At 36.4% G+C, this 121,896-nt stretch overlaps 4 protein-coding genes and 1 long non-coding RNA gene across 6 annotated transcripts; 1 reads left to right on the forward strand and 4 right to left on the reverse strand.

Moving 5' to 3' along the window:
- Positions 1 to 4,662: 4,662 nt before the first annotated feature.
- Positions 4,663 to 7,500, reverse strand: LOC136032417 (dnaJ homolog subfamily C member 7-like). Its single transcript, XM_065712727.1, has 2 exons — positions 7,275 to 7,500; positions 4,663 to 5,249 (listed from the first exon to the last, which is right to left on the reverse strand). The coding sequence occupies exons 1-2, from the start codon at positions 7,498 to 7,500 to the stop codon at positions 4,663 to 4,665; spliced, it is 813 nt and encodes a 270-aa protein (XP_065568799.1).
- Positions 7,501 to 12,870: 5,370 nt separating this feature from the next.
- On the reverse strand, positions 12,871 to 21,882 carry LOC136032418 (uncharacterized). Its single transcript, XM_065712728.1, has 2 exons — positions 21,409 to 21,882; positions 12,871 to 14,214 (listed from the first exon to the last, which is right to left on the reverse strand). The coding sequence occupies exons 1-2, from the start codon at positions 21,868 to 21,870 to the stop codon at positions 12,871 to 12,873; spliced, it is 1,806 nt and encodes a 601-aa protein (XP_065568800.1). The 5' UTR covers positions 21,871 to 21,882.
- A 30,655-nt stretch (positions 21,883 to 52,537) lies between these two features.
- LOC136031922 (uncharacterized) lies at positions 52,538 to 82,112 on the forward strand. The gene is made up of 3 exons (XR_010618615.1): positions 52,538 to 52,631; positions 75,645 to 75,817; positions 79,980 to 82,112. It is a non-coding gene; the product is annotated as an uncharacterized LOC136031922 (long non-coding RNA).
- On the reverse strand, positions 56,111 to 68,426 carry LOC136031920 (uncharacterized). Its single transcript, XM_065711910.1, has 2 exons — positions 67,950 to 68,426; positions 56,111 to 61,523 (listed from the first exon to the last, which is right to left on the reverse strand). Exons 1-2 carry the CDS (start codon positions 68,409 to 68,411, stop codon positions 58,113 to 58,115), a joined length of 3,873 nt encoding a protein of 1,290 aa, XP_065567982.1. The 5' UTR covers positions 68,412 to 68,426; the 3' UTR covers positions 56,111 to 58,112.
- LOC136031921 (uncharacterized) lies at positions 68,427 to 118,214 on the reverse strand. 2 transcript variants are annotated; one of them, XM_065711912.1, is made up of 3 exons: positions 118,072 to 118,214; positions 95,562 to 95,762; positions 68,427 to 70,127 (listed from the first exon to the last, which is right to left on the reverse strand). In XM_065711912.1, exons 2-3 carry the CDS (start codon positions 95,682 to 95,684, stop codon positions 68,442 to 68,444), a joined length of 1,809 nt encoding a protein of 602 aa, XP_065567984.1. In that variant the 5' UTR covers positions 95,685 to 95,762; positions 118,072 to 118,214; the 3' UTR covers positions 68,427 to 68,441. The 2 variants fall into 2 exon arrangements, with proteins under 2 accessions (XP_065567984.1, XP_065567983.1); XM_065711911.1 differs by lacking the exon at positions 118,072 to 118,214 and adding an exon at positions 104,186 to 104,290.
- Between the last annotated feature and the right edge of the window lie 3,682 nt (positions 118,215 to 121,896).

Genomic DNA, 121,896 nt, shown 5'->3' on the forward strand with positions numbered 1-121,896 from the left:
ACAAATCACGACCGAGACACAGGGAATACAAATGACGACCGGGACACAGGGACACAACTACAATGGCGCGTAACTAGTATGGCGCATAATAACTTACGACACCGGGACACAGGGAATATAAATGACGACCGGGACACTCAAAGAGAAATTACAGACTGGGACACCGGGACATAAATCAAGTAATCACGTAATGTAGAAATTACAGACTGTTGGGGTGGCGCGAAGCGCCACCCCAACAGCTAGTATATATATATATATATATATATATATATATATATATATATATATATATATATATATATATATATATATATATATATATATATATATATATATATATATATATATATATATATATATATATATATATATATATATATATATATATATATATATATATATATATATATCTATATATATAAAAATAAGTTGTCTGTCTGTCTGTGGATGGATGGATCAGGTGACATCACCTGAAAAAACTGGATCAGGTGACGTCAAAACTGAAAAAACTAAAAAAAGGCAAAAACTACAAAAAAAACTAAAAACTAATAAAAAAAATAAAAAAGCTAAAAAACTAAAAAAACTAAAAAAAGGTAAAAACTACAAAAAAAACTAAAAACTAATAAAAAAGCTAAGAAACTAAAAAAACTAAAAAAAGGCAAAAACTACAAAAAAAACTAAAAACTAATAAAAAAGCTAAGAAACTAAAAAAACTAAAAAAACTAAAAAAACTAAAAAAAGGTAAAAACCTAAAAAAACTAAAAAAAAAAGGAAAAAACTGAAAAATAGGAAAAAAATAAAGGAGAAAAACAAAACTAAAAAACGAATGTATATACAGACCGGTACACCGGGATACAAATGACGACCGGGACACAGGGAATATAAATGACGACCGGGACACAGGGACACAACTACAACGGGGACACCGGGGGAAACAGGGGGATATAAATGACGACCGGGACAAAAAAACTAAAAAGAAAAAAAAACTAAAAACTAATAAAAAAACTAAAAAATCTAAAAATCTAAATAAGCTAAAAAAGAAAAAAAAAGGAAAAAAATAAAGGAGAAAAACAAAACTAAAAAACGAATGTATATACAGACCGGGACACCGGGATACAAATGACGACCGGGACACAGGGAATATAAATGACGACCGGGACACAGGGACACAACTACAACGGGGACACCGGGGGAAACAGGGGGATGTAAATGACGACCGGGACACCGGGACAGGGAATGGTCGATTAGCAATCACCATCAACAAAGCTCAAGGGCAATCATTAGAATCATGAGGTATAGATCTGAATACAGATTGTTTTCCCATGGACCATTATATGTTGCATGTTCAAGAGTCGGTAAACCTGACAATCTATTTATATGCAAAGACAATGGGACAGCAAAGAATGTTGTATATTCGCAAGTTTTACGTAGTTAAAACCATATATATATATATATATATATATATATATATATATATATATATATATATATATATATATATATATATATATATATATATATATATATATATATATATATATATATATATATATATATATATATATATATATATATATATATATATCTATATTCACAGGTGGGACATAGGGACACAACTACAATGGCGCGTAACTATTATGGCGCGTAACGACTTACGCGCGCGGGGGGGCTTGGGGGGGGGGCGCGAAGCGCCCCCACCAACTAGGTGTTGGGGTGGCGCGAAGCGCCACCCCAACAGCTAGTATATATATATATATATATATATATATATATATATATATATGTTTATAAAACTTGCGAATATACAACATTCTCCGCTGTCCCATTGTCTGTGCATATAAATAGATTATCAGGTTTACCGACTCTTGAACATGCAACAAATAATTGTCCATGGGAAAAACAATCAGTATTCAGATCTATACTCATTATCATAATGATTGTCCTTGAGCTTTGTTGATGATGATTGCAAATCGAATATTCCCTGTGTCCCGGTCGTCATTTATATATCCCCCCTGTGCCCCCCAGCGTCCCCGTTGTAGTTGTGTCCCTGTGTCCCGGTCATCATTTATATTCCCTGTGTCCCGGTGTCCCACTCTGTAATTTTTCTTTGAGTATCCCGGTTATCATTTGTGTCCCGGTGTCCTGGTCTGTAATTTCGTCAGTCGACAAACATGACGTCAGTCGACAAACAACTTCATGACGACATACAGCTCAATCCTCATAATGACGTCAGTCGACAGACATGACGTCAGTCGACACAAAAACATGACGTCAGTCAACAGACAAACATCTTATTTTTATATATATAGATTATAAATGGGGGACAATGTAAGTTTCATAGGATATAATAGAAACCTAGTACAACCATCCATAGCACATAGTTACCAAAAAATTAAGATAATACAAGCATCTTTTGAAAAGTTATTTGTCTGGGCTATAGTTCCATACAGATGATCGTCTCTTGCTATTTCAAATAAGTAATTTCCTGTAATTTCACAGCATCTGGGTTGCAATATAAAGGATTGAATTCAGGTTGTAATACAAGGATTACACAGGTATTTTCTAATTCTAAATCGGGATTATGTCAGTTTCATTGGTATAAGGGCTGCAGCGACAGCTAGCAGCCTAGTTAGAGATGATCATGCCCCATTCTAAGAAATACAATAGCCCATAACTTCTAAAAATAGTGTCGGATCAAAATAGGAAGTATATTATTTGAACTTCCTAGTCTGAAAACCGAACATAGAAGAAATAAAGTGCCTTTGCTTGAACAATAACGACGATCCATTGACTCGAAAAAATAAAAGTCCTTGAAGCATGATATTCTGCATCGACGGCATCTTTTTTTCTCCTCAGCTAGTCTGGGTTGCAACGGAACCCAGCAACCTAGTAAGAGACGATCATGTCTCATACGAAGGAATAAAATATCCCATAGCTCCAACTAATAGAATCGGATCAAAACACAAAGTAAACTATTAGAGTTATCTTTCCTAGTAAAGAACGATCGAGGCTGTCATTACTTTTAGCCATGCTCCTCTTTAAAGCAACTGACATGTTAATTGTTTGATACGTCAACTGTTTTGATGATAATACATTATTAACAAACCATTGCTGCAAAAAAGCGGCTAAGGGCTCTCCTCCTGTGAGGGAGGATTGAACTTCAAGTCACAAAGTAGTAACCATAACACTTCAACTTCCTATTTCACTTTCAAAAGTTTTTTGATGGAACATCAGACATGCCTCTTTATTGAAATATTTTATGCTTTCCATGTTGAACAAGCAGCCCACTGAACGCATCAAATGTCTAATGATGCTTCAGACCGATGTTTGACTTCTATCAGCATACACTCCAGACCTAATAAGAGTCTTTCATGTTTTGCTAGAGAACTATTTTTGTTCTCGGCTCGGTAGCACGTAACCATCAAACAATGAGGGCCTACTACCGCACATCCACTACCAGTTTTGGAGTAGAAGAAACCATTGGTGAGTAATTCATCCAAATTCTTGTAAGAACTATCAATTAATCTATTAAATGTATAACAGCGTTCAAACTAATTTTAGAATAGTCTTTTGTAATTAGTCAATATACACTAAATACAAAGAATAACCTTTGCGTGCATAGGCATGATAATTTTATTTGCTTTTTACTTAAATGCACTACCTTTTAAAATTATACTAAGTTTCTGTTTAAACAGCATTTATTAAAAATAGAATAAGGCTATTCAGAATTTGTTTTTTTTTAACTGGAAGGTGAATCCACCACCTCAGCCAAAGTGAAATCTATAAAACAGACTTGGGCCACTTTCAAAGAAAGCCCTGAAAATTTGTGGATTGAATTCAGCTTCTTCATCAATTAGATTGAAATGAGCTTCTTTATCTTCATAAACTTTGTCATACCGGGATTTATTCATAGGGTTAGAGAGAACCTTGTAAGCTTCTCCAAGTTCCTTGAAATTATTTTCATGCTTCTTTCGCATCCTCTTCTGTCGCAGAAGAATATCGGTCAGGATGATGAAGAAGTGCTTGTTTCTTGTAAGCCTTCTTAATTTCATCGTTGTTGGCATTCTTTTCGACTCCAAGAATCTTATAGTAATCTTTTTTGCTTGGACTTTTTCAATTCTATTTTTGCCTCGTGCAATAGTCTTTGGGTTTCTCTATTTGCATTTTTTTTTCTAGTTTCCTACATGCTTCATAGTCTCTGAGACATTCTTCATGTTTTTCAAGACTTCTGTAGGATTTTGCTCTCAAAAGTAATGATTTGATGTAACCATCATTCAAGTTCAGAGCCGTGGAACATTCGTCAACTGTTCGAGAGTGATTTCCGAGCTTAGAATAAACAAGAGCTCTATTATAATATACTTTAGAGTTGACCAGCTTATTAATGGGATCGATGGCGAGTGTTTCTGAATAGATAGTAAGAGCTTCTTTTAATTTGCTTTGTTTAAATGCTATATTTCCTTCCTTTTTCTTCGTCATCAGCCGCTTTGCTTTCTTATAAGTTTCTCTGGCGTTATCATAATCAGGTGCTAATCGAAGTGCTTGTTGGAAATAAGGAAGAGCCAAATCAATATTATCTTGATAATATAAACACATTCCACAGACCAGCAATGAGTCAACATCTGCGCTATCTGACCGTAGTATGTCATTAGCGATTTTTGCAGCTTACCGATGTCGTCCAAGGTGCATCAAGGATTCGGCTTTCTTCACTTTGTATTTTCGGCAATACATAGCAATGTCCAAGGCTCTCTCAGAACAATATAAAGCCTTTCTATAGTCTTGAATTACAACAGCTCTATTTAGATCTTTATCTATTTTATAAAGAGTATTTATGGTTCTAAGCTCAGTGTCAATAATACTATTTGTAGGTTCTAGTTCTTTTGCTTTGACAAAACTTCTTTCTGCAGTGACTACATCACCCATCACCAAAGAAAATTTTCCCATTCTTAAATAACCCTTGGTATAAGAAGGCTCACATTTGACACTTTCTCTGGCATCTTGCAGTGCCTGGGGATACATTTCCAGCATGACATAACAAGCAGCACAATTGTTATAATAAGGAGCACGCGGATACAACTCAATGGCTTTGGCATAACAGCCAAGAGCCCTTCTATAATCCTTCTGGTTGTAGTATATATTTCCTTCATCCTTTATATCTTCTGCAAGCTCCTCTGAACTTGGACTGACTTCAACTATATCATCTGAATTATAAGCGTCATTGTTTTTCAAATCTGGACAGTCTTTCTCTTGTCCTAGATCAACGTTAACTTAATGACATCTTTTTATAATAAGTGTTATAATTCAGGTTATCATTTTACATTGAGAATGTGACATCATGATCCCTGCTACTATGATATGCGCAATTGAATTTGACGTCATGATTTTTCTCAATTTTATCGCATTATTGAAGCTTTTATACGCCTAATGACCACGTGTTGGGCCTGCAACTTTTGCCAATGTCCCATTTTTGTCATCATTTCAACTGATAACGTCACTTGACTTTCACTGCTGCGCTGTGTTTACAATCTTGAATAGCCGTAACTTAAATATTATATATTCCAATTTGGTATGGTATGAGATAATTTCCAATGATTTTTCAGATGAAGTCACATGATTTTCTCTCAAGTCCATCCCAGCAATGTGTGTTTTCTATTTTCTTTTGCATATTTTTATTCTTTAAATTTATATATTTTATATATTTATATTTTTTCGCGCAAAGCGGAATCGTTTATGTTTAAAATTGTGCTTAATATTATGCAGTTGTTTTACCAGTAATGTAATCGCACCGGCTCACCCTGGCTCGTAGTGGTCACCGCACCTTCCGCCCTCTCCGTCCGTCCCACCCAGCTTGATGTCCAAGTGATTTTTAATACTTGGACTATTATAGATGCCATTATGCTAGTGAAACCCTCTTTCTATACCCTCCCTTTGCAATATTTGAGCTATTATAACTCTGTATATTTGACAAACATCTAAAAACCTATCCTCTCACCCCATGAAAAGTATTATTACTTATAGAATAATCTTATTTTCACACAAAATATACACTTTTCTCGTCTGTAGTTTCGAAGCACTTTTCCGCTAATCGAAGCAGCCAGCTACAGAAAAGGTCTAACCAGATACGCCAGGTTGAATCCTTAACGCTCGAAATTGCCTATTTTCTATCGGACCGCTGCTCTTCTGATAATTATGTGAAAGGGTTCTTACCAACCGGTAATTTTTTTTATCTGATATTACATCTGAATCACAAATTGGTGAGTTATAGTTAAACATGAGCCGGAGGAGGGACAAGTTCAAGTTTATTACGGGGATACCGATTCATTATTGTTAAAAGTTGAAACTAAGAATTTATTAGACGATTTCGAAAATAGTGAACATGATAGGCTCTCGAATAATCTACACCAATTAAGACGAGTCCCTTTACCCAGAGCTAGTGAAGCGCCAGGCCCAAAGTAAGTTGTTATTTTTTAAATCTGGGACGCAGAGAGACTTGATATACCACAGTGTGCTTGCAGGTCTGAAGGTGTACTGTGTGCAAACACATAATGAAAATATCAAAAAGGTCTACAAGGGGGTTCCATCACATTATGTAAAGGAAAAATTTCGATATTAGTCTTTATAGAAACTGTGTAGAGAATAACTAATTCCAAGAGCCAAGGTCACAGCCATTCGCTCTTTAAGTGTTAAAAACCTAGGTGCTGCCAAACGATCACTATCTTACTTCAGATCGAGACTTATGTCTATTGCAGATGGTGTCTCGGTCTGGAGATAGTTCAATAGTTGGTGGAAAAGGGGCAGAATTATTTGTCAACTTTTTTGCTGTTGGCATGCTAAATGGCCGTCTTAAACTAAAATCTAGGTAGTGCTCAAAAGCAAATCCATTTAGGGCTCAAAAGTAAATGCACAATATCCTTTTATTTTATTTCAAATAATATGTCAATAAATTGAGTAAGTAAATCTGGACCATGACGTAGAAGTTTCATGCAACAGTCCAAAGACGGGGAATCATTTTTCATTATATTGTTAAGCGTTATTTGAGAAAATATTCCTTTGAAGAGCTAAATCTTGAAAAAGCATTATTTAGAATCAAACATTATTCCAAAGTCACATGATTCCATATGATTTTTGTTCCTCAAATCCAAACACTTCTCACTACCGATTATAGACTAACAATGAAGGAAGATTCTTTCTCGCTAGCAAAATATCCAACGAAAAATGTAACAAACTCACTCCTTTCTTATAGATTGATTCAGATCGTTGTTTTCAATATATTTCACTTGTAGATATAATACGTCTTGTCAGCTTTGCATATGTATTATATTCACATCTGCTGCAAAGCACAAATGTTCTTCCGACTTGATTTTGTTCAATGATATTACGTGCAAACATTTCGTCCCAATTTAGCCGACAACCCCTTGTAATTTCTACTGCTAGGTTGGGCATTTTAGGTTTCATTTTGCCATTGATAGCGCCTTCAATAACCAATAGAGTAAAAGTATCCATTACTAAAGAATATGCCAAGACTGAAACACTGAGCTCTTTTTCTATACTGAGGTGAGTGAACCATAAGTTCTAACATGTTAAGTGTCCTTGATCTTTGAAACCAGTTTTTGACTGGATTACAAAAATCCATCGGAACCAAAACAAATTACGCAAGAATAGGTTATATTTACGAGTAATATTGGACCACAATCAACTTTTTTTTTTTACAGCCGGGACTTCCCCCTTGACTAGCGGACTCTAGCAAGTCCTTTTACGTAGCATCCAAAGAAATCATTGGCTGAATTAATCAAACCCAATTACGTTACATACAGGTGTACTATACCATTACACTATAGTACTATAGTATTGCACTATAGTACTGCCCAGAAACCAGATAGCTGCCTTTAAAACCAGAGGCATCACTACTAAAATTTTGTGGTTAAATATGAAATTTTGTCTAATTTTCTCCTCTCCCGGAAAACCCTTTGATATCCTGTAACCTAGATTCCAATAGGATTAAGTAATCATATCTAGTTTCCAATCAAGCATTTTTTTTTTAGCTTTTGAGTGTACAGGAATTCATAAATGAATGCTATGTTTTGGTAAAAGTTTTGAGAGCAGACTGTGAAGAATGCATCTAGATGAAGACAAAATAGACAAGATTAAGAATAATTAAATTCTTATTTAATCTTAATCAGATTATTACAATGAAATCAGATATATATATATATATATATATATATATATATATATATATATATATATATATATATATAAGAATATAAAACAACACTAGATACAATACAAATTAAAGAAAACAGTAAGTAACATATACATTAAAATTAGTTTTAGTCATGTAGAATGCAATAAATGAAGTAAGTCTTGGGAAGATTATTAGGGTTTCAACTATTTTCACTCTGAGCATTGAAGTAAACGTTGCTCAACGATAAAGAAAAAAACACGTGCTCCGTACTATGTTAATGTACCTTAGATGCTGGTTAGCCACCTAGTTTAAATATTGTCAGAGCTGCTCCAAAATCTAAGACATCCGAAGCATTTAAATTCAGAATCCAATATCAAGTTTAAATAATAGTGAAAAATAGAAAAGGCCATTTGGTACCATAAACATACTATTTAATAATATAAAAGTATTATGATGGTACCTAATAGTACTATAGAGGTAAATATGTACCTAAAAATCTGTTTCTGTTGAATTATTTAGGTCTATTTTAGTTTTCACAAGATGTTGGACGAAAATAAATTTCAGCTGGTGGGGGGATAAGGTCTGGAGATCAAACTGAGGTCTGGGAGGTGCAGTTACCTCTGCCTCATAGCAAATAACACCCCTGCCTTATATGAGAATTACCACATAAACGATAATTTGCTCTAGGTAAGTAGTGATCTGAGCAGTACTTATGTCTTCTTACAACGGGACTAACTCAATTGGCATATGAAATTCAGATGTCATTGGGAAATTTGTTTAAACGTAAGCTCCCCAAGTTACTTACATGAGCAGCACTAACATAAATCGTAGTAATAATTTCATTTTTAAGAAAAAATCTTGCTACATACGAGTCCACATATTAATCAGTGCAACAAGCCAGGCATAGCAGACAAACCGATTCACCACGGTTAAGATCACGACTAAATCGAAGTGTTGATGTCCGAAAAATGCAAAAAGGGGGCAAATAAATAGTGCGCTCGTTCACAATCAATGCTAATTATGTTATTTATATACGGTTTGAAATGGTTATTATGTCAAACGCGTCATTTTCAAGCTTTCTGTTTGAAATTAGAACATTTGAAAAAAAAACTATCTAAATGTCTTCTTTTTGATTTAATACAATTGAAACGTCGTTTTAATTGTAACACATAAGTTTGCGGCTAAAAAGTCATTAAAATACGATTTTTTATCACTATGTTTTTTTTAGGTGTCCCGAGCCCAGCAAACATTACGGATATTCGGACAAAGGAATGTCTAATATAGTTGAAAAACACACAGCCTGAGTAAGAAACATTAAGTTAACTACTAAATTAAGCGGCACACATCTCACTTCCATAAAATAGTTCGTAAATGATAGCTTTTGGTATTAGATGATAAGGATACGTCTTGAAGGTCGATAGAAACTACTTGAGCAAAATAAATTATGTGATGATTACATTAGCAAAAACGCAAATAATTTTCCCTTTCCTAGATTTCTAAAAATATATACGGCGTAGCTTAACTTTGTCGGAATTTCCAGCACTGCTTATGCATAGGCTAACAACTGGCATCGACTCTCGGTTTACATCTCTCTTTTGACGTATTTGACATCTTTGACTTCTCCCTCAAAAATCCTAAGACGCTTATATAAATAGAAAAAAACTAGGATCATGGCTAGAAATATTCAGTATAAAAGAGAATAACCGAATAATGTGAAGACAAATGCTTTTACAGCCAGGTTCTGTAAACACAACTTCGAATACTAAACGCGAATTTAAAGGAAGAAACCTATTTCTGTCATTTTTTTTACCATATGTTGCTTCTTTGTCATGAAACATAGAGAAGTCTTGGACCATGTTGTAAACATCTTGAGCAAATTAGTACAATCTCAAAGTTAAATATATTAAACTTGTGATTATAATAATAATAAAATTAAAAAGGGAATAATTCTTTGTCTTCTTAGTCAGTTTACCTCAATAGATTTCAACTTCTAAGAGCATCGAGGTTTTTATTTTCTATACTAAGGTTTGCTTTTGCTTATTTGACTCTTAAGAATGAATGCATTGAAAACAGGGTCTATAGGAGCAATTAGTATAATAGATACCATGAGCTAGCACCTTCTTCCACATTTCACTTTAAGAATTCTAAAGAAATTTATTCGTTTGATATGTTAGAACAGTCAACTACAACACACATACAGAAACACATTAAGTTGCCTGAGGGCATCACGAGAATTAATTTCAGAAGTGAAAAGAATGTCAAATCACTTTATGGATTTGTAGGGTCTTACTCTACATTGAGTTATTCAGTAAAAATATAACAAGAGACTTGTTAATACTTTTTCACATGATTCGTCGCATCTCTGAGGGACTTTAGAGCGCTTAAAACTATGCTCTTGTGGTTTACGAAGTTCTTTTTAGAGGCTCATGTTGAATACTAGTGCAAAAGAACCCTCTTTCATTCTTTCATTTCTGTCATCTCATTTTTATTTCTTTTGATACGAATCAAAGAATGAAATAAATACACTGCTAATTGGGTTTTCTGCTATTACAATTGCAAAAAAAAAATATATATAGTCATAAGTATCATATACCACAGAAGTATCGTATTGAGTGACAAATGGGTAAAGTATTAGCAAGCTACACTTTTAGAAACATCTGATATACAGGTAGCAATACTGTCGGCCATTATGAATATTTGGGCGGCAGTATCTCGGACTCCAGGAAGACTATTTTGTTCTAGAGCCCTTTTGAAGGCCTCATTATCAAAGTGCAGAGTCATTTCAGAGAAAGGTACTATGTGGGATAGCTCTTCTCTTTTATAAGATATTCCACTTGAAATTGTAGCACCAATTTTGTCACATACAAAACGAATAATTCGCTGCTTATGCAAAACAAAATGGATCCTATTTCTTGCACTGGGATCCACATCATCACTCACCATTACTCTGTTGTTTTCCAATTTGATTGGGGATCTCACTTTATCATCAGCAAAAAGGACCTTGAAACACGGATTCTCCTTCTCAGTCTTATCTGTGCTAGAGACAGTGATGCGACAGTCTACCTCACTCATAGTGGCAGATTTATTGCTCAACTCTTTACCATGGAGGATATAGCCACTAGCCCAATGAAGGTCTTTTTCTGAAACTGACATAACATTCATCTCATTATCCAATAGAATTTTCTCGTCGAAAGTGTTTGCTAAGCTTGCAGCAACTAAAAAGGCAAATGAGTCCGGGTGAATTCCTCCCTCTGCAAAATTAGACTTTTTCAGCGCTTTAACATAAATATCCTCAACCATTTTGGTAATATTTGGGTCCGGATTATTTTCCATAGTCAGCCCAACACAAAAATTACGAATCGGTCGTTTAACCGCTGGTTTTGAAAATTTTGGGGGCTTTCTACTCTGCGAAAGAGGGTGCTGGTCTTTTGGCCGTAGTTTTACTACTTTTAAATCACTGCTATCATTCTCAAACAGTTTGTGATTTCTATGGCGAACATACTGCTGTCGACTCACTTCTTTAGAAAACATGGTGAGAAATCTTTGGAAAGATATTTGTTGATCTTTTTGCGAGGATATATTGAAAACGTAGAAATTTCCAAAGCGAGCCGTTATTTTTAGACTGTCAAGCAATGTCTTATCGTTGATAGGGAATTTTGCAAACTGGCGGCAAATATGAGCAGTGAATCTTTCAATTGCTTCCAGCTTCCAGTCCTTAATAAACTGAGTTGAACAAAGCTTTACAGAATACCGTTCATAGAGGCTATGACGATACTGAAACGGACCCTTCGAGCGCACAAATGTAATCTCCGAACTGAGAATATCAGCATTCTTTAGAAAATATAAATCACAATTATCCATAAAGTAGTGACCCAACTGACACTTGGGTACCACTTTTTGCATTCTTATAACATGACTCAGAATTTGGATCTCTTCATAAACTCGAAAGATCTCTGCACGCGAGCCCACAGCATTCAATGTAACTCTTGAATCTCCTTTGGCAGTTTTTAGGTCAACTTTTGCTTTTGTCACTTCTGTTAAACGAGATGAATGAAATTCCTGACGGCCAATTATTGCACCACTCAGAATTGGTGGCAGTTTAATGCTGCATGACAAAGACTTTTGTGAGTCTGATTTAACTGAGTTTACGACCAAAGAACAACTTTTGGATATAAGTAGAGTATTTTCAGCAATCCGACTGAACTTCAGAATTCTTGATTTTATTATAGAGTTTAACTGAACCTCTCCAATCTTTGAGTTGTTCCACTTAATGCCTGTAAGTTCATATAAGTTTAAAGCTTCTTGAAAAAAAGATATGATATGTCTCCCAATAGCTTCGTCGAACGACTCGTTTATTTTTTCAATGCTGAAACTGGCAAAATTCTCTTGGACTTGCGTTGTTAAGGTTAGCGGTTTTAAGGATGTGAGAAAATTCATGATAAGACCACAAAAATCGGTAGCTGACAAAACACAATCTTCTGAAGGAATACGGTTATCTCTAACAATACCCGTTATCTTTGCCCAGCGTACCAAGAACCAAAATACTGGAAGAAATTCTAGTTTGGAGCTTATTAAAGACTGAATTATTTCTGTCTTATGTAAACCCATGCTGTTAACAGATATGTCTATGTTATTAAGCATACCATTATAACTGATATGGCATTTGATATGTTCCCCACTAGAGCTTCTCACAATTGAACATCTCTCACTTTCACCAATAAGAATAGGTTTAATATAAGTCTCCAATCAGATGCTTCCTGTCGAGAAAGTAGTAATGAGATATTAATGTCAGACTCGGAATCACAGGTATAAGTTGCTATCGAGCCGTGAATTTTAGCATCGGAAAGGAAAACCAATGACTTGTCTTTAGTCAATTGAACAATCATCTCCCCTGTGTTAGTTTTCTGAGCGGTCACTTGTTTTAACACACTAAAGTTTTCAAAGAAATAAGACCGAGCACTAGCCCCTATTTCCTTAAAAAGTAACTTCTCATAATTAAAACCGTTTTCAGGCAGCATTTTCGATTTTTTAATCTCGCAAAGTACATCAGGTACAAGCCAAGCAAAGCTAAGAAACGTTTCTGAGCCACATTTTGCTCGAGTGTATGATACTTTATACCAAGCAGAGGCTTTTGCCTTTATGTCGCTGTCTGTACTAATCCCATCATAGAATTTCGCTTTAAATGTGCCTTTTAAATCGTCCATTGCTTTTTGAGCCAGGGATGATTTTTGGCGTGGAAAAGATTGCGCAGCTACTGCAAATGGATCATGTCCAATAATGAGGTTATATTCATCTTGAAACCCGCATTGGTACATTATATTTTTTAATGACAAAGAATAAAGTTCATAGTCCTTCTTCGCAGACATTAGGAAATCTTCATGCCCTGGAATAATTAAATCAAGATCAAGATCACATCTACTACCAGTACTAGCTTCAAGATCAAAAGCCAAGGTGCTATGATACAGTTGACCAATTATTTTTTTTGATATGTATGAAATTTTTTCGCTTTTTTCCATAAAGTCAGGGTAACCATTTGTGCTAGTAATATACCAAGCATCAGTGGGGACTTCCGGCAGTATTCCTGTTTTGGGAAAGTCCACAGCATAAGCTTGTGCTTCAGCTAATTTCATCGCAATGGGATCACAAGCCCCTTTGTCTAGTTGATCACAAAGAGCAAGATGGAGATTTGCAATTTGACCTAGCATATCACTAGATAGGCACTTAATAAAAAAATGGCAAAGGTTGTCCAGACTCCAAGGCATTGTGCAAGAAGGCATCTTGCTCTTCAATTTAGCATAATTGAAGGGAGGTACAAGCGAGGATTTCGGCGGCACAAGTCTTGAGTCCCAGATCACAGAAAATCGATCCCCGTCCAAATCACCTCCACTACAGGCTGCGGAGAGAGAGTACTTGCAAGTTGGTTTTGCTGGAAGAATTAGTACATTTTTGTACATTTGAAATTCCGACTTGTTTACGGCTTGTACAACACGGATGTCACCAGGGTGTAGACAAGGATTGCGATAAATCAAGACCTGAAAAAGGGAATGTTAAACTAGTGAAACAGTCATGTCTTTTACTGCTAGCCTTGTTAAATAGCATATCAATTAAAGAAAGAAAATATACTGAAAATTCAAACAAATTAGACACATTGAGGAATAAATGTGATCCACTATTAACAGGGAAAATGTAAAAAATTTGACGAAGGTAAAAACAATTAATTTGTTTGCCAATTCTGTTAACAGGAAAGAACGGTGAGGACTGTCACTGAAAGTTGTAATATACAATATTTTTGGAGAAAGCTAAAAAAAATCATTGCAAATTTAAAAATCTTATTTTTCTATTTACAAGTTCAGTTGCTACAGTAATGAAAACAATAGTATTCTAAAAAAAATATCATTATCGTTGGTTGAAGTGAAAAAACGCAGGCATTCAATGCTATTGATAAAAGTCATCAAATTTGTTATTTGGATTACTCATGGAAAATAGTTTTTGGTCTTCCAGTAAAATTTATTCCTGAGCATGGAAAAAATCCAAACATAGTTGGAAACACTGAAGGAATTTTATTTATTCGTTTCCAAAAAACAAATTATGTCTGTGACAACCAAAGCCAATAGTCAAAATAATGTGGGGAAAAAAGGAACAAATAGTTGGAAATGAAGGGTCTAATGCTTTGTAAATAAAACAAAACGATCAGGCTAGTGATTCAGAAGCCCCGCTACTGTCCTGAAGAAGCTTAGCCTAAAAGCTGTATCGAGCTGAGTCCAAGTTGTGTTTAGTCATTTCCAATTGCAAATTCCTTAGCTGGAAGGAAGCGCCTCCTTTGGAACAGAATCACATCGAGATTTTGATCACACCAAGGGGCAGAATCAAAATCAAGGGTTTAATACTGTCTAAAATGGGGTTGATTCATATGCAAAGAAAAATCAAAAGAAATGTATGCAAGAAAACAATTGAAAACCAATAGATTGCTCAACTGTATTTAACAAATATGAAAATGCATGTTTGCCATTACCTTAGCTAAGCTTGGTCGTATTCTAATTTAAAGCAGCAATTAAACCATGCCCGTAACACCAAAAATTCAACATGCAATACTCGGTAAAGTCACTTCAAAGACGAAGCGAACTTCTTTGCCCGAAACTTTACTAGGAATGTTTTCCTCACCCTTAGGCAGGGTGTTCCAAACAAGAGAATAACAAGTGTGAATAACAAAAGATGCTCAAATGGTGCTCCTAAACCCATGAATTACATTATACGCTATTCTGTCATTGTGATTACAATAATCTTTATATATGTAAAACGATTTTAAACAAGAGCTAAGAGCTCATATGGCACAGGTGACGAGGTCGGAAGCGTCAAGAGCTCATAAGGTATGAGCTCTATCAAAATTCTAAGAATCAATAGATTGCTTTAAAACGAAAATCAGAGGCTTAATACCGGGTCGGGATTTAAAATAAGAGCTCTGGGTTACAAGGTTCGTCTAAATATCAAAATTCATTAAGATCCGATCGCCAACTCGTAAGTTAAAAATACCTAAATTTTTCTGATGTTTCCTCTCCCTTCAGCCCGCCAGATGGTCGAATCGGGGAAAACAACTTTATCAAGTCAATTTGTGCCTAACAATTTTCATCGTCCTAGCAAGTCCAGAAGCACCAAACTCGCTAAAGCGCTGAACGCCCTCCTAACTCCCCCAAAGAGAGCGTATCCCGGTTACGTCAATCACGTAACTACGACATTTATAAGCGTTTTCCAAGATTTCCGGTTCCCCCCTCAAACCGGTTCCCCCCAATGTCAACATATCTGTTCGTGATTTGAAATAAGAGCTCTGTGACATCTGTTCCTTCTAAATATCAAATTTCATTAAGATCTGGTCACCCGTTCTATGTTAAAAATACCTCAATTTTTCTAATTTTTCCAAATTACAACCCCCAGCTTCTCCAAAGAGAACAGATCCATACCAATTATGTTAATCTCGTATCTATAACTTGTGCTTATTCTTCCCATTAAGTTTCATCCCGATCTCTCCACTCTAAGCGCTTTTCAACATTTCCGGTTTCCAATATTTTTATTTTCCCCCTCCAACCCTCTATGTCCACGGATCTGATTTGAATTACAAATGGAGCATGTGAGACATAAAATTCTTCTATATATCAAGTTTCATTAAGACCCGATCACCCATTCGTAAGATACCTCGATTTTCACGTTTTCTAAGAATTCCGATTTCCACCTTCAACTCCCCCCAATGTCACCTGATCTGGTTGGGATTTAAAATAAGAGTTTAAAGCACAAGATCCTTCTAGATATCAAATTTCATTACGATCTGATCACCTGTTCGTGAGTTACGAATACCTCTTTTTCTAATTTTTCCGAATTATCCCCCCCCCAACTCCGAAAAAAAGAGTGGATCCGGTCCGGTTATGTCAGTCACCTATTTTGGACTTGTGCTTATTCTTTCGACCAAGTTTTATCATGATGTCTCCGCTTTAAGCGTTTTCCAAGATTTCTGGCCCCCTCCCCCTTAATCACTTTGAATCCAGTCGGGATTCAAAAAAAGAGATCTGAGTTTCGAGGTCCTTCTAAATATGAAATTTCATAAAGATACGATCACTCTTTTGTAAGTTAAAAATACCTGATTCTTTCTAATTTTTTAGAATTAACCCTCTCCCCCAAACTTCCCCAAAGAGATCAGATCCGTTCCGGTAATGTCATACCGTATCTAGGACTTGTACTTATTTTCTCTCCAAGTTTCAACCCAATCCTTCCACTCTAAGCGTTTTCCAAGATTTTAGCTTCTCCCCCCTGAATTCCCCCCAATGTCACTGGAACCAGTCACGATTTAAAATAAGAGCTCTAAGACATGATATTCTTCCAAACATCAAATTTCATTAAGATCCAATCACTCCTTCGTAAGTTAAAAATACCTCATTTTTCTAATTCTTCAGAATTAAACCTACCCCCCCCCCCCACCCCAACTCCCCCAAAGAGCGCGGATCCGTTCCGGTTATGTCAATCACGTAGCTAGGACTCATGATTATATATCCCATCAAGTTTCATCCTGATACCTCCACTCTAAGCGTTTTCCAAAATTTTAGCCCCCCCCCCCAATGTCATCCGATCCGGTCGGGATTTAAAATAAGAGCTCTGAGACCCGATATCCTTCAAACATGAAATTTCATTAAGATTCGATCACTCCTTCGTAAGTTAAAAATACCTCACTTTTCAGAATTAACCCTCCTCCCCCCAACTCCCCGGAAAAGAGCGGATCCGTTCCGGTTATGTCAATCACGTATCTAGGAGTTACGCTTATTTTTACCACCAAGTTTCATCCCAATCCCTCCACTCTAAGCGTTTTTCAAGAATTTAGGTTCCTCTCCCCCCTCCAACTCCACCCAATATCACCTGATCCGGTCAGAATTTAAAATAAGAGCTCTGAGACACGATATCCTTCCAAACATCAAATTTCATTAAGATCCGTTCACTAATTCGTAAGTTCAAATACCTCATTTTTTCTGATTTTTCAGAATTAATCCCCCCCCTACCCCCAAAAAGAGAGCGAATCCGTTCCGATTATGCCAATCACATATCTAAAACTTGTGCTTATTTCCCCCACCAAGTTTCATCCCGAGCCTCCACTCTAAGCGTTCTCCAAGATTTTAGGTCCCCCCTCAATTCTCCCCAATGTCACCAGATCAAGTCGGGATTTAGAATAAGAGGTCTGAGACACGATATCCATCCAAACTTTAAATTTCATTAACATCTGATCACTCCTTCGTAAGTTAAAAATACCTCATTTTTTCGAATTTTTTGGAATTAACTCTCTCCCCTCTCCATCTCCCCAAAACAGAGCAGATCCGTTCCGGTTACGTCAATCACGTATCTAGGACTTCTGCTTATTTTTCCTACCAAGTTTCATCCCGGTCCCTCCACTCTAAGCGTTTTCCAAGGTTTAACAATTAACTACACTGTCGTGTATGTTGTAAAACGATGCAGAAAAGCACAGCTACAAACAGCAATGAGATAACAGCGAAATTATAGCTTCTGGAAGCTTTATGAGCTTTATAAATATTTTCAGAAGTTTACCAACTGCTCAAAAATGCTTTGGTACACAGAAATACAAGAGAGTTATCAAAAGTGCGGGACTTTTTACTTCACTTACACTTCTCTAAAAGTTGGCAAAAAGATAAACTGGCAGGACTGGACTGGCTTCTTGCACGTTTCAAGAAGGTCCATCGGGTTTGCTAGTATGCTACACCAAAGAGGTTCTAACTTTGTGTCTTCCACCCAATGCTCCATGAAACAGGTGAAACCTTTTTACGAAGATAAAGTATTACAATGCTTTGACAGAGAGCGAATCCGTTCCGATTATGTCAATCACATATCTAGGACTTGTGTTTATTTCCCCCACCAAGTTTTATCCCGATCCCTCCACACTAAGCGTTCTCCAAGATTTTAGGTCCCCCCTTAATTCTCCCCAATGTCACCAGATCCAGTCGGGATTTAGAATAAGAGGTCTGAGACACGATATCCATCCAAACTTTAAACCTCATTAAGATCTGATCACTCCTTCATAAGTCAAAAATACCTCATTTTTTCGAATTTTTCGGAATTAACCCTCTCCCCCTCCATCTCCCCAAAACAGAGCAGATCTGTTCCGGTTACGTCAATCACGTATCTAGGACTTCTGCTTATTTTTCCTACCAAGTTTCATCCCAGTCCCTCCACTCTAAGCGTTTTCCAAGGTTTAACAATTAACTACACTGACGTGTATGTTGTAAAACGATGTAGAAAAGCACAGCTACAAACAGCAATGAGATAACAGCGAAATTAGAGCTTCTGGAAGCTTTGTGAGCTTTATAAATATTTTCAGAAGTTTACCAACTGCTCAAAAATGCTTTGGTACACAGAAATACAAGAGAGTTATCAAAAGTGCGGGACTTTTTCCTTCACTTACACTTCTCAAAAAGTTGGCAAAAAGATAGACTGGCAGGACTGGACTGGCTTCTTGCACGTTTCAAGAAGGTCCATCGGGTTTGCTAGTATGCTGCACTAAAGGGGTTCTAACTTTGTGTCTTCCATCCAATGCTCAATGAAACAGGTGAAACCTTCGTACGAAGATCAAGTATTACAATGCTTTGATAGTCACGAGATCCACATCTCAGTGCAGCTTGTGAAACTACAAAAGCAAAGATGTCGACATTCAGGACTTCTTTTAACACTGTTCACATTGCTTTAAGCCAATCAATGTCTTAGTGTAGGTCTTTCGATAGTTTCCAACTGGTACCCGTAAAAACCTGGTAGGAAAACACAGGAAGCGTCAGATGATTTCTACCCAACAACCTATAGCATTCCTGGCCGAAGGCTGAGAATCAGGAGATTAGTACCTGTGCTACATACGAACAATTGGTCTACATACGAAAAAGAATTCTTTATAACTGTATACATTGAAAATCGACCATTTTGATATACATGTTTTTGGGTCTGAAAATACAGCTATAAGAATTTCATCCATATCTTAGAAGCTTATTTCCTGTGTGATTCTTGAAAAATTGGAACATCAAATTCAGTGCCCAAGGCCATCCCATTCCAGTCCATTTTCACCTCACATGTGGGGCACAAATAGACGGTGTACCAGAGAATAAAGACGAAGGTAAAATTCTCCGTGACTTAGCTTAAACAGATGATATGATCAGCATAAGCAAAATGTTGGCGAAATGAATGAGTATTCTTGTTATTCTCATCATAATTACCATAGCTCAGGCTTCAAAGGACTATTGCCAGGACTATAACAACGGTTGTCAACTACCGACGTCTAAATGGAGTGCAAAGCAAGGCCGAAAAAGAGGACTTTTTGCTTAAAAGAGTTTGCTTAAGAGAATAGCAACTTAGCCAAGCATTTTAATGATCCTAATTTTGGTATTTCACTGACATGGGGTGTGGTCTTCTGCTAAAACAAAACACGAAAAAGAGCAAAACCATAATTGCGATCCGAGAAGACTTTTCTTATTAGTACTTTTTCTTTGGAAACGAAACTTAAAATTACAAGAAAAACTTTTGAAGGTTAATTTTTTTTATTGTAGCCCTGCTATTGTGATTATCACTAGAAAATGAGAGAAATAAATGAGATGAAGATGTTCCCATTGGACGGAAGCTTCAATACGTTCAACCAAATTTGGGAGCACACTGTTATCTGGATTCATTGACTAATTTATCGACATGGTGTCGGACAAAGTTCACCTCGTTCAGCCATAGAGACAACATGTTTCCATCTCTTTTACAATTGGTCAAAAATATACAACAAATAAAATATTTAAATATGAGATATATACAGACTAGATAAACTACATTTAATTCAGCTATAATATAAAAGTTTCCACCCCTTTCATAAATAATGTACTGACTAAAACGGTAGATAGAAGTTCGAATAGGAATAAACCCTTTTATTAGACAGTGATAATAACATTCACCAAATACACCGGATACTTCGATCACATTTTACAGTGACCCATCATCAGCTGGGATTAAGCAGTATTTCTGCTGAGGACAGTCACTGTACATGTGATAGGTATATCCAGTATATTTTGTGAATACTATTATCACGCCTAATAAAAGAATTTATCCCTATTCGAAATTTTTAATCGTCAAAGAAGGCGGTGTGTTTTTCGAAATTAGTTATTTCCTAAGGCGTATATAGAAATACTACAAAATCGAGGATTTGGATAATATGGAAAATTTACCCTTTTTGTTTTGCTCCACAAATAAAATATACAACCCAAATAGAAGTTTTGAAGCTGAATTCAACACTGCAATTAGAAATATTCCGCTGCCTAGAATTATTTTAGCCATATTTCCTACCTCTTTCTTCATTTTGTTGTTTTTTTTTCTTAAATTGGATGCTTTGGGCCTTTGAAAAATTATGAACATAAATTTAAGCTGAAAAGTTTTATTGCTGCAACATTTTTTTTTAGAAATTTCGATACCGTTATAAAAGAAAATTGAAGACCAAATATCCTACAAAGACTCTAAGCACTGGGAAAAATTCCAAAATGTCCTTTCTAACATAAACACGACCAATAAGGAAAGAGAAATTTCAGAAAACTATGGCACAAGAACTTTGTACAACGATTGTATTCTTACTTGAGTATTTGAATTCAACATAAAGTGAACCCCATCCCATTTCCCTCTCACTATTATTTCTCTTTATGGTCCTTCTAAGTGTCTGACTGACTTACCTCTCCAAAAATGATAATCGGCTCTGAGCAATCATCTTTTTCAATCTGGAGGAACACCTCGTTATCATCAAGGATTTGAAATGGGTCTGCAACGCCAAACAGAAAGGCAGCATTTTCCACCGGAATTTTCGTTTTATTTCTGATATTTTTTAAGCCAAAAACAAAGAGTCTTCTAACGATTTCAGACCAAAAATCTTCCCCAATGATGTTGAATGTCTTGGAAATTTCATCTATGTTCCAGTCATTTGGCAAGCTTTTTAGTTTCTTAACGAACATATCAAGCTGAACAAGAGATTTTGCTTCTTTTGAGAGTGCCTCTTCAAGCATTTCATGAAGAGAATGGCAAACACTAGGATTTATTGATTCAAGGAGTGTTATTACTTCTCTGTTAAGATGAACTGGAAGGAATCGTGAGTAGTCAACAACACCAAGGGTAAAGTCATTATTCTTAAATTTGACCATTGAAGGCCTTATCAAAATCTTTGTTCCTTCTTAAGTCAGTTCATTGATATATTTATCTTCTATTGCTAATAAAACACCTTTAACGCCAGCAAGCCGGATTTGAAATGCAGAAGGTACAGAATTTAAATGCAATTGATGTGACATTTTCATAGCAAAGGACAATCGGAGAAAGCCGGCACCGTCAGTGAGCAGATCTCCTGAAACAGATTTGATGTCAGGAACCGTTTCTATATTTTCAGGAAGTACTTGAACAGTAGGCTGGTCGCTAGAGCAGAATAAACACAGGCTTGATAGGTATAGAGAAACAGAATGAAATTCTTTCTGGTTCAATACAATTTCTGCTCTTATTTGAGCAGCCACATTGACGTTGTCACAAGCAACAAATATTGCATTGTGATTTCTTAGCCCACTATTGCTTGTAATCAAGAAATGGTATTTTTCACCGTTTAGAAGAAGTCCTTTTTGGAGTATGCTGTGAACAAATTTGAAAGAATTGACACCCTTCAAGTTCTGCAAGTTTTCATCACGAAACTTGACTACGGTAAACTTAAATTTCCTGTAATTCCTAAATAGCCGTGATTTATGATCGTTCACAACAGGATCATATATGTTTGTAGTTGGCGTAATAGTAACTTGACGAACCTTTGTCACTAAGGAAAAGGATTTGTCTTCAATAAAAGTATCCGTGATTTCCTCTTTTATAGAAGAAATCAAAGAAGCAAAATCAATCCAATAGGACGAAAGTGGCTTCCGAAAAAAGTGACTTCTCAGTTTATTCATCAAGACAGTTGTATCACGTAGGTGTAGAGACATTTCCAAAAATTGTTTTATATAAGTATTAGGCGCATTGCAGTTTTTTTGTGTCCGAATAACAGACAGTTCCCATAAAAGTAGCTGGAGATCGGGATTTTTTACTACCTTTGACCAAAGGTCTTTTAGTGACTGTGATGACACAGGTTCAATGTAAACCGATGTGTCAAAAACTGAACGAGGAAACAGCCCGCTATAATGGAACAAGTTTCGGAGCATTATTGGCAAAGATTTACCAGCATATGGTTTTTTATTCATATCCAAATTAATGTGAAAAATTATCACCGAGTTTTCCGAGAAGTATTGAAGCAATTTCGCGTCAAGCCCATTTAATCCGGCTCTGTAAGAAAGGTTCAAATATTCTCTTTGGTCGTCCTTTACCACGAGCGACGGTACACTGCTGTAAGGCAAAAATAGTTTTGCTACATTTTCCTCTTTCCAATCAATTAATGCGAAATCGAGGAGGAATGAATAATCGAATAAGACTGTCCTAGAATAGTTTCTTTCATGTACCTCAAGTTCCAGGGACTTTTTGTTGACAAACCGCAACAGGAATCGCATGGGTGGAGATTTCAAAATGGCAACCTCCTCACAAGTTTGCTTGTCAATAAAATTTCCAAATGACAGGGACGTCAGCTGCCATTCTACTTGGCATCGCTTGCACTCACTGAATTCACTTGGTTGAAGAGCGGACCAAATTTTTACTCCCGGATCATTATCGATCTTGAAATTCCAAGATTTGCAAAGTTGATCATAACAATAATTTGCTGGAAGTCCATTGCAAGGCCAGAAGCGGATAAGCGCAGATTTTTCATCTGTAGATGAGCCGTTATTGACAGTGTCATCCAAACAAGCTTTCTCGATTCTAAGAGCTCTGCAATTGTTTAATGCAGCTTCAATTTTACTCTGAAAAAGAAAGAAAATGTGAAAAGAAAACCTAGAATCTAAGTAGTTGCAAGGCAATTCTGAAATTTATTAAGATTCAGATTCAAAATGTCCCTATGAAAGACGATTCAACCATGAAGGTCCAACTCAGGATTTTACTGTTTGCTCAAGAATGAGAACTTTAAAACAAAATGTATGAATTATTTTTTTTCTAAGCGTCATATATTGGGATAATTGTAGCAAAGATGTTACTTGCTTCGCAACTGGAGTTAGATATGATTTCAGCTTTTACTTAAAAGACCAAGCTTGGTGGAGTTATGTGTTGAAGCCAGAGCCAAAAGAGAAGATTCGGAGGGAAGGGAAGGGTTTTAACTCGAATTATTTTAGATAGAAGCTGAAGAACTTAGGGTAAAATTAGAAACAAGACCTAAGAGCTCATATGGCACTTGTGACGAGGCGAGAAGAGCTAAGAGCCAAGAGATCATATGGCATGAACTCTAACAAAATTCTATTAATCAACAGATTGATTTAAAAAGGAAAATAAGAGGCTTAATGCCGGTCACGATTTAAAATAAGAGCTCTGAGTAACGATGTCCTTCTAAATATCAAAATTTATTAAGATTCGATCACCCACTCGCAAGTTCTAAATACCTAATTTTTTCTAATTTTTCCTCTCCCTTTAGCCCCCCAGATGGTCGAATCTGGGAAAACGATTTTATCAAGTCAAATTGTGCAGCTCCCTGACACGCCTACCAATTTTGATCGTCTAGCACGTCCAGAAGCACCAAACTCGCCAAATCACTGAACCCCTCCCCCCAACTCCCCAAAAGAGAGCGAATCCAGTACGATTCTGCCAATTACGTATCAAGGACATTTGTTTATTCTATCCACCAAGCTTCATCCCGATTCCTCCACTCCAAGTGTTTTTTCAAGATTTCCCCCTCCAACTCCCCCCCCAATGTTAAAATATCTGGTCGGGATTTGAAATAAGAGCTCTGGGACATGAATTCCTTCTAAAAGCCAAATTTTATTAAGATCCGATCTTCTATTCTTAAGATAAAAATACCCCACTTTTCACGTTTTCCAAGAATTCCGGTTTCCCCCTCCAACTCCCCCCAATGTCGCAGAATCCGGTCAGAATTTAAAATTAGAACTTTAAAGTACAAGATCCTTCTAAATATCAAATTTCATTAAGATCTGGTCACCCTTTCGTAAGTTACAAATACCTCAATTTTCAAAATTATCTCCTCCCCCCCAATTCCACCAAAGAGAGCAGATCCGTTCCGGTTATGTTAGTCACGTATCTAGGACAGATTTCTATTCTTCTTATCCAGTTTCATCCTGATCTCACCGCTTTAAGTATTTTCTAAGATTTCCAGTTCCCCCAACTGCTCCCCCCCCCAATTACGCTTGACCCGGTTGAGATTTAAAACAGGAGATCTGAGTTACGAGGTCCTTCTAAATATGAAGTTTCATGAAGATCCGATCACTCCTTCGTAAGTTAAAAAAAATGTCATTTTTTCTTTTTTTCAGAATTAACTCCCCCCCCCCAATAGAGCGGATCCGTTTCAATTATGTAAATCACGTATGTAAGACTTCTGTTTATTTTTCCCACCAAGTTTCATCCCGATCCCTCCAATCTAAGCGTTTTTCATGATTTTAGGTTCCCCCACCCCCAACTTCCCCCAATGTCACCAGATCCGGTCAGAATTTAAAATTAGAGCTTTGAGAAACGATATCCTTCTAAATATCAAATTTCATTGAGATCCGATCACCCGTTCGTAAGTTAAAAATACTTCATTTTTTCTAATTTTTCAGAACTAACCCCTCCCCCAACTACCCCAAAGAGAGTGGATCCGTTCCGGTTATGTCAATCATGTATCTAGGACTTTTGCTTATTTTTTCCACCAAGTTTCATCCCGATCCCTCCACTCTAAGTGTTTTCCAAGTTTTAGGTTTCCCCCTCCCAACTCCCCCAATGTCACCAGATCCGGTCAGGTTTAAAATAAGAGCTCTGAGACACGATATCCTTCTAAATATCAAATTTCATTGAGATCCGATCACCCGTTCGTAAGTTAAAAATACCTCATTTTTCAGAAATACCCCCCCAACTACCCCAAAGAGAGCGGATCCGTTCCTTTTATGTCAATCATGTATCTAGGACTTGTTTTTATTCTTCCCACCAAGTTGCATCTCGATCCCTCCACTCTAAGTGTTTTCCAAGTTTTAGGTTTCCCCCTCCGAACTCCCCCCCCCCCCAATGTCACCAGATCCGGTCGAGATTTAAAATAAGAGCTCTAAGACACGATATCCTTCTAAATATCAAATTTCATTGAGATCCGATTACCCGTTCGTAAGTTAAAAATACCTCATTTTTTCTAATTTTTCGGAATTACCCCCCCCCCCCCCCCAAACTACCCCAAGGAGAGCGCATCCGTTCCGATTATATCAATCATGTATCTGGGAATTGTGCTTATTTTTCCCATCAAGTTTCATCCCGAACCCTCCACTCTAAGTGTTTTCCAAGATTTTAGGTTCCCCCTCCATCTCCCCCCACTGTCATCAGATCCGGTCAGGATTTAAAATAAGAGCTCTAAGACACAATATCATTCCAAATTCATCAAATTTCATTAAGATCCCATCACCCGCTCATAAGTTAAAAATACTTCATTTTTTCTATTTTTCCGAATTAACCGGCCCCCCACTCCCCCCCCCAGATGGTCAAGTCGGGAAAACGACTATTTCTAATTTAATCTGGTCCGGTCCCTGATACGCTTGCCAAATTTTATCGCCCTAGCTTACCTGGAAGTTCCTAAAATAGCAAAACCGGGACCGACAGACAGACCGACAGAATTTGCGATTGCTATATGTCACTTGGTTAATACCAAGTGCCATAAAAAAGAAAACATAGAGCCAACAACATTTCAATTTTATAACGAGAAAATCGAAACGCCGAATTACTTCAGAAAAAATCGTTCAAAAAACAATTACTTACTTTTTTTTGTCTAATTGATGGAACATCTTTGAATTAATTCCTAACATATTTTTTTTCACATTAAAAGTAAAATTTTCCCCTTACAAGTGACTGTTTATTGAACTATCCTAACAATAAAATCTTACTTCCGTGTCTCGCATAGTGGTATCTGTTTGACCTTTGTGTCAAAAAACGAAAGAATGTGTTTTTCGATCATCACTATAATTTTTTTTTCTCTAGAGGTCTTCTCGAGCGATCTCGAAACGAAAACGAGGTGGCTTAACTCTTTTTGCTCCTATATTAATAAAAAAGAGAAGATCTGCAGCCCTTCAGCCAAAAGCTAGTGGATTACAAAGGTTCATGAATATAAAGCTATTTGATTTTAGATAGTTGCTAGATGTTACTTCAGCTTGAAAAAAACTTAAGAAACTGATGAAATCTCAAAACTGAGTTTCCAACCCACATTCACAGTAAGGGCTACATAACTAATATAATACCATACCTGCAAACAGGAAAGGTGGGGGCGTCACCATCCCAAACCATTAATGTGAATAACTGAAATATACTGCTGAAAAATCTTAATTTCTTTGCAGTTGCCCCCCCCCCCTGTCCTTAAGGTAAGACCTGTGAAGACATAAAATAAAATGCTACTCAGTACTCTGAAATAATAACAATAAATATTTGGTATTCTAAAATAAATGCAACAGATATTAAGAGTAGTAAAGAGAAATAAAAACATGAAAAAAAAACAAGAAGCAAAAACAGAAGCCTGCAGACAAGTAAGACTTAAAACGAAGTCCCGCTTTCACCTCTAAGAAATGAATTATTTGTCTGTACACCATTTAATGTGGATTATGATGTCAAGAACTTATACCTGATTTTCAGCATATTTAAGGTTGTGCTATTCAAAACAAATTTTGCCCATGAGAATAATTCGATAAGATATTCGACATTCGACAAAATTCTCACAGAATTTCTAAAGAGATAAACATAAAGAAAATATAATATTTAGTGACAATTTAAAAAAAATTATCACTTATTAGGGCAGTAGGGCATGGAGAAGTGGCTTTATTTGTATATGGCTATAGGTTTCAAAAGGGTATGGAGAGGCCGCAACTCTGTTGAAAATTGTAAATTCAGAGGGAAAACTAAAACTCTAAGGAACAATAATATATTAGGATCTGCCTCAAGGGGCTGGTCTTTTGTCTTTTTTATTTAGCTTTCATCTAAAATAGTAGCAGTCACAATTAAATCATCCACCTTTGATCCTAAGTCTGAACAAATGTTCTTTGATTTCAAAAGTCTCGAGTTTGAGAATTCCATGGACGAATTCGTTTCCAAGTAAATAGTTTTACTTTCGCTCCATAAGTTTTTCAATGCAAAGGATTAGCGTCAGAAAAAAAAATGAGTTCAAAATATTAAGCTGCATACAGCTTAAGGTAATTCTTTTATATTTCAAACTCAAAAGCAGCAAAAATGTCAAGTATTCCCGTTTGCCGGGTCGGTTTATCCTTCTTCCCTGCGAATGTTGAGGGGAGATCAACAAAATTACGACTCTTCCTGAAGTTTAAAGAAAAAACGACGAGAATAGCTTTCGGACTGAAAATTCAGCATTAATGTTGCATCTTGATGTAGCATTCTCCGTGAAACAAGCTTTTGGACACACTCACTATAAAGTGAAATCTCAAAATATATTATTTCGGTAAAAAATTTTTGGGGCTTGTTCTGGCTTGTTTTGAAAACCCCAGGGCGTTTTTCAGTTCGCTGACAATCTGGCAACACTGTCTAGCGGAGCCAATAGTCCCCAGTCTGCATGGATGCTTACACATGTGCCATGGTAGCAGGATAAATCAAGGTACGATGAGATTTTTTGTTAAGTCAAGCATAATTTTGCGTATTGGCAACTCTTCTTTCAGTACTAAGCCAAGCTTAACTCATTATTTTCCCTGGGTGCCCGAATTCCTGGTTATTAGTTGCGTTTTGTCAATATTAAGCAAGAGCGACATCTAGTTTTTCAGCTTGTTTTCAGAGACGGTCTTTCGAGATGGCACGCCATTTCAAAGGTTCAGAATTCATTTAGAGAGTTATCATTTAAAGGTATCTGTCCTATTTTTACCGAAACTAAGCTCCAACAGACTCTACATTCTTTGTCAGCAGGACATATCAAGCGATGATGACACATCCGCTGTTCTGCCACCAAAAGGAGCACCATCGGTGAGCACAGCAAGCAAAGACGGAGGCGACCAGATTGCTGCAGAACCAGATCAGATTGTTCATAAAGCATGCCGAAAATATTATTACCGCCAAAGTAACATTTATACCTTGAAACAGACAAGTGAAGAACCTATCCCTAACGAGACTCCGAGAAAACTGAGATCTCAAGATTTCTTTAATGCCCAGGTCTGTTGCATTTTTTGCAATTCTGAAGTGGGGTCTGAGAAGTCAATAAGAAAGGGGACCTATGACGAGAGCGTGAAAGCAGCCACGACAAGAACTTAGACACTCAGTGTGGCGGGCATGCGAAAGTAGAGGCAGAGACAATTGGGCGACGACTGTTCTCAGAAAGATGAATTGGATTCCTTCTGACCTCCATGCTGCAGATGCAGTTTACCATTAATCATGCTATGTGAGCTTTAAGACAAACAAAAGTATGCCAAAACTTTAAGAAGAGGAGAAAGAGAACGATTCTGCCAAGGCAGGAAGACCAGCCGAAACAAAGAAGCGAGAAGCTTTTGAAAAGTATCAAAAGCACTTTAAAAATATAGAAGACCAACACTTTACTCTTTGTGATGTCGCAGAAAAGATGAATTTTTTCCTTGGAGTCGGTGAAGCTTACATCCAACGTCTTTTGCTTGAAAGCTATGGGGATCGTGTGCTTATCATGTATTTGCCTGGGAAAGCTAGCATTGTGACATTCAGAGAGACAGGCTGCGAGAGCCCACGATGCAGCTACAAGAAAAATGGATTAGCGTGTACGTTCGGGTGCGGAGAATGTCAGGGTATCAACTGTTTGAACAGGGACAACGAGATTGTCGAAGATGAGGAGCTCGACTAGTGATATCGATGCTGTGTTTTTTAAGTCAACTATACTGCCTTAAAAAGTGCATAGTTTACCTATAGTTTCTGAAATTCTTTTTTTTTTGTTTTTTATTCAACGATTGCCTTCGAAAGTGCAACTTTTACGTATCATAGCTGAAGTTTTATACTGTGATCACTACCAAGCGGTTGTTTTATTTATGTTTAGTAATTCAAATGGTTGTAAGAAATGTCTGTGATTCAAGAAAGTAGAAGTTTGATACTTATGCGAGTTATTTTGTCCGTAGGCCTACTTATTAGTCATTAGCAGGTGGCTCAGGTGTCAGGCCTCCCTTCCTCTTTTCCATTATTTCCTCCAGTTTTGTTCAGTTTTCGTGGTTCTCGTTTTCTTTCCTTCATTTTAGGTGTCAGTTTTGTGATCAGCAGATAAGAAAATCCCAGAAAATACACTTCAAACTGATTTCTACCCCTGACTTCAACTGTCCCTTTTCTTCCCCTCTTTCCCCCTTTTCCCGTGTTATGGTGGGGCCCATGTTCTTTATTTCATTTTAGATGTCAGTTTCGGGATCAGCAGATAGAAAGACCCCAGAAAACATATTTCAAAGTGCTTTCTACCCCTACCCTCTGTTCTTAAATTTTTTCGCCTCTTCCCCCTGTTCCCCCCATTTTCCGTTGTACTTTTATTCTATACTGAATTTTAGATGTCAGTTTCGTGATGAGCGTATGGGAAAACCCCAGAAAACTCACTTTGAACTATTTTCTGGGTATGTTCGGGAGTTTTCCCAATTTCCCCGCATTTCCCCCTTTTCCTGTTTTTCGGGTACTCGCCCCAATTGGATTTATGGGGACTTTTAGTATGTTGTATATAATTTTTTTCTGATCATTTTGGTACCATTTTCGTTTATATTGCAATTTAGTCGGAGTCAAACCCTAAAAGTCCTGGACAATTTAGGTTATATCATGTGATCTAATGTCTTCAAGACTAAGTTGTCGATTTTCTTAACCAACAAAATTAGCAATCCGCATTCCCAATTTTAGAAACTTGTCAATTTCATTGGTACGAAACAGGAGCGGCTCTTGGGGTAAGCGAAGTCAGCGGTCGCATATGGCACCGAGTGAAAGGAGAAGTCTTGAGCAAAGGGCGCCCTCTATGGCAAAGCGTGTCAGAGACGCACTCTATGTCGGAGGAAGAGACCACCGCCGGGCGCCATGTGACTTAATCAAGACAAAAATTATAAGATAATTGCATAGCCTCCCAAACCGATTTATATCACCCAAAGAATGGTAGAATTTTTTAGCAATGAAATTGCCTCAATATGAACAATCCGTCTTGGCGCAACGCACGTCAGTTGCTAGTTATTTTATGGCACTAATTTCAAATTCTTCAAGGAGAGTCGTGTTTGCGTGGGGCAAGTGTACTGAAAAATCGAATGAAGCACTTCGATAATGCCGATGACTGTCATGGTTCTGGTCTGAACGCCGTTCCGATTCGCACCAGCTCACACAAAATTAACAGATATTATATCCCAGACACATCATTGATCGGTAACCACATTGAACTCAAGCGGACGGAGGGGGGGGGACTAGTGTAGAAACGTTTTCTTGTAAAGCAGGTTTTTATTGTAATTAAACTGAAAAAATTGTTTAATCACACAAGAATAGGCATGTAACTATCAGTAATTTTATTTTGTAGTGTAAATCTAAAAAAAAACTAGACCTTGACTCATGACCTTCGGCTTAATGATTTTAACGATTTATGCCGTATAGTTTTTATTTACTTCTGCCTTGTATGTTTTAATGCATTGTTTCCCATAATATTTTATCAGAATATACACAGCTCCACATAATCATTGGACGGGGAAGCAAAATTAAGGTGTGTGGGTTTGTGGGGGGGGGGTGTTTGAAACTTCAAAACGAAGATTTTAGCCCCTGTTTTTCTAAAAAAAGGGAAAAATTATGAGACGCAATTCAGGTCGTCGGTTACAATAGATAGTTCTAAAATGAGAACCGCGAATTTTTCAATCCTGAAGACTTAAAAAAAAAAGTTCTCAATTACAAAAAAAAATGAAACAAACCAATTTTAAAAGGGGTCTTATTTCTATTTTATTTAATTGTAAATGGAAATGTACAGGGATCAAAGAATTTGTTTATGTGTACGCATATTTAATCTGGTAAATAAAAGTCAATGTTGTCACAAGAAATGAACAAGAGCTAAAAGCTCATATGGCACTTGTGACGAGGCGAGAAGAGCTAAGAGCCAAGAGATCATATGGTATGAGCTCTAACAAAATTCTATGAATCAATAGATTGATTTAAAAAGGAAAATAAGAGGCTTAATACCGGTCAGGATTTAAAATAAGAGCTCTGAGTCACGATGTCCTTCTAAATATCAAAATTCATTAAGATCCGATCACCCAGTCGTAAGTTATAAATACCTATTTTTTTTTAATTTTTCCTCTCCCTTTAGCCCCCCAGATGGTCGAATCTGGGAAAACGACTTTATCAAGTCAAATTGTGCAGCTCCCTGACACGCCTACCAATTTTCATCGTCCTAGCATGTCCAGAAGCACCAAACTCGCCAAATCACTGAACCCCTCCCCCCAACTCCCTCAAAGAGAACGAATCCAGTACAATTCTGTCAATCACGTATCAAGGACATTTGTTTATTCTATCCACCAGGCCTCATCCCGATTCCTCCACTCTAAGTGTTTTTCCAAGATTTCCCCCTCCAACTCCCCCCAATGTCAAAAGATCTGGTCGGGATTTGAAATAAGAGCTCTGAGACATGGATTTCTTCGAAAAATCAAATTTCATTAAGATCCAATCATCTATTCGTAAGATAAAAATACCCCAGTTTTCACGTTTTCCAAGAATTCTGGTTTCCCCCTCTAACTCCCCCCAATGTCACAGGATCTGGTCGGAATTTAAAATTAGAACTTTAAAGCACAAGATCCTTTAAATATCAAATTTCATTAAGATCTGGTGACCCTTTCGTAAGTTACAAATACCTCAATTTTCAAAATTACTCCCCCCGATTCCACCAAAGAGAGCAGACCCGGTCCGGTTATGTCAGCCACGTATCTTAGACTGGTTTCTATTCTTCCCATCCAGTTTCATCCTGATCTCACCGCTTTAAGTATTTTCTAAGATTTCCGGTCCCCCCAACTGCCCCCCCCTTTATTACGCTTGATCCGGTTGAGATTTAAAATAAGAGGTCTGCGTTACGAGGTCCTTCTAAATATGAAGTTTCATGAAGATCCGATCACTCCTTCGTAAGTTATAAATACCTCATTTTTTCTAATTTTTCAGAATTAACCCCTCTCCCAACTACCCCAAAGAGAGCGGATCCGTTCCGTTTATGTCAATCATGTATCTAGGACTTGTGCTTATTTTTCCACCAAGTTTCATCCCGATCCCTCCACTCTAAGTGTTTTTCAAGCTTTAGGTTTCCCCCTCCCAACTCCCCCCAATGTCACCAGCTACGGTCGGGTTTAAAATAAGAGTTCTGAGCCACGATATCCTTCTAAATATCAAATTTCATTGAGATCCGATCACCCGTTCGTAAGTTAAAAATACCCCATTTTTTCTAATTTTTCAGAAATAACCCCCCCCCCCCCCAACTACTTCAAAGAGAGCGGATCCGTTCCGTTTATGTCAATCATGTATCTAGGATTTGTGTTTATTTTTCCCACCAAGTTTCATCCCGATCCCTCCACTCCAAGTATTTTCCAAGTTTTAGGTTTCCCCCTCCCAACTCCCCCCCCCAATGTCACCATATCCGGTCGAGATTTAAAATAAGAGCTCTAAGACTCGATATCCTTCTAAACATCAAATTTCATTGAGATCCGATCACCCGTCCGTAAGTTAAAAATACCTCATTTTTCCTAATTTTTTCAGAATTACCCCCCCCCCAACTACACCAAAGAGAGAGGATTTGTTCTGATTATGTCAATCATGTATCTGGGACTTGTGCTTATTTTTCCCATCAAGTTTCATCCCGATCCATCCACTCTAAGTGTTTTCCAAGATTTTAGGTTTCCCCCTCCAACTCCCCCCAATGTCATCAGATCCGGTCGGGATTTAAAATAAGAGCTCTACGACGCAATATCATTCCAAACATCAAATTTCATTAAGATCCCATCACCCGCTCATAAGTTAAAAATACTTCATTTTTTCTATTTTTTCCGAATTATCCGGCCCCCACTCCCCCCCCCCCAGATGGTCAAATCGGGAAAACGAATATTTCTAATTTAATCTGGTCCGGTCCCTGATACGCTTGCCAAATTTCATCGTCCTAGCTTACCTGGAAGTGCCAAAAGTAGCAAAACCGGGACCGACAGACCAACAGACAGACCGACAGAATTTGCGATTGCTATATGTCCCTTGGTTAATACCAAGTGCCATAAAAAAGCGATGCTAATATTTCGTTGTGTTGTTTAAGGCCGGACTGTATGTTTATGGAAAATTAGCTATACAGAAGAGATCTTACGGTACAAAAAAGGGGTGGCTATCTTTTAATGAATACAAATGGCTTTAGAAAGCGATCCTTACTTGACTCAGCAAAATTTGATTAGCAGGGTTTCAAGCTGACACGTGATTTCAAAAGACAAAATCGCAAAAAAAAAGTAAAAAGCGGACAGATAAGAAGAATTTTGTTTCACTCTCAGCATTAGCCTTTAGTTAAGTTGAGGAAGGAGTAAAGTAAAAAAAATGGAATCAATTACAGAAAAAAACGTGAGGATAACTGATAAAACATTGAAACGAAAGAATACGCTTATTTAGTGTAAATTATTTGATAATTTATAGATTATACAATTTTTTGATTGTTTATATAGAATATACCATTAGTAAAGGGGAAAATGTTCTACCCCGGTTGTGTCCCAAAAGAGTAAGGGTCTAAATGTTAAATTTCTGTTGATGGCGAGGGGTATTTCGAACTAAATAGAAAACCATTTTGTGGATCCTAGTTATATGGAATGAAGAGTAAAATTTGAAAAACAATTATTTGGTGGAAAACGTAAGGATAAATTATAAATTATTGACGATAAAGAATACGCTTATTTTGAGACAAATTATTTGGTAATTTAAAAATTAGACTAATTTTCGATTGTTTACACGCTGGATTTATCATTGACAAAGGGGGGAATGTTTCAACTCAATTGTGTTCCAAAAGAGTAAGAGTGTCAAAGTGAAACTTTTGCTAAGAGATATTGGTACTTGTCTATTATATAAAACACACTCGAGAAGTGAAATTTTGTCAATGCTGGTGAAAAAAAAATACGATGAAAACAGAATACTTTATTAGCAAAATTGTTAAAACTACAACTTGAAAATATGCTCCCCGAACGCAGGAATATCCTCAAGAATCACGTTAAAATGAACTCGGTCTTCTGCTTTTACTGCCTCCCGCCATATGCACTCTACTAAGTAAGAATGTAAAAGATGGCGGATGTACCTCGATGCTGTTTGTTCCTCCACCTTGCGGAACCCCACATTCTCTATACTTTTTGGGTAGAGGCACCGGTTTCTGGGTCGACAAAATTTATTTTTGTAGTTCATTTTCAAATGAGTGACACCTTCTTATTCCAGCTCAGTTGTGTTGTAGTCCTTCCAGCAGTCTGGAATCATTCTTGATCCTGGCTCTATTTCAAGCTTAATTTGTTGGGTATTTGTGTATAAATTAGAACACACTCAATAAGTGAAGTTAGGTTCTTTCGTGGAAGAAACTACGATGCAGGTACATTTTAATGAAATATTTTATATATGGAGGTGGTTAGGTTAAGTTAAATTAGATATTTCATATAATGCAGCCCCCCCCCTAAGCTGCAAATATATAGCCTAAACTTTTGATAAAGCTAATGCAATAAAACAAAATATGATGAAATATAATGCTTTATTAGAAAAATTGTAAAATTACCACTTAGAATTGACGCCAACAACCCCTTATCCTGGAAATATATAATATGCCTCTTTTTCAGTCTTTGGCAAATCCCAAATATTCATTTCAAAATCCATGTTCAGACACTATCTTCTATCACTATGCGTAGCAAACTAATTTGAGTTTTGTCTTTGTATTTATTAAACCGGATTTTCTCAGCAAAATTCTCAAGTGTGTTCTGAATTGAATTGAATCAATTCAATAATGAACAACATAGTTTGTTTCACGAATCAATCAATCAATCAATCAATTTATTAATACTAAAGAAAACTATTACAAAAGTAAATCGATTAATAGGCCCAAGAAGCTATGCTTGTAATGGGCCACAGAGAACAAAAAAAAAAAAAAAACACTTATAAAATATATGCAAAAAAAAACAAAAAAAAAAAAAAAAAAAAAAAAAAAAACACTAGAACAAGACAAGATTTTAAAAGAAGAGAAGTGACATACAAATTGGGATAGAATTAAAAGAGAGACAAAAATTATTTAACTGGAAAGACCCGACGAAATAATGCATTTGCAGAAAGAAAAAGAGGGACATCCAAAGGGATGGAGTTCCATAATAGAATTGACTGATATACAGGAGACCTCTGAGCTGCTGTAGAGGATCGTTTTGGTAAAATAAATCGTCGAGAAGAATTACGCAAAGAAGAAAAGTACCTACCTGAGCCTGTCCTTGAGAAAAACTGCTGCAGGGTCGGTGGAAGAGTACCTAGAAAAGCAGAATGCGCTAAATAAAGAATATTTTTACCTATAATATGATCCAGCGGAGCTATTCCAGTATCATTATAAAGATCAGAGGAAGGGTAAAGCCGAGGGAGAAGAAAAGTAGCCTTCACTGCCCTATTTTGGGCTCTTTGAAGTGAGCAGAGAAGAGATTTATTAGTATTGCCCCAGACAGAGCAGCAATAAGAAAGGTAAGGATGAATAAAAGCATGATAAAGAGAAACCATAATATCAGGAGGAAGAAATGAATTAATCCGGTGCAACAATGAAGACTGGCGGAGTATTAAGGAACGGGTGTGAGTTATATGCGGTTTAAAAGAAAGAAAACAGTCAAGATACACACCAAGAAGTTTCACCATAGTAGCTTGTGGTATAATATCATTCCCAAAAGTCAGGGTGATTGGCTCCCGTACGTCTCTCATGCGGTAAGGGGTCCTAAAGTTGACAATGGCACTCTTTCGGCTGTTAAGAGCCATACCATTTGACCAGCACCAATCCTTTACTTTATCAAGAAGACCTTGAGCTATAGAAGTGGCAGATGGCAGGTCCACCGCAGCAATGAAAAAATTACTGTCATCAGCAAAAAGAACAGGGTGAATATGGGGATGAATACCATCAACAAGATCATTAATGTAGATTAGAAACAAAAGTGGTCCAAGCACAGAGCCTTGTGGGACACCTTTCAATACAGGCAAAGTAGTGGAAGAAGTACGGTTAACCAAAACATACTGAGATCTATCTGAGAGGTAGGACCTAAACCAATCTAGTGGGACTCCATGCACACCAAATAAGGATAGTTTAGACAGAAGAACATTGTGGTCAACCATATCAAAGGCCTTTGAAAAGTCAAGAAATAGACCCAAAACACACAAGCCCTTGTCCAGATTAACACGCACAAACTCTGTAGCATCAGTAAGTGCATGTAAGGTAGAGAATGAGGGACGAAAACCATACTGATGGTTAGTGATGAGAGAATTTCCATCAGTCGAATTAGTACTAAATACAAATGAAGAGAGTCGACGATACACTACTTTTTCAACAACCTTTGAGATGACGGGAAGAAGAGAAATGGGTCTGTAGTTTGAAATTAGAGACGAATCACCTTTTTTATGCAAAGGTAGAACAGTAGCAACTTTAAATGAATGAGGGAAAATACCAGAAGAAAGAGAGAGGTTAGTTATGTGTGAAATCGGATGAGAAACAAACTGACTAATTTTTTTAAGGACCTTATTACTCAAATCAAAACTATCAACTGAACGACTGCTAGGAAGCTGGGAAATAATACTAGAAATCTCAGTAGTACTACATGGGGAAAGGAAAAAAGACTTCTCTGCCAAGGGAAAACAACTTACTCTACTTGGGGGGTGGAATTAGAACTGAAGGAAGAGTGGTGAAATACGAATTGAAGGCACTCGCTGAGGATTTTTTGTCTACAACAGAACCATCAGCATTTCTATAAAAACATGGAGAGGAATGTTTGTGTTTCTTGCGAGAAAGAGCTTCATTAATTACAGTCCAAACCTTGCGCAAATTCCCCTTGCATTCATTAATTCGACGCGAAAAATACAGCTTTTTTGCGACACGAACTGAAGAAGTGAGCACATTTTTGTAATGTTTATACTTCAAAAGATCATCCTGTGTCTTACTTTTACATGCAGCCTTGAACAAAGACGCTTTCATATGGGTTGCATTGATCAGACCTCTAGACATCCATGGGCATTTGGGTGTAAAATTCCTTGGCTTATTTCTAAGAGGAAAATGCTTATCCAACAGAGTCCCCATACGACACAAAAATAATCTAGTTGCACAATCAGCATCATTAGCTTCAAGAACACTAGACCAATCATTACTCTGAAGACCATATATTAAATTAGAAATTTCCTTATCTGTAAAAGTTCTGAAAGAAGATTTACCTTTCTCATCCATAGTAATCTCAGTTTTAGGCACAGATAGTGATAGATAAATAGGAAAGTGATCAGAAAGATCAGTGAAAACAAGAGCAGAAGAGAACTTCAAATTAGGAGAATGAGAAGTGAAAATATTATCTATTAAAGTGGCAGAATTTCTTGAAGGGTCAACACGAGAAGGAAAAAAAATTGAAAGAAGTAGCCTTGAAGAAGAAAATACATCAAAAAGATGGTCACATTCATCATTTGATCCAACATTTAACATATTGCAATTAAAGTCTCCCAAAACACAAATTCGTTTTTTAGAGAAAGTCCCCACACCAGAAAGCTGATCAAGCAAATCACAGAACAGATGTGTTGGAAAAGGAGGGGGCTTATAAAACAAACAAACAGTATCACATGCAAACTGGCTTTTCAGATCAATGACAAGAGAATAAACTGTCCTACTATTAGACACAACTGATGTAAACAAGAATTCAAGGTCAAATCTTCTACAAAATTCAATATTGAATTTTGACACTTTGTTACCATTCTAGGGACATGAATAGCCATATAACCATCCATATCATAAGCTATAAAATTATCACTATCAGATAACCATGTTTCTGTCAAGCCTATGACATCAAAAGGGCAAGAATTATTAGACCACAAATACGATTTAAGACTGTCCCACTTATCTCTTATTCCACGCACATTCAAACAAAATACATTAAAGCAACTATTTGAAGAGAGTGAGGGCAAAATGTTATCACAATAATCAATGGTGGTGTGATAATTGCAGCTAGAACTAACCATAGATTCAAGGAGAGGGTCAAAAGTGTGTGCCTCTTGTCTACCAGCACTACTTGGTTGATCAAATATAACTGAATTAAGAATAGATGAATTCAAAAGAAAGGAGAAATCACCCATATATACTACACATGACAAATGTATACAACAACTTTACAAATGAACACAATATCCATACAAGCAGGCTGAAGTAAGAGAGGGTGGATTGAAAGGTAAGACATATAGGCAACAATAGAGAAAACAACTGCAAGAACAAAGACAATAATAAACTACTAGGTTCAAAGGGAATAAAAATAATAAACAACATTATGCAAACATAAGAAAAACTATTAAATCATAAATAAATTTACAAAACAGAGCTGAAAAAAGAGAAATGATTTATTTCAGTCCTGGGAGGGGCTTGGATGGACTTGGATGAGCTGTAATTAACTGATAGAGAGTATCAACTTGAGATGCCTCTTTGACAGTATTCACTTTACCATCAGAAAGCTTTGTGAGTATTTCTCCTCCACTAGACCATGTAGACCTCTTCCCAAGCTTTGATTTAGTATAATTAAGTAGCTGAAGTCTAGACTTTGTGAGTGACTCAGAAATAAAGACACCAATACCTTGCAAGCATTTCTTTTCTCTAAGAATGAGCTGCTGCATTCTAGAACTGCAAAATTCCACAACAAGTGGACGAGGTTTCAAACCTGAGCCTTGCTTACCAATCCTTCTAGCAGAAACTATATCATTCTGGGTCATAGGAATACCAGGAAATCTAGTACTGCAAAATCCAAGGAATCTGCTTTCAGAAGCTTCTGGATAAGGGTCTTCTTTTAAACCAAATAGAACCAGCTGATTTGAGAGTTTCATTTGGTCAAACTGATCACTCAGACGATCAACATCGGATTGAATTGGTTTCAGAGAAGAACCTAACTTCACTTTTTGAGTGTGTTCTGAATAATACACAAGTACCTTTTGATGGAGTAAAGTTTCTGCTAGTAAAGTTTTTAAAAGGTTAGCAAACTAACCGGTGTCCTCAAGAATCGCGTTAATAATGAACTTTGTTTTGTCTTTAATACGGTCAACCGACGCTGAAGCTCCCAATTTAATAGTTCACAAATGACCTTCACAATTTTGCTAATAAAGTATCCAATTTTCATCATATCTTATTGTCACCAAATTTCGCTTCTCGAGTGTGTTTTAAATAATAGACAATTGCCGGGGTATTTTTTAACTAAATCGAAGGACACTATGTGCAAATGGCTAATAAAAAAAAGTGTATCAATATTACTTTTGGAATAGCGAAGGGTTTTAACTTGACTATTTTGAACAAAATGGTTAATTTTGATCTAATATCTTTGTACGAAGGTTAGCGAAAAGGGGCTTAGGTTTCAATCCCTTTGACTCTTTTAAGCACTAAAAATTTCAATTTTCAGATGAATGAGCACCTTTCGAAGTTTATATGAATGAAATGAAATCCTTTCTACTCTTTACTTATGCCGCGTTTCAGAAAATTTGTATTGAAAACCGCCTACACAAAGTTTTAATTGAATTCTGATAAAAGGATTTATTCTGGTACACAAAAATAGGACGCAGTGAGTGGAGAGAAACAACACGCCCTATGGAAATAAAAATGCATATATCATTAGGTTGCAATAAAACATACAGGCAAAAACAAATTTAATACTTTTTCTCTACAAAACATGATCAAATAGAAAAAATTCTTAGTGACTAAAAAGAAAGAAAAACACTTTGTAAGTATGAATTATTCGGTGTGGTATGAAAAAAAAAAAAATATAGAAACAGTGCAATTCATCGTTTCTTCTAATCTAAACAATTTACCAGCAAAGTTCTTATTGCACTTCAAAAATTTATACCTACTGAGTTTTTGAACTTGCTTTCAACTTAACTCCGTCCAAAATAATCGGAATAATTGAGGCACACAAGCATTCTACAGTTGAAAATTATCCCAACAGATTTAACTTTGGTAAAACGTTTGAGTAGATATAAGTATTAAGCAAAAAAACATGATTTACGAATGATGATGAGTCAGAAGAATTGTTTCCCTCCAAGGGCACAAGTTCTTCCACATTTCTGGCCTTCTCGAAATCTTTGCCTCCCAAGAAACGCTATCTCTCCTGAGGCAAAATTATGTAAACGTCCTCAAGTGGGACTTAGCTCTTCTGTTTATCCTCTTTCATAGGCAGCGCAACAGCGCAGCCTAAGAAGAGCAATGTGGGGACAATTTTATTACTTATTTATTTATTTTTTGGTTTATTTGTTTTAAAACCAGGGCACCTCATATCGAAGGGGTTGTCGTAGAAACTTCGAAAAGGGCTCTTTCGATTGGAAATTGAAAGGTGGTTCCTTTTTAATCGTCAAAAAGGATTGGGGGTCATCTAAAATACCACCCCCATCATTTACACTAACACATCTAATCGAAATTTTGAGATGGCCATTTTTTCAACATAGTTGAAAGGTCCGGAGATTATGTCTTTGGCGATGACATCCCCTACAGCCCTGGGGGCAAGGGGTATAAGCTATGCCCTGGGGACATATAAGGTTCATATAGAAAGGGTTATCGTATAAATTTTGGATGGGCTCATAGAAGTTATGGTGCTCTTTTTAAGATTCAGCGTCATTTTAGGGTGGATACCCCCCACACCTCATATTTTCCCTAAATGTATCCGATAGAAATTTTGAGATGGTTATTTTGTTCAACGTAGTTGAAAGGTCTATAATTTATGTCTTTGAGGATGACACCCCCCCACAGCCCTCAGGGAAGTCACCCTCCTTAGGAGGGCAGTCACCCTCCTAACCCCCCCCCCCCCCTGCGTCAAATTTTCCACAAATGCATCAGATACAAATCTTGAGATCACCATTTCTTCAAAAACAGTCCAAACAGTCCAGAGCCTAGAAAAGGCTCTGTCCAAGATCTCATGGGAAAGGTCTCTTAAAAGTGTTTGCTTGCTGGATAGCAATAGTGTTCCAGTGAGTGTGGATATAATAAATGGTTATTTTGCTTCAATTTGTAAAATTTATCCACCACCCCAAAATATGCCGGCAAAAAGTGCAGTGAGGGACATTCCTGTGATTGAAATACATCAGACCCAATTTAAACTGGAAAATCTTGACACAGATAAGTCAGTATACCCAGGTGATATCCCTACCAAATTGATTGGAAAATATGCCCAGTATTTAAGTGTACCTCTAACTGCTATTTGAAATACATCAGACCCAACTTAAACTGGAAAATCTTGACGCAGATAAGTCAGTATACCAGGTGATATCCCTACCAAATGGATTGGAAATATGCCCAGTATTTAAGTGTACCTCTAACTGCTATTTGAAATACATCAGACCCAACTTAAACTGGAAAATCTTGACGCAGATAAGTCAGCATATCCAGGTGGTATCCTTACCAAGTTGATTGTGAAATGTGCCCAGTATTTAAGTGTACCTCTAACTGCTATTTTTAACCAATGTTTTGTAGATGGTACTTTTCCAGTGTGTTTTAAACGAGCTATTATATCGCTTATACCGAAAAATAGGACTCCAAAAGTTCCCTCTGACTTATGACCTATATCGAAAGCCTTTATTTTCTCTAAAATTTTTGAAAGTTTTATTTTCTATTTCCTTTTTGACTATGTTCAAGATAAAATCACCTCTAATCTGTTTGGCTTTAGGCCGAATCATAGCACCATGCATTGCTTAATTTATTTACTTGACACTGTTTTCAAACATCTTGAGCTAAATAGTTCCTATGTTGAGGCTGTTTTTGCTGATATTAGGTGCACCATACACGTATCAAGAGGTTCTCTATGCAGACCAAAGGATCGTTACGTTCGATTCCTAGGCATCTTGCTTGACGGAAATCTTCATGCATCATATTGACCTGATTGAAATTAAATTCTCCAGGAGTCAAGGAATCCTTAGAAAGCTCAAATACATATTTCCAGGGTTAATTCTTAGAATCATGTTCTGCATCAATGCCGGGGATTGTGATCAGTGTATTGTTTTTGGTGATGACAGTACTCTTGGCACAACTGGTAAAACCAGTCTGATCTTCGTTCAAAGATGATAGGCCTTTTTGAAAGAGTTATCCAGCGATTTGATGTAAATCATCTTGCCTTAAATGCCGGAAAGTCATGTTTTCTCATTTTCTCCAGAATCTCAAAGGCTTGCCCTGACTTAAATGAAATGCTCGTATAAAAGAGGTTCTCTATGTAGACCTAAGGATCGTTACGTTCTATTCCTAGGCATCTTGCTTGACGGAAATCTTTCCTTCAGCATCATGTTGACCTGATTAAAATGAAAGTCTCCAGGAGTCTCGGAAGCCTTAGAAAGTTCAAATACATATTTCCAGGGTTAATTGTTAGAATCAGTCTATATGTTTCATATTATTCTGTTATTTGGATGTCAACTTTTCCCTCGTCTGTGAAACCACTTTCAAAACTTTATGATGAAGAAAGGACGCTTATTCAGGAAACTAACCGATCTTCACTTAGACCCTTGCTGGATTTGAAATCTCTCTATTTTCTTTCCTGTTTTTTGTTCGTTTTTTTTTTTTTTTACAGTTGCACGGCCATCTTCCTGCTGTCCTATGTAATAATATGTCCTTTGTTTCTGATCAATCGACTTATCATCTCTGCGCTTCTAACAATTTACAGATTCTTCACACTCCATCAGTGACGTCTGACTTCAACCCTCTGACAGCTTGCAACAGGATCTGGAACACACACCCAGAGTTTACATGAAGCTACCTCTCGTTTGGTATGATCAAAAATTATGTTAGAGAACTTCTAGCAAGTACAAAAAAAACATTCTGGTTTCCCTTGGATTTGATGTCTCTGGATTGAGTTAATTGATATTTAAAATTTAAATGAGTTGGGATCAAATCATGTGCTACCCTTGTCTAACTTGTCATTTTTGGGGGTTATTAAGGTGGGCAACTGGATTTTACTTTGATTTTGTGTATATTTTTTGTGTTGGAATTTTTCTCTCTCCTGTTCTTTCCCGGCCATGGAGCCTTATGGGGGAGTTTGTCTTGAAGTATTTTTGTTTATGAAATTTCTTGTTAAATAAAGTACTCAGAACTCAGAGATCACTTTGAATCTTAAAAAGATTACCAGAACTTCTGACTACCAATCCAGTGGGCCCCTCCGAAGTCTATACGACCACCCTACCTGAGGTCGGCGGGGGAGGTCATCCTCAAAGACATAATTTTCGGACCTTTCAACTACGTTGAACAAAATGGCTATCTAAGAATTTTGATTGAATGTGTTCGGGAAAATGGTGGGCTTTTGAGGGGTTAGTTCCCCTCCAATCAGTTTTGACTATTAAAAGGGGAACTAGCCCCTTCAATCTCCAACCAAATGGGCCTTTTTCGAAGTTCCTATGACGAATGGCCATTTAAAAATTTCTATAAGTTGCATTTAGCGAAAACACGAGGCTGGGGAAAATATCCATCCTCCGATTATTCTGAACCTTTAAAGCGGCACTAGAAATTCTTATCACCAATCCAATGAACTACCTCCTAAGTTTATACAATCACCCTATAAACACCCTATGGCACCCCATATAAGCCTTATATGCCCCCAGGGCATAACTCACAACCTTGCCCTGAGGGCTGGGAGGTTAACTAAACCACCTCCACGCCCGCCATTTTCCCAAAAACATCCATTCAAAATTTTGAGATAGCAATTTTAGGATAGCATCGAGGATAGCTGAGGATAGCATCCTCAGACATAATTGCCGGAACTTTCGACCACATTGAATAAAATTACTATCTCAAAATTTTGAATGGATGTTTTTGGGAAAATGGCGGACGTGGAGGTGGTTTGGTTAACCTCCAATGACTTTGGACTATTAAAAAGGGCACTAACCCTTTCGATTCACAATCGAATGAGCCCTTTTCGAAGTTTCTACGAACAACAAATGGCCATCTAAAAATTTCTATCAGATTCGTTTGGGGAAAATACGACGGAGGCGATATCCACCCTCCCATCACTCTGAATCTCAAAAAAGGCACTAAAATATCTGATCAGTAATCCAGTCAGCCCCCTTTGAACTTTATACGATCACCCTTTCTACGCTAACCTTATATGCCCCCCGGGGCATAGCTTACAACACTTGCCCTAAGGGCTGTAGGGGGGTTGTCATCCCCAAATACGTAATTTTCCGACCTTTCACCTACTTTGAACTAAATAGCTATCTCAAAATTTTGATTGGATGTTTTTGGTGAAATGGTGGGCGTGGGAGGGGAGTTTGTTGCTCTTCAATCACTTTCGACAATTAAAAGGGCACTAACCCTTTCAATTTCCAATCGAGTGAGCTCTTTTTGAAGTTTTTACGAAAACAAATGGTCATCTCAGTATTCCTATCAGACACATTTCGGGAAAATACAAGGTGTGGGGGTTATACAACCTCCGATCACTCTGAATCTCAAAAAAGGCACTAAAACATCTGATTAGTAATCCAGTCAGCCCCTTTTGAACTTTAAGCGATCACCCTTTCTACGCAAACCTTATATGCCCCCCGGGGAATAACTTACGACCCTTGCCCTAAGGGCTGTAAGGGGTTGTCATCCTCAATTATATAATTTTCCGACCTTTCACCTACTTTGAACTAAATAGCTATCTCAAAATTTTGATTGGATGAGTTTGGGGAAACGGTGGGCGTGGGAGGGGGGTTAGGTGCTCTTTAATCACTTTCGATAAATAAAAAGGCACTAACCCTTTCAATTTCCAATCGAGTGAGCCCTTTTTGAAGTATCTAGGAAAACAAATGGTCATCTCAGAATTTCTATCCATTACATCTCGAGAAAATACATTCTGGGGGGGGGAGTATCCAACCCCCGATCACTCTGAATCTCAAAAAGGGCCCTAAAACGTCTGATTAGCAGTCCAATTAGCCCCTTCCGAACGTTATACGGAAGAGCCACCTTGTCTGATATCTAGAAGATGCAGCCAGGCAGTATAATAGTAAAATATTATACTGACATGTTAAAAGTTGAGAGGGAATAGTCAGCCTGGACTTGTTCCAGTTAACAGTAATCTGGGTTGCAGCGGTAGCTAGCAACCTAGTGAGACAGGGCTTCTTAAACTATGGGTCGCGACCCCATTTGGGGTCGCGTAGCACTTATGGGGTCGCGAGTGATAAAAATACAATTTAACAAAAAATGTTTTTTAACTTGTAAAATTATTGTTATAAAGAAAAATAACAATCATCGTAAATAAATGTATCATAAAATCTTCTGGTTCGGAAAGACTGTTTATACCAGCATTTCTATTCCGATCATTATACTATCTTGTATAAATTTACTATGAATCGACAGATGTTATAGAAATTTATAAAAAATGTCGATTTATTTTTGTCAATCTCTTAAAACCGAAATAATCCTGATAAATATTATCAACAAAATTTCTAAGTGTTATTTTGAAGAAACTATCTAAACATTTGGTGTTATTTTCAATTAGACATTGTATGATTGCGAACGAAGTGCATGTTATTTTGAATTAGTCAGTTTAATCCTTTCGCGACCGGCGGGACCTTACAGTCCCGGCATATAAAGATGCTATGGGCGCTTATTAATTGATTAATAGCACCAGAATTGAACGATGTGCTTCAGGATGCTGTTAAGGTCATAAATTTGATTAAGAACCATGCCCATAACAGTCGCTTATTTTCAAATCTCTGTAAGGATACGAATTCCAACTACACAACTTTGTTATTACATGCAGAAGTAAGATGGTTGTCAAGAGGTCTAAGTTTAAAAAGATTATTGTTATTGAAGGACGAGATCGAAATATTTTTAATTGAACGAAAATGTGAATTTGCTGCTTTTTTTTAAAATGACTTGTGGCTATCCAAGCTGTGTTATTTGTCAGATATTTTTGCGAAGTTAAACGATCTTAACTTGTCTCTTCAAGGAAAAAATTGCGATATATTTATTTCAAACAACAAAATTGAAAGTTTTATTAAAAAGATAAGCATTTGGAAAAGTAGGGTCGAAAACAATTCGTTCGAAATGTTTTCCGGTGTCGACAATTTTATAATTGAAAAAATTTATCGTAAAACTTTTACTGCAAAAACTTTTGTAGATCACTTAAAAGCGCTAGAAATACAGTTCCGGACACATTTTATATTAAATATTGATTTACAAAAGATAGTTTGGATTCAAAAGCCGTTTTGGATTGGCTTAAGTGAGATTGATCATCTGCCACTTAAAGCTCAAGAGGAATTTCCTGAGCTTTCGTGTGACTCAAACTTAAAACTACAATTCCAAAAAAAAGCTCTTGACTGAATTCTGGATCTGAACTAGAACTGAAATTCCCACAATCGCTGATATGGCGTTAAATGTACTTCTGCCATTCAACACCACATATTTATGTGAAGTTACTTTCTCAGCTTTAACACACATTAAATCCCAATATCGTTCAGCGATAAAAAATGTTGAAGAGGTCTTACGTCCAGCAGTTTCAAACATTACACCAAGATTTGATTTCTTATCCAATAAAAAATAGGCACATCCATTTCATTAAATTTTTAACGTTATTTTCAATTACTCCGTATTTGAAAGGGGCTTTTCCTCCTCAACGCCCCGCTATTTACGCTAAAGGTTTTTACTGTTTTAAAATGTAGAGTTAAGAAAAAGAATCAAACTTTAGCGTAAAGAGCAGGCGTTGAGGAGGAAAAGCCTCTTTTAAATACGGAGTATTTTCTGTTCGTTTTAAGTTTTAATATCGCTCCTTACTTTCATTTAAAAAAAAACTTGTTTTTTTTGTTTAATTTCTGGACGTTTTTGAATTAATGCATGGTTTGATTGTGGCTCTCCGCACATAAATAATTAAAACGAAATTCGCATATTAACCTTTTGGGGCTAAACAACTTTTTCATAGTTTTAATCGGAAGATTTTGGAAAAAAAGGAGCGAGGAAGGAGGCCTAGTTGCCCTCAAATTTATTGATTGCTTAAAAAGGCAGCTATAACTTAAATTTTTTACGAACGTTTTCATAAGTAAAAAATATACGTAACTTACGAATTAAAGTACGTAGCGAACTTTTATATTCGTATGTTTTTATTCCGTATATGAGGGGGCTCACCCCTCGTCGATACCTCACTCTTTACATTAAAGCTTAATTTTGTCCCAATTCCTTAAGAATGGCCCCTGAGTCACAAAGGCCATAGAATAAATAGTTGAAATTACTAAAAATACTTTAGCGTAAAGAGCGAGGTATTACGAGGAGGTAAACCCCTGATATGCGTAATAATTTCTGTTCATTTTAAGTTTTAATGCTGCTTCTCACTTTCAGTAGAAAAAGCTTTTCATATTTATTTTTTCATCATTTTTTTAAATAATGCTAGAAGATCCTGCGCCCCCTCAATTGAAAGTCTCTTCACCCATGAGAAGTTCCTCCATAGAAAGATCCTCCCCGGTAGCCATTCTCCTTCAAATATCCCCCCCCCAAACCAAAAAAATCCCCCTGAAAACGTTTGTACACTTCCCAGTAACCATTACTATATGTAAACACAGGTCAAAGTTTGTAACTTGCAGCCCCTCCCACGGGGACTGCGGGGGAGTAAGTCGTCCCCAAAGACATAGTTATTGGGTTTTTCGACTATGATGAATAAAATGGCTATCCCAAAATTTTTATCCGGTGACTTTGCAAAAAAATGAGCGTGGAAGGGGGCCTAGGTGCCCTCCAATTTTTTTGGTCACTTAAAAAGGGCACTAGAACTTTTAATTTCCGTTAGAATCAGCCCTTTCACGACATTTTAGGACCACTGAGTCGATACGATCACCCCTGGGATAAAAAAACAACAAAAAACAAATAAAAACGCATCCATGATTTGTCTTCTGGCAAAAAATGCATAATTCCACAGTTTTGTAGATAGGGGCTTGAAACTTCTACAAAGAGGTTCCCTAATACGTTAAATCTGATGGTGTGATTTTCGTTAAGATCGTATGATTTTTAGGGGGTGTTTCCCCCTATTTTCTAAAATGAGGCAAATTTTCTCAGGCTCGTAACTTTTGATGGGTAAGACTAATCTTGATGAAACTTAAATATTTAAAATCAGCATTAAAATTCCATTCTTTTGATGGAACTATTAGTATCAAAATTCCGTTTTTTAGAGTTTCGGTTGCTATTGAGCCTGGTCGCTCCTTACTACATATCGTTACCACGAACTGTTTGATTAAGACGGTCAGAATCCACTTTTGTTTTTGAAACTATAATAAAAACCTTTCTATAGCATTTTGTGCAAACTTAAATTTTAGATTTTTATATGTTTCAAAACGAATTTTAAATTTATATATTTTCATATGCATATGTGTATTGTTACCTAATAAATAAATCATCAAAAAATATTAATTTATTTTTCTTTATATTTGTTGGGTCGCTAAGAAACTCGCAATCGTAAATGGGGTCGGGAATTACAGAAGTTTAAGAAGCCCTGTAGTAAGACACGAGTACGTTCCAAGGTAAAAAAAAAATACCTCATACCTTCTAAGAATCTCTGGCTGCAGCGATAGCTAGTAACCTAGTAAGAGACGATTACGTCCAACATTAACAAAATGTAATAGCCAATAACTCTTGAAAATAGTGTCAGATCAAAACGAGAAGTACACTATTAGAACCTTAAAACCTCTTTTCCAAAACCCCTATATAGGACGCTCACCGTTCCTTGGCTTGAATAACGAAAAAAAAATTATCGGCTTGTAAAACAAGATAAGAAAAACAAGATGGCTGAGATCTTGTAAAGAACAAACTATGGGCCATAATGAACTTAGTTAGGTCCCTGATTCTCTGAAATTCATCTCTTACTATACCAAATAAAAAAAAACATAGGCTTTTTCTTGTTTGTTATTTTTATTTTATTCAGGGTTGCAGCTGTATTATTACTCAGAACGGTGGTTGTCATGGAGTAGTTATTAATAGAAGTTTTTTCTTAGACTTTAAACTAACTGATTCAATAACCTTTTTCCTGTGGCCGGAATTGAACCTACCACCATCGGGTTAAAATTCAACATACTATCCACTACGCTGCAGAAGTTTACAAGACCCGATTCTATAACGGTTTTTTATGCTTTAATGGTGTCTTTTCCTTGAACATCTTCGTACTTTACTCAAGGGCTGGGGGTGGGAATAATCCTTTAAGTCGCTACTCTATCCTAGCAGTATACAGGTTGCAGTGGTAGCTGGCAACCTAGTTATAATAAAGAACAAGCTCTAGCCTAGCCCATACTTACTAAAATTTAATATAAAGAACAGCTTCAGAGACTAATGAATTATATTAAAGTTTACATAAAGGAACATAGTACCTTATGACAAACCACGGTACATAGTAACTACAAGTTCAGATAATACAATCGTCTTTGGAAAATTTACTTTACTCGGGTATAATCCTATACTGAGGATCATCTCTAACTATTCCAACTAAGAAAAAGCCATAAATGTTTTCGGTTGTAATCAGGGTTGCAGCGGTAGCTAGGAACCTAGCAAGAGACAATCACGTCCCATAGTATAAACATCAATACTCAATAGGCTCTAAAATTCCTGCTAGATCAAAACAAAAAGTACAAATAGAGTTGCCTTGTCCAATATATAGAAAAATTCAGCCAGGTACCATAATAGTACAATTTTATACTGGCATGTTAAAAATTGAGAGGTAATAGTCAACCTGGACTTGTTTCAGTTAATGATAATCCAGGTTTTAGCGGTAGCTAGCAACCTAGTAAGATGTGATCAAGTCCCAGAGTAAAAACTACAATACCTCATACCTCCTAAAAATATCCAGGTTGCAGCAGTAATTAGCAACCTCGTAAGAGACGATTACGTACAATATTAAAAAAACGTAAAAGCCAATAACTCCTAAAAATAGATCCAGATCAAAACAACAAGTACACTATTAGACTCACCTTGTCCATAACCCCTATATGGGAAACTTATCCTTCCGTTCACTTGAATAACGAGGAAAATCTATAGGCTGGAAAAACAAGATAAGTTGCTTGCACTACAATATTCTGCATATAAATTTTTTCGCTCTTACATAAATAATCAATGAAGCCTACGTTAAATGGGGACTTTGTAAGTTCCATCGGATATATTTGAAACCTAGTAAGGAAGAAACCAAAGCACATAGTAACTAGAAGCTAATATAGTAAAGAACGAAAACACGTTTTGAAAAGCTGCTTTTCTGGGGTCATATTTGACTGACTTCATTTGACTCTCCTGATTCTCTGGGGTTCATAAGATAGATAAGTTAAGATAATATTTATTTTCAAAAGGTTATCACATGTTCTCGATTGGTGTTTGGTATTCCTTGGTGCTGACTGCAGTAACGGAATGAAGTCTGTTGCAGTCGATTATATAAAAGATCGAAATTAAAAGTTCATAACGAACAGAAAACTTTAAGGATTTTGAAAAAAACCTAAAGTCCCTAAAAATCGGTGTCTGATCAAAACAGAAATTACTCGTTGGAATCAGCATTGTCAAAAGCCTAATACAAGAGTACACAAAGGACTTACATATTTTATTATAAATGAGGGACAATATAAGTTTCATAAGAAATAGCAGAAACCTAGTAAAACCATCCATAGCACATAGTAACCAAAAAATTAAGATAATACAAGCATCTTTTGAAAAGTTATTTGTCTGGACTATAGTTCAATACAGATGACCGTCTCTTGCTATTTCAAATAAGTAATTTCCTGTAATTTCACAGCATCTGGGTTGCAATATAAAGGATTGTATTTAGGTTGTAATACAAGGATTACAAAGGTAATTTTTAATTCTAAATGGGGATTATGTTAGTTTCATTGGTATAAGGGCTGCAGCGACAGCTAGCAGCCTAGTAAGAGATGATCATGCGCCATTCTAAGCAAAATACAATAGCCCATAGCTGCTAAAAATAGTGTCAGATCAAAACAAGAAGGATATTATTATAACTTCCTAGTCTGAAAACCTTACATAGAAAAAATAAAGTGCCTTATCTTGAACTATAGCGACGATACATTGACTCGAAAAAAGGAAAGTACTGGAAGCATGATATTCTGCATCGACGGCATCTTTTTTTTTCCTCAGCTAGTCTGGGTTGCAACGGAACCCAGCAACCTAGTAAGAGACGATCATGTCTCATACGAAGGAATAAAATAGCCCATAACTCCAACCAATAGAGTCAGATCGAAACGCAAAGTATACTATTAGAATTAGCTTTCCTAGTAAAGAAGGATCAAGGCTGTCATTGCTTTTAGCCAAGCTCCTCTTTAAAGCAATTGACATGTAAATTGTTGGATATGTCAACTGTTTTGATGATAATACATTATTATCAAACCATTGCTGCAGAAAAGTGGCTAAGGGCTCTGCTCCTGTGAGGGAGGATTGAACTTCAAGTCACAAAGTAGTAACCATAACACCTCAACTTCCTATTTCACTTTCAAAAGTTTTTTGATGGAACATCAGACATGCCTCTTTATTGAAATATTTGATGCTGTCCATGTTGAAAAAGCAGTCCACTGAACGCATCATATGTCTAATGATGCTTCAGACCGATGTTTGACTCCTATCAGCATATACTCCAGACCTAATAAGAGTCTTTTATGTTTTGCTTCAGAACTATTTTTGTTCTCGGCTCGGTAGCACGTAAACATCAAACAATGAGGGACTACTACCGCACATCCACTACCAGTTTTGGAGTAGAAGCAACCATTGGTGAGTAATTCAACCAAATTCTTATAAGAACTATCAATTAGTCTATTAAATGTATAACAGCGTTCAAACTTATTTCAGAATAGTCTTTTGTAATTAGTCAATATACACTAAATACAAAGAATAACCTTTGCGTGCATAGGCATGATAATTTTATTTGCTTTTCACTTAAATGCACTATCTTTTAAAGTTATACAAAGTTTCTGTTTAAACAGCATTTATTAAAAACTAGCTGTTGGGGTGGCGCTTCGCGCCACACCAACACCTAGTTGGTAGGGGCGCTTCGCGCCCCCCAAGCCTCCCCGCGCGCGTAAGTCATTACGCGCCATATTAGTTACGCGCCATTGTAGTTGTGTCCCTGTGTCCCACCTGTGAATATATATATATATATATATATATATATATATATATATATATATATATATATATATATATATATATATATATATATATATATATATATATATATATATATATATATATATATATATATATATATATATATATATATATATATATATATATATATATATATATATATATATATATATATATATATATATATATATATATATATATATATATATATATATATATATATATATATGTTTTTAACTGCGTAAAACTTGCGAATATACAACATTCTTCACTGTCCCATTGTCTGTACATATAAATAGATTGTCAGGTTTACCGACTCTTGAACATGCAACATATAATTGTCCATGGGAAAAACAATCCGTATTCAGATCTATACCTCATTATTCTAATGATTGCCCTTGAGCTTTGTTGATGGTAATTGCTAATCAAACATTCCCTGTGTCCCCATCGTCATTTATATATCCCCCTGTGCCCCCCGGCGTCCCCGTTGTAGTTGTGTCCCAGTCGTCATTTATAGTCGACAAACATGACGTCAGTCGACACAAAAATATGACGTCAGTCGACACATACGTCCCAGTCATCATCCTTTGTGTCCCGGTGTCCCAGTCTGTAATTTCTCTTTGAGTGTCCCGGTCGTCATTTATATTCCCTTTTTTTTCTTTTTTTTTAGTTTTCTTTTTCTTCTTTATTTTTAAGTTTTTATCCTTTTTTTAGTTTTTTTTTTAAGTTTTTAGTTTTTTTATTAGTTTTTTTTCTTTTTAGTTTTTTTGCTGTTTTTACTCTGTTTTAGTTTTTTTTTCTTTTTTTGTTTTTAGTTTTTTCATTTTTTAAAGTTTTTTTTTGTTTTTTAGCTTTTTTTTTTTGTAGTTTTTACCTGTTTTTTAGTGTTTTTTTTCTTCTTTTGTATTAATGCTAAAGCCAAGGTTCGAACCTGGAACCGCTCGGACCTAGAACCTGGAAAATAACGCTTTACCAACTCAGCTACTTCGGCTTGAATACATTTACCTTTTTTAGTTTTTTTTCTTTCGTTACCTTTTTCTCCTTTATTTGTCAGTTTTTTCTTTTTTTAGTTTTTTTTCTTTTTCAGTTTTTAGTTTTTTTATTAGTTTTTTTCTTTTTAGTTTTTTTGTAGTTTACCTTTTTTTAGTTTTTTTTTACTTTTTTAGTTTTTATTTTTTTACCCTTTTTTAGTTTTTTTTTTAGTTTTTTAGCTTTTTTAGTTTATTTAGTATTTTATTTTTAGTTTTTTTTTGTAGTTTTTATCTTTTTTAGTTTATTTTCTTCTTTTGTATCAATGCTAAAGCCAAGGTTCGAACCTGGAACCTCTCGGACCTAGAACCAACTGAGCTACTGTATTTGTATTTGTATCGGATTAACGACATTTCTTGACTATTAAGGTCCCTGCGTCGGCCCTGTAGTGCATTCCTGCAGCACGGTTCGATCTCTGGGTCCCGTATTACCACGCTAAGGTCAAACCCACTGCGCCAACACAGGTAGTTATATAAATGAGCTACTTCGGCTTGAATACATTCGTTTTTGAATTGGTATGTGATGAAATAATTCAGACGTCATATGCAGACAGTCGCGCCACCCCAACAGCTAGGACTTGGGCCACTTTCAAAGAAAGCCCTGAAAATTTGTGGATTGAATCCAGCTTCTTCATCAATTAGATAATAGGCTCTCGAATAAACTACACCAATTAAGACGAGTCCCTTTACCCAGAGCTAGTGAAGCGCCAGGCCCAAAGTAAGTTGTTATTTTTTAAATCTGGGACGCAGAGAGACTTGATATACCACAGTGTGCTTGCAGGTCTGAAGGTTTACTGTGTGCAAACACATAATGAAAATATCAAAAAGGTCTAAAAGGGGGTTCCATCACATTATGTAAAAATTTCGATATTAGTTTTTATAGAAACTGTGTAGAGAATAACTAATTCCAAGCGCCAAGGTCACAGCCATTCGCTCTTTAAGTGTTAAAACCTAGGTGCTGCCAAACGATCACTATCTTACTTCAGATCGAGACTTATGTGCATTGCAGATGGTGTCTCAGTCTGGAGATAGTTCAATAGTTGGTGGGAAAAAGGGTAGAATTATTAGTTTATGTGAACTTTTTTGCTGTTGGCATTCTAAATGGCCGTCTTAAACTAAAATATAGGTAGTTCTCAAAAGCAAATCCATGTAGGGCTCAAAAGTAAATGCACAATATCCTTTAATTTTATTTCAAATAATATGTCAATAAATTGAGTAAATAAATCTGGACCATGACGTAGAAGTTTCAAGCAACAGTCCAAAGACGGGGAATCATTTTTCATTATATTGTTAAGCGTTATTTGAGAAAATATTTTCCTTTGAAGAGATAACTCTTGAAAAAGCATCATTTAGAATCAAACATTTTTCCTAAGTCACATGATTCCATATGATTTTTGTTTTTCAAATCCAAGCACTTCTCACTACCGATTATAGACTAACAATGAATGAAGATTCTTTCTCGCTAGTAAAATATCCAACGAAAAATGTAACAAACTCACTCCTTTCTTATAGATTGATTCAGATCGTTGTTTTCAATATATTTCACTTGTAGATATAATACATCTTGTCAGCTTTGCATATGCATTATATTCACATCTGCTGCAAAGCACAAATGTTCTTGATTTTGTTCAATGATATTACGTGCAAACATTTCGTCCCAATTTAGCCAACAACCCCTTGTAATTTCTACTGCTAGGTTGGGCATTTTAGGTTTCATTTTGCCATTGATAGCGCCTTCAATAACCAATAGAGTAAAAGTATCCATTACTAAAGAATATGTCATGACTGAAACACTGAGCTCTTTTTCTATACTGAGGTGAGTGAACCATAAGTTCTAACATGTTAAGTGTTCTTGATCTTTGAAACCAGTTTTTGACTGGATTACAAAAATCCATCGGAACCAAAACAAATCACGCAAGAATAGGTCATATTCACAAGTAATATTGGACCACAATCAACTTTTTTTTACAACCGGGACTTCCCCCTTGACTAGCGGATTCTAGCAAGTCCTTTTACGTAGCATCCAAAGAAATCATTGGAATAATTAATCAAACCCAATTACGTTACATACAGGTGTACTATACCATTACACTATAGTACTATGGTATTGCACTATAGTATTGCACTATAGTACTTTAAAATAGTAGCTGCCTTTAAAACCAGAGGCATCACTACTAAAATTTTGTGGTTAAATATTAAATTTTGTCTAATTTTCTCCTCTCCCGGAAAACCCTTTGATATCCTGTAGCCTAGAGTCCAATAGGATTAAGTACTCATTATCTAGTTTCCAATCAAGCATTTTTTTTTTTAGCTTTTGAGTGCAAAGGAATTCATAAATGAATGCTATGTTTTGGTAAAAGTTTTGAGAGCAGACTGTGAAGCATGCATCTAGATAAAGACAAAATAGACAAGATCAAGAATAATTAAATTCTTATTTAATCTTAATCAGATTATTACAATGAAATCAGATATATATATAAGAATATAAAACAACACTAGATACAATGCAAATTAAAGAAAACAGTAAATAACATATACATTAAAATTACTTTTAGTCATGTAGAATGCAATAAATGAAGTTAAGTCTTGGGAAGATTATTAGGGTTTCAACTATTTTCACTCTGAGCATTGAAGTAAAAGTTGCTCAACGATAAAAAAAAAATTCGTGCTCCGTACTATGTTAATGTACCTTAGATGCTGGTTAACCACATAGTTTAAATATTGTCAGAGCTGCTCCAAAATCTAAGACATCCGAAGCATTTAAATTCAGAATCCAATATCAAGTTTAAATAATAGTATAAAACAGAAAAGGCCATTTGGTACCATAAACATACTGTTTAATAATATAAAAGTATTATGATGGTACTTAATAGTACTATAGAGGTAAATATGTACCTAAAAATCTGTTTCTGTTGAATTATTTAGGTCTATTTTAGTTTTCACAAGATGTTGGACGAAAATAGATTTCAGCTGGTGGGGGGATAAGGTCTGGAGATCAAACTGAGGTCTGGGAGGGGCAGTTACCTCTCTGCCTCATAGCAAATAACACCCCTGCCTTATATGAGAATTACCACATAAAGAGATAATTTGCTCTAGGTCAGTAGTGATCTGAGCAGTACTTATATCTTCTTACAACGGGACTACCTCACTTGGCATATGAAATTCAGATGTCATTTGGAAATTTGCTTATACGTAAGCTCCCCAAATTACTTACATGAGCAGCACTAACATAAATCGTAGTAATAATTTAATTTTTAAGAAAAAATCTTGCTACATACGAGTCCACATATTAATCAGTGCAACAAGCCAGACATAGCAGACAAACCGATTCACCACGGTTAAGGTCACGACTAAATCGAAGTGTTGATGTCCGAAAAATGACAAAATGGGGAAAATAAATAATACGGTCGTCCACTAATTGTGTCAATTTTATACGGTTTGAAATTGTTATTTTGTCAAACGCGTTATTTTCACGCTTTCGGTTTGAAATGAGAACACTTGAAAAAACCGTCTAAATGTCTTCTTTTCGATTTAATTCAATTGAAACATCGTTTCAATTGTAGCACATAAGTTTGCAACTCTAAGTCATTAAAAATACGATTTTCCCTTATTATATTTTTTTTTTGGTGGCCTGAGCATAGAAAACCTTACGATCATTTGGAAAAAGGAATGTCTAATATGGTTGAAAAACGCACGGCCTGAGAAAGAAACTACAAGACAACTACTAAATTAAGCGGCACACATCTCACTTTCAGAAATAGTTTGTAACTAAAAGCTTTTGATATCAGACGATAAGGGTGCACTCTGAATGTCGATAGAAAGTACTTGAGCAAGATCAATTATGTGATAATTACATTAGAAAAAACGCAAATAATTTTCCCTCTCCCAGTTTTCTGCAAAATTTATACGGCGTAGCTTAACTTTGTCGGAATTTCCAGCACTGCTTATGCATACGCTAACAACTAAAATAAATCTACTGCTATTTGGGTTTTCGGCTATTACAATTGCAAAACAATAATATAGACATAAGTATCTTATACCACGGAATTATCGTATTGAGTGGCAAATCGATAAAGTATTAGCAAGCTACACTTTTAGAAACATCTGATATACTGGTAGCAATACTGTCGGCCATTATGAATATTTGGGCGGCAGTATCTCGGACTCCAGGAAGACTATTTTGTTCTAGAGCCCTTTTGAAGGCTTCATTATCAAAGTGCAAAGTCATTTTCGAGAAAGGTACCATGTGGGATAGCTCTTCTCCTTCATAAGATATTCCACTTGAGATTGTAGCACCAATTTTGTCACATACAAAACGAATAATTCGCTGCTTATGCAGAACAAAATAGATCCTATTTCTTGCACCGGGATCAACATCATCACTCACCATTACTCTGTTGTTTTCCAATTTAATTGGGGATCTCACTTTATCATCAGCAAAAAGGACCTTGAAACACGGATTCTCCTTCTCAGTCTTATCTGTGGTAGAGACAGTGATGCGACAGTCTACCTCATTCATACTGGCAGAGTTATTGCTCAACTCTTTACCATGGAGAATATAGCCACTGGCCCAGTGAAGGTCTTTTTCTGAAATTGACATAACATTCATCTCATTATCCAATAGAATTTTCTCCTCGAAAGTCCTTGCTAAGCTTGCAGTTACTAAAAATGCAAATGAGTCCGGCTGAATTTCTCCTTCTGCAAAATTATTCTTTTTCAGCGCTTTAATATAAATATCCTCAACTGTTTTGGTAATAGTTGGGTCTGGATTATTTTCCATAGTCAGCCCAACACAAAAATTACAAATCGGCCGTTTAATTGCTGATTTTGAAAATTTTGGGGGCTTTCTACTCTGCGAAAGAGGGTGCTGGTCCTTTGGCCTTAGTTTCACTACTTTTAAATCAATGCTATCATTCTCAAACAGCTTGTGATTTCTATGGCAAACATACTTCGGTCGATTCAGTTCTTTAGAAAACATGGTGAGAAATCTTTGGAAAGATATTTGTTGATCTTTTTGCGAGGAAATATTGAAAACGTAGAAATTTCCAAAGCGAGCCGTTATTTTTAGACTATCAAGCAATGTCTTATCGTTGATAGGAAATTTTGAAAACTGGCGGCAAATATGAGCAGTGAATCTTTCAATTGCTTCCAGCTTCCAGTCCTTAATAAACTGAGTTGAACAAAGCTTTACAGAATACCGTTCATAGAGGCTATGACGATACTGAAACGGACCCTTCGAGCGCACAAATGTAATCTTTGAACTGAGAGTATCAGCATTCTTTAGAAAATATAAATCACAATTATCCATAAAGTAGTGACCCAACTGACACTTGGGTACCACTTTTTGCATTCTTATAACATGACTCAGAATTTGGATCTCTTCATAAACTCGAAAGATCTCTGCACGCGAGCCCACAGCATTCAATGTAACTCTTGAATCTCCTTTGGCAGTTTTTAGGTCAACTTTTGCTTTTGTCACTTCTGTTAAACGAGATGAATGAAATTCCTGACGGCCAATTATTGCACCACTCAGAATTGGTGGCAGTTTAATGCTGCATGACAAAGACTTTTGTGAGTCTGATTTAACTGAGTTTACGACCAAAGAACAACTTTTGGATATAAGTAGAGTATTTTCAGCAATCCGACTGAACTTCAGAATCCTTGATTTTATTATAGAGTTTAACTGAACCTCTCCAATCTTTGAGTTGTTCCACTTAATGCCTGTAAGTTCAGATAAGTTTAAAGCTTCTTGAAAAAAAGATATGATATGTCTCCCAATAGCTTCATCGAACGACTCGTTTATTTTTTCAATGCTGAAACTGGCAAAATTCTCTTGGACTTGCGTTGTTAAGGTTAGCGGTTTTAAGGATGTGAGAAAATTCATGATAAGACCACAAAAATCGGTAGCTGACAAAACACAATCTTCTGAAGGAATACGGTTATCTCTAACAATACCCGTTATCTTTGCCCAGCGTACCAAGAACCAAAATACTGGAAGAAATTCTAGTTTGGAGCTTATTAAAGACTGAATTATTTCTGTCTTATGTAAACCCATGCTGTTAACAGATATGTCTATGTTATTAAGCATACCATTATAACTGATATGGCATTTGATATGTTCCCCACTAGAGCTTGTCACAATTGAACATCTCTCACTTTCACCAATAAGAATAGGTTTAATATAAGTCTCCAATATGGCAATCTCAGATGCTTCCTGTCGAGAAAGTAGTAATGAGATATTAATGTCAGACTCGGAATCACAGGTATAAGTTGCTATCGAGCCGTGAATTTTAGCATCGGAAAGGAAAACCAATGACTTGTCTTTAATCAATTGAACAATCATCTCCCCTGTGTTAGTTTTCTGAGCGGTCACTTGTTTTAACACACTAAAGTTTTCAAAGAAATAAGACCGAGCACTAGCCCCTATTTCCTTAAAAAGTAACTTCTCGTAATTAAAACCGTTTTCAGGCAGCATTTTCGATTTTTTAATCTCGCAAAGTACATCAGGTACAAGCCAAGCAAAGCTAAGAAACGTTTCTGAGCCACATTTTGCTCGAGTGTATGATACTTTATACCAAGCAGAGGCTTTTGCCTTTATGTCACTGTCTGTACTAATCCCATCATAGAATTTCGCTTTAAATGTGCTTTTTAAATCGTCCATTGCTTTTTGAGCCAGGGATGATTTTTGGCGTGGAAAAGATTGCGCAGCTACTGCAAATGGATCATGTCCAATAATGAGGTTATATTCATCTTGAAACCCGCATTGGTACATTATATTTTTTAATGACAAAGAATAAAGTTCATAGTCCTTCTTCGCAGACATTAGGAAATCTTCATGCCCTGGAATAATTAAATCAAGATCAAGATCACATCTACTACCAGTACTAGCTTCAAGATCAAAAGCCAAGGTGCTATGATATAGTTGACCAATTATTTTTTTTGATATGTATGAAATTTTTTCGCTTTTTTCCATAAAGTCAGGGTAACCATTTGTGCTAGTAATATACCAAGCATCAGTGGGGACTTCCGGCAGTATTCCTGTTTTGGGAAAGTCCACAGCATAAGCTTGTGCTTCAGCTAATTTCATCGCAATGGGATCACAAGCCCCTTTGTCTAGTTGATCACAAAGAGCAAGATGGAGATTTGCAATTTGACCTAGCATATCACTAGATAGGCACTTAATAAAAAAATTGCAAAGGTTGTCCAGACTCCAAGGCATTGTGCAAGAGGGCATCTTGCTCTTCAATTTAGCATAATTGAAGGGAGGTACAAGCGTGGATTTCGGCGGCACAAGTCTTGAGTCCCAGATCACAGAAAATCGATCCCCGTCCAAATCACCTCCACTACAGGCTGCGGAGAGAGAGTACTTGCAAGTTGGTTTTGCTGGAAGAATTAGTACATTTTTGTACATTTGAAATTCCGACTTGTTTACGGCTTGTACAACACGGATGTCACCAGGGTGTAGACAAGGATTGCGATAAATCAAGACCTGAAAAAGGGAATGTTAAACTAGTGAAACAGTCATGTCTTTTACTGCTAGCCTTGTTAAATAGCATATCAATTAAAGAAAGAAAATATACTGAAAATTCAAACAAATTAGACACATTGAGGAATAAATGTGATCCACTATTAACAGGGAAAATGTTAAAAATTTGACGAAGGTAAAAACAATTAATTTGTTTGCCAATTCTGTTAACAGGAAAGAACGGTGAGGACTGTCACTGAAAGTTGTAATATACAATATTTTTGGAGAAAGCTAAAAAAAAAAACATTGCAAATCTAAAAATCTTATTTTTCTATTTACAAGTTCAGTTGCTACAGTAATGAAAACAATAGCATTCTAAAAAAAAATATCATTATCGTTGGTTGAAGTGAAAAAACGCAGGCATTCAATGCTATTGGTAAAAGTCATCAAATTTGTTATTTGGATTACTCATGGAAAATAGTTTTTGGTCTTCCAGTAAAATTTATTCCTGAGCATGGAAAAAATCCAAACATAGCTGGAAACACTGAAGGAATTTTATTTATTCGATTCCAAAAAACAAATCATGTCTGTGACAACCAAAGCCAATAGTCAAAATAATGTGGGGAAAAAAGGAACAAATAGTTGGAAATGAAGGGTCTAATGCTTTGTAAATAAAACAAAACGATCAGGCTAGTGATTCAGAAGCCCCGCTACTGTCCTGAAGAAGCTAAGCCTAAAAGCTGTATCGAGCTGAGTCCAAGTTGTGTTTAGTCATTTCCAATTGCAAATTCCTTAGCTGGAAGGAAGCGCCTCCTTTGGAACAGAATCACATCGAGATTTTAATCACACCAAGGGGCAGAATCAAAATCAAGGGTTAAATACTGTCTAAAATGGGGTTGATTCATATGCAAAGAAAAATCAAAAGAAATGTATGCAAGAAAACAATTGAAAACCAATAGATTGCTCAACTATATTTAACAAATATGAAAATGCATGTTTGCCATTACCTTAGCTAAGCTTGGTCGTATTCTAATTTAAAGCAGCAATTAAACCTTGCCCGTAACACCAAAAATTCAACATGCAATACTCAGTAAAGTCACTTCAAAGACGAAGCGAACTTCTTTGCCCGAAACTTTACTAGGAATGTTTTCCTCACCCTTAGGCAGGGTGTTCCAAACAAGAGAATAACAAGTGTGAATAACAAAAGATGCTCAAATGGTGCTCCTAAACCCATGAATTACATTATACGCTATTCTGTCATTGTGATTACAATAATCTTTATATATGTAAAACGATTTTAAACAAGAGCTAAGAGCTCATATGGCACAGGTGACGAGGTCGGAAGCGTCAAGAGCTCATAAGGTATGAGCTCTATCAAAATTCTAAGAATCAATAGATTGCTTTAAAACGAAAATCAGAGGCTTAATACCGGTCGGGATTTAAAATAAGAGCTCTGGGTTACAAGGTTCGTCTAAATATCAAAATTCATTAAGATCCGATCGCCAACTCGTAAGTTAAAAATACCTAAATTTTTCTGATGTTTCCTCTCCCTTCAGCCCGCCAGATGGTCGAATCGGGGAAAACAACTTTATCAAGTCAATTTGTGCAGCTCCCTGACATGCCTAATAATTTTTATCGTCCTAGCAAGTCCAGAAGCACCAAACTCGCTAAAGCGCTGAACGCCCTCCTAACTCCCCCAAAGAGAGCGTATCCCGGTTACGTCAATCACGTAACTACGACATTTATAAGCGTTTTCCAAGATTTCCGGTTCCCCCCTCAAACCGGTTCCCCCCAATGTCAACATATCTGTTCGTGATTTGAAATAAGAGCTCTGTGACATGAGTTCCTTCTAAATATCAAATTTCATTAAGATCTGGTCACCCGTTCTATGTTAAAAATACCTCAATTTTTCTAATTTTTCCAAATTACAACCCCCAGCTTCTCCAAAGAGAACAGATCCATACCAATTATGTTAATCTCGTATCTATAACTTGTGCTTATTCTTCCCATGAAGTTTCATCCCGATCTCTCCACTCTAAGCGCTTTCCAACATTTCCGGTTTCCAATATTTTTATTTCCCCCCTCCAACCCTCTATGTCCACGGATCCGATTCGAATTACAAATGGAGCATGTGAGACACAAAATTCTTCTATAGATCAAGTTTCATTAAGACCCGATCACCCATTCGTAAGATACCTCGATTTTCACGTTTTCTAAGAATTCCGATTTCCACCTTCAACTCCCCCCAATGTCACCTGATCTGGTTGGGATTTAAAATAAGAGTTTAAAGCACAAGATCCTTCTAGATATCAAATTTCATTACGATCTGATCACCTGTTCGTGAGTTACAAATACCTCTTTTTCTAATTTTCCGAATTATCCCCCCCCCCAACTCCGAAAAAAAGAGTGGATCCGGTCCGGTTATATCAGTGACCTATTTTGGACTTGTGCTTATTCTTTCGACCAACTTTTATCATGATGTCTCCGCTTTAAGCGTTTTCCAAGATTTCTGGCCCCCTCCCCCTTAATCACTTTGAATCCAGTCGGGATTCAAAAAAAGAGATCTGAGTTTCGAGGTCCTTCTAAATATGAAATTTCATAAAGATACGATCACTCTTTTGTAAGTTAAAAATACCTGATTCTTTCTAATTTTTTAGAATTAACCCTCTCCCCCAAACTTCCCCAAAGAAATCAGATCCGTTCCGGTAATGTCATACCGTATCTAGGACTTGTACTTATTTTCCCTCCAAGTTTCAACCCAATCCTTCCACTCTAAGCGTTTTCCAAGATTTTAGCTTCTCCCCCCTGAATTCCCCCCAATGTCACTGGAACCAGTCACGATTTAAAATAAGAGCTCTAAGACATGATATTCTTCCAAACATCAAATTTCATTAAGATCCAATCACTCCTTCGTAAGTTAAAAATACCTCATTTTTCTAATTCTTCAACACCCCAACTCCCCCAAAGAGCGCGGATCCGTTCCGGTTATGTCAATCACGTAGCTAGGACTCATGATTATATATCCCATCAAGTTTCATCCTGATACCTCCACTCTAAGCGTTTTCCAAAATTTTAGGCCCCCCCCAATGTCATCCGATTTGTTCGGGATTTAAAATAAGAGCTCTTAGACCCGATATCCCTCAAACATGAAATTTCATTAAGATTCGATCACTCCTTGGTAAGTTAAAAATACCTCACTTTTCAGAATTAACCCTCCTCCCCCCAACTCTCCGGAAAAGAGCGGATCCGTTCCGGTTATGTCAATCACGTAGCTAAGAGTTACGCTTATTTTTACCACCAAGTTTCATCCCAATCCCTCCACTCTAAGCGTTTTTCATGAATTTAGGTTCCTCTCACCCCTCCAACTCCACCCAATATCACCTGATCCGGTCAAAATTTAAAATAAGAGCTCTGAGACACGATATCCTTCCAAACATCAAATTTCATTAAGATCCGTTCACTAATTCGTAAGTTAAAATACCTCATTTTTTCTGATTTTTCAGAATTAATCCCCCCCCCTAACCCCAAAGAGAGCGAATCCGTTCCGATTATGCCAATCACCTTGTGCTTATTTCCCCTACCAAGTTTCATCCCGAGCCTCCACTCTAAGCGTTCTCCAAGATTTTAGGTCCCCCCTCAATTCTCCCCACTGTCACCAGATCTAGTCGGGATTTAGAATAAGAGGTCTGAGACACGATATCCATCCAAACTTTAAATTTCATTAACATCTGATCACTCCTTCGTAAGTTAAAAATACCTCATTTTTTCGAATTTTTCGTAAATTAACCCTCTTCCCCCTCCATCTCCCCAAAACAGAGCAGATCTGTTCCGGTAACGTCAATCACGTATCTAGGACTTCTGCTTATTTTTCCTACCAAGTTTCATCCCGGTCCCTCCACTCTAAGCGTTTTCCAAGGTTTAACAATTAACTACACTGACGTGTATGTTGTAAAACGATGTAGAAAAGCACAGCTACAAACAGCAATGAGATAACAGCGAAATTAGAGCTTCTGGAAGCTTTATGAGCTTTATAAATATTTTCAGAAGTTTACCAACTGCTCAAAAATGCTTTGGTACACAGAAATACAAGAGAGTTATCAAAAGTGCGGGACTTTTTCCTTCACTTACACTTCTCCAAAAGTTGGCAAAAAGATAGACTGGCAGGACTGGACTGGCTTCTTGCACGTTTCAAGAAGATCCATCGGGTTTGCTAGTATGCTGCACTAAAGGGGTTCTAACTTTGTGTCTTCCATCCAATGCTCAATGAAACAGGTGAAACCTTCGTACGAAGATCAAGTATTACAATGCTTTGATAGTCACGAGATCCACATCTCAGTGCAGCTTGTGAAACTACAAAAGCAAAGATGTCGACATTCAGGACTTCTTTTCACACTGTTCACATTGCTTTAAGCCACTCAATGTCTTAGTGTAGGTCTTTCGACAGTTTCCAACTGGTACCCGTAAAAACCTGGGAGGAAAACACAGGAAGCGTCAGATGATTTCCACCCAACAACCTATAGCATTCCTGGCCGAAGGCTGAGAATCAGGAGATTAGTACCTGTGCTACATACGAACAATTGGTCTACATACGAAAAAGAATTCTTTATAACTGTATACATTGAAAATCGACCATTTTGATATACATGTTTTTGGGTCTGAAAATATAGCTATAAGAATTTCATCCATATCTTAGATGCTTATTTCCTGTGTGATTCTCGAAAACTTGGAACATCAAATTCAGTGCCCAAGGCCATCCCATTCCCGTCCATTTTCACCTCACACGTGGGGCACAAATGGACGGTGTACCAGAGAATAAAGACGAAGGTAAAATTCTCCGTGACTTAGCTTAAACAGATGATATGATCAGCATAAGCAAAATGTTGGCGAAATGAATGAGTATTCTTGTTATTCTCATCATAATTACCATAGCTCAGGCTTCAAAGGACTATTGCCAGGACTATAACAACGGTTGTCAACTGCCGACGTCTAAAAGGAGTGCAAAGCAAGGCCGAAAAAGAGGACTTTTTGCTTAAAAGAGTTTGCTTAAGAGAATGGCAACTTAGCCAAGCATTTCAATGATCCTAATTTTGGTATTTCACTGACATGGGGCGTGGTCTTCTGCTAAAACAAAACACGAAAAAGAGCAAAACCATAATTGCGATCCGAGAAGACAATACTTATTAGTACTTTTTCTTTGGAAACGAAACTTAAAATTACAAGAAAAACTTTTGAAGGTTAATTTTTTTTATTGTAGCCCTGCTATTGTGATTATCACTAGAAAATGAGAGAAATAAATGAGATGAAGATGTTCCCATTGGACGGAAGCTTCAATACGTTCAACCAAATTTGGAAGCACACTGTTATCTGGATTTATTGACTAATTTATCGACATGGTGCCGGACAAAGTTCACCTCGTTCAGCCATAGAGACAACATGTTTCCATCTCTTTTACAATTGGTCAAAAATATACAACAAATAAAATATTTAAATATGAGATATATACAGACTAGATAAACTACATTTAATTCAGCTATAATATAAGTTTCCACCCCTTTCATAAATAATGTACTGACTAAAACGGTAGATAGAAGTTCGAATAGGAATAAACCCTTTTATTAGACAGTGATAATAACATTCACCAAATACACCGGATACTTCGATCACATTTTACAGTGACCCATCATCAGCTGGGATTAAGCAGTATTTCTGCTGAGGACAGTCACTGTACATGTGATAGGTATATCCAGTATATTTTGTGAATGCTATTATCACGCCTAATAGAAGAATTTAAAATAAAAAATAAAACGCCTAATACAAAGATTGTAGATTCAAAGATTCAAACTTTTTAATCGTCAAAGAAGGCGGTGTGTTTTTCGAAATTAGTTATTTCCTAAGGCGTATATAGAAATACTACAAAATCGAGGATTTGGATAATATGGAAAATTTACCCTTTTTGTTTTGCTCCACAAATATAATATACAACCCAAATAGAAGTTTTGAAGCTGAATTCCAACACAGTAATTAGAAATATTCCGCTTCCTAGAATTATTTTAGCCATATTTCCTACCTCTTTCTTCATTTTTTTTTTTTTTTCTTAAATTGGATGCTTTGGGCCTTTGAAAAATTATGAACATAAATTTAAGCTGAAAAGTTTTATTGCTGCAACATTTTTTTTTAGAAATTTCGATACCGTTATAAAAGAAAATTGAAGACCAAATATCCTACAAAGACTCTAAGCACGGAAAAAATGCCAAAATACCGAAAATTTCCCTTATAACATATAACAGACCAATAAAGAAAGAGAAACTTCAGAAAACTATGGCACAAGAACTTTGTACAACGATTGTGTTCTTACTTGGGTATTTGAATTCAACATAAAGTGAACCCCATCCCATTTCCCTCTCACTATTATTTCTCTTTATGGTCCTTCTAAGTGTCTGACTGACTTACCTCTCCAAAAATGATAATCGGCTCTGAGCAATCATCTTTTTCAATCTGGAGGAACACCTCGTTATCATCAAGGATTTGAAATGGGTCTGCAACGCCAAACAGAAAGGCAGCATTTTCCACCGGAATTTTCGCTTTATTTCTGATATTTTTTAAGCCAAAAACAAAGAGTCTTCGAACGATTTCAGACCAAAAATCTTCCCCAATGATGTTGAATGTCTTGGAAATTTCATCTATGTTCCAGTCATTTGGCAAGCTTTTTAGTTTCTTAACGAACATATCAAGCTGAACAAGAGATTTTGCTTCTTTTGAGAGTGCCTCTTCAAGCATTTCATGAAGAGAATGGCAAACACTAGGATTTATTGATTCAAGGAGTGTTATTACTTCTCTGTTAAGATGAACTGGAAGGAATCGTGAGTAGTCAACAACACCAAGGGTAAAGTTATTATTCTTAAATTTGACCATTGAAGGCCTTATCAAAATCTTTGTTCCTTCTTAAGTCAGTTGATTCATATATTTATCTTCTATTGCTAATAAAACACCTTTAACGCCAGCAAGCCGGATTTGAAATGCAGAAGGTACAGAATTTAAATGCAATTGATGTGACATTTTCATAGCAAAGGACAATCGGAGAAAGCCGGCACCGTCAGTGAGCAGATCTCCTGAAACAGATTTGATGTCAGGAACCGTTTCTATATTTTCAGGAAGTACTTGAACAGTAGGCTGGTCGCTAGAGCAGAATAAACACAGGCTTGATAGGTATAGAGAAACAGAATGAAATTCTTTCTGGTTCAATACAATTTCTGCTCTTATTTGAGCAGCCACATTGACGTTGTCACAAGCAACAAATATTGCATTGTGATTTCTTAGCCCACTATTGCTTGTAATCAAGAAATGGTATTTTTCACCGTTTAGAAGAAGTCCTTTTTGGAGTATGCTGTGAACAAATTTGAAAGAATTGACACCCTTCAAGTTCTGCAAGTTTTCATCACGAAACTTGACTACGGTAAACTTAAATTTCCTGTAATTCCTAAATAGCCGTGATTTATGATCGTTCACAACAGGATCATAAATGTTTCTCGTTGGTGTAATAGTAACTTGACGAACCTTTGTCACTAAGGAAAAGGATTTGTCTTCAATAAAAGTATCCGTGATTTCCTCTTTTATAGAAGAAATCAAAGAAGCAAAATCAATCCAATAGGACGAAAGTGGCTTCCGAAAAAAGTGACTTCTCAGTTTATTCACCAAGACAGTTGTATCACGTAGGTGTAGAGACATTTCCAAAAATTGTTTTATATAAGTATTAGGCGCATTGCAGTTTTTTTGTGTCCGAATAACAGACAGTTCCCATAAAAGTAGCTGGAGATCGGGATTTTTTACTACCTTTGCCCAAAGGTCTTTTAGTGACTGTGATGACACAGGTTCAATGTAAACCGATGTGTCAAAAACTGAACGAGGAAACAGCCCGCTATAATGGAACAAGTTTCGGAGCATTATTGGCGAAGATTTACCAGCATATGGTTTTTTATTCATATCCAAATTAATGTGAAAAATTATCACCGAGTTTTCCGAGAAGTATTGAAGCAATTTCGCGTCAAGCCCATTTAATCCGGTTCTGTAAGAAAGGTTCAAATATTCTCTTTGGTCGTCCTTTACCACGAGCGACGGTACACTGCTGTAAGGCAAAAATAGTTTTGCTACATTTCCCTCTTTCCAATCAATTAATGCAAAATCGAGGAGGAATGAATAATCGAATAAGACTGTCCTAGAATAGTTTCTTTCATGTACCTCAAGTTCCAGGGACTTTTTGTTGACAAACCGCAACAGGAATCGCATGGGTGGAGATTTCAAAATGGCAACCTCCTCACAAGTTTGCTTGTCAATAAAATTTCCAAATGACAGGGACGTCAGCTGCCATTCTACTTGGCATCGCTTGCACTCACTGAATTCACTTGGTTGAAGAGCAGACCAAATTTTTACTCCCGGATCATTATCGATCTTGAAATTCCAAGATTTGCAAAGTTGATCATAACAATAATTTGCTGGAAGTCCATTGCAAGGCCAGAAGCGGATAAGCGCAGATTTTTCATCTGTAGATGAGCCGTTATTGACAGTGTCATCCAAACAAACTTTTTCGATTTTAAGAGCTCTGCAATTGTTTAATGCAGCTTCAATTTTACTCTGAAAAAGAAAGAAAATGTGAAAAGAAAACCTAGAATCTAAGTAGTTGCAAGGCAATTCTGAAATTTATTGAGATTCAGATTCAAAATGTCCCTATGAAAGACGATTCAACCATGAAGGTCAAACTCAGGATTTTACTGTTTGCTCAAGAATGAGAACTTTAAAACAAAATGTATGAATTATTTTATTTCTAAGCGTCATATATTGGGATAATTGTAGCAAAGATGTTACCTGCTTCGCAACTGGAGTTAGATATGATTTCAGCTTTTACTTAAACGACCAAGCTTGGTGGAGTTATGTGTTGAAGCCAGAGCCAAAAGAGAAGATTCGGAGGGAAGGGAAGGGTTTCAACTCGAATTATTTTAGATAGAAGCTGAAGAACTTAGGGTAAAATTAGAAACAAGACCTAAGAGCTCATATGGCACTTGTGACGAGGCGAAAAGAGCTAAGAGCCAAGAGATCATATGGTATGAACTCTTAACAAAATTCTATTAATCAATAGATTGATTTAAAAAGGAAAATAAGAGGCTTAATGCGGTCAGGATTTAAAATAAGAGCTCCGAGTAGCGATGTCCTTCTAAATATCAAAATTTATTAAGATTCGATCACCCACTCGTAAGTTCTAAATACCTAATTTTTTCTAATTTTTCCTCTCCCTTTAGCCCCCCAGATGGTCGAATCTGGGAAAACGATTTTATCAAGTCAAATTGTGCAGCTCCCTGACACGCCTACCAATTTTAATCGTCCTAGCACGTCCAGAAGCACCAAACTCGCCAAATCACTGAACCCCCCCCCAACTCCCCAAAAGAGAGCGAATCCAGTACGATTCTGCCAATTACATATGAAGGACATTTGTTTATTCTATCCACCAAGCTTCATCCCGATTCCTCCACTCTAAGTGTTTTTCCAAGATTTCCCCCTGCAACTCCCCCCCCCCAATGTCAAAAGATCTGGTCGGGATTTGAAATAAGAGCTCTGGGACATGAATTCCTTCTAAAAGTCAAATTTCATTAAGATCCGATCTTCTATTCGTAAGATAAAAATACCCCAATTTTCACGTTTTCCAAGAATTCCGGTTTCCCCCTCCAACTCCCCCCAATGTCACAGGATCCGGTCAGAATTTAAAATTAGAACTTTAAAGTACAAGATCCTTCTAAATATCAAATTTCATTAAGATCTGGTCACCCTTTCGTAAGTTACAAATACCTCAATTTTCAAAATTACATCCTCCCCCCCAATTCCACCAAAGAGAGCAGAACCGTTCCGGTTATGTCAGTCACGTATCTTAGACCGATTTCTATTCTTCTTATCCAGTTTCATCCTGATCTCACCGCTTTAAGTATTTTCTAAGATTTCCAGTTCCCCCAACTGCCCCTCCCCCAATTACGCTTGACCCGGTTGAGATTTAAAACAGGAGATCTGAATTACGAGGTCCTTCTAAATATGAAGTTTCATGAAGATCCGATCACTCCTTCGTAAGTTAAAAAAAACGTAATTTTTTCTTATTTTTCAGAATTAACTCCCCCCCCCCCAATAGAGCGGATCCGTTCCAATTATGAAAATCACGTATGTAAGACTTCTGTTTATTTTTCCCACCAAGTTTCATCCCGATCCCTCCAATCTAAGCGTTTTCCATGATTTTAGGTTCCCCACCCCCAACTTCCCCCAATGTCACCAGATCCGGTCAGAATTTAAATTAGAGCTTTGAGACACGACATCCTTCTAAATATCAAATTTCATTGAGATCCGATCACCCGTTCGTAAGTTAAAAATACCTCATTTTTTCTAATTTTTCAGAACTAACCCCTCCCCCAACTACCCCAAAGAGAGCGGATCCGTTCCGGTTATGTCAATCATGTATCTAGGATTTGTGCTTATTTTTTCCACCAAGTTTCATCCAGATCCCTCCACTCTAAGTGTTTTCCAAGTTTTAGGTTTCCCCCTCCCAACTCCCCCCCCCCAATGTCACCAGATCCGGTCGGGTTTAAAATAAGAGCTCTGAAACACGATATCCTTCTAAATATCAAATTTCATTGAGATCCGATCACCCGTTCGTAAGTTAAAAATACCTCATTTTTCAGAAATAACCCCCCCCCCCAACTACACCAAAGAGAGCGGATCCGTTCCGTTTATGTCAATCATGTATCTAGGACTTGTGTTTATTCTTCCCACCAAGTTGCATCTCGATCAATCCACTCTAAGTGTTTTCCAAGTTTTAGGTTTCCCCCTCCCAATGTCACCAGATCCGGCCTAGATTTAAAATAAGAGCTCTAAGACACGATATCCTTCTAAATATCAAATTTCATTGAGATCCGATCACCCGTTCGTAAGTTAAAAATATCTCATTTTTTCTAATTTTTCAGAATTAACCCCCCCCCCCCAATTACCCCAAATTTAATCTAATTAATCATCGTCCTAGCTTACCTGGAAGTGCCTAAAGTAGCAAAATCGGGACCGACAGACAGACCGACAGAATTTGCGATTGCTCTAAGTCACTTGGTTAATACCAAGTGCCATAAAAACCATATTCGAGCTAATCTAGAAAATGCCCTAACAAGACACAAAATAGTGTGACAACTTTAATGCCCTAACAAGACACAAAATAGAGTGACAACGTCGAAAAACTAAATATGAGCATCTTGATAATTCACCTGAATTTTGCTTTCACCAGCCTTTTATGTGCAATTAAATAACAAGTTTTTTGAAATGAAAGTAAGGAGCGACATTAAAACTTAAACCGAACAGAAACTACTCCGTATATGAAAGGGGCTTTTCCTCCTAGACAGCCCGCTCTTTACACTAAAGTTTTTTATTGTTTTAAAAAGTAGAGTTGCGAGAAAGAATCAAACTTTAGCGCAAGGAGCAGTGTGTCGAGGAGGAAAAGCCCCTTTCATATACGGAGTAATTTCTGTTCGTTTTAAGTTTTAATGTCGTTCCTTCTTTCATTTCAAAAAACATGTTTTTTTTTTTAATTTCTGAAAGTTTTTGAATTAATGCATGTCTGATTTTGGCTCTCCGTACATAAATTATTAAAATAAAATTTGCATATTAATTCTTTTTTTTGGCTAAATGGCTTTCTCTTAGTTTTGATCAGACGATTTTGAGAAATAAGGGGCGGGGAAGGAGGCCTAGTTCCCCTCCAATTTTTCGGTTACTTAAAAAGGCAACTAGATCTTTTAATTTTTAACGAAAGTTTTTATTAGTAAAAAATATACGTAACTTAAGAATTAACTTACGTAACAAACTTTTATATTCTTATGCTTTTTATTATGTATATGAGGAGGTTGGTCCCCTCGTTAATACCTCGCTCTTCACACTAAATCTTGTTTTGTCCCAATTCTTTAAGAATGACCCCTGAATCAGAAAGGCCGTAGAATAAATAGTTGAAATTACTTAAAAAATTTTTAGCATAAAGAGCGAAGGATTTATTTCCTCCTAAATACCTCGTTCTTTATGCTAAAGTATTTTTAGAACCCCTCATATGCGTAATAATCTCTGTTCGTTTTAAGTTTTAATGCTTCTCCTTACTTTCAATTGAAAAAACTTTTCATATTTATATTTTCATTGTTTTTTTTTTTTTTAATAGTAATGCTAGAAAATCCTGCACCCTTTTCATTGAATTTCTCTTCCCCCATGAAATATTCCTCCAAGGAAAGATCCTCCCATATAGCCCCCTCCCCTGAATCCCACACCCAAACCAAAAAATCCCCCTGATAACGTCGGTACACTTCCCAGTAACCATTACTGTATGTAAACATTGGTCAAAGTTTGTAACTTGCAGCCCCTCCCTAAAGGACAGTGGGGGTAAGTCATCCCCAAAGACATAGTTATTATGGTTTTCGACTATGCGGAACAAAATGGCTATCTCAAAATTTTGATCCGTTGACTTTGGGAAAAAAATGAGCGTGGAAGGGGGCCTAGGTGCCCTCCAATTTTTTGGTCACTTAAAAAGGGCACTATAGCTTTTCATTTCCGTTAGAATGAGCCCTCTTGCAACACTCTAGGACCACTTGGTCGATACGATGACCCCTGGGGAAAAAACAAAAAACAAACAAACAAATAAACACGCACCCGTGGTTTGTCTTCTGGCAAAAAAAACGAAATTCCACATTTTTGTAGATTGGACCTTGAAATTTTTTCTATAGGGTTCTCTGATACGCTGAATGCGATGGTGTGATTTTCGTTAAGATCCTATGACTTTTAGGGGGTGTTACCCCTTATTTTCCAAAATAAGACAAATTTTCTCAGGCTCGTAATTTTTGACGACAAAGACTAAATTTGATGAAATTTATATATTTAAAATCAGCATAAAAATCCGATTCTTTTGATACATCTTTTAGCATTGAAATTCCATTTTTTAGAGTTTCGTTTACTATTGAGCCGGGTCGCTCCTTACTACAGTTCGTTACCACGAACTGTTTGACTAGGGCCCGCAGGTAATTTTAATTTTCAAACAGTATTTTGGCATATGACCTACTTATTCCCGAAAATTAGTTCTGGTGGTACCTGTACTTTCACCTCAACTCTATTTTATTGTACACTGCTTTATTTTGAGCAAGTGTCCACTAAAATTTTTATACTAGTTTAGTACTTCTATCTACTTTAAATTTAGAAGTTCTACTTTTTTCTTCTTTTTTATTCAGAAGCTTACGAATTTTTACTATGCAAATAGGGATTTCGGATAGTGGAGGGAAGTGACAACAAAGTTTGGAACAACTTAATCATTTTAAAAAGGCACGCCGACCGGGGCCTCGCACCGGAGGGGGCTCACGTCCCCCAGATCCTTGATTTTCCTGAATTTTTGGACAATTCTTATTCAAATTAAAAAGCAGGTTGTTTCTCTTATTATTTTTCCCCTCCCCAAAATAAAAATTCTTACGCACTTAGTGCCAACCCGGGTTAAAAATACAAATTATTAGGTTTAGATTTGTCAGCATCTTCGAAAGCCAGCCCAGAATGAATTGTAGCATTTGTGAACTGGATACTGGAAAATTGTCTAATAAAGAACATTATAATAATTCGCAAGTGCTCTTACGTGCCTACAGAAGGACACCTTCATTTTTCCAAAAAATACATTGTGCTTTGTTACTTTTGTCCATTTATAAGCAGTTGAGCACAATAGTCTTTCCATAAACAATTGTTTTCCCCATTATCAACTAGTAGCATAACGGGAATTGAGCTGTCAGGAATTCTATTTTGTTTTTCAGGCCAAATTCAGACGACCACCCAAAAATAGGCCTAGAGCAATCCTGACTAAATGAGAGGATTTGCTATTGGCACGTGAATGTAATGTGGTAAAGGGACCTTAAAAAGGTGTAGAAGAAATATAGAGTTGTTTTCCAACAGAAGCTGCAAAATATGCTGTTTTATTTATTTTTTTAACAGTTTAAAAGGACTGGTATTAATTATTTGATAATACTTTTATAAGATTTGTCTGTTATCACAAGTTGTTGTTGTACTTTTCTGAAACCAATAACGAATCAAAAGTTTCCTCTCAAACATTCATTAAAACCTTAGGTACATTTCTGGCTGTGTTCAGTTTGTATCAATGACTTTTAAGCTGTTTTTATCCAGCCAGACAACAGTAGAAGGTGCAATTTCTGGAAGCTATTAGTGACACTCAGTCTTTGCTTTGAAACAGCTATACAGTTGCCAAGCGTTCCACTAGGTGGATATACCAAAGAGTCCAGGTGAGTTGAGTGTCCTACATAAAAATAAACAAAGCGAATGGTTTGTTAGTCTTAAGTGAATAATAACCTAAAAAATTTACGTTCAGAAGACCATATTGATTAGAATATGAATTAAAAGGGGGTAAAAAGTGATCCGCTGAACATATTACAAGAGTAGTCAAGGCGGAAGGTGATATCAAACAGTTCTTGGTATTTAACTGTAAGTAAGGAGCGACCCGGCTCAAAAGTAATGGAAACTCTAAAAAACTGAATTTTTATACAAATAAATACATAAAAAGAATCGAATTTTTACATTGATTTTAAATATGTAAGTTTCACCAAGTTTAAAACCCATCAAAAGTTACAAGCCCGAGAAAATTTGACTTGTTTTCGAAAAAAGAGGGAAACCCCCCTAAAAGTCATAGAATATTAATGATAATCACACCATCAGACTCAGCGTATTAGAGAACTCAACTGTAGAGGTTTAAAATTCCTATTTGCAAAAATGTGACATTTTGTATTTTTTTTTGCTGGAAGAAAGATCACAGATGCGTATTTGTTTATTTTTTTTTGCTGTTGTTGTTGTTTTTTTTTCCAGTGGTGATCGTATTGACCCAGTGGTCCTAGAATGTCGTGGGAGGGGTCATTCGAACGGAATTTAAAAGTTCAAACGCCCTTTTTAAGTGACCAAATAAATTGGAGTTGACCAAATAATTGGACAACTAGGCCCCCTCCCACGCTGATTTTTCCCGAAGTAACCAGATCGAAATTTTTAGATAGCCATTTTGTTCAACATAGTCAAAAATCTAATAACAATGTCTTTGAGGACGACTTAATTCCCCAGGGGGAAGGGCATTAAAGTCCCCGGGGGATATATTATATAGTATAGTATTGTATAGTATAGTATTGTATATATATAGTATATAGTATTGGTTATTTGGAAGTATAAAGATGTTTTCAAGGGGGATTTTGTCTGGTAGTGAGGGGGGAGGAGAGGGTTCCTGGGGAGGATCTTTCCATGGAGCAATTTTTCATTGGGGAAGAGAATTTCCATGAAGGGAGCGCTGGATTTCCCAGCATTATTTAAAAAATAATCAGAAATTAAATTAAAAAACACAAGCTTTCCAATAGATATATACCAATAGAATAGATATATTGGTATTCAATAGTAAACGAACAATCATGAATTAAATAAAAAACTGATTTTTTGCTGAAGGTAAGGAGCAACATTGAAACTTCAGACGAACCGAAAATATCACGTATATGAAAGGGTTGCCCCCTTCTCAGTACCTCACTCTTTACGCAAGTGTTTGAATTTTGTTCCAATTATTTAAGAATGGCTCCTGACACACAAGGACCGCTTAATTAGAATAATAAGTTTTTTATAAATTCACAAACACTTAGCGTACTGAGGTACTTGAGGTACTGAGAAGGGGTAACTCCCTTATATACGTAATAAAACCAAAAGAAAAATCTGAGAAAATTGCGGTTCAAATAGTTCGTAGTAACGAGCTGTAAGTAAGGAGCGATCGGGCTCAATAGTAACTGAAACTCTAAAAACCGGGATTTTGATATCAATAGATATACTAAAAGAATCGACTTTTAATCCTTATTTAAAATATATAAATTTCATTAAGTTTAGTCTTACCCATTAAAGGCTACGAGCATGAGAATAGTTTCCTGATTTTCGAAAGAAAGGGGGAAACACCCCCTCAAGTGATCATAATGAAAATCACACCATTTGATTCAACGTATCAGAGAACCCTACTGTGTAGATTTCAAGCTTCTATCTGCAAAAATGTGGAATTTGGTATTTTTTTTGCCAGAATAAAGATCACAGATGTGTGTTTATTTGTTGTTGTTTTTTCCAGGGGTGATCGTATCGACTCAGTGGTCCTAGAATACCGGAAGAGGGCTCATTAGAACGGAAATTAAAAGCTCTAGTGCCCTTTATAAGTGACCAAAAAATTGGAGGGGCAATTATGCCACCTCCCCCGAGACTTTTCCCCAAAATTGTCCAATCAAAATTTTGAAATAGCTATTTTGTCCTTCATCGTTGAAAGACCCAATAACTATTGCTAGGGGTATAATATGACCACTCTCCCAAAGCCCCAGGAGAAAGGTCTTAAAGATATAAAATTTGTCCACTGGCTATGCATAGTATTATATTGGGATGCATGAATACATTTTCAGGTGGGCGGGGTGGACGTCTTTTAAGTTTAATGTCTTTAAGCCTAGAGGATACTCACATGGGGAGAGGGTTTTTCCGTGGGCATGGGGTCAGATTTCCTTGTATTATTTCAAAAACGATCTGAAATTAAATAAAAAAAACTATTTTTTCAACTGAAAGTAAGAAGCAACATCGAAACTTGAAACGAACAGAAATTATTATGTATATGAAGGGTATTGCCTCCTCCTCAACACCTCGCTCTTTACACGCAAGTTTTGATTTTAAACCCAATTCTTTAAGAATGACTCCTGAAACACAAGGGTCATTAAATCAGAACAATAAGACGCTTTTTTAAGAAAGCTAAAAAACTTTAGCGTAAACAGCGAGGTGTTGAGGAGGCGGCAACCCCCTTCATATACGTAATAATTTATGTTTATCTTAAGTTTTAATGTTGTTCCTTACTTTCAATTGAAAAAGCTTGTTTTTTCATTTAAATTCAAAGTGAAGAATGTTCAGGAGAACAGCAATATAATTTTGGGAACTAAGATTAGAATATTAAAAGCAATGGCAATGATAGCAGTCAAGTGTGGTTCTGAGAAGGGTCAGTTTAAAAAGGTAGAGGAAGATGTGTTAGATGGTTTGCATATAATATTGTCAGTTAGAGATAATAAAGAGTTATTACTAAGATCGCAACTCTGGTACCCAGGGTTGGTGCTCAGTATTAACTAAAATCGGGACAGAATATTCCTAATTTTGGGATGCAAATGAATGTAAAGTCGGAATACCAGCTTGCTAATTTCGTTATCCTGGGAAATCAGAAAAGAAAAACAGCATCTCCATTTATGTAAAGTAGCAGTTGAATTATTGCAAATTCTGGTACCCGAAGGAATCCGAAGTTGGGATTGCAGCTTACTAATTCTGCTACTCTAGGAAAATAAAAAAAAGACGTCTCCCTTTACCTACAGTAGCAGTTGCAGTACTATAGATGCCTGGACCCCAAGAAATCTAAAGTCGGGATTGCAGCTTGCTCGGTACGCAAAGGAAAATGATAATTTTTTAGTACAGGACCTTTATCTCAAAAAAGGGTCGAACCCGGACAAAACTGCAATATAAACGAAAATGGTACCAAAATGATCAGAAAAATTCTATACAACATAGTAAAAGTCCCCATAAACCCGAGCGTGGCGAGTACCCGAAAAACAGGGGAAAAGGGAAAATATGCCAAGCATGCCCAGAAAATAGTTTGAAGTGAGTTATCTGGGGTTTTCACATACTCTGATTACGAAATTGACATCTAAAATTCAGTATAGAAAAAGAGTACTGCGGAAAACGGGGGAACAGGGGAAAGAGGTGAGAAAAGAGAAGAATACAGGGTATGGGTAGAAAGCGATTTGAAAGATATTTTTGGGGTATTCCTATCTGGTGATTGCGAAATTGAGAAATAAAATGATATAAAAAATCGATTAACATAAAACGGAGAAATGGGAGGGGGGAAAGGAAAAGGAAAATAAACAGGGTAGGGGTAAAAAGCATGTGGAAATGTGTTTTCTGCGGTTTTTCTATCTGCTGATTATAAAATTGACATCTAAAACAAAGTTCGACAACAAATACAGGAGATCTATGGAGGTTTGGCAACCCCATAGGTTCCGAAAAGGCAAAAAAAAAACTCGAGAAAGAAATACGGAAAGATACTTAAATTGCATTATTTCGTATCCCTCGCCATTATCAACAAGCGCGTGGGTTCGTCAACATAATCCTGTTCTAATTCGACATTCAGCAAGAGAAGCAAGGTAGACTAATCACCGGAATGACATCTGACGGAATGACATCTAGCGGCAGTGTTGCCAGATTGGCTTGTTTCACGCCCCAGTGGCTTATTTCTCTGGGCTGGGGCGGGCGGTTTTTTTTGCGGGCTTGGGGCGGGAAACTGGGCTTATTGTTTTTTAATTTGGCTTGTTTTGGGCTTTTTCTACTCCAAAGAATAATATTTTTGTTAAGAATTTTTTTTTTCAGGTTCTCATTCTTTTACAAAACTTTCGAGGAAAGAAAGCGAACGGATTTTTTGGAGTTTATGCTTTCAGAGACTTACAAGTGGTTTAACGTTAGTCCGCTACGAAGAGAGCCATATCAGCAAATGTTCAAGCTCCTAAACGATGAGAATACCCCGTTGAAAATTATTGCTCCTTCCAATACCCGTTGGCTGTCTCGATATAGAGCAGTCGTTCGCATACTCGAGCAGTATCCTGAGCTGACAGCACACTTTCGATTAGCGAAGGAAAAGGAACGTTGCTACACTGCCCGAATACTCCATGATATGTACCTCGATGAACGAAATAAGGCATATATTGTTTTCTCGAAGCCATTATTCGCCAAATTCCAGGGAGTTAACCTCCTCTTCCAACACCCTAACGCAGATTAGTTTCGTTTATTTGAAGAGCTAAAAAAGTTTGTATTAAGTCTTCTGCGGAGAATGTTGCAGACGTCTGCAGTGTCATTAACAGTGAATATGGACTTCAAAATTTATTGTCTTCCTGCAGCCCAGGTTGACTATGGATATGAGTTCCTTTTGGAGCTTGAAAGATCTAACCTGACCAGTCATCAAAAAGAAGAAGTAAAGTTGCGTTGCCTCAAATTTCTCAAGGCAGCTGCTAGAGCAGTTTTAAAGCGCTTGCCTCCAGCTGTTGATTCTCAGCTGAAACTGAAAGTGCTTTCTCCCACAATTTGTTTGTTGCAGTTACGTCCTCAATTTAGTGATTTGCCTTTGGATGCTATTCCAGTGCTTAATATTAGCGAGTTAGAGAGTCAGTGGAGAAGACTCTTGGTAGTTGACTGAGCATCCGTTTGTGGCAGAGAAATTCCGAGTGACTCTTGTGAGTTCTGGGTCAAGGTCCTGCACCATCTTGATCCAGTTGGTGTCCTTCCATTTCGTAACTTAACGAGGGGGGGGGGGCGTTGACCCTCCTCAGCCTGCCAATAAGCAATGCTGTAGTTGAAAGGTCATTTTCTATATTGGATATTGGGAAGAACAGACTTCGGAATCGAATGTTCTTGCCTTTTCTGAACTCAATAGTAGTCTTTCGGTTATGGTTGTCAGTGTGTGGTATTTGCTGTTCGCAGTTTGAGTCTACTAAAAAAATGTTGCAGTTCAACAGTGAAATCTATAGGCTTGGGGGTTTCGTTGCAACCACAGACGTGAATTTTAACAATAATTTTGAAGACACACTGGTATCACTATAGAATCGCAGAACTGGCTCTTTATTCGTTTTCTTTTCTTCTGATGCTGTTTTTATCCTGGTGTTCTCTTCTAACTTCTTGAGATGTAGATATACACTTAAAGAAAAATTATTTCCAACAAGAAAATACAGTGAAATTTCAACTGCTGAAACAAAAATAAAGTTTCTTGTTGAATTTTCAACAGAGGTTTAAAATCGAACAAATAAGGGTGATCTTCAACGATTTGTTAACTTTCCAACCACAAGCATTTAAAGTCCAGCAGAAGAATTTAATATTCCATGTTCTGTTAACTTTCCACCACCCAATTTTTGAAAGTCCAACCAATTAGTTTTAAAATTCCAGTGAAAGAATTTTATATTTCACACTTTGCTGACTCTCCGAAAAAAAAATGTTGAAAATCCAACGATAAAGCTCAATATTCTACGTTTTCTTGATTATTCTAGCAAATAATGTTGAAAATAAGATACGAAATTATTTTTAATAGGATTTTTTTTCAATTTGCACGTCAAGGTATGAGTTGGAATTGAATAAGAAACTATCGGCTTCTTTAAAAAGGAAAAACAAATGTCGGAATTATTCAGATTCTGTGAAATTCATATAAAAATGAGCTCCTTCAGTGGAGCCAAAACTAGGAATCTTCGGATTGGAGCCTGATTCGTAAAAAAATCGATTGATAAGCTAAACCAAAATGCTGTATTACATGATAATCAGCTTTTGATATGCATATTTTTCCTAAGGTGATGATGCTGAATTTCTAGCTTGCAGTTAGCTTTTTCAAATCAAAAGTTCCTCGTGTTCGTTGGTATTTCAGTTGTTGTAGCACATTTTTTTGTCAAAAGCTATACATTATATCTCATTTCTCAGAAATTATTTTAATTTTTCTTGTTTGAGGTATTAAGAAAATGTACCAAAAGTATTGAGAGCTTTTCAATAATTACGTTGACTCTCTTGAAGTTTTTTTTCCTTTGTGTTACATAATTTCAAGCTTCAATTATTTTCTTTTTTGCATTTTACCACTCTATCCAAAGAAGTAATTAAGCCTGTGTATTTCTAGTTATGATATTTTGATTATAATTCTGATTTGTTCACTAAAATTATTTTACTTATTGGAGAGATCTCATTGCGTTTTCTGTCACTCGTGAAGTTTTTTTGTTGTTGTATTACGATGTCAATGCACTAAGAATTAGCTGAGAGCCGCATCCTTTAAAACTAGGTGACAAGAAAAAAAGGTTTTCAGTGGAAAGTCTTAACGTCTTAAATAACCATAAAAGTTCAAAATATTTAGCTGCCACGTAGCTCAAGGTAGTTTTTAGATTATAATCTTCAAAATAGGCTTCTAAAGAGATAAACATAAAGAAAATATAATATTTAGTGACAATTTAAAAAAAAATTATCACTTATTAGGGCAGTAGGGCATGGAGAAGTGGCTTTATTTGTATAGGGCTATAGGTTTCAAAAGGGTATGGAGAGGCCGCAACTCTGTTGAAAGTTGTAAATTCGGAGGGAAAACTAAAACTCTAAGGAACAATAATATATTAGGATCTGCCTCAAGGGGCTGGTCTTTTGTCTTTTTTATTTAGCTTTCATCTAAAATAGCAGCAGTCACAATTAAATCGTCCACCTTTGATCCTAAGTCTGAACACATGTTCTTTGATTTCAAAAGTCTCCAGTTTGAGAATTCCATGGACGAATTCGTTTCCAAGTAAATAGTTTTACTTTCGCTCCATAAGTTTTTCAATGCAAAGGATTAGCGTCAGAAAAAAAAACATGAGTTCAAAATATTAAGCTGCATACAGCTTAAGGTAATTCTTTTATATTTCAAACTTAAAAACAGCAAAAATGTCAAGTATTCCCGTTTGCCGGGTCGGTTTATCCTTCTTCCCTGCGAATGTTGAGGGGAGATCAACAAAATTATGACTCTTCCTGAAGTTTAAAGAAAAAACGACGAGAATAGCTTTCGGACTGAAAATTCAGCATTAATGTTGCATCTTGATGTAGCATTCTCCGTGAAACAAGCTTTTGGACACGCTCACTATAAAGTGAAATCTCAAAAGTATATTATTTCGGTAAAAAATTTTTGGGGCTTGTTCTGGCTTGTTTTGAAAACCCCAGGGCGTTTTTCAGTTCGCTGACAATCTGGCAACACTGTCTAGTTTCTGAAATTCTTTTTTTTGTTTTTTTATTCAACGATTGCCTTCGAAAGTGCAACTTTTACGTATCATAGCTGAAGTTTTATACTGTGATCACTACCAAGCGGTTGTTTTATTTATGTTTAGTAATTCAAATGGTTGTAAGAAATGTCTGTGATTCAAGAAAGTAGAAGTTTGATACTTATGCAAGTTATTTTGTCCATAGGCCTACTTATTAGTCATTAGCAGGTGGCTCAGGAGTCAGGCCTCCCTTCCTCTTTTCCATTATTTCCTCCAGTTTTGTTCAGTTTTCGTGGTTCTCGTTTTCTTTCCTTCGTTTTAGGTGTCAGTTTTGTGATCAGCAGATAAGACAATCCCAGAAAACACACTTCAAACTGATTTCTGCCCCTGACTTCAACTGTCCCTTTTCTTCCCCTCTTTCCCCCTTTTCCCGTGTTATGGTGGGGTCCATGTTCTTTATTTCCTTTTAGATGTCAGTTTCGGGATCAGCAGATAGAAAGACCCCAGAAAACATATTTCAAAGTGCTTTCTACCCCTACCCTGTGTTTTTAAATTTTTTCGCCTCTTCCCCCTGTTCCCCCCATTTTCCGTTGTACTTTTATTCTATACTGAATTTTAGATGTCAGTTTCGTGATGAGCGTATGGGAAAACCCCAGAAAACTCACTTTGAACTATTTTCTGGGTATGTTCGGGAGTTTTCCCAATTTCCCCCGCATTTCCCCCTTTTCCTGTTTTTCGGGTACTCGCCCCAATTGGATTTATGGGGACTTTTAGTATGTTGTATATAATTTTTTTCTGATCATTTTGGTACCTTTTTCGTTTATATTGCAATTTAGTCCGAGTCAAACCCTAAAAGTCCTGGACAATTTAGGTTATATCATGTGATCTAATGTCTTCAAGACTAAGTTGTCGATTTTCTTAACCTACAAAATTAGCAATCCACATTCTCAATTTTAGAAACTTGTCAATTTCATTGGTACCAAACAGGGGCGGTTCTTGGGGTAAGCGAAGTCAGCGGTCGCATATGGCACCGAGTGACAGGAGAAGTCTTGAGCAAAGGGCGCCCTCTGTGGCAAAGCGTGTCAGAGACGCACTCTATGTCGGAGGAAGAGACCACCGCCGGGCGCCATGTGACTTAATCAAGACAAAAATTATAAGATAATTGCATAGCCTCCCAAACCGATTTATATCACCCAAAGAATGGTAGAATTTTTTAGCAATGAAATTGCCTCAACATGAACAATCCGTCTTGGCGCAACGCACGTCAGTTGCTAGTTATTTTATGGCACTAATTTCAAATTCTTCAAGGAGAGTCGTGTTTGCGTGGGGCAAGTGTACTGAAAAATCGAATGAAGCACTTCGATAATGCCGATGACTGTCATGGTTCTGGTCTGAACGCCGTTCCGATTCGCACCAGCTCACACAAAATTAACAGATATTATATCCCAGACACAACATTGATCGGTAACCACATTGAACTCAAGCGGACGGGGGGGGACTAGTGTAGAAACATTTTCTTGTAAAGCAAGTTTTTATTGTAATTAAACTGAAAAAATTGTTTAATCACACAAGAATAGGCATGTAACTATCAGTAATTTTATTTTGCAGTGTAAATCTAAAAAAAACTAGACCTTGACTTATGACCTTCGGCTTAATGATGTTAACGATTTATGCCGTATAGTTTTTATTTACTTCTGCCTTGTATGTTTTAAAGCATTGTTTCCCATAATATTTTATCAGAATATACACAGCTCCACATAATCATTTGACGGGGAAGTAAAATTAATGTGTGTGGGTTTGTGGGGGGGTGTTTGAAGCTTCAAAACGAGAATTTTAGCCCCTGTTTTTCTAAAAAAAGGGAAAAATTATGAGACGCAATTCAGGTCGTCGGTTACAATAGATAGTTCTAAAATGAGAACCGCGAATTTTTCAATCCTGAAGACTTAAAAAAAAAGTTCTCAATTACAAAAAAAATGAAACAAACCAATTTTAAAAGGGGTCTTATTTCTATTTTATTTAATTGTAAATGGAAATGTACAGGGATCAAAGAATTTGTTTATGTGTAGGCATATTTAATCTGGTAAATAAAAGTAAATGTTGTCACAAGAAATGAACAAGAGCAAAAAGCTCATATGGCACTTGTGACGAGGCGAGAAGAGCTAAGAGCCAAGAGATCATATGGTATGAGCTCTAACAAAATTCTATGAATCAATAGATTGATTTAAAAAGGAAAATAAGAGGCTTAATGCCGGTCAGGATTTGAAATAAGAGCTCTGAGTCATAGATTTCTTCCAAAAATCAAATTTCATTAAGATCCGATCATCTATTCGTAAGATAAAAATACCCCAGTTTTCACGTTTTCCAAGAATTCCGGTTTCCCCCTCTAACTCCCCCCAATGTCACGGGATCTGGTCGGAATTTAAAATTAGAACTTTACAGCACAAGATCCTTCTAAATATCAAATTTCATTATGATCTCGTCACCCTTTCGTAAGTTACAAATACTTCAATTTTCAAAATTACTCCCCCCCCCCAATTCCACCAAAGAGAGCAGACCCAGTCCGGTTATGTCAGTCACGTATCTTAGACAGGTTTCTATTCTTCCCATCCAGTTTCATCCTGATCTCACCGCTTTAAGTATTTTCTAAGATTTCCGGTCCCCCCAACTGCCCCCCCCCTTAATTACGCTTGATCCGGTTGAGAGATTTAAAATAAGAGGTCTGCGTTACGAGGTCCTTCTAAATATGAAGTTTCATGAAGATCCGATCACTCCTTCGTAAGTTAAAAATACCTCATTTTTTCTAATGTTTCAGAATTAACCCCTCTCCCAACTACCCCAAAGAAAGCGGATCCGTTCCGTTTATGTCAATCATGTATCTAGGACTTGTGCTTATTTTTCCCACCAAGTTTCATCCCGATCCCTCCACTCTAAGTGTTTTTCAAGCTTTAGGTTTCCCCCTCCCAACTCCCCCCCCCCCCCAATGTCACCAGCTTCGGTCGAGTTTAAAATAAAAGTTCTGAGCCACGATATCCTTCTAAATATCAAATTTCATTGAGATCCGATCACCCGTTCGTAAGTTAAAAATACCCCATTTTTTTCTAATTTTTCAGAAATAACCCCCCCCCCCCCAACTACTTCAAAGAGAGCGGATCCGTTCCGTTTATGTCAATCATGTATCTAGGATTTGTGTTTATTTTTCCCACAAAGTTTCATCCCGATCCCTCCACTCTAAGTATTTTCCAAGTTTTAGGTTCCCCCCTCCCAACTCCCCCCCCCCCCACTATGTCACCATAACCGGTCGAGATTTAAAATAAGAGCTCTAAGACACGATATCCTTCTAAACATCAAATTTCATTGAGATCCGATCACCCGTCCGTAAGTTAAAAATACCTCATTTTTCCTAATTTTTCAGAATTACCCCCCCCCCCCCCAACTACACCAAAGAGAGAGGATCCGTTCCGACTATGTCAATCATGTATCTGGGACTTGTGCTTATTTTTCCCATTAAGTTTCATCCCGATCCCTCTACTCTAAGTGTTTTCAAAGATTTTAGGTTTCCCCCTCCAACTCCCCCCAATGTCATCAGATCCGGTCGGGATTTGAAATAAGAGCTCTGCGACGCAATATCATTCCAAACATCAAATTTCACTAAGATCCCATCACCCGCTCATAAGTTAAAAATACTTCATTTTTTCTATTTTTTCCGAATTATCTGCCCCCCCCCCCCCTCCAGATGGTCAAATCGGGAAAACGACTATTTCTAATTTAATCTGGTCCAGTCCCTGATACGCTTGCCAAATTTCATCGTCCTAGCTTACCTGGAAGTGCCAAAAGTAGCAAAACCAGGACCGACAGACCAACAGACAGACCGACAGAATTTGCGATTGCTATATGTCACTTGGTTATTTACCAATTACCTTGGTAATTTAAAAATTAGACTAATTTTCGATTGTTTACACGCTGGATTTATCATTGACAAAGGGGGGAATGTTTCAACTCAATTGTGTTCCAAAAGAGTAAGAGTGTCAAAGTGAAACTTTTGCTAAGAGATATTGGTACTTGTCTATTATATAAAACACACTCGAGAAGTGGAATTTTGTCAATGCTGGTGAAAAAAAAAATACGATGAAAACAGAATACTTTATTAGCAAAATTGTTAAAACTACAACTTGAAAATATGCTCCCAGAACGCAGGAATATCCTCAAGAATCACGTTAAAATGAACTCAGTCTTCTGCCATTACTGCCGCCTGCCATATGCACTCTACTAAGTAAGAATGTAAAAGATGGCATGATGTACCTCGAAGCTGTTTGTTCCTCCACCTTGCGGAACCCCACATTCTCTATACTTTTTGGGTAGAGGCGCCGGTTTCTGGGTCGACAAAATTTATTTTTGTAGTTCATTTTCAAATGAGTGACACCTTCTTATTCCAGCTCAGTTGTGTTGTAGTCCTTCCAACAGTCTGGAATCATTCTTGATCCTGGCTCTATTTCAAGCTTAATTTGTTGGGTATTTGTGTATAAATTAGAACACACTCAATAAGTGAAGTTAGGTTCTTTCGTGGAACAAACTACGATGCAGGTACATTTTAATGAAATATTTTATATATGGAGGTGGTTAGGTTAAGTTAAATTAGATATTTCATATAATGCACCCCCCCCCCTAAGCTGCAAATATATAGCCTAAACTTTGGATAAAGCTAATGCAATAAAACAAAATATGATGAAATATAATGCTTTATTAGAAAAATTGTAAAATTACAACTTAGAATTGACGCCAACAACCCCTTATCGTGGAAAAATATAATATGCCTCTTTTTCAGTCTTTGGCAAATCCCAAATATTCATTTCAAAATCCATGTTTCAGACACTATCTTCTATCACGATGCGTAGCAAACTAATTTGAGTTTTGTCTTTGTATTTATTAAACCGGATTTTCTCAGCAAAATTCTCAAGTGTGTTCTGAATTGAATTGAATCAATTCAATAATGAACAACATAGTTTGTTTCACGAAAGAACCTAACTTCACTTTTTGAGTGTGTTCTGAATAATACACAAGTACCTTTTGATGGAGTAAAGTTTCTGCTAGTAAAGTTTTTAAAAGGTTAGCAAACTAACCGGTGTCCTCAAGAATCGCGTTAATAATGAACTTTTCTTTGTCTTTAATACGGTCAACCGACGCTGAAGCTCCCAATTTAATAGTTCACAAATGACCTTCACAATGTTGCTAATAAAGTATCCAATTTTCATCATATCTTATTGTCACCAAACTTCGCTTCTCGAGTGTGTTTTAAACTAATAGACAATTGCCGGGGTAATTTTTAACTAAATCGAAGGACACTATGTGCAATTGGCTAATAAAAAAAAGTGTATCAATATTACTTTTGGAATAGCGAAGGGTTTTAACTTGACTATTTTGAACAAAATGGCTAATTTTGATCTAATATCTTTGTACGAAGGTTAGCGAAAAGGGGCTTAGGTCTCAATCCCTTTGACTCTTTTAAGCACTAAAAATTTCAATTTTCAGATGAATGAGCACCTTTCGAAGTTTATATGAATGAAATGAAATCCTACTACTCTTTACTTATGCCGCGTTTCAAAAAATTTGTATTGAAAACTGCCTACACAAAGTTTTAATTGAATTCTGATAAAAGGATTTATTCTGGTACACAAAAATAGGCCGCAGTGAGTGGAGAGAAACAACACGCCCTATGGAAATAAAAATGCATATATCATTAGGTTGCAATAAAACGTACAGGCAAAAACAAATTTAATACTTTTTCTCTACAAAACATGATCAAATGGAAAAAATTCTTAGTGACTAAAAAGAAAGAAAAACACTTTGTAAGTATTAATTATTCGGTGTGGTATGAAAAAAAAATATAGAAACAGTGCAATTCATCCTTTCTTCTAATCTAAACAATTTACCAGCAAAGTTCTTATTGCACTTCAAAAATTTATACCTACTGAGTTTTTGAACTTGCTTTCAACTTAACTCTGTCCAAAATAATGGGAATAATTGAGGCACACAAGCATTCTACAGTTGAAAATTATCCCGACAGATTTAACTTCGGTAAAACGTTTGAGTAGATATAAGTATTAAGCAAAAAAACATGATTTACGAATGATGATGAGTCAGAAGAATTGTTTCCCTCCAAGGGCACAAGTTCTTCCACATTTCTGGCCTTCTCGAAATCTTTGCCTCCCAAGAAACGCTATCTCTCCTGAGGCAAAATTATGTAAACGTCCTCAAGTGGGACTTAGCTCTTCTGTTTATCCTCTTTCATAGGCAGCGCAACAGCGCAGCCTAAGAAGAGCAATGTGGGGACAATTTTATTACTTATTTATTTATTTTTTGGTTTATTTGTTTTAAAACCAGGGCACCTCATATCGAAGGGGTTGTCGTAGAAACTTCGAAAAGGGCTCTTTCGATTGGAAATTGAAAGGTGGTTCCTTTTTAATCGTCAAAAAGGATTGGGGGTCATCTAAAATACCACCCCCATCATTTACACTAACACATCTAATCGAAATTTTGAGATGGCCATTTTGTCAACATAGTTGAAAGGTCCGGAGATTATGTCTTTGGCGATGACATCCCCTACAGCCCTGGGGGCAAGGGGTATAAGCTATGCCCTGGGGACATATAAGGTTCATATAGAAAGGGTTATCGTATAAATTTTGGAGGGGCTCATAGAAGTTATGGTGCTCTTTTTAAGATTCAGCGTCATTTTAGGGTGGATACCCCCCACACCTCATATTTTCCCTAAATGTATCCGATAGAAATTTTGAGATGGTCATTTTGTTCAACGTAGTTGAAAGGTCTATAATTTATGTCTTTGAGGATGACACCCCCCCCCCCCACAGCCCTCAGGGAAAAGATTGTAAAATATACTCCGATGGCATATCGGCTAACATTTAAATGGAAAGCGTTGTCATAAAAACCCCAGAGGCGCTCATTTGATTTAAAATTATACATTCTAGTGTCCTTTCTATGAGCCAGAGGGATCGGAGGGCAGTCACCCTCCTAACCCCCCCCCCCCCTGCGTCGAATTTTCCACAAATGCATCAGATACAAATCTTGAGATCACCATTTCTTCAAAAACAGTCCAAACATCATGTAATAAGGCCAATGGGGTTGAGAGAATCCTCCAGAGTTTGTGGGCAAGGGTTGTAAGTTATGCCCCAGAAGAACATAATATTTTTACAGAAGGGGTGGTCTTGTGAACTTTAGAAAAGGCTCTGTCCAAGATCTCATGGGAAAGGTCTCTTAAAAGTGTTTGCTTGCTGGATAGCAATAGTGTTCCAGTGAGTGTGGATATAATAAATGGTTATTTTGCTTCAATTTGTAAAATTTATCCACCACCCCAAAATATGCCGGCCAAAAGTGCAGTGAGGGACATTCCTGTGATTGAAATACATCAGACCCAACTTAAACTGGAAAATCTTGACACAGATAAGTCAGTATACCCAGGTGATATCCCTACCAAATTGATTGTAAAATATACACAGTATTTAAGTGTACCTCTAACTGCTATTTGAAATACATCAGATCCAACTTAAACTGGAAAATCTTGACGCAGATAAGTCAGCATATCAAGGTGGTATCCTTACCAAGTTGATTGTGAAATGTGCCCAGTATTTAAGTGTACCTCTAATTGCTATTTTTAACCAATGTTTTGTAGATGGTACTTTTCCAGTGTGTTTTAAACGAGCTATTATATCGCCTATACCGAAAAATAGGACTCCAAAAGTTCCCTCTGACTTATGACCTATATCGAAAACCTTTATTTTCTCTAAAATTTTTGAAAGTTTTATTTTTTATTTCCTTTTTGACTATGTTCAAGATAAAATCACCCCTAATCTGTTTGGCTTTAGGCCGAATCATAGCACCATGTATTGCTTAATTTATATACTTGACACTGTTTTCAAACATCTTGAGCTAAATAGTTCCTATGTTAAGGCTGTTTTTGCTGATATTAGGTGCACCATACACGTATCAAGAGGTTCTCTATGCAGACCAAAGGATCGTTACGTTCGATTCCTAGGCATCTTGCTTGACGGAAATCTTCATGCATCATATTGACCTGATTGAAATGTAAGTCTCCAGGAGTCTTGGAATCCTTAGAAAGCTCAAATACATATTTCCAGGGTTAATTCTTAGAATCATGTTCTGCATCAATGCCGGGGATTGTCACCATTGTATTGTTTTTAGTAATGACAGTACTCTTGGCACAACTGGTAAAACCAGTCTGATCTTCGTTCAAAGATGATAGGCCTTTTTGAAAGAGTTATCCAGCGATTTGATGTAAATCATCTTGCCTTAAATGCCGGAAAGTCATGTTTTCTCATTTTTTCCAGAATCTCAAAGGCTTGCCCTGACTTAAATGAAATGCACGTATAAAAGAGGTTCTCTATGTAGACCTAAGGATCGTTACGTTCGATTCCTAGGCATCTTGCTTGACGGAAATCTTTCCTTCAGCATAATGTTGACCTGATTAAAATGAAAGTCTCCAGGAGTCTCGGAAGCCTTAGAAAGTTCAAATACATATTTCCAGGGCTAATTGTTAGAATCAAGTTCTGCAGCCTAGCTCAGTCTATATGTTTCATATTATTCTGTTATTTGGATGTCAACTTTTCCCTCGTCTCTGAAACCACTTTCAAAACTTTATGATAAAGCAAGGACGCTTATTCAGGAAACTAACCGATCTTCACTTAGACCCTTGCTGGATTTGAAATCTCTCTTTTTTCTTTCCTGGTTTTTGTTCGTTTTTTTTTTTTTTACAGTTGCACGGCCATCTTCCTGCTGTCCTATGTAATAATATGTCCTTTGTTTCTGATCAATCGACTTATCATCTCTGCGCTTCTAACAATTTACAGATTCTTCACACTCCATCAGTGATGTCTGACTTCAACACTCTGACAGCTTCCAACAGGATCTGGAACACACACCCAGAGTTTGCATGAAGCTACCTCTCGTTTGGTATGATCAAAAATTATGTTAGAGAACTTCTAGCAAGTACAAAAAAAAATTCTGGTTTCCCTTGGATTTGATGTCTCTGGATTGTGTTAATTGATATTTAAAATTTAAATGAGTTGGGATCAAATCATGTGCTACCCTTGTCTAGCTTGTCATTTTTGGGGTTATTAAGGTGGGCAACTGGATTTTACTTTGATTTTGTGTATATTTTTTGTGTTGGAATTTTCTCTCTCCTGTTCTTTCCCGGCCATGGAGCCTTATGGGGGAGGTTGTCTTGAAGTATTTTTTGTTTATGAAATTTCTTGTTAAATAAAGTACTCAGAACTCAGAGATCAATTTGAATCTTAAAAAGATTACCAGAACTTCTGACTACCAATCCAGTGGGCCCCTCCGAAGTCTATACGACCACCCTTTCTATAAAAACCTTATATGCCCCTAGGGTATAACTTGCAACCCATACCTGAGGTCGGCGGGGGAGGTCATCCTCAAAGACATAATTTTCGGACCTTTAAACTACGTTGAACAAAATGGCTATCTAAGAATTTTGATTGAATGTGTTCGGGAAAATGGTGGGCTTTTGAGGGGTTAGTTCCCCTCCAATCAGTTTTGACTATTAAAAGGGGAACTAGCCTTCAATCTCCAATCTCCCTTCAATCTCCAACCAAATGGGCCTTTTTCGAAGTTCCTATGACGACAAATGGCCATGTAAAAATTTCTATAAGTTGCATTTAGCGAAAACACGAGGCTGGGGAAAATATCCATCCTCCGATTATTCTGAACCTTTAAAGGGGCACTAGAAATTCTTATCACCAATCCAATGAACTACCTCCTAAGTTTATACAATCACCCTATAAACACTCTATGGCACCCCATATAAGCCTTATATGCCCCCAGGGCATAACTCGCAACCTTGCCCTGAGGGCTGGGAGGTTAACTAAACCACCTCCACGCCCGCCATTTTCCCAAAAACATCCATTCAAAATTTTGAGATAGCAATTTTAGGATAGCATCGAGGATAGCTGAGGATAGCATCCTCAGACATAATTGCCGGAACTTTCGACCACATTGAATAAAATTGCTATCTCAAAATTTTGAATGGATGTTTTTGGGAAAATGGCGGGCGTGGAGGTGGTTTAGTTAACCTCCAATGACTTTCGACTATTAAAAAGGGCACTAACCCTTTCAATTCACAATCGAATGAGCCCTTTTCGAAGTTTCTACGAACAACAAATGGCCATCTCAAAAATTTCTATCAGATTCATTTGGGGAAAATACGACGGAGGCGATATCCACCCTCCCATCACTCAAAAAAGGCACTAAAACATCTGATCAGTAATCCAGTCAGTCCCCTTTGAACTTTATACGATCACCCTTTCTACGCTAACCTTATATGCCCCCCGGGGCATAGCTTACAACACTTGCCCTAAGGGCTGTAGGGGGGTTGTCATCCCCAAATACGTAATTTTCCGACCTTTCACCTACTTTGAACTAAATATCTATCTCAAAATTTTGATTGGATGTTTTTGGGGAAATGGTGGGCGTGGGAGGAGGGTTTGTTGCTCTTCAATCACTTTCGACAATTAAAAAGGCACTAACCCTTTCAATTTCCAATCGAGTGAGCTCTTTTTGAAGTTTTTACGAAAACAAATGGTCATCTCAGTATTCCTATCAGACACATTTCGGGAAAATACAAGGTGTGGGGGGTATACAACCTCCGATCACTCTGAATCTCAAAAAAGGCACTAAAACATCTGATTAGTAATCCAGTCAGCCCCTTTTGAACTTTAAGCGATCACCCTTTCTACGCAAACCTTATATGCCCCCCGGGGAATAACTTACGACCCTTGCCCTAAGGGCTGTAGGGGGTTGTCATCCTCAAATATATAATTTTCCGACCTTTCACCTACTTTGAACTAAATAGCTATCTCAAAATTTTGATTGGATGAGTTTGGGGAAACGGTGGGCGTGGGAGGGGGGTTAGGTGCTCTTCAATCACTTTCGATAAATAAAAAGGCACTAACCCTTTCAATTTCCAATCGAGTGAGCCCTTTTTGAAGTATCTACGAAAACAAATGGTCATCTCAGAATTTCTATCAGATACATTTCGGGAAAATACAATGTGTGGGGGAGTATCCAACCCCCGATCACTCTGAATCTCAAAAAGGGCCCTAAAACGTCTGATTAGCAGTCCAATTAGCCCCTTCCGAACGTTATACGATTACCCTTTCTATATACACATTATGTGCCCCCAGGCCATAACGTACCACCCTTGCCCTGAGGGCTCTAGGGGAATTTTCATCCTCAAACACATTATTTCCTGAACTTTCAACTACGTTGAATAAAATGGCTATCTCAAAATGTAAATTGAATGTGTTTGGAGAAATGGTGGGCGTGCAAGGGGTGTTAATTACATGTTAATTAAAAAAAAAAAAACGGCACTAGTCCTTTCAATTTCCAATCGAATGAGCCCTTTTTGAAGCTTCTATGACAACTCCTGCGATACGAAGTGCATGTCTAAAAAAAAATAATAATAATACATTGTGCCCACATTGCTCTTTATTTAGGCAGCGCTACTGCGCTGCCTATGATAAAAATGTCGGTGTAAAGCAAATGTTTGTCTATAAGGCCATCTACAAAAAGCTGTTGTCTGATCTCGACTAAAATTGGAAGAAATTGAGAGGCTACTTATGGACTTCAGGTACGAAAAACCAGATATACCTATTTCGGGGATGACAAGCGGGGATCCCATATTTATTGCAATGTTTACTTTTAAATTTGTTCAACAGAAAATTTTTGACAAATACTTTATTCCATGAGAATTAAACAGAAATAATTCAACGGAGAAGTGGTTGTTTATGTTCTCGGACTTGGCTGAACAAGCACTAGACTTCTGGGAGGGCTTTCAAGTTGATGAATTGAACACTTCAGCAGCAGAGCCTCTTCTTTTAAATATTATACTTTTAGTATTTTGAGAGTTTTTTTTTTCTTTAGTTTTTAATTCAAGGATGTAAGAACCATTGAAAATTTCTGACACACTGAGAAGGGGCATTGCGGGTTCGCAGTTATTATAACCCAAAATATTGAGATGCCAGTGTTAGATAGGACAGGAAGACTAAACTCATGGGTTTTATCCGGTTCTAGAAAAAGTGTCGCATATAGCTATTGTTAATTTTATTCTCACCCGTGAATAGCTTATACACAGTGCTAAATATTTTAATATTTGTAGAGATCTTACCTCAATATTCAAAATATTTGCGCCAGAAATAATCAATTTAAAAGTGCAAGGATCATCTCTTGCGTCCTCCAAAAAATACCCTCCTTCCTCTTTCTCTGTGCTTCTTCCTTGACTTACTGACATGTTAAAGTTGAATTATCTTACTTATTGCCCAATTTTCCTTCATAGAGTTTCACAAACTCTAGTTTCGAAGCAAAATAACTGAAAAAAGAAAGTATGAAACTATACATAAATTTTAAGAAGCTTGGAGGAGGCACAAGATGATAGATACGTCTTTGTATTCTATCTCCAATGTAAAATTTCTACCGATGTAGCCTTTTGGGGAGGAGGGTAAATGCGCTTTTTGTGTGTCTTGTTTAAATGTATTGTTCAATAAATTAACTCTGAACACTACAACCTTTGGTTATCTTTCAGGAGATTTTCTCTTATGCAGAGAGTACGCTAAAATATTTCTTTTTTTTTACCAAGGGATGGGAAGGAAATGTAATGCACAATAATTAAAAAGAGATTGCTACTATTATTTCTACCGCAAAATACTTGCATTACTAAGTCCCTTGAGGTCAACACATTGGTGGGTAGGCCTATTTCATTCAAACACCACCCAAAGATTCCCAAAGATTGTTACAGCTTAGAGAATTTATAGACCCATTCCAGTATGAATTAGGGCATTCACCGTTTTTCTTAACATCTTCAAACCATTCTGTTCATATAGGTGGCAATAGACACCTCATGGGGTTTTGATATAACTAAGAGAAACAAGAGCTAAGAGCTCATATGGCACTTGTGACGAGATTGATTTAAAAGGAAAATCAGAGGCTTAATGCCGGTCGGGATTTAAAATAAGAGTTCTAAGTCACGAGGTCCTTAAGATCCGATCACTCACTCGTAAGTTAAAACTACCTCAATTTTCCTAATTTTTCCTCTCTCTTCAACCCCCAGATGGTAGAATCGGGGAAAACGACTTTATCAAGTCAATTTGTGCACCTCCCCGACACGCCTACCAATTTTCATCGTCCTAGCACATCCAGAAGCACCAAACTGGCCAAAGCGCCGAACCCCAGCACCTAACTCTCCCAAAGAGTCCAGTCCAGTTATGTAAATCATGTATCTACGACATTTATAAGCGTTTTCAAGACTTCCGGTTTCCCCCTCCATTTCCCCCCAATGTCAACAGATCTGGTCGGGATTTGAATTAAGAGCTCTGAGACATGAGTTCCTTCTAAATATCAAATTTCATTAGGATCCGGTCACCGGTTCTTAAGTTAAAAATACCTCAGTTTTTCTAATTTTTCCAAATTAACAACCCCCAGCTCCCCAAAAGAGAATGGATCCGTACCAATTATGTCATTCTCGTATCTATAACTTGTGCTTATTCTTCCCATCAAGTTTAATCCAGATCTCTCCACTCTAAGCGTTTTCCAAGATTTTCGGTTTCCAAGATTTCTGCTTCCCCCCTCCAACCCTCTATGTCCCCGGATCCAATTCGAACTGAAAATAGATCATCTGAGACATAAGATTCTTCTATATATCAAGTTTCATCAAGATCCGATCACCTGTTCGTAAGATACCTAGATTTTGACGTTTTCCAAGAATTCCGGTTTCCCCCTCCAACTCCCTTCAATGTCACCAGATCTGATCGGGATTTAAAATGAGAGTTCTAAAGCACAAGATCCTTCTAGATATCAAATTTCATTAAGATCTGATCACCCGTTCGTAAGTTACAAATACCTTTTTTCTAATTTTTCCAAATCACCCCCCCCCCCAACTCCACCAAAGAGAGCGGATCCGGTCCGGTTATGTCAGTCACCTATCTTGGACTTGTGTTTATTCTTTCCACTAAGCTTCATCCTGATCTCTCCGCTTTAAGCGTTTTCCAATATTTCCGGTCCTTACCCCCTAATGACACTGGATCTGGTCGGGATTTAAAATAAGAGATCTGAGTTTAGAAGACCTTCTAAATATAAAATTTCATTAAGATACGATCATTCTTTCGTAAGTTAAAAATACCTCATTTTTTTCTAATTTTTTAGAATTGACCTTCCCCAAAGAGACTCTCCCAAAGAGAGCAGATCCGTTAAGGTTATGTCAATCCCGTATCTAGGACTTGTGCTTAATGTTCACTATGTCAATGTTCAATTTAAAAATTTAACAATAGGTCCAGCTTTCTCCCTACTTTTTGTCAATTACCCTTTAGGCCTAAAATAATCCATTTGCACAGTTTTGGATGAAATTTTACTGCGATCCGCATTTCAACAAGATATAACATGTTCACCCTTTTTACTATCATTCAATGATACACTTTTTCATTTGAAATTAATCACCAAGTCGGCTGAGGTACATCCTCCAAAATATCTTTTGAAAAACCTAAAATAAAACAGCACAAAATAACACTAAAATCCTCCGAATACCAAACAAACGCTTTGTGGTAACGAAACGTAAGTAAGGAGCGACTGGAACGAATAGTCGATAAAACTCTAAAAATGAATAAAGGGGTGTTTCGAGGAACAATTAATACACCAAAAGAGTCGGCTTTTTATGCTGATTCAATAATACAATATTCTTTAAGCCTAAATTTACCAATCAAAAGGTAAGAACCTGAAAAATTTGCCTGATTTTTTAGAAAGCGGAAAACAACCCCAAAAGGACAAGTGATCTTGATGAGTAATATCAACTATCAAATTCTGCATACCGGAAGACCTGATTACCAAGTTTTCAAACTCCTATCAACAAAACGACGGATTTTTTTCCCCTAGGAGAAAGATCACGGGTGCGTGTTAATTAATTGGGAAAATAGCGTTTTCAGCCATTTTGTGGCACCAAACTACTATTTTGCTCAGCCCAAAGAGAACCAAAAAGATGAGACCTCTAGGGACGAAAGCTCTCCTCGCACTGAGGAGATGATAGTTGATTGGGAAGTGGATTAATACTTAGTTTTCAAAGGCAAATGCACTACTGAGCTCTTTTCTCGAAGCATTGGTGTGCAAAAGTTAGATTATGATTTAAAGAGTCAGATTTGAGGGGTGGTGGTCCTCCCAAACAAAGGTTAATCCTGGATATGCAACGAATAAAGAATAGAAATTAAATGAAAAGAGCAAGTATTCTCAAATGAAAGTGAATAACAACATTAAAACTCAACAGAAACGGAAATGACCCCGAATATCATGGGGGCAGTGCCCTCCTTGGTCTCCCATTTATAACACAAAAGCTTGGTTTTGTGTCCCAATCCTTCAAGAACATTTGCTCAAACCAAAGGTCCCTTTAATTGAAATAAAAAGGGTTTTTAAACAACTATAAAACTAAAGCACAAAGAGCGGGAGGTTCAGGAAGGGGCTGACGCCTGATATACACGATAATTTCTGTTCGTTTGAAGTCTTATTCATTTAAAACTTGTCTTTTCTTATCTAATGTATACAAAGTATACTTTTGTTTTAAGATTAATTAGTTCTTATATATGATATTGGCAATTTTTTATCCCTTTCTTTGTGAATTCCTTGTATTTCCTAATTAAAATGACTGCCTGGAATTTTCGACGCTAGTTTGAACTTTAAGGGACATTATTTTGGGGCTCAAATGGCCCACTTTTTGCTTTGCGGGACGGAGAATTTTTTTCCGAGAAGCGCAAAAGGGTATAAACAACATTTTTTTTTCCGTTTCCTCCTTAGGCCTATCGTCCGACAGACTTTGCTTCTAGTTTAGATTTCATCCCCTCCCTCACACACACCCGCAAAGTAGGGGTATTACAGTCCCCCAACATTAAATCGATATTTTACGTTTACTGCACAACGGCACAATTTCAATAGCCTACACCTGTTATTTACTTATTCAAATAGTTATAAAATTACACTCAAGTTATTGCAAAGAAATCAAAGATTAGAGGAATCTTCCATTTAAGAATACGAGTTTATCTAAAATTCAACGTTTGAAGAAAAAACGTTAAATTCTAGTTCATTGACTTCTTGCTATCTCAGAAAGGGTTTAGGTTAGGAAAATGAAACTTTCAGGGATGAACCTATAGACTAAAGTATATCCTGGGAAGGTATTTTGAAGCAACTACCTCCACTCCTTCTCCCTCTAGAGGGCCCTGACCTTTGATGACATTTTAAAATATGTGTGTTATTAAAGTGAAACCTTGCAAAATAGATCTTCTGCTTAATTGAAGTACAACAAAATTGTTTTCGGCTTCATAACTTTGCTCAATTCCATTTTATAAGGTTTTAAAGATATACAAATATATTTATCCCTTATTTTTGATGAAATTGCACAGCGAGATTGTCGATAATTCGCCTCTTGCTTTATGGCATCTTCGAGCTAAGAACAAATCTTCCAATGGTCCGCCCTGCATGCCAGAAAAAGACTGGTGCGACTACTTCAGAGACCAATTTTCAGCCCCTAATTCCTACCTAGATAACACCTTTTGCCAGGCCCTCGAAAAGGAGCTTCAGTTTGCAGTTAAAGATATTGATGTCCTGGTCACTCCGTCCTTGGTGCGTTCCAAAATTGATAAGTTAAAAAAAAAAGAAATCTAAGGGCATCGATGGTATATCTGGTACCCATTTAAGCTTTGCCAGCAATCTTCTCCTAGAGCACCTTTCTCTGCTATTTCAAATTATTTTCATTACTGGCATCGTTCCAGACAGCTTTGGTGTTGGATTGGTCCATCCTATTCTCAAAAAAGGTAAACCAGCGGACCAGTGCGCTTCATATCGTCCGATCACTGTTTCAACTACTTTTTGTAAGCTATTTGAATCCCTTATTTTTGATGAAATTGCACTTCGATGCACTACTCCGGAAGGCCAGTTCGGGTTCAAAAAGCACTCAGGACGGGAACACGTTCACAGCGTTCTTGAAAATCTTCTTATAGATGCAGATAAAAATGGTGATCTTCTCGTCTTTGGAGCACTTGATGTTAGTAGAGCCTTCGATTCTGGCATCCATGGCCATATCCTGCTCAAAGCCCTTCAGCGAGGTGTTTCCTCTTGCATCCTTTCCCCTGTTTACAGTATGTACAACAAGCTCTCGGCTGTTATCCTGATCCCCTCTCCGTCCGGCACTTTTCCTTCTAAAGAAATGCTGAGTGTCAAGAAAGGCGTACGTCAAGGTGGCAAAACTTCTCCATCACTGTTTAATAACGCTATTATCGAAGCACAGCAAGTAATAAAGCCGTCTTGCTTTTTCCGTGGGATTAATCTTTCGCTGCTGAATTTTGCTGATGACATTCTTCATGTTTATCGTTCGATACTTTATTCCAACAAAATTACGACTCACTTGCAACGGCATACAAGCAGATTGGACTTTCCTTCAACGAATCTAAAACAGAACTTCTTTTCTTCAATGGTTCAAAAAATGAGCTTTCAATTAACCTCTCCGTTAAAATTGGCGACACTGTGATTAAGCCCTGTGAGTCCCTTACGTATCTTGGCCTTCCTATTTCTTCTACACTGAAGGACACACGCTCAGTACTGACAAACCACCTCTGTTCCCGTCTACGAGCGTCTTACGGATTACTTGTCGCCAGTAAGTATCGTTTCAACCGTCTTCTCCTTGCCCGGCTATACAATGCTTTTACTACCCCCCATCTGCTTGCTCTGGTTTCCTTCTGGAAGATATTCACAGCTAAAGAAAAGAAAGCCATTTGCAGCGCATTTTACAGATATGCTAAGTTTCTCCTGCGTTTCCCTTTGTGGTACAGCAATGGCGACATCTCTAGGAAATATAAGGTCACCAACCCTTCCATGGTCATAGAGAGAAGAATCTCCAAATTCAGTAGCAATGTTTTAAGAGCCAACCACCCCTGGACTAGTGTTATTTTATAATATTTGTAGTGGAAGTGTATTTAAATTTTTGTGCTTTTCTTTCTTTTTCTTTTTTATACTCCGTCTTTTCCGTTTTTGACGGGTAATAAATTATTAATAATAATAATAATAATTTCCTAAATTTTAAAGAAAAAAAGCATTGATATGGCTCAAAATTGTACTCAAATAACAGGAATAGCATTTTCAGAACTAAAGGCAGAGAAAAGGCAACTATTAACTGAAAATTAAGGTAAAATGTTGTTTTGTCAAAATTTCAATAGATATAGACCAGTCATGTAGGCAAATTTCAGGGCCCTCTAGAGGGAGAAGGAGTGGAGGTGGGTACTTTAAAATACCTTCCTGGGACAAACTTTAGCCGGTAGAACCATCCCTGAAAGTTTCGTTTTCCTAACCTAAACCCTTTCCGAGATAGCAAGAAGTCAATTAACTAGAATTTTACCGAAAAAACAAACACAAATATTAAAAAAAAACTATCTCTGGAAGTCGTATGCTTAATCGTATACTAAACAAAAACGGTAAAATAATGAAATTCTTGATTTATAATAGGCTATGCAGAATGTTTCTATTAATTAGATTATCTTGTTTCCTTCCATTCTTATTCTCTTTTTAAAACCATTTCAAATAATGTTTCTGTATAATCGTTTAGTGTTTTGGTGTAATCATTTCAAATAATATATTGAAACCAATCACAGACTAAATTCTAGATGGTAGAAAACATGTTTATAGAAAGAACTTACGACTTATGACTAAGCTAGATCTTAGGCTAGATCCAATTAACAGGTGAAATAATATTATTAAGTCTATTATATGGAACCATCAGAGGGGGGATGCGTTCTCAAAATAGTGACCATGATATTTGGGAAGAACATAAAAAAAGAAATCTAATGGTACTAATTTTATTCTATCAGCACATTTCCTTTATAAGAGCCGTACCTACTAACTTTTACCTTTCTGAAGAATCCCTTCCCCCCCCCCTCCCCAAAACTCTAGTGAATTCGTGTCACTGTTTGGAAATAGGGAAGAGGTAGAGGATTCAGCATGACGAAAACTTCCTGGAACAAAATTTAGGCTCAGAATGAATCCCTTTAAGTTTTACTCTGCTTATTCAACTAGGCTACTTTTCAAGATAACAAATAGTCCATCATCTGGGGTTTTACCTTCTTTTTTTCTTGACAGATTTCTGTCATATAAGAAGTCCAGTAACCAGTTGGCCTAGGTAAATGAAATTTTGTAAATATACGCAAGACTCCATAATGAGATAAGGACAAGGCAAACCCACTACTCAATGCCTTTTTTTATATTATTTCTTTACATAATAATCGTTACACTCGCAAATGCACCCTCTTTTCCTTGTTGGACAAATTTTTCGTTGACAATTTAGCTAGGATGAAAGTGAATACTTCACTTGATGCGTTTTTTATGCTCTTTCAGAATTCAATAATTGCTTCTGGGGGAAATTAAATTATTAGCCTCTTAATGGGCTCAAAAGGTAAAACCATCCGTAGTAACCAACTGTTTAAAAACACGTTTCTAAAAAAACCTGGTGAAAAAAATTACCAATTATAGGTGATTCAATAATCGTAACTGGAATTTTCCTTAGTCTTGTGAGTAAAATCTTATTTTGAAAACAAACTTACGTGAATTCTTAAGAAGAGCCTGAATCCCCTAAAAAATTATATCATAGCATGACTGATGCTATTCTTGGAGGGTTTATGGCTCTTTTTAAAAAATTCTGTAAATTTTGTTCTGATACTGATATTTTACTATTAAGACTAACAAAAATAATAATTACCATTTCTGAATCAGCTTCAAATGGCAATAATGGTACTTGTTTATTACACCGACCACAATGTTGTTCTTGACCTGTTTAAAGCCGTTTTTTCTGTGTGCATTCAGAGATAATCAGATTAACCTAAGTGAGATAAACTATACTGCAGGTGTATTTCAACTAAATATTTTTTTATAGGCTATATAGAGATGGTTAGGTTAAGTGTTTAATATAATACGTTCTGGGTGGCCTGGTTTCAATATTTACCCGTTGTCGTTTCCATAATTTTGTAAATAAAGTATTATATTTTCATCAGATTTGGATACTACATTTCACTATGAGTAATCTAACTCCACTTCTTGAGTGTGTTCGGTATATTACACAAGTGCCCAACAAAATTTGAAGGTAAAATTCTAGTTTAGCTACTTTTTGCTATCTTGGAAAGGGGTTAGGTTAGGAACATGAAACTTTCACGAATGGGTCTAAAGACTAAAGAATGTACTGCGAAGGTATTTGAAGTACCCACCTCAACTACTTCTTCCTCTAGAGGGCCCTGAAATTCGCCTACATGACAGGTCTATACCTATTGAAATTTTGACAAAACAATATTTTACCTTAATTTTCAGTTACCAGTTGCTTTTTCTCTGCCTTTAGTTCTGAAATTGCAATTCCTGCTATTTGAGTAGAATTCTGAGCCATATCAATGTTTTTTTTTCAAAATTTAGGAAATGTATTTGGATATCTTTAAAACCTTATAAATTGGGATTGAGCAAAGTTGTGAAGCTGAAAACAATTTTGTTGTACTTCATTCAAGCAGAAAATCTATTTTGCAAGGTTTCACTTTTATAACACGCATATTTTAAAGGTCAGGGCCCTCTAGAGGGAGAAGAAGTGGAGGTAGCACTTCCAAATAACCTCCCGTGACATACTTTAACCTTTAGACTCATTCCTGAAAGTTTCATTTTCCTAACCTAACCCCTTTCCGAGATAGCCAAAAGTCACTAAAGTATCTACATCACTCTAGCCTATCACAAAGAACTTACCTCTTTATACACTGTTTAAAATACCAAATTTATCCTTTATCGATAAACAGCCTACCATTTTCGTGAAAGTCTCGTTAACAACTGAACTTAAAATGCCCTACTCCCCTATCAATAAACAAGTAAGTTGTTTCGTTTAACTCGATGGCAACTTGGTTTGATAACTCGAGATGTAGCGAATGCGAAAACCCAGAGAAATATTTTTAATGGGATGGCAACTCCAATGAGTTCTACTTTCAAATGGGAGTATTTTAATTGTTTTGAGTTTTGGAATAGGGAAACGGACAAAAAAATGGTTTTATATTATCTTTCATTATCTTGAATAAAGCTGAATCATATGTTTGTTTTATTTATTATACTTTAATATAGCAAGTTTCAGGTAAGCACATTTAGGAGAGAACACCTCCAAACCAAAGGCATCGGCAAAGTAGGTCAAGGGTCATCACCTCCTACTCAACCTTGACAACCAAAAATAATTAAAAAATACAAAATTTATATTTGTATTAAGTTTCGAAAAATACGGAGTCCTATGAACAAAACACCTTATAAGCCTTCTGGCTTCTTATCTTCTGCTATAACTGATGTGACCTATTTTCCGAAGAGACAAAGGTCTTTTATAATCTCCTAAGCTCATAGGTCTTCACCAGCTTATTTTTAGATGGGGCTAATTAACTTCGCCAGCTGGCTGGTTTTTTTTTCTTTTTTTTTCTTGTTTTTTTTTCAACCTTACCAAAGACAGTAAAAATAAAAATCTTTTTGGTCGAATTCGTTTATCGGAAACTTACACAACCCAATATATCTTTGAAAATTAGTAAAATTCAAAAATCAACATTTAATGAAAAACTCCATAAGCAGTTTCCAAATTAAATAGAAAGTGCAAGCAAAAATCAGCAAAAATGGCACCAAATACGACACCAAACAGGTTAAGAAGGTGAAGCATTCCATTGAAGGTGCAATTACCTTTGGGAATCAGCAGATTGTTCCTGTTCCAATTCTTAAGGACGAAAAGCGTTGTCAAATTTAACTAGCTAGTTTTGCCTATTTATCCCAAATGTTCAATGTGGCAACACTGATGTAGAGGGGCAATGCTCTAAAAACTTCATAATTTTGAAAAACTGAAAGAAAAACTTAGAAAATGGCGGTTTTCAAGTATGAATAGACCCAGGATGAGTCTACGCATGAAAAATTTTCTTATTTTGATGTTGACACTTCTGTCATTTTGTGCATATACGAGATTTAAAAATGAAATTGATTCCCGCAGTCTCGGTTGCCATACCATCAATTTTTCTTCTTTTTTTTCTTGAGGCCAAAAAACCTACGATATCCCCCTCATTCCTAACATTTCTGTCTGTACCGAATGATCCTTATGTATTTTACGAGGCTGTGTTTTGCTTCAAGAGAAGATTCGAAATTTCGTTCGCCACTTCTAACGTCATGTAGCACCTATAAAATGGATATTAAGAGGAGCAAGTGTGCTTCAGAGCTGCAGGCCAGATTCTTATTTAGGAAAAAATTGACATGCGAGAAGTTCTTCCGAGACCTGCAGAACGATGGATTGTGAAATTGAAAGCTTTGATCGAATTTCTCTCTACATTACCTTTCTGCAAAAACGTAGACATGTTGCAGTTAGCTGTAATCGTGCAAGGAATCACGACTGATATAATTAAAGAGCCGTAAAGGTCCGAGTGCCCCTCCAATACTTCGGTCAAGTTCTTAGCCCAAAATCATGCATGATGCACCTTGTTTAAGCCAGAACAATTCAAGAATTTGTAACCTCTTCAAACCGAGAACCAAAGTGGCCCTAAGACTGCCCCCCCCCCCCCGAACTTCCTATTTTTCAATTAATTTAGTAATGTTCAACGTCGTCTACATTGAAAACCTTTCAATTGTTATCAACCAATATAAATTGAGACCTATTATGTTCTGTTTTACACGTCGTGGAGAGAAATCGTAACATTTTCATGTTTTTGATTGGAACACCATTCCCACACTACCAATTTTTCAGCAGAAAGGTTGGCAAGCTGCTTTCTCAATTACATAGGCAGCGCAATAGCACTGCCTAAGTAAAGAGTGATGTGGACCGAATGTATTATTTACTTTTTTATTTTTTCCTTTTAGACCAGGGCACTTCGTATAGAATGTGCTGTCGTAGAAACTTTAAAAGAGGCTCATTCGACTAGAAAATGAAATTTCTAGTGCTCTTTTTAAAAGTAAAAATTCTTGGAGGGCAACCAGCCTCCCCCCCCCTCCCCGTTACAACCATCATTTCCCCAAACATATCTAATTAAAATTTAGAGAGACCCATTTTGTTTGTAGTATTTGAAAGGTCCAGTAGTTATGTCTTTAAGGATGACAACGCCCCCACAATTAAAAGAAACCTAGAAACCATCGTCTGACTACAGCTTTCCTGTAAATTAGGAGGTAACACAGTCAAATAAGTTGAGATATGAGTAGCTCAACTCATTGAACTGGCTTTCTTACAGTGAAAAAAGATGTGGTTCCTTCTATAAATGCTGAGCTTTATTTTGCCCAACTGGTGCTGGATTGGGCAGTCAGGTATCTATGGTGGTCTGCTAGCTGTTAACATATGGTTTCTTAAGACTTTTCATCACCTTCGTTCAGTTTCAGATTTTTTTTTGGCAGGGGGGGAGGGTGATAGTAATTACCAAGTGGCTTTTGAAAGTAGGGGCGTGTAGGCAATCTTTATTGAATCGATATAAATAAAATCGTAGATTATTTGTAAACAATAGTGTTTCTTTGTCCTCGATTCAATTATATAACGATTGCAAAAATATGGATGATACTTCTTTTCTGGGAATAATACATACCTCGGACGGGTTCTCCGCTACTTAAACTATTAAAATTCAACTTCAAAAGTTTTTTTTCCTTATGGTTCAAGTGGGCCATTTTTTTCCCATTTTCAATGCTCCAAACAGGTGGGAGTTAGCTTCACTTTTTGTCACGTTGTCAGAGCTGTTTGACAACTTGATTGGTCTTGTTTATTTTGTTTCTTTTTTAGTATTATGTATTATATAAAATCCTAATTTTATTTTCTTTCTAATTCTTATCATGAGCAATGCCGCGGGTAACTGCTAGTATAAATTAGCTTTATTTATGTTATCAAATCTAAACTGTGTTTCTATAAACAAAAAACAAGGATAAACATAAAGGAAACTAAAAACAAGTTTTTTAGTTGATAAAACTGACAGAATAGTTAGAGTAGCAAAATAAAACAATAAATGATTATGTCTATTTTTTAGGATCTATACAAGTTTGCGAAGCAACCACTGAGGAAATACAAGAAGGCTTTAGAGGATTTTCGAAACCACCAAGAAAAATATTATCACAAATATGCAATTCAAAAGACGTCATAATTTGTGAAGCTGATGGAGTCCAAGGACAAGACGACTGTTGCTGTTTTGTTAGATAAGAGCAAGCAAGCCGTCATTGATGCTAGCAAATGTTGCAAACGCGGTAATAACGGTAATATTTTGTGCTAGAAATAACCTTGCATTAAGAAGACATAGAGACGGTGGTTTGATAAACTATAAATTTTAACGAGAAGAATTACTGGCAGGCAAGCAAGTAATCTTTCAAAGCCTTTTAGGGTTAAGGTTAGTATATTTTTTTCCCATTTCCAATGCTCCAAACAGGTGGTAGTTAGCTTCACTTTTTGTCACGTTGTCAGAGCTGTTTGACAACTTGATTGGTCTTGTTTATTTTGTTTCTTTTTTAGTATTATGTATTATATAAAATCCTAATTTTATTTTCTTTCTAATTCTTATCATGAGCAATGCCGCGGGTAACTGCTAGTATAAACTAGCTTTATTTATGTTATCAAATCTAAACTGTGTTTCTATAAACAAAAAACAAGGATAAACATAAAGGAAACTAAAAACAAGTTTTTTAGTTGATAAAACTGACAGAATAGTTAGAGTAGCAAAATAAAACAATAAATGATTATGTCTATTTTTTAGGATCTATACAAGTTTGCTAAGCAACCACTGAGGAAATACAAGAAGGCTTTAGAGGATTTTCGAAACCACCAAGAAAAATATTATCACAAATATGCAATTCAAAAGACGCCATAATTTGTGAAGCTGATGGAGTCCAAAGACAAGACGACTGTTGCTGTTTTGTTAGATAAGAGCAAGCAAGCCGTCATTGATGCTAGCAAATGTTGCAAACGCGGTAATAACGGTAATATTTTGTGCTAGAAATAACCTTGCATTAAGAAGACATATAGAGACGGTGGTTTGATAAACTATAAATTTTAACGAGAAGAATTACTGGCAGGCAAGCAAGTAATCTTTCAAAGCCTTTTAGGGTTGAGGTTAGTATATTTAAAATATCGCTTGGAAAATGATGGAGGAACGTGTACTATGATAAGTAAAACGTACTATGATAACGTGTACTATGATAAGTAAAACGTACTATGATAACGTGTAGTATGATAAGTAAAACGATTCAAAATAAAATAATCGAATCCGTAAAGGAGGTAGTTCGTAAAGACATGCTTGATGATGTTAAGAATTCTAAATTATACTCTATCCTTTGTGATGAAACAACAGATATCAGCACTAAAGTACCAATGAGTAAGTGCCTTCATTACATAGATCTAAAGACCTCGTCCTTCAAAGAAGATTTTGTTGGGTTCGTTGAAATGCAGGAAACAACCGGAGTTAAATAAAACTGCTATTGCTAACACATTGAATTCAATATGATTAAGTTTAACAAACCTAAGGGAACAAGGATGTGATGGAGGCTCAAATATGTCCTGAAAATTTAATGCGGCTAAAGCCTTGTTGCTTACTGAACAGCCTCCGGCTTTTTATGCTCATTGTTTCAGCCACCGGTTGTATAGTATAACAAAAAGATGCAGTGTTCAATCTACAAGGAACATGGTGGGAGTAGTATCGTCTGTTTCGAGTTTCTTCAAAGGACCAGCGAAACGAATGTCTTCGTTAGAGATTATAAATATGAATTTTCTTCTTGAAGAATCTCATAAAAGGAAATTGAAGTCCTTGTGCCCAACGAGATGGGTTGAACACCATGACAGCCTTATTATTTTTAATGAGCTTATTCGTCCTGTTTCTGAATTACTGAAGCATATGGAATCAGATAAGGACTCAAAACAGCATCTAAAGCAGCTGCCTTTGGAGTCGCATTAAGAAGAAGTGACTTTATCGTGAGTTTAAGCACAGCTGTTTATTCCTTAGCTCATACTGTAAAACTGAGTAAGTTTCAGCCAGACCCCAAACAAGACCTATCAACTGCAAAAGTTTATATAATGTCAATACTACGCAAACTCAAGCAATTGAGATCGAAAGTAGACATTGACTTCAAGAAATTATTTGTATTTTCACAAGCCACAACATTGCAATTAGGACAAAAAATAATCTTTTTACCCCGAACATGCAGCCCACAGACTCAAAGAGCTAATATCCAGCTACCAGTTTAAGATGCAGAACAGTATTACAAGGTGGTAAAACACATTTCATTTTTGAATCACCTTATTTCTGAGTTGAACACCAGATATAGTCACGTAAGTGAGTTTTCACATCTGGATGGACTAATTCCATCTGACTTCCCTAATCACACAGTGGAGGAAGTGTTGGAAGCTGCCAGTATCTACTACGAGGACAGTTTTGCTTTATTATTAGAGTTATCAGCAGAGATTGGACTTTGGCAGCAATATTGGAAATCGGCAATCCCCAAGAATTTTCCGCAAAGTTTTTATTCAATTAGAAGAAAAAAACTTATCTAAGGTCATCCATGATAAAAGACCGATTGAACGGGATTGCACTGGCTCGTATTCATAAGGAAGGGGAAATCGATGTAGATAAAATTTTACATCATTTTAGTCTTTCAAAACCAAGACGGATGTGTTATAGTTTTGTACTATTAAAAAGTAGCAGTAGTTGTACTATTAAATAGTAGCAGTAGCATTAGCATTGATATGAGTAGAAGCAGTAGCAACAGAATGCAAATATTATCTTTTGGTTAACCTAGTATCCCCCCACAACAAGCCCTGTAAGTTTCAACTTGACACACAAAACTGTTCCTCAGCTTGCATACAGACGGTGTATTATGATTCAGTTCACCTCCCCCCTCAAAATTTCCTGGAAATTTCACCTTCTTGCCTTTAGGTATAGCAATAGTAGTTACATTAGAAGTATCAGCACCATCAGCAGCAGTAGTATTAACATACTGCCTTTTGGTTCACTGAACATCCCTCTCATCAAGTACTGGAAGCTTCAACCTAAGAAAATTAGCCGTTGTATTGACTTTGCCAGTATGTGCTTTTGATAGACTGTATTCTTTTCAATTCAATTCATTTAGTTACAAAATGATATGACACATAACATTCGTCCAAAACGGCTGTCCAAGAAAAATATATAAGCATCTTAATATTTGTTAAAGAAAGACACAATTTCATCTTAATACTATTAGAATTACAAGTAGCTGTTATAGAAGTAGTAGTTGAAGAAATATTCCTACCTACAGAGACCAGACTAATGCCTCGATAATTACCAGACTCCCTGCTATCACCTTTTTTTGTATAGTAGTTTAATTAAGGTTTTCCTAAAATCGCTAGGTACTTCTTCTTTTTTCGAAAGTCATATTTATAATCTTCAGTGACTTATTTCTAACCTCAGAGCCGCCATATTTAAGAAAAACATTTACCACACTATCAGCACCTGGACCCTTATTATTTTTAATCCTTTTAATACTATCGTGAATTGTTCTTCCCAAAACAAAGCTTCCTTAACATCTAAGGTATCATACAAACTTTTTCATTTTCTTCTATATCTCTTACTGCAACTCTATTTCGGTTTAGCACATTCTCAAAATGTTCTGCCGATATCTCTTTAACTCTTCCCTTGTCAAAATTTGTAGCCCTGTTCTTATTTTTAACTGGGATAGGTCCAGATTGACTACTATCTCTCAGTTTATCAACACGCCAGTACAATATTTTACTAATATGCCGTGTGGCAGCATCTTCCAGATCTTCGGCAATTTTATCCATAGCCTCTACTTCATGCCTCCTTAGTTTATATTCTAACACTCTCTCCACTTTTTTTACATTTCGTTTTTTTCGTATGATTTATCACTCAGATAATTCTTGTACAAGCCCCTTCTCACTATTAAACACAAGGCTGTTTTACTAGTATTCCTAGCTGCAGTAATAAATTTTTTCTCCAAGTAACCATTTGTAACTTCACAAATTTTTTCTAAAATAATTCCATCTATCTTCGACATTGTCAAATTTTCAACTCTCCAGTTTAGTATTCAACTGTTCCTGAAAATTTTCTTTCGAATTCTCATCCTGGAGTCTACTAATATCATAACTTCCCGGGAGGTAGTTACTCTTCCGAAATTTCAGCTTTAAATTAACCCGAGACACTACCAGATGGTGATCTTTACTTTTAATATCAATAACAGCACTCCTATATACCCTGCTGTCTTACCATCACGTGAGTACCAAGTTAACTGATGGGCCATTTTATGACCAAACACCATATTGGTTATAACTAGATTGTTATACTTACAAAATTGCAACAATCTGTAGCCATTACTGTTTTCTTTTCTTACGCCAAATTTACCTTGTTTATGATACCATTTATAGCTATTTCTATCGACCTTGGCGTTGAAATATAGTAAAAACACCATATTTCTACCTGGGACCCTGCGTTTTTGCTTCTGTAACTGTAAGTGAAATTCACTAGTGTCTCCGTCAGTCGGTTCTACAGGGACATTTACTACAATGACTTATAACCTGAAATTTTTAATCATAAAATGAGCGATTAATATTCACATTATTAATACCTTCCCAGCCTAAACAAGACTTTGCAGTTTCCTTCTTCATCATGAGCCCTACTCCTTGTCTCTGTACCCTATCCTTCCTGCCTGTGTAAACAAATTTTATATCACCTAATGTCATGCTCCCTATCCCTGGGGTATGAGTTTAAACCGTCAGTTCAAATCGTCTAAAGTCTTCAGTCAAAATGTCGATAGAGTCGATACGATAGTTATTTTTCAACATCAAAACTTTCCAGGTTCCAATTTTCATGTTCTTTAAATCATGGAAATTGTTTTGGCATCAGGAAAAGCAATGGTCCCCCACTCTGCATCCACCAACACTCTTTCATAACAGGTTATTGCAAATTGGAAAAAAAGCTTATTATTCTTATTAAACGACCATTGTGTTTCAGGAGTTGCTCTTAAGGAACTGGGACAAAAGTCAAAAATTTAGAGAAAAGAGCAAGGTCTTGAGAAAGAAGAAACCGGTTTCATATACGTAATAGCTTCTGTCCGTTTAAGTTTTAATTTTGCTCCTTAATGTCAGTTGAAGGAACTTTTTATAATATAATTTCTGATCGCTTTTCACAATTCTGAGAAATCCGGCTCCCCCTTCATGAAAAGTTCCTTTACGCACGGAAAAAAATCCACTGTGGAAAGTTGTTTTTACGTAAAAATGCCCACCCCTTTCCAGAGGATTTCCCACAAGACAATTCTATTCTAGCTGATAATTCCACATAGAAAATTTCTCGCAGATGATCTTTGGTGAAAAATGTTTCTTAGTGCACTGTCATTTGACAAAGATTTTAATTTCTGATGTTTTGAAAGTTCTGCGTGTAATCCCCTTCCCGGTAGATGTTTTCCAGCAAAAAGACTGTAAAAGAGTGTTTTCCAGAAAAGATTTTGTAGGGGGAAAAGGGTAGGGGAACAAAAGAAACTTTAAAAAACGCCTCAAAATTGTGAGATTGATATCTACTCCCTTAAGATTTCTGGGAATATCTTATTCTACGCTGTTGTTATGAAATTCAAGAATAATACAAAACCCCATAATGAGTCCAATTTACTCCGTCGAGGAGGAGGTCTGTCCCTTCATCATCCACACCTCCAATTCAAGGTCGAAGAGACTTAGGAGTGTGCTCGTTGGATCAGAAATCGAGAGTTCTAGTCCTTTGCGTGGGGTTGTAATTTTTCTGGGGGATCCGTGGAGGGCTATTTTCTTGGGGGTATTTTCCAAGAGGGTTATTTTCTGCAGGAGATGGGCATATTTTAGATGGGTTAATGCTGGCCACCGAAAAAGAACAACTAAAGATAAAAAAAACCGTAATTTATTTAATAGAAAATACGCGTCAAACGAGGCATGTTCAATGCCGATAAAAACCATAAAAGAATAGAAACGTCTTTCAATGAAAAAGACGTTATTTACTGTTTAATAAAGTAGAATTGAGACAAAGAGTCAAACTTTAGCGTAAAGAGCGGGGTGTTGAGAAGGGAACAGCCCCTTTCATACACGGAGTAATTTCTGTTCGTTTTAAGTTTTAATGTGGCTCCTTACTTTTAGTTTTAAAAAACTATATTTTTTTATATTAAACACTAAATTCATATTAAATACGTTTAATACAAAGTGGCAATTACATGTTTCTCCTTGTACTATAAAAATATTACATTCAAATGCCTACTGGCACAGAAATTTTAGCTTGCTACACGACAGACAATAAGCTGAAAGTAATCGATGAAATCGGGTTCCAATGAGAGTTTTTAGCCTGTTGTTAAAATAGATTCTGACCATAACTGAAATTGCGATACTGAAGATTAAGTTTTTAAAATCATAGTGATATGTATTGAGCTCCTTCGGCACCTTGAAAAAGTAGTACTGGTTTTTCACTAATGCATTCAGTCCGCAAAAATTGTCAAGAAATTTACCCCTGAAACATAAGAATCATTGAGTCATATTTCTTACTTTCTATTGAAGTTAAAATCAGAATAGCGTTTTAGAACTAGAATGACTCCTTATAGAATTAAAAAAAACTAGTTTTTTTTTAGCTGAAAGTAAGGAGCGACATTAAAACTTAAAACGAACAGAAATTCCCCTCCCCAACGCCTCCCTATTTACTCTAAAGTTTTTAATTGTTTTAAAAAGTAAAATTGTGGCAAAGAGTCAAACTTTAGCGTAAAGAGCGAGGGATTGCGGAGGGGACAACCCATTTCATATACGGAGTAATTTCTGGTCGTTTTAAGTTTTAATGTCGCTCCTTACTTTCAGTTAAAAAAAACTAGTTTTTTATTTAATTTCTGAACGTTTTTGAATTAATGCATGTTTGATTTTAGCTCTCCGCACATATATTATTAAAATGAAATTTGCATATTAATTCTTTTTTTTTTTGGCTAAATGGCTGTATCTTAGTTTTGATCAGACGATTTTGAGAAATAAGGGGTGGGGAAGGAGGCTTAGTTGCCCTCCAATTTTTCAGTTACTTAAAAAGGCAACCCATATTCGTAATAATCTCTGTTCGTTTCAAGTTTTAATGCTACTCCTTACTTTCAATTGAAAATACTTTTTTAGGTTTATTCTTTCATTGTTTTTTTATAGTAATGCTAGAAAATCCTGCGCCCTTTTCATTGAATTTCTCTCCCCCACGACATATCCCTTCAAGGAAAGATCCTCCCACATAGTCCCCTCCCCTCCACCCCACCCCCAAACCAAAAATCCACCTGAAAACGTCTCTACACTTCCCAATAACCATTATCGTATGTAAACACTGGTCAAAGTTTGTAACTTGTAGCCCCTCCCCCAGGGACTGTGGGGGAGTAAGTCATCCCCAAAGACATAGTTATTATGGTTTTCGACTATGTGGAACAAAATGGCTATCTCAAAATTTTGATCTGTTGACTTTGGGATAAAATGAGCGTGGGAGGGGGCCTAGGTGCCCGCTAATTTTTTGGTCACTTAAAAAGGGCACTAGAACTTTTTATTTTCGTTGGAATAAGCCCTCTTGCGACATTCTAGGACCACTTGGTCGATACGCTGACCCCTGGGGAAAAGAAAAAAAAAGAAAAAAAACACACGCACCCGTGATCTGTTTTCTGGCAAAAAAAACGAAATTCCACATTTTTTTAGATTGGAGCTTAAAATTTTTGCTATAGTGTTCTCTGATACGCTGAATGCGATGGTGTGATTTTAGTTAAGATTCTATGACTTTTGGAGGGTGTTTCCCCCTATTTTCCAAAATAAGGCAAATTTTCTCAGGCTCGTAACTTTTGATGACAAAGACTAAATTTGATGAAACTTATATATTTAAAATCAGCATGAAAATCCAATTCTTATGATGTATCTTTTCTCATCAGAACCATTTTTTAGAGTTTCATAATACTATTGAGCCGGGTCACTCCTTACTACATTTCGTTACCACGAACTGTTTGAAAGAGCTAAAAACACATCTTGACGGAGGGGATAATTTGAGGATATATATAATAAGAAATTATCATTTGCATGATTGAAACGTTCCAGCAGATTATTTCTTGACATGAGTCTCAAATAAAAAATTAGATGGCAACATGTTTCGATTATTTTATTTTTTGAGATTTTTTTTAACAAGAATATATTAATATATGAGTCTCGTCAACTTTTTGCGGACTATTTAAAAAAAAAGAATACTCATCAAACGGTCTGCTTGGGCAATCTGGGATTTGATTATCAATATCACTGACCTTCCAAGACAATATCATCTGCAACAGACAGAGTTCTGCCATTAATCTGTTTTTAAAAACCCTATGATGTAGCGAAAAAGAAAGGAGGAAAAGAATACAGATTGAGGGAGAAACAAAAAATCATTTTTTTTGCAATCTTTTTCAAAACTATTTAGTAATTGAAATACGACAACCCTAAGGCCAAATTGCTTAAAGCCTTTATGACTCAGGATTTATGTTCTACTCAGTCGTAATAGAAAATTTCATATGACTCTTCTACTAAAAATAAAACGGTTTTTGGAGAAAAGTAAAGCTATATTAAAACCAAAGATGAGCAGAAATAAAGTCTTAAAATAATCAAAGATAGTTCGTGGTAACAAACTGTAAGTAAGGAGAAACTCGGCCCAATATAATTCGGAACTAAAAAAAACGGAATTTTGATAAAAAAAAAGAATGCGAAACAATTGTCATTTTAAGCTGACTATATAAAATTCATATATAACGTTATAAAATTAGAAAATTTATATCCAATTAAATGTTACTCAACAAAAATTACCCGCCTGAGAAAAGTTGTCTGATTTTTGGAAAAGGTAGAAACACCCCCAAAAGTACAAGAATTTAATGCGAAACATCATCAGATTTAGCGTATGAGAGAACACTACAGAAGAGATTTCAAGCTCCCATGTGCAAAAATGAGGGATTTTGTACTTTTTGAAAGAAGACAGATCACGTAAGCGCGTTTTTCAAGTTTTTCCCAGGGGTGATCGTATCAAACCAATAGTCCTATAAGATTGGAAGAGGGCTCATTCAAACTGAAATTAAAAGTTATATCGCTCATTTTTAAGTGAACAAAACATCGAAGGGCAACTAGCCCCCCTTCCAAACTCCTTCCCCCCAAAGTCATCTGATCAAAATTTTGAGATAGCCATTTTGTTCACCATAGTTGAAAGGCCCGATAGTGGCCTTTGAATTTTCCAAAAAACATTTTATGGGGAAAGACGGATTTTTCACGGAGGAGGAGACAGATTTACTGTCATTATTTGAAAAACTGTCTGAAATTAAGTAAAAAAAAATAAATAAGTTTCTTCAACTGAAGGTGAGGAACAACATTAAGATTGAAAAAGAACAAAAATAATTCTGCACATGCCCTCATGAACCGAATAATTTAGTTCATTTCAATTTAATGCTGCCTCCCTTCTCAGTACCTCACCCTTTACGCTAAAGCTTTTCTTTTTGTCCCAATTCGTTACAAACGACTTCTGAAAAACAAGGGTCGTTTAATTGGAATAAGCTTTTTCAAAGCACTAAAAAACTTTAGCATAAAGAGCGAGAAATTGAGCAGGAGGTAGCTACCCTCATATACAGAATAGTTTCTATTCGTTTGGAGTTTCAATATTGCTCTTTAATTTCAGTTGAAAACTTGTATTTTTATCTGATTTAAATTTAGACCAAATAACAGATTACTATCAATTAATAAATGAACCTAAAATGAACAGAAACCAAACAAACGAACAGAAACCAAACGAACAGAAACCAAACGAACGAACAGAAATGGGCACCTCATTAACTGAAAACTTTTAGAGACCTTTTCCAGTACAAGAAAATTCTACCCCCAAGGATACCCAACGAAATACTCTGGAAACAAGACGCAAGACCAAGTAAATTAAAAAAAAACACTATGTGTACCTATTTTTTTCAAATTATTTAAAATATTTTGGGAACAACTAGATGGATTGAGTTGAAACGGTGAGGGAGTATCAGACAGAGAGAAGGGCAGGCTGATTGAACCTTAAATTCTGTCTTGGTAATGAGGGAGAGGCAAATCGAATGACAACTTGTATATCCATTTCATCGGCATACCATATCTTCAATATTTGGTTGGCGGCTTGGGGGATAAAATCAAAAGTTTCAGTTAGGGGCTAATAGCATGTAGCCAAAAGCCAGGTAGAGGAAGGGGCTAAAAAAAAATTCTCCGATCTAGACAAATATAAGCTTTTTACACTATAGCTAACTTTCTGTACAAACTATCAAGCAGTTCGTATTTGAACTGTTAATAAGGAACAGTTCAGGGTATAAGTAATCAACTTTACCCAAAAACCAAAACGATCTTTCTGAAAATTACAAATAAAGTTTGGCTTATCAGACAATACAGGTATCAAGCCCCTATCTACAAAATGCAAAACTTTGCATTTTTCCTGAGAATGACGGTTTGTTTATTTGTTATTTTTTTTTTCTGAGGGGTTGTTGGGAAACCATTATTCCTCCCGGGACGGAACATCGTGTATATATGTTTGCTCCTTTCCATGGGTGCGATTATATAGAAATAGGGGCAATTGATATTTGAAAGAAGGCTGATTCAACGAAAATTTAATAAGACATTTAAGAAAAGATCTTACACTTACTCCAAGAATCTGAATGACAAGCGGTGCATACTCAAACATGGTTAAAACCAACTGTCAATTATAGACGTAAAGTGTGGTCGATATTGAAAAATAAGGTAACGTCTTCCTGTACAGGAGGATACAAACCCTTTTGAATATTACTCTTCAAAAACGGCTTTGACTGAAAAAATAAACTTCGAGTCAGTGCTTGTATAAGAAATAAATACTATTACAAAGAGCCTTAGTTGAATAGGAATTCATTCATTGAGCTATAAATATTTATGCATAAATATTATACATTGAGCTATAAATATTTGATGCTTGTTTTTTAAACAGAAAATCCTCAAGAATTATGCTGTCGGAGATCTGACAAAACCGGTTTGAATCGGTTATGATTTGCCTACTTTCAATGATAAAACTAAAATGTGGGAATATTCTTATTAAATATTCAAAATTCAGAGGTGGTTAGGGGTTAGTTTGGGCTAGGTATTTAAATATAATGCGTTCTGTGCGGCCTGCGTTCCATAATTCTTTGTCATAGTTTCCAAAATTCTGTTTCTAAAATATTATATTATTAGCATGTATTATATTTATATATCATCTAAGAATATATTATTATCTAAAGTATTATATTATCATTATGTTATGGCGTATTTCATTAGAATTAACCTAAATTCACTTCTTGAGGATGTTCTGTTTAACAGAGAAATACCAAATATATTTTATTCTTTTTAAAATACAATCACTTCAAAAATTGATCGTCACACAAATTTATATGTATGCATAGGCTACATAAAATAGTGCTGAATTGTCGGTTGAAAAACATTTTTGCTTAGAAATGGAAATTCTAAACTGTCTGTCCATAAGAGAGATCCAGCCACCAGAGCAATCACTTGATGTGTCTCGAAATATGATATTCGTATTGCATGCTTTTAAAGAAGTTTTCAAGGCTGATGGTGTATTTTTGACATTGGTTGATTATCTCTCTTCAAAAGATGTCACAAAAAACACGTAGCCTAAACGATTGCTTCGAGTGTTCGGCAGGGTAATTTTTTTCACGGATTTGGTGTCGGAAAAGCACTGAGAATTTTATAAATCAGAGATATCCTGATTCGGCCCGATTATACCCTGATACTCTTGAAACCCTGATTCAGAGTAAGCCTTCCAGTTACACTACTAAGTGATAGACTAGCGATGTACACTGTGTTTCCTTATAGTTTTTTGTTTAGCACAATTAATGTGGCTTAAAGATATTTAAAATTATGTGTTAGAAAATCTTTTCGGACATTTTAATCTTCACTGAGAATTGGCTGAGTAGATTGTAGAAGATGCTCTTTTATAGGTAAACAATACTCCCCAAAAACAGTCAATCTTTCTTTTGCTGCTATTTGTAGAATCCAAGTTGGAGTTGTACTTATGAATGCTCCCAGCTTGTAAAATTACAAGGAAGTGTCCAAATTTATAAAGAAAAAGTCAACACTTTACCGATTATAAAAGTCAATTTTTTATTTTGACAAAAGCTAGCTTAAGAAGAAATACAGAGATAACCTGAAACATTTCAACAGTCCCCGGGGGAGGGTTTGCAAGTTATAAACTTTGACCATTGTTTACATATAGTAATGGTTATTATGAAGTGTACAGACATTTTCAGGGGGGACTTTTTCACGCTGGGGTGCGGGTGGGTTGGGTGAGAGGGTTACATGGGAGGATTTTTCCATGGAGGAATTTATCACGAGGGAAGAGAATTTTCATGAAGGGGGCGCAGGATTTTCAAGCATTATTTAAAAAAAATAATGAGAAAATAAATAAAAAGAATTTTTCACCTGAAAGTAATGAGTAGCATTAAAACTTAAAACAAACATAAGCTATTACGTATATAAGGGGGTTGATCTCCTCCACAATACCTTGCTCTTTATGCAAAAGTATTTTTAGTAATTTCAATTATTCATTCTACGGCCTTTGTTAGTCAGGGGTCAATTTTAAAGATTTGGGGTAAAATTCAAGCTTTAGTGTAAAGAGCGAGGTATTGACGAGGGGGCAAACCCCCTCATATACTTAATAAAAATACACAAATATAGAAGTACATTACGTACGTTAATTTGTAAGGTACGTATGTTTATTACTAACAAAAACATTTGTACAAAAGATAAAAAAATCTAGTTGCTTTTTTAAGTGGCCAGAAATTGGAGGGCATCTAGGCTTCCTCCCCCACCCCCTTTCTTCCAACCAAAACTATGAGAAAGCCATTTAGGAAAAAAAAATGCAAATTTCGTTTTAATTATTCATGTGCGGTGAGCCAAAAAAAACATGCGTTAAAAACGTACAGAGATTAAATAAAAAAAAACAAGTTTTTTAAACTGCAAGTAAAGAGCGACATTAAAACTTAAAACATACAGAAATTATACCGTATATGAAAGGGGTTGTCCTCTCCGTAACACCTCGCTCTTTACACTAATGTTTTTTTTTTTATTGTTTTAAAAAGTAGAGTTGGGACAAAGAGTCAAACTTTAGTGTAGAGAGTGGCGCGTTGCGGAGGATACAACCCCTTTCATATATGGAATAATTTCTCTTCGATTTAAGTTTTAATGTCGCTCCTTACTTTCAGATGAAAGAACTTGTTTTTTATTTGATTTAAGTTAAGGAAGAAACCTACAAAGTCTAACTTTCTTCCACAAAAAAAGAAAACCTCGGCCACAAAAATCTAAACGATGTTGAATTAAAATTTTCAGATAGCAAGTCAAATTACAAGTAGAATTTATAAATCTAAATTTAATAAGCGATCTCAAAATTTCAGCTATTTACTGCCATATTGTGAGGTATAGTGTCCCTATGCACTTGAATTGTATTTATAGGGGCTGAGTAGGGTCGTCTTATTTCTATCCCATAATGGGACCATGTGCAACTATTTATTTCTTTTCGAATAGGAGGGGGGAAACTTTTCATTTGCCAACATTTTTTTCTTAAAATAGAAGAAGTTGCAAACAAAAATAAACAATACTATGAAATTATGGGGGACACAATAAATTGAAAAACTAGAATAACTGTTTGACACGATTCCAACTACTTACACTAAGGAAAGAAAACAATTCTACCCTTTAGCGAGATTTTAGGGGGCTGACGAAAGCCTTTCTAAAGCATTTATTATTTGCTGTTTCCGTTTTGTTTGTAAGGTAAAAAAGGCGCCCTTTTTAAAGGTAGATGTTTTATATGTTTTATGCTTCAAAAAAGAGAAAAAATGCTTTATTTTATAATTTACAAATTTTTCCTATGACAGAAATTTAATCCCTCCTTATGCATATTAATCCCTCATGGAGGCAGTGACAGCTGTAACCTTGTAAAGAGCTAACCACGGCCCACATTAACTGAAAACAACCAGAAAAACATATTTTCATATTGCAGGGGAATCACTGGCGTGTCTTCTCTTTTTGTCGCTTGAAGGGCACTAGAACATGGTAAGAGCGGTTTGTGGTCTCACTTGGAAACTGATTTTTATGTAAACATGTCTTTTTATATAGAAGTCTTAAAACAACATCAGAAAGTGCCATATAACGCCAAAAATGGCAATTTTCGGTGTCACATCTGGAGTCAAAAGGCTGGGAAGCATGAAAAAGGTTTACGATCCTTTTCTAGTACACCCCCTCACAGTCCCACAGGGATGTTGTACAAATTGCCTGCTGATAGCAGAACTAGAAGGTTACTGCAACATACCACCTATATTGATAGTGATACTTTACAAAGCTCTTGACCATATCTAAGTTATTTTTCAAAATTTGTCTTGATAATGCTACCGTAAAATGTCATATGGGTCTAAAAATGGCACTCCTGGGTGTAATTTCTGGAGTTGAA

This window comes from Artemia franciscana, chromosome 10, assembly GCF_032884065.1.
Source record: "Artemia franciscana chromosome 10, ASM3288406v1, whole genome shotgun sequence".
Taxonomy (NCBI): Eukaryota; Metazoa; Arthropoda; class Branchiopoda; order Anostraca; family Artemiidae; genus Artemia; species Artemia franciscana.

What these genes read in the sequence shown, in the direction of transcription:
- LOC136032418 (XM_065712728.1), bottom strand. Translation starts at nt 21,870, where the DNA reads ATGGTCAAATTTAAGAATAATGACTTTACCCTTGGTGTTGTTGACTAC. An exon ending in CGATTATCATTTTTGGAGAG is followed by an intron (nt 14,215 to 21,408) that starts GTAAGTCAGTCA and finishes TCCCTTTTTCAG; the next exon opens with GTCTTGATTTATCGCAATCC.
- LOC136032417 (XM_065712727.1), bottom strand. Translation starts at nt 7,500, where the DNA reads ATGGATACTTTTACTCTATTGGTTATTGAAGGCGCTATCAATGGCAAA. An exon ending in AAGACGTATTATATCTACAA is followed by an intron (nt 5,250 to 7,274) that starts GTGAAATATATT and finishes ACGTTGATCTAG; the next exon opens with GACAAGAGAAAGACTGTCCA.
- LOC136031920 (XM_065711910.1), bottom strand. Translation starts at nt 68,411, where the DNA reads ATGGTCAAATTTAAGAATAATAACTTTACCCTTGGTGTTGTTGACTAC. An exon ending in CGATTATCATTTTTGGAGAG is followed by an intron (nt 61,524 to 67,949) that starts GTAAGTCAGTCA and finishes TCCCTTTTTCAG; the next exon opens with GTCTTGATTTATCGCAATCC.
- LOC136031921 (XM_065711912.1), bottom strand. Translation starts at nt 95,684, where the DNA reads ATGTCAGTAAGTCAAGGAAGAAGCACAGAGAAAGAGGAAGGAGGGTAT. An exon ending in CAAATATTTTGAATATTGAG is followed by an intron (nt 70,128 to 95,561) that starts GTAAGATCTCTA and finishes TTTCTTTTTCAG; the next exon opens with AGTAAAATTGAAGCTGCATT.